The sequence below is a fragment of the Ciconia boyciana genome, chromosome 4, assembly GCF_034638445.1.
Source record: "Ciconia boyciana chromosome 4, ASM3463844v1, whole genome shotgun sequence".
NCBI lineage: Eukaryota > Metazoa > Chordata > Aves > Ciconiiformes > Ciconiidae > Ciconia > Ciconia boyciana.
The window spans coordinates 101,830,889-101,946,083 of record NC_132937.1 but is presented as its reverse complement, the minus strand read 5'-3'; the positions used below and the strand labels follow the sequence as shown (position 1 = coordinate 101,946,083).

The following is a 115,195-nucleotide window of genomic DNA, read 5'->3' as shown; positions in this document are numbered from 1 at the left end:
AGCTCTCTCTCAGTGTTGTAGAAAATACTGTTTCCTTTTGCTCGCCATATTGTTGCCCTACCCTTGCTGGAAAATAAGTTAATCTTACCTAAGCAATGTGCCTTTGTCTGATAAGCAGGATGTGGCTGGCGAAAGCAGAAGTGTAACGGATGTATTAGTAGCCCAGTTAGTAAACCATGAAGAACCGCTTGGATCTGCCAAAAAGGTAGGAGACTAGGGGAAAGGTAATTTGGGCAGGGGGAGATCGCGACCACCGACTCACGGATCACCTACCCCAATTACACCACCGACTCAAAGGATGAAGTTGAAGAACAACAACTAAGCATGTGCACTAATTTACATGCTGGGCGAAGAGATTTTAACCAATCATTTAATAGAAGAATACTGCATCTGTATTAGGAGGTTGAATATGTTGATGCTTTGTGTATCAATAACTGTTAATTTGAAAGCGGGGTGTGCTGTCTTGAGAAAGCACCCATCTCTGCACAAATCTGCAATAGAACACCGCTGCTCTGTGTGTCTATTGGCATTTTGCACACCGGGTAAACGAACCCCAATTTCTGGGACAACAGTATCCTTTAACATACAAGGCATCTTGTACCTCTTAACTCATTAAGGGAAACAGGAATTCTAGATAAAGTACTTCATTTGTGTCATTTTGCACATTCATATCTTCTGCTGTTGTGAGCAGTAATTTGTATTGCTGTTTTCTGCTTTAACAGCTTTATCTTCAGTTTCTCAACTTTGGAGAAATACTAAGTAGTACTCCTTGCCCTCCCCATACCACAGCCCCCTTCTTGCTCTGTGCCCCCCCCTTTTTTTTAATTGAGGAAGCCTCAATTAGCCAGTGTGTATCCAGATGCCTTGCAGCCCTCTCTACAGAACATCTTATGTGTTGATACATCATTTATCTCAACACATGTCACTGATGGAGCTGCATGAGTAGACACTAATAAACATTTTAGCATGCTTCCGTCACAGCACACGGAAGTCTGACACAAGCAGAAGCACCTAAGGCTGAACTGCTTGTCTGCACACTCCAGAGAGAATCCGAACAGGTACAGGGATGCTGGGCAGGGCTCACATACTTCATTAAAACACAGTGTTTCTTCTGTCACCTGAGAATGACTGTTAATCATTTGTATATTGTACGTTTCAACAAAAAATTCTAAGTGGAGTTTTTCAGCAAAGTAATCACTTCGTTTCTGAAAACTCTTGTGCTTATGTCTTAATCTTTTAGCTGCTTCCCTACACAATAGGAGTCCGCAAGTTAAATTTGGTCCTCGTTAACTGCGATATAGCTTTGAGAACCAAAGGAAAGGGGAAAAACTGTAGCTGGATCTTGATCAGATCAGTGATCAGTGAGGGCCTTCATGAAGCACCACTGGCAAGTATTTTGCAGGGGTTTTTTTAACACTTATTCAGTTTTAATATGCCAATGTTTGGGGTTTTTAATTATTTCTAGGGTTTGTCTTACAGCACCTATTCAGATAACACCAGTAATAAATGAATAATTATGAACATCATAATGCATTCTTAAAAACTTTATTAGTGTGACACAGGTTCTCAGTACAGACTGCAAAGTACAGTCAAAAGTCTAAATATCCCCAACTTAAATCTCCAGGCTGTCTGTCTGCAACGCTACGTACTGGAGTCAGATTTTGGTATCAGTACAAATGTTGGTCTGCTTCCTCTGCAAGCTAATGGTGAAGCAGTACATGTGTAAGGATGTGCAAAAATATGTTCTGCAGGTTATGAAGACAGAGGAAAACACAGGGAGGCACTTGGCACACCTCAGCGGCAACAGCCCTGTCTGCAGCAGACTTATGAGAGGTGCCGACTCGTGCCTGTTCTCTTGCAGAGCAGGTGAATATGACATTGTTCCTTGCAGCATTAACTTCTGCCCTATTTCTGCATTCCCTTCTGGAGTGCGAGGAACAGAAGCAAGGACTAGAAACAGTGCAAAATAAAAGAAAAAAAGTCCGCCTGTTGACCTGAACTTCTCTTTGATCTCTGCTAAGGCTCATGTACATTCTTTATTTCCTCTTCTGTGATGGTAACGGTGTCACTGTTACACCAGGATTTGTATTTGTTCAGTCCAGGAGACTCCTGAAACTATGAGATAACAGTACAGATATGATTGGAAATAAAAAAAACCCCTAAAATCCTTATCTGGCGTGTTTTTGTTGTTTTAACTACAGTTAAGGCAACATCCAAAATACCTGTTTTATTACTAGATGCGCTTGATGAAGCGGTTAATCCCCAGTTTCTCATTCTTTAGCTACCCACAGCTTACCTATGCTTTCCTGCCAGGAACTGGCTTGAGGAAAGACTGCACAGCCAGGCTGAGGTGGGCTGAGGATAACTAAAGCTCATTATATTCCAGAATACTTAAGGCATTCACTGCAATGTTAAAAATGCTAGCACATACAAATTCTTCTGAGATTTACAGGCACTATGTGGAGATTATGTGCAAAAGTCTGCAGATTTTTTTTTTTGGCATTGCTATTCATTTATGAAATATATTTCTTGCAAATATAAAGCATTCTTTCCCTCTGAAAACTGAAGAAAATTACAAAAAAGTCAAAGTATATGAGTATGATAAAACAAATGGCTAGGGAAAAAAAACCACACCACCTTAGTCTACTACTGGGAAAAAAGAAAACATGGAAAAGTCCAGCAAGTACCACTGTACAAAAACCACACAGAATAACCACATGCTTTTTGCATCAGTTTTTGTTCTTCAGGAAGAATTATCCACCAACAGAAAGAAGACATTTTACATGATGTGCCAAGATCCTGGCGGGAAGAAAGAGAAAAAAAGTTAGAGTGCTTATCTTTAACTTGGAAAAAAATTCACAAATTAAATCTGGGAAGAATTATCAGAAATGTAAGTCTCTATTGACAGAAAGAAATCCAGGAAGACTTAATATCACAAGAAACTAGGTACTGTTTGAAAGTGATACTGCAGTGAGGGTAGCAGTCCACTATACGCAGTAACAATGCATCTTTGTCTTGCCCGTGTGAAGTCGGTTGCCGAATCTTCACACGGGATTTTGCTCCATATAATTACTCATACTCAGAGGAGCCAGGACTGCCTCTGCAGTCAGAGGAGAGAGGCTCCTCTGCAGGTTCTTCAGAAAGCCAGAACTCAGACCCTCCTGGCTGGCAGGCGGGTGGACGGAGTCCGGCACTGGACGTGCCCTTGCCTCTCTCTTCCACACGCCAGGAAACCCTCCAGCCTGAAGCACTTGCATCAAGCATCAAAGTGTAGTTACATGAATACTTCCATGAACTAATGATGATGATGAAAGACTCCAATTACTTACTCTTACATTAAGGGTTTGATCAAGCTAACTACAAAGAAGTACACGGTGGCGGTGGAACACGTGCACAGAACGAGGCTGTGTTTGTGCCAGGAAAGCTGAGAGCAGAATGCTGAAACCTGCTATACCTGCCAGCTTAGCTGTGGGGCTTTTTATATCTGTTCTGGACACTGTTCCAAAATTAGCCTGGTGCAGAAATAATGACATAAGATCACTGTCCTAAAGATCAAACCAACCAGTTGAGATGTGCTTGGTCTTCATTACTCCATAAAGGTCTTACTAGGGAAGCAGTATGTCATGTCTTGGAATCCTTAGTTACATGAACCTGAAGGCATTTAGCTACATGAAGTAATTCTGCAGAAACTGTATGGACAAAGGGTGTGAAATAAAGTAAGGCCTCTTCTGCCTAGGAACACTGAAGTTCAAAGTCATTCCAAGTGTGTCTAACATCATCTCTAACCATGTCTTGGTTCAGTTAAAAGACTGTCAACAAAACTTAGCTTTAGTAACACTAGCATGACTTGTCTTTGTTCAGAGAATAGAGAGGAAGAAATCTCACCCGATGATGTTAACGTTTAGCTTGTTTTCTGCTTCTCAGATTTGCTGCTGGAGGACTGTCCCTTTGCCTAAAGAGCAAGAGAAGCATGAGATAGTAAGAAACAGTGAACTAAGGTAAAATCTGAAATAAAACAGTGACAGATATTCATCAGAAGTCACAGTTCAGACAGAAATATGATCTGCACTTGAAATACAGGAAGTTTAGCAATAGTATTTGTAGCTTCTGTTGTGTATATATATTTTCATTTTTCCACCATCACTTACTTTGTTTCACATAAAGAGGGCTGTGGCTGACCTCTTCATATATCCTATTTCTCAACATCCTTTTACCCGTGCTAGTGATCCAGTCACAACTCAGAACATTAAAAAAGACATCCTTCTGAAGAGGAGTTAAAGACATCCCCCCAATTTTACATCGGAAATTGTAAGACTGTTCTGTTGTTACACAAAAGGCCCGTGCGGCAATTTTGTAATAAAGAAAAATCCCATAACTTGAAACATGAAACATAAAATTTTCAGAGCAGATGTTACCATCTGGTTCAGGCATCTACCTGCACGTACCCTGTGTGATGGGAAATGTGATGGGAAAAGTTTCACCCTTACATAAATCCATTTTCTGTATTTCTGGATGGCAAAAGCCAAGCAACTTACTTTTTTTTTTTAAATATAGCAACAACTGCCTTCCTTTTCCAGATTCATTCTGCATACTTATTTATTAATATATGTAGGTTTTCATTCATTTTTTTTTTTATAAATTATGATCATAACTTGAGAAAAGGACATGTGGTTGAAGGAGTACATTCTAATCACTTTTAGAATGCTGTTACTTAAAACAGTCAGAAAAGAGAGAAGTGACGGGGATCCTGAGGCAGCTATGGGCATGTGAAGTGTGACTCTTAGATCAGCAAATATGGGAATGAGGAGCCTGTGGAGCATGCACTGAGCCCCCTGTAGAAGACCACACTCTGTCTGAAAGAAACATTTTTTAGCCCCCATTTATTGAAAATTTCCCTTGAAATAGACAGGTGCTTTTCTCCTATGCACATGCTTATAAAAATTGATCAAGTTCAACCTATTGATGTAAAATTCTCTCCAAAGTAATATCCATGTAATATGAATCCAAAATCCAGTTGACCATCTTTCATGTTCATAGTGGATGGTAACCATGACTATCTGTATTATAATATGTATGTTTTTACCGTTTTAGGGTCTTTGGGTTTTCCTTTATCCTTTGGGGTCGGTTTAGTGGTGATGGTTTCCTTTCCACTTTTGTCCTACACTCCAAAGAAAAAAAATAATTACAGTTACTAACAGAATAGAGAATTAATGGCTCCTGCTTTGACATCTGCTATAACACATTATTTTATATGTGGTTGGTAAAGTGGGAGAGTGCTCAATGCAGGACGCATGCATGTAATTACTGCCCTTAGGCCACAGCAAGCTGGAATCTGGAGCCTTGTTTAATATTGGGGAGACTGGGGCACCACAAAGCATAGACAGATAAAAAAGCTGGTACATATGCACAGATTTTACTACAAAGCAATAATGTTGCAGCAGAAGATTTAGCTCCAAAGTTCATAACCAAATAAAACAGCACTTAAAACACCGATAGCTTGTCTTAAGCCAGCTGAGGATTCGGTGTCAAGGTAAGCATTTGGGGAAGCACTGCAGTGGTCAGAAAAGCTATTTGGAAACACAGCTATTTCCTCCCAGGAATTACATCTCATTTGAACTTCAGTTTCAAAGCTGCTTCTTCTCTGCCCCTCAGGACAGGAACAGACACAGCATAAAAGCACGGATAATCATAATCAACATTTTAAGTATGGACAAACTTATAATTCACTCTTGGTAACTGGGTGCCTGGTAGTATGAGCTTAAGGAAGCTAATGCAGAATTTCACTTGGGAACTGGTTATGCTTCCACAGCTGTGTCTGTCCAAGGGATTTAATTTTTTACTGCTAATACACTGGTTTGGTCAATGATCAAAGATCTTGTAAATTCAAGCTTTGTTTTTTTCTTTCTCCTTGCAGGAAGCAGGCAGGTCACTACTGCAGGAGAAAGGCAGGGACAGGAGTCAGTAGCAGATGAGAGACAGCGGCAGCTGCTTTAACCAGCTGAGTACAAAAACTAGTCACCGTTCAAAAAAAAGTGTACCATTCCCTCTGCCTGTAGGTAGAGGGACCAGGGCATAGGACAGAACACGTCACATACAGGGCAAGAGAGCAGATGGCTAATGAGGGAGTTACTGGTTCTTAACCACTTTGAGCACTTGTAGAAAGCAAAAGGAGTCCATGATTTTCACACCAGCTGTCCCAGAGCACCCTTCTGTTCCTCTGCCAAGGAACCATGTGAGGTGACTGTGGTGGCATGGCAGATGTCTCAAAGCCATGCAAGACCTCTCCCAGTGTCCAAGCTCAAGGTAACAAATGCCAGGTTAAGAGCAAGCAGAAAGCATGTCTGACAGTGATTCTTCTCACATGTGGACCAAATCTCAGTCCCCTTTTTCACACTCTTTCCCAGCACAACCATCCTTTCTCAACCACCCTCATGTTGGTGACCTTCAGATTTATGCAGATTCCACTGCTAGTTCATTTCATATAGTCTTGCATGTGCAGCACTTTCCTGGGAAAAGTCTGACAGGTGTTTGTCAGCTGTGTTTAAGATGATTATATGATAAAAAAACACTCCATTTCTCATTACAAGACCTCTCCAGTCCATTCCTCCTTCATTTTTCTTGTCAGCTCTACTGTTTTCCCTAATACACCTAAACCTCTTTTCTACTCCTAGCATTTCTCTTTGGAAAACCCTCTTGAACTGTTTTACAGTTCCAGCCTACAACTATCGCTAGGTAGTGCATGCAATCGTTGAATAAAGATTTCTCTGCCTCTCTACATTTTTTGAACACTCTAATCTGTACAAAAACTGTTACCACGATTCTCTGCTCAATTCACTTCCCCAAGCCTGTCCTACCTGTCTAAAAGACCTTAAATACCACAAAACTTCCTTCTTCCAAATATTTAGTACACAGCAAGATGCATCAAACTTGCATTATAGTATTAAGACAATCACTACATCTGACAGCATCTTCCAAAGAGGCTACCTCTAAACCTAAACTGAGCTACTGCAAAAAAAAGTGAGGAACTTCCACAGAGTAGTGAAAACCTGTTTATTTTGCAAGTTATTAGCAGAAAATGTCTTACCTTTGAGGGCTGTGGTGTGGCAGGAGCCTTTGCACAAGTGTCAAAGTCACCTGATAGGGCATCAATAGCTGCAGAGTCATCTGTAGGCTTCTGCAATAATTTTAATTCTGAAGTCACACAATATGCAATATTTCCCACAGTCAAATTAATGTTTCAGGAACTTATGTCTGCTTTAATTATCCCTTTCTTAAAAGAGACACATACCTGAGTTCTACACATGTGTTAGAACAGAGGTATCTATTTGAGGTTTCCAAGATGCACAATTTCTTTGAATACTGGACCTGAACATTCACAGTTGTGTATAAAAACTTATTTATTGTGAAGAGTTACTCTTCACAAAAGTTTTACTGTCTATGCTATTACCTACTGCATTCAATAGCATTTATGAGAATTTGCAATGAATCACACCATGAGCCTACAATGACGCTACTTCGAAAAAAAGATCAAAGCACACAGCATGAAACAAACACGGAACAAAAATATCATAAATGTTACCTTTTGTTCTTTGTGTTTCACATCATCCTTTGCTGTTGGCTTTACTGGTTTACCCTTGGGAAGAAGAAAGATTACAACCTCATTTTGAGCTGGTCAGATTAGTTTTAGGATACACTTATGTACGACATTGGGAGTTCACAGATTTCCAAGCAAGTTGAACCACTCTGAACTGATTACTTTAGTCCTCATGCTATGTATTCCAAGTCAGTTCACGATGTATTTTCAAGCTCTATTACTTTGACTACATCTGAGAGATCATCTTTCTAACCTTATAGTCTACTGGAAAAACAGTTTCCTGATCCAGAAAAGATGAAATCACTGTCAGAGCAGTCACTTGCTCCAGTGAATGGCAGTTTCACAGGCCTTTAGGTATACCACCAAGGTAATACCTGTATATACACTTTGTCCCCAAACTTGGCACAAAACTACTTGGAATGAACAAGCATTGTTACCCACAGTTTGCCAGTATCTCCTCTTTAAAAGGAGACTATAAAGCCAAGCTGTTTCAAGGGAGACACCCTATTTTTTCACCTGGTTTTCCCAAGCACCTAAAACACTGAGCCAGTGTAACTGGAACCTATACTGCTAAATCTCCAGGATGCTGATTGCTACTGAGTGATTCAAAGTGATTTATTTGTTCAGATTGCCTGATTTAAGAAAATAAAAAAACCCCTTTTTGGGGGGAGGGTGGTATCATTTGTTTTTTTAATTAAATGCATGCAAGGAGATACAGAGCTACTCTAAGTGTAGGATATTTACATGTTTAACCCTAATACATAAATAGAATACACACAATACACACACTTACTCACTTACTCAGCTTCCCTGTTCTCCCCGTAATTCCAAAGAGGACAGACTGGCTCATATGCACAAATTCCTGGTGTTGCAATAAGACAGCTAAATAAAAACTAACAAAGCTTTTCCTTACCTGCTCACCTGACTCCAGAAGTTTTCGATAGTCAGGTGGGATAGTATCATCCCTTTCTCCAAGTTTGTCTCTGTGTTCAGATTTAGCCTCTTCCTGAAAGCATTTAATTTTTTAACAACTTTAATACTTATGTTAGAAACATTAGCAAACAGCAAGTCAAGAGTGCTCATTAAACTTAAGACAGCTGCCTTTTTAGAATTTAAAATTTCAAAACTACCAGAAAAAAACCCATATATGTATTTCACTATGAAGTGTGCTTCATGCCTGAAAGTTTTAAATTACTAGCTCTCAGTGAGTGTACACATTTAATAAGTTAAACATATATATATACAGCAGCATCTCAACATAAAAAAGCAGTTATGTCAACTTTCAGTTCTGCTTTTTAACAATATGACTAAAAGGAGTCATTCCATACTTCTGCATCCAATCTCATCCATGCACTGTAGGTTTAACACAAAACTGACGTTCTTGCAATGTCTTACCCGTGAATGCATCTGAGTACCTTTAGCAAAACCCAGGGCACTTCTCCAGCTCACACCCAAACTGACCAAGAGTGGCTTACACTTCTCATCAGACTCAGGAGCCAGAGTCAGTTTAAAATCCAACACAACTACAAGGCAGAGCACCACAAGCTCCTGAAAACCGCATCAAGGAGGGAAGCATTCCTTCCACTATGCCTATTTTTACATTTATGCTGCTTTGATTTCTGGCAAACACACTACAAACATGCCTAATGTGACACCTGGTTTAGATACAAGTAGGTTTCTAAGCATATTGTTGAAGAATATTTTTGTATTTGTTAACGCAGACATTTTAAGGAACTCTTCTTTTTGAAATTTTTTTCATCCAGTGTAAGCATTTTCCATGCCTTTGTAAAGAACAACACATGAAGAAAGCTGGGCTCCAACAGCTCCACTGAAGCACAGGAGTTGCTGAGATCCTGCACATGAAGCGTTCACGCCCTTGCTATGGCAAGGGACAATGCTGCCCAGACTGTATAAACCTGTTCCTAAGGCAGCCAACAACCTCCGCACTGGAGCCTGGTCTGAGACTAGAAATCTCCTTCTAGACTCCAGCCTAAATTTATTCATGGGCAGCTTATGGTGTTTGTTTTTTTTCTCCAGTCATGTCCTTTACCTTAAGTATTTCAGTTTACAATTTACTATTACTTTTGTAGTAATTTACTACTGTGCAGAAATGCACCTGTTTTTCTTATTAGCAGAAAGGTCTTTATACAATTATACGAAGAAAGACTGAATGAAGACAAAACAAGCAGAAACAAGCAAGTTTAAAAATGGGACTGATTAAATGAACATGTTCATTGATGAACTTGGTATTCATGGCGTTATAAAAGTCAAAGTTTGACAAAAAGAAGGCCACAAAATTGATTTTACGAACAGAGGCCAGCGAAGACACCTGAAAAATTAGAATAATGACAATAAAAGGCACTGAAATCAAATTATTGCAAATTTCCTGTAATATTTCGACACTTACCACCAAGTGGCTAAAGTATGTTAACTAATTGAACATTTTTCACAAAAAAACCACAAGTAATCCAGCTGATTGAAGAGTGCATGCTTAGAAGCAAAAAACATTTAAGTGAACTGATTGATATGCCTACATGTAGGACAACATAAGAGTATGTTGTTTTTTTCTAGTAACCTTACTTCTACATCTGAAAATCACATGCCGTGTACTTCTATGAGTATGTAAGAAATATTACCTTATACCATTTAAAAAAAAATCTCAAAGAAATAAGGTAAGCATATCAGTTTTTTGTTTGTTTTTTGTTTGGTGTCCCCCCCTGCCCCCGACTGCACACATTTCAGAATGTCTTTTGTTACCTTTACTTTATCCACAACTGGTTTGTTCTCATCAGGGTCGGGTTCCCTCTGTCCCAGGGAATCAGACAGGAGATCCAAGGCTTCATCCATCACTTTTCCTCCCTAACAAAGTATAAACACGTTCGTGAATGCAAATCAGCTGTAAAAATAATTAACTTCATCAAGCTATTATAAGTACTGACTAATGAACTGTCAACTTCAGTGAACAATGAACAATCACCTCTCCTGTTGTAATTTCAATGTAGTGCAATAGCTGGGGAAAAAAATTACAGAATATTTAGACCTACAGAAAACATAATATCAATAAAGCGTTATGGAATTTATTTTAATGCCTTTTTTTTTTTGTTACACATAAGCCTAACTAATCTAAGGAGAAGAGTTCTACGAAAAGATTGTTTTTCGGTAATTGCCATTCCTTTTGCAAACAACATTATGACTCCAGATTAGCTGCTAAGGAAGTGTCAATCTGAATTAAAACTTGTTAACATTTTATCTTCACAAGATGTATGGCCTTTTTCTAATTCGCACCAGTTTTATTCAAACACTGGTTAGAGAAAAAGCCCTTAAAACCAACTAAAACCCAGGTGGGAGGAGCTTTGTAGTCCCTTTTCAAATTAGGCTGGAAACACTAGAGGGAGCTCCCACTGCACGTATGAAAATGGAGAAAGAAGGAGGCATGCAACACTACCACTAAACGCAACGAAGGGAACTTCTCCTGGTATTAAAAGGAGGTCATGGCGCTGCCTGTCCCTCCATTAACCTTGAACTCGTCCTTTTATAGGCTTTACAGATGACTTTGCCACTATGGTAATGACTACACTATTATTATTACCTAACCAGGTACTTATTACCTAACCAGGAAAAGAAAGGCATGGTTTGGCTAAAGGCCCAAGCCTGCAACGATCATCTAGTCCAACTGCCTGACCACTTCAGGGCTGACCAAAAGTTAAAGCATGTTATTTAAGGGCATTGTCCAAAGGCCTCTTAAACACTGACGGGCTTGGGGAATCGACCACCTCTCCAGGAAGCCTGTTCCAGTGTTTGACCGCCCTCTTGGCAAAGAAATGTAGATCCTAGATAAGGATCTACAGAAGAGGTTGCTTACTGAGGTAGAAGCTAGAGGAGGACCTGCTGAGTGCACTGAAGAAACTGTAGCAGCAGAGATAACGTCTGAGGAATCTGCCGGCTTTTTACCCTCCTTGGTTTTCTGAAACAAGACACAGCATCATCACTAACACAAAGGACTAAGAGAAAAATATGCATCACATTCCACGCATCTAAAATGCAATGCCCATACAGTTTATTTCTAGGACTTTATTTTTCTTAGAAGCTCTGCTTATTTCAGATTGAACCCCCTTCCTGAGAAGCACTGTGCAACTGTTTTGCATCTCAGTTTGTTCACATTCAATCTTCCATCTCAACTATTGGGTTAAACCCTGGCATAGCTTAAGTCAGAGGCAGATTTTATATGACTTCAGAGGAGCTAAGATTTCGTCAAGCCGATGAAATCTATTTCATTGTTATGTTACAATATTCATATATTACTATATTCCTAAGCAACACTTTTTAAAGTCTCAACTGCAAAGCATTATTTATGCAAGCAACTGGTAAAAAGATATGACAACTAACTTACCTAGTTTTTTCTAATTATTAAAATCCTGCTCTCTATTAATATATTGCAAAAAATATTTTAAATTTGTATTTACTGAGTTTTATTTAAGAAAGTTTACATAAACTTTAAAGGAAGCAAAATATCAAGATTATTGAAACAATTTGAAAATAAAACAGATTTTCAGAAATCAAATATACTCACCTTTATTACAGTTGGTGTAGGTAAAGGTGCAGATGGGGATGGAGAACAGGAAAATCCTTCTGTCAAACCCTCTAAAAGATCATTTTCACTCATAGGCTAAAAGAAAAAAAACCACAGGCTTTTAAGCCTTTTCATCTATCAAAAAGTCAGCAGGCAACACAGCCTATCTCCATTTTTAAACTGGAAGACTGGGAATCCTTACTGACATTTGAGTAAGAAATTAATAAATGAAGCATTTATCTGAATATTCACTTTCTTACCTGGGACTTTTCTTCAGGTTTTGGTAAGAGTGGTTTTCCATCTTTATCCTACAAAAGAAAAAGCTTCTTATATTAAACCAAGCAGCCTTTAAATGACATTGCAATACAAGTACTCTGAGAGGGTTCACTGAACAACAGACAGCATTGCTCAAGAAAATGATCTAGCTAGTAACCTCTAGCATCTACTGCTGTTACTCAAGGTGTCATTTAAAAATTCCAGGTTCTGTAACTTAGAAGCATCTGAGTGCTGAAAAGTGATTCAGTGTGTGGGATTCTGAGCTTCCCTACTTTGTGTTTCAATTTCCAATTGAATAGGATTTATTTGAATAGGATTTGAATAGGATCCAATTGAATTTCCAGGAAATAGCACAATTAACCAATAAACCCCCAGCTTCCAGATTGGTAACAATATTCCTGGATGCAGACTCCAGAAAGGCAGTATCTTTTCACATCGGCAGCTGTGGCAGGTGTGCAAATTTTGGCTATACCTAAGCAACACATTTATGTCAAATGAGTTGTGTGGTGATGTATGTAAAAACAGCACCTTGAAGCGCTGGGTTTTTTCAACAGCTTTGACCAATCACAATTTATTAAGTTCTAAAATACAAAAAGCTAATGAAAGACTCCAGTGCACTAATCTCAGCCAAAATTATTCATGTGTAGGTGCTTGCATCTAAACCACTTCTGTGACTATGCAGGCATCTAATGATAGATGTCGTCAGGTATTCAGGATCTACAAACCGGAATTTTTATATACTATAAAAATACCTGAACTGAACAGCAACATTTCAAAATGAAATGGAGTTTCAGTTTCATCCATGTATTCTGAGGAATGAAAGGAAAGTAAGACTAAAACAGCACATTAAATAAATTACTTTTGCTTCTGTTAATCTGTACTCTGGAGGAATTGTTTCTTCGTCTTCACCCAGTTTTTTGCATTCTTCCTGTTTGGTTTTCTCCTATGAAGGCAAAATAAAAATAATATTAATAAAACCAAATAACTACATCCCTACAGACGTGCACATGAGCAAGCTTTCAAAGTCTTCGGTCTACTGATTCAAATTAGTCTTTCAATCCAACTACCAGACAAAAATCTCATGCAAATTAGAAGAAAACCCTTTTCTCTTGAGAAAGCCTTCATTTCTCTGTCTGTTTCTTCCTGTGGGCATCAGAAGTAGCTCTACCTACTTCAGTGAGGATCAACAGAGTTAAGTAAACAGACAAGCATGGACCAATAACAAAATAGCATTATACCTCTGAGTCTTAATTCTTGACTTTTTTTGAAATCCACTCAACAGCTACCTGGAATGCATGCAAAGGAAGGCTGAACAGAGAAATCGGTAGCCAACTTCAAAAAGGACTATCCCCTATACAAGTCATGTTGGAAGATGACAACTAAGAAAAGGTAGTAAAGCCAACTTTGGGAACTTTCATTTCATAGAGTTCCAGCCCACCAGAAGAGCTGTCCTCTATTTTTGGCTCCAGTAAATACCATCTGGCCCATGGTTTGGGGAGGCAAATGGGGGCATTCAGACTGTGACTATGAACAGCATTCCCTTAGACAGAATACACATATTTCAGTGACTTACTTAAGGCTCCCTGTTAAAATAACAAGATCAGTGAAAAAAAACAAAGTTCTATGTATCATTCCTAATTTAAGTGACTCCTCATAAAGTTGGTTCCTTCTTCAGAAGGACCATACTGCATGCTACCTCTGATATGCATGTTAATTCTGCTTTTGTTCATCAGTAAGACACTAAGCAAATGCAGTTTGCAGAAGCTGAGGGAACTACTGTACTGTAATAGGCAAAATGATTAAGATAATGTACTCACTGTACATTTAGTACACTACTAGTACTTCCTAAGCAGAACACAACTGGTTTAACCAGTAAATTTTGTTTTTAAAAAACTGAAAACATTATCTCTAAATTGTTTCTAGCCTGAGGAAATACAGTAACACTGAAGATAATTACATCAAAAGTCTATTTTTTGAGGTCTGATTGTTTCGCTACCTTAACTTTGTCCACAGCAGGTTTCTTTTCATCTGGATCAGGCTCCCTCTTTCCTAGGCTACTGGACAAGGCTTCCACTACTTCATCTGCCACGCGACCAACCTGTAAGGGTATCGATACAGTAAAAAACAATTCTTAGTTTGGAGTTCAGCTGCAGCTGAAGAAACCTGCTCATATACTACCACTGCCAGCCACACATTACTGAAGGTAAAAATTGAGAAGGAAACTAAAAAACTGTAATGCTTCTCTCCCTAATTGTCTTCACATACTTGGGATGTGCCGAGTTAAAGGCATAAGGAAACTTTGACAGGGGTTGCTCTGTTAACAGGCTTCTCCTTTCCAAAGACTTACTCACAGCTAAAATGTTCCACAGGGATTTTTTTTCGTTTGGTTTGGTTTTTAACAGAAGCATATATATTCTGAGAAGACATGCAAGAATGTCAGCCATTAATGCAACCTTCCGAAATATTCAGTAGGACAATTACAATTTTTTGTAGAATTTATCTTTTCCTGCAGTATCCATTAAGTTCAGAAACAGGATCCCTTTTAGAGCATTAAGAGCTAGAGTAGACCACAAGAACTGTCAGTTTGACTTCCTCTATTAAGAAGGTCACTGACCTTCCCTGTTCAGTTTGTGCTTGACTTGATTTTTTTGGACAGCGCTCAGCCTTTGTGGCTTACCTCTATGGAGGAAAAATATGCAATACTGAAATAAGCATCTTGACAATATGCTATACCATTGCATAAATGAAGCACTTCGTTTTGCTTTAGCTCCACCTAAGAGTACTCACTGAAGACACAGTTGATGGAGCTGAAGACTGCACAGTGCAAGCTGTGGCACGAGGGACTACTTCATCCTTGGTAGTTTTTGCAGACACAGGATCTGAAGGCTTCTGAAACAGAACAATTACACTGCATTTTACTGAACATGATCAGAAACCCAAAATGTACCTGTTAAGTGGCTTTTTTTTAAATACAGTACAAAACAAGAAAGAAAAGTCTAAATTTAAAGGTAGAAGCCCCTCAATTAAGGACTAAGTGCCAATACTGCATGTTCCGCTGAAGGCAGCAGGAGGGGAAAAAACAGGAAAAGAAGTCTTTTTCTTGAAAGAACAGTAGCATTATCTAGTCTTAGCAAAACTATCAGTGTCAGCATCTTCAGTGAACTAGAAAGACATACTTTGGATGTGCTGCTGGGCTTCGATGGTTTGGATTGTACTGCAGGCTGTGCAGGGCAGGCAAAGTCTTTTGAAAATTCATCAACAAGATCAGATTCACTCAAAGGCTGCAAAAAAGACATATGTGGTACAGGTGACTCACTGCCTGTTTTTAGTTTGTTTTTTCAAGAATTATATTTCAACTACTCAGAAAGCAGGAAAACTTTTGTAGCCTACACCGAAATAACATTTCACATTTATGTGCAACAAAACAGCATGAATTTCACAGCGCACAAAATTAAGAGAACCACTTTTCAGAATGAGTCAGTTGCTTTGTTATCAAAAGTCAATATAATATAGAGAACATTATGTTCCATACTGTTTACAGGGCTACTGAAAAGGAAAATGCAAGCTCTTAATTAGAACAAAAAAAAGGAATGCTAACATTTACTAGATAGTATTTACTGTAACAGCATCATGTTGCTATAATACTTCAAGTATAAATTATATATAGATAGTGGAAAGCAGCACCATCAGATTATCATTCTCCCGTTTTAATCTTTTTTCTTTTTTTCCAGCAGAAGTAGAGTTCCCTCAGAGGCAGAGTCAGCTGCAAGTTCTCTTAGCTTGTGCACTGACTGCTGACACTCAGTGGTTTTCACTGCGCATGTTTTAGGGAAAAGTGAATAAACCACAGTTTTACTTCCCTCCTGTGGGATCTATTACAATCTGTTGATACTACATGATCTAGATACTTCTGTGATCTATTACTAATGCTCCTGGGATCCTTCAAACTACTGTTTACACCTAAATGTTTAAATCTTTGCTATCAGTGATCGCCATTCACTTGCTACGTGGAATTTAATTGGTTAGGGCTCATTTGGTCAAATTCGTAATACATAAAATGTCATTTCTAAAGGAGAGTCTCTTATTTTCCCTCCCACTTTCCTCCCTTTGTCAATCAGTGCCCTTAAGTCTTCGTTAAATGTCTCATGACATAAGGTCCAACTTTTCATAACGACTGAATTCCTCCACTAAATCAAAAAAGCATTTAAGCAATAATAACTTTTTTCACAAAAGTAATGCCACTGAATGTCCTTAAGGGTATGCAGAATGAAGGCCCAAAGTAACAGAAGCCCTAGTTGAAATCATGAAGGAATACAACCGTGGCATTCACCAGGAATCAAAACCTGTGAGTGACTGAAGGTTTTTCAGCTATTGACATAACTTTTTTGTTTTGCTGGTTTTGGTTTCACAGATCTAAATTACTCATGATACCACAGGAATACTGGTGAATGCATCTTGCTCAAAATCGCCTTCTTCAAAGTACAAATATTGAAGTAGTGCTGAGAAAAATATTGCAACATATGACTTCGATACCCCTGCGATTCACTTACAGAACAACTATTCAATTATATTTGTGTCTCTGATTGATAGGGGTGGAATAGCATAGGAATACTTATTCTTCTACTAACCACTTAATTCTTTTGGCATAAGACCTCATGATTCTGAGTTCATCTTCTGCTTTGGTTTTGTACTGGACTTCAGTCACACTGTGAACCAACCTCCCTTAACTCATGCCTGTTCCTCTTCTGGAGCTTTTCTTTTTTTTATGTGCTGTCTCCTTTGTACTCCCTGTGAAACAGGAAGACTTGTCTCCTAACATTAGTGCCTGGTTCTCTCAGAGCATAGCTGCTCTTTTTTCCTTATGACATGCTTGGCAGGCATTCCTTCTGAGCACCTCTCATCACCCACTCAAGACGATTGCTCGTCTAAGACCTGACACGAAAATTCAGAGATGTAAAGTCTTTTCATCACTGCCTTTGCATTCCTCCATAATTCAACCTTGAATAATACAAATGACTTCACATTTCTGCTAAAAAGGCACAGTGTCATTCTCACTTAGATTGGTCCTGACCTTCACACTCATTTCAGAAGAACGGAGGTTACCTGTGCTTTTCCAATTTTGGCAGCACTCCTCAACTCACAGCCCTCAGTTTCTTCAGTGCACAGTTCCTTTGCTTTTCCTATTTTTTGCTTTCTTCCTGTGCCATTTCAATTAACCTTTGTAACTCTCCCTTTCAATCTTTTCAATCTATCTTGCACTTTCTAGGCCACGATGGATATTTTTTGCAAAGTTCAAGTTGTTCTTTGCGATTAGGAGAACATCGACAGCAGCTTTTTCCTTCTTTCCAGTCATGTTCCTCTATATTTGATGACTAATGAGAGGAAACTGTCAAGAAACCAAAAGATTTTCTGCCTTGCCTCTCTCTGTCCTTCAAAAGCTCCAGTAGACTTCTACAGAATACCTTACAGTAACTCCCCATACAGCTTTTCTTTGTGGCAGCAGTCATTTCTGTAACTCCTTCCTATCTTCGTAATCGCTAAACCTTTTTATTACCACGAGCTCTTCATTCACAGCCAGTGAATTTCAATAAAATGAACTTTCACTTGACACTTCAGATCAGCAGATTTTGTGCAAGGAAGTAAACACGCAAGCAGACCAAGAGACTTACACAATGCCACAGAGAGAAGTGAGGAAGGAGAGGGAGAAAACAGGGTATCTATTCACACTCCTACAATATTGTCAGTTTTCTAACCTTAGGTTTCTCTTCAGGCTTTGGCAATATTGGTTTTCCATCTTTATCCTAAAAGTAAAGTAAGTATTATTGACATTTTTGCATTGTTATAAGAAGTGCCATACTCCATAATCACCAGCAAAATAATATAAAATAAATGATACACACAAGATGAAATCAGTGACACAGTAATAGGAATTCCCCTAAACAGGGGGAATTCTTACATAGCCAGGTAAGTGGGAAAAAAAGCAAACGTGATGTCAGCACAATACAAGTGGGCCAAGAGACCAAAAAGTGTTCATTCCTATCAGTATCAATATGCGGCAGGAATTAATTCCACAATAAACCAGCAGGAATTTATCCACTAGTAAAAGAAGCTTTGAGTGCAAAAACCAAACTTTTGCACTTGAACAAATAAGGGGTTAAATCCCAGGTCTGTAGTCAGGCAGTCCTGAAATCTCTAAAAGGAGGGGTAAAACTTGCTCCTTTCAAAACAAAATGTTAACATTCAGCTCCAGCAAGGCCAGTTTATACAGCAACCTTGTTAACATGAGTTATACTAATAACCATCACTAAAACTTTCAATTCTGAACTTTATGGAAAACACATCTCAGTTCTATTGTTGTTTTGCTTAACTTTGAACAAATCTCCATCACTTGAAGTGACAATCTGAAAAATGAGTGTAATTTTCATACCATTTTACAACAGCGTTTCACGGTTACATTACAAAGTGATACCCAAAAGCACTTCTGTAAGGTGATGGATTGTACAACACTGAGGTTTAATATCAGAAACAAGTAACAGCACTCTTGGAGCAGGAAGGTGTGACCTGGGAAGATCAGATCTTTGCTCAGAATGCCTAAGAAACCCAGTCATGCCCACAAAGGAAGGGAAGGGAACTAGAGATACAGAAGTCACCAACAGGAGAAAGCCTGTTGGTTATTTCTGTATCTTTAGTTTATTTCTAGAAATAAAAATATTGATTAAATACTAGTTTTGGTTGTTTTCTGCACGTTCTTGCCCTCTCTGTGACGAAACAAAGTGTCAGATGCAGTGCCCTATTTACAAAGCAATGGAGATATGAAAAACTTACCAACTCTGGTGTTAACCTGTATTCTGGAGGTATCGTATCATCACGTTCCCCAACCTTTTCTTCTTTTTTCTCTTTAGCTTTTGCCTTAAACAGAACAAAAAAAATGACTTAGAGAAATTCAAATAAAACCTCAAAGTGCACTCAACTTCAAGATTCTTCAGCCTACTGTTTGAAGAAGTACTAGCATCAGATAAAATTATTCCATGTATCAAGGTATTAAAATTCCTCAATTTATTCATATCAAATTTCTTGTGGTAAAATCATCATGGCTTAAGAATCAATGCCATATGTGAATATGGCTATATTATTTTAAATTCTAAAAAACTTCAGACACTATTCAGAGCTGTAACCTTGTGGCAGGTACTTTTAGAATTTTTGGGGTGTACAAAATCCTCAGGTTTCCTTGGATTTCATCACTCTGATTATACAAGCTGTAATTCTGTATCTTTTTCCACCTCTCCTACTGAAGCACAGTTTTTAATTTTCTGGACTTCCTTCATGAAGCAACGTATCCACTAAGTTACCTGCAGGCCCAGACCAACTGAATCTGCAATACAACACGCTCTTTTTTGTCAAAACTGAGCTCCAACATCTTCTCTTGGCAAAAGATTATTTCCTACTCTTTCCCTACTAATTTCTTTGCTCTGAGCTGTTAGTGAATACAGGGGAAAATAACTGATATTGGTAGGGTTATAGGCAGAATTTGCAAAACTAAACTAAAAAGTCAAAGTTAACATGCAAACACAGGGCTCCTGTTAAAATCTAACTGTTGAAGAAAAAACAAAGTCTTAGAAGACACAATGAAAGGCAAGACCCAAATTAGAAAGATAATGGGGTCTGATAGAAAAAGGATTATATGCACTAAAACCCATAAAAGTTAATTAAAAATCAAACACCAAATACATGCAAAACAAAAGCTTGCTATAAATTGTACCTAGTGCTTGGGGAAAAAAAACAGAGCAACTATAGATAACACACGGCAAGGTGTATGTACGTGTGCTTGCATAGCCAAATGAAATAACCAAGGGATAACCAGGACAACCAAGGGATCAAGCCCAGCCAGCATGGGTTCAGGAAAGGCAGGTCCTGCTTGACCAACCTCATCTCCTTCTATGACAAGGTGACCCACCTAGTGGATGAGGGAAAGGCTGTGGATGTTGTCTATCTAGACTTCAGTAAAGCCTTGGACACTGTCTCCCACAGCATTCTCCTGGAGAAGCTGGCGGCTCATGGCTTGGACAGGTGTACTCTTCGCTGGGTAAAAAACTGGCTGGATGGCCGGGCCCAGAGAGTTGTGGTGAACGGAGTTAAATGCGGTTGGCGGCCGGTCACAAGCAGTGTCCCCCAGGGCTCAGCTCTGGGGCCAGTCTTGGTTAATATCTTTATCAATGACCTGGACGAGGGGATCAAGTGCACCCTCAGTAAGTTTGCAGGTGACACCAAATTGGGCAGGAGTGTCGATTTCCTCAAGGGTAGGAAGGCTCTACGGAGGGGTCTGGACAGGCTGGGTCGATGGGCCAAGGCCAATTGTATTGAGGTTCAACAAGGCTCAGTGCTGGGTCCTGCACTTGGGCCACAACAACCCCATGCAACGCTACAGGCTTGGGGAAGAGTGGCTGGAAAGTGTCCGGTGGAAAAGGACCTGGGGGTGTTGGTCAACCGCTGGCTAAACATAAGCCAGCAGTGTGCCCAGGTGGCCAAGAAAGCCAATGGCATCCTGACTTGTATCAGGAATAGTGTGGCCAGCAGGACTAGGGCAGTGATCGTGCCCCTGTACTTGGCACTGGTGAGGCCACACCTCGAATGCTGTGTTCAGTGTTGGGCCCCTCACTACAAGAAGGACACTGAGTTGCTGGAGCGTGTCAGAGAAGGGCAACGAAGCTGGGGAAGGGTCTGGAGAACAAGTCTGATGGGGAGCTGCTGAGGGACCTGGGGTTGTTCAGCCTGGAGAAGCGGAGGCTGAGGGGAGACCTCATCGCTCTCTACAACTACCTGAAAGGAGGGTGTAGAGAGGTGGGGGTCGGTCTCTTCTTCCAGGTAACCAGTGACAGGATGAGAGGAAATGGCCTCAAGTTGCACCAGGGGAGCTTTAGATTGGATATTAGGAAATTTTACTTCACTGAAAGGGTTGTCAATCATTGGAACAGGCTGCCCAGAGAGGTGGTGGAGTCACCATCCCTGGAGGGATTTAAAAGCCATTTGGATGAGGTGCTTAGGGACATGGTGTAGTGGTGGACTTGGTAGTGTTAGGTTTACGGTTGGACTTGATGATCTTAAAGGTCTTTTCCAACCTATACAATTCTGTGATTCTGTGATTCTCTGAAATGCTTATCATTTTCCAGACCACCTTACTATATTCTATTCTACCTGTATCCACTCGGGATTTCTTCATTTCTTAATCACATAAGACTCAGACATTCCTTAGGCTTTTGATATGAAAATTGCTTTGTTGTTATTTACACATTTGTACGGTATCTAACAAAGGGGACTTGGGATTCCATGGGAGAGTCTGAAAGCTGCTGTAAAAAGGAGTAAGATTATACCTCTGACACCTCTACAACAGGGCTGAGATCTTCTTCAGGTTCAGGTTCAGGTCCACCAAGAGTATCAAGAAGAGCTTCCACTGCATCATCTTTAATTTCCTGTATTTAAGAAAATATGCAAATCATTTCATTATTTCTTTAAATTGACACATGTTTTACCTTACATGTCTTTTATGCTGTACATGAAGTAAACAGCCAGCACCAGACTGGTCATTTCTGTTTGGCTTTACCTTATTTCCTTAACATCACATTGCAGGATATGGCAAATTATGTGATAAGATTAGCACAGTCTAATCAAGGCATATCTCCCCTTAAGGAGAGGGGAAAAGAAAAAGAAAAAAAAAAAACAAAAAAGCACGGTATCACATAACACAATTGCCATATGCTTTGAAATGGCAAACCCAGAAAGGGTAAGGTCACACTTGCTTTCTACAGAGGAAAAAAGAAAGGTTTGTAAAACCTGAGAAAATTACATCATATCCAAGTTTTAAACACACCTCACGTAGCTAAGAAAACACATTTTTCTACTCTATGGCATCTAGTCAGAAGAACTACAGTTATTCCGCAGAAGAATCCAGAAGGGAAAATCATCCGACCCATTCAGGCCAGATCTTTAAGGCACAGTTAAGAATCTGAGCAATGGCAATTCCTGTTATTCCTATACTTTCTGTGATAAACAGGATTTACAACTGAAAAGGATGATGGATGAGGATGATGAGCATCTTTACAGAATCAGGCACACATAAAATACAATATGTGCTTGTAAATTTTAATTAGAAGTTAACCAGTCAAAGAATGACCATGTATACCTCTTTTGATTTTGTTTTCTTCTCCTTAGGAGGAACTGAGGTCTTGACTGAACTTGCTGCTTGTGCTTGCACGATTTCTCCTTCCTTGTTTGGTTTCTTTTACATAAGGGCAAAACGAGAGATATGAATTTACAGGCAAATTTGCAAAAATAAAAAGAAGGAGAAAATTGTCAAGATCTTTTTAAACCAAAATATTAATATAATAATGGCAATATTTCATTGCAATAAAGGCATGCGATGGCAAGAAAAATATCAATACCTCTGTCAGACTCTTATTTTCTTCAGCAGAAGCAGTACTACAGGTGAAGTCAGATGACAGGGCCTCTGCAAGCTCATCATCTGTCATTGGTTTCTGAGCAAGAAATTGCAAACCATGTTATGATTATTAAAGTTCAAATATCAGTGCCGTCAAACTTGGTTTAAAATCTGAGTGTGTTCCATGCTTACTCAGACAATGACCTCATCAGCACATTTTGACCTCATCATTGCTGCCACAGAAAAAACAAAGGTATCTCCCCTCACTGGTTGATTCATTTTTTAGATAAGCTTTTATTTTTATATGCTAAACTTATAAACAGTGAAATTAAGCTGGCTTACAGCATTCTCTTCCTAAGTATAGAAATTCAAGTAATCTTTGCTAAAGACAATACAAAGAGCCTCCTGCATGCACAGCTACTATTTCTTCCCTTTGTTATTATTAGACCAAATATCTCTATGAGCATTTATTTAGCTTATTTCAGCTTCAGTCAGTGTCCTGAAAATTCCTACTTCTTTATTAAAAACATCTGTGACAAATTCTATTTAGTTTTATCTGTATCTATGTTATCTGGCCCCCCACAGCCCTCTCCCACTTCCTGGGATTTTTGGAAGACAGGCAACATTTAGATTTTCCTAGGAATCCAATGATAATTGGGTTATTTTCACCTTCCAATATTAAAAAAGTCTTACTTTATCTTGCTCATCTGCTTTTGGTGGGACTCCATCTTTGCCATCTCCTTTGCTCTAAAATGAGAGTTAATGTTGTAGTAAATGTGAAGCAAAAACATGCAATGTAAAAGAAAACACGCATCAAGAATTTTATTTGTTTTTAACGCACTAACCTTCAACAATTTAACATACTCTGGAGGGAGACTACCTTCCCGTTTACCCATTTCTTCCAAGTATCTTGAAGATATATCTTCCTATGAAAAGAATGCACACATTAATGTTTTTGTACTCGTTTATTCAAATAAATTTCTAATGTAGAGCTATCTACAGTGATACTTCTGGAAGGAAAACACAAGGCTTGGCTAGGTCAGAGGGCCAATGCTAGACTGTGACTATATAGTGTCTTTCAGAACCTAGTGTCACACACATGCATCTCGACTAGCTTCAACAGTGCACATCATCTAGCAAAACTGCATCTCCATTGCCAGATTCCTTCTGCATTAACATAAGCCATTTCAGCCTCTCAGATCATAGAATGTATTGCTGTACCTAGACTGATTTTTAAATATTTATAAATTCCAAAATTTGTATCACGGCTGAGTACCGCACTGAGACATTGACCTTGTAATCTTAATCATTCTTATGTTACTCTCCCATTCTAGCTCAGAAAAAGTACGCATTCTTCCCCAACTTCTCAATGTTTTACCCTTTCTCAAGTAGAAATGAAATCTCCTAGGTTGTTTCACTCTCTTATACCTCATTCACAGCCTTTTGTAAATCCACTGGAGACCATGCTTGGAAGTAAGTTCAAAAAGCAACAGACTTTCTTTGTTGACAATTTACTGTTTTCTACTGCAACACACACATAACTGTACGTGCTGGTTTTGCCTGGGGTAGAGCTAATTTTTTTTCACAGTAGCTGGTATGGGGCTGTGTTTTGGATTTGTGCTGGAAACAGTGTTGATAACACAGGGATGTTTTAGCTATTGCTGAGCAGTGCTGACACACAGCCAAGGCCTGTTCTGCTCCTCACCCCACCCCACCGGTGAGGGAGCTGGGGGGGCACAAGAAGCTGGGAGGGAGCACGGCTGGGACAGCTGACCCCAACTGCCCAAAGGGATATTCCATACCATATGGCGTCATGCTCAGCATAGAAAGCTGGGGAAGAAGAAGGAAGGGGGGGACATTCGGAGTGATGGCGTTTGTCTTCCCAAGTCACCGTTAGGCATGATGGAGCCCTGCTGTCCTGGAGATGGCTGAACACCTGCCTGCCCATGGGAAGGAGTGAAGGAATTCCTTGTTTTGCTTTGCTTGCGTGCACGGCTTTTGCTTTCCCTCTTAAACTGTCTTTATCTCACCCCACGAGTTTTCTCACTTTTACTCTTCGGATTCTCTCCCTCATCCCACTGCGGGGAGTGAGCGAGCAGCTGGGTGGGGCTTGGTTGCCCGCTGGTGTTAAACCACGACACTGCATCATTTCTGTATTACTGAAAACAACACTAAAATGCAACTGTGCAAACTCTATTTTACCTCTTAGCAGATCAAAGTGACAAATACTGGATCAATGCAGTAGTGAGCAACTACAGACACATTTTAGAGATGAATCTTCTAAAAAATAAAAATAAAAAACGTAAAATACCGTAACTTCTGGACCAGTGTAAACAGGACTAGTAGGCACATCATCTTCAGGTCCACCTAGGGTATCTATTAGGCTATCTAGTGCCGACTCATCCATACCAGGCTAAAAAATAAGCAGACCATTATTGAAGTTATCATGCTGTACAAAGAAAAAAAAAAACCTGAATCATCTGTTGAATCTGTAGAAAACTCCTGGAAACCAAGCCAAAAGCTTTCTTTCCGTAGGTCCTGCACTTGTCAAATTCTTCAGTGAGAACTGTTCTTAAACCTATTCCCCAATGTCAGTAACAAGATCATTTGCATTTATATACCAGCTGATATACATCCATACATTTACAATATAACTGAAGATAAAGAGTAATTAATTTTATGCTAGTTGTGGTAAGAGTGATTCTAAATAAGTCCTATTTGACAAAAAACAAATGACATGCCACTAGTTTATTACCTATTCTTTCAGATAGTCCTTCACCACTATACATAACTATTACATAGCAATACTTCAGCAGTTACCAATTTATTTTTCCTGAAACTGAAGTGTTTCAGGGAGAGAAACAGTCTCTCCGACATTTTTACAAGGGAAGCATTTGCTTGGGACTGTGTTTACCAACCTCAGTACTTGACTTATCAGCTGCAGTAACATCACTTGCACCAGCTGCACCTGCAGCAGCTGTCCCAGCTGCTATGGACATCTTCTCAGACTTAGGCTGGAAAATAAGAAAAAAATTAAGAGATGGCTTTATTATATGGCCCTATGTTAAAAATTCTGGAGACAAAACAAAGTAGAACAGAGACGTTCTACTCAGGCATGCTGTGCTGGTTTTGGCTGGGATAGAGTTAATTTTCTTCACAGTAGCTCATATGGGGCTGTGTTTTGGATTTGTGCTGGAAACAGTGTCGATAACCCAGGGATGTTTTAGCTATTGCTGAGCAGTGCTGACACACAGTCAAGGCCTGTTCTGCTCCTCACCCCACCCCACCAGTGAGAGGGCTGGGGGGGCACAAGAAGCTGGGAGGGGGCACGGCTGGGACAGCTGACCCCAGCTGCCCAAAGGGACAGCCCACACCATATGGCGTCATGCTCAGCATAGAAAGCTGGGGAAGAAGAAGGAAGGGGGGGGACGTTCGGAGTGATGGCGTTTGTCTTCCCAAGTCACCGTTAGGTGTGATGGAGCCCTGCTGTCCTGGAGATGGCTGAACACCTGCCTGCCCATGGGAAGGAGTGAAGGAATTCCTTGCTTTGCTTTGCTTGCGTGTGCGGCTTTTGCTTTCCCTCTTAAACTGTCTTTATCTCACCCCACGAGTTTTCTCACTTTTACCCTTCTGATTCTCTCCCCCATCCTAGCGGGGGGGTGAGGGGGGGGGTGTGAGCAAGCGGCTGGGTGGGGCTGAGTTGCCAGCTGGGGTTAAACCACAACACATGCATATCTTTTGTCCCTCTTCATCTACACTTTGAATAAAAAAGGTAAGCTGGTTCTACCTACTGGCTGAGTGGTCTGGAAATTGAGTAGCTGCAGCTTGCATGATACTGAGCCCAGCCTAAAACATCCAACTCTGAGGCCGCACATTTTTTTTTTTTTTTTACACTCAGCAACTGGCTAATACACCTGCACAGCGTACAGATGCTTGGGCAGAGCAAGCTACCATCTGCCTGCTATACTACAGAGACATACTCTGTTTCCAGTGTTATTTTGCTGTGAGAAAGAAAGCATGCAATTTTAAGTACTCTACCTCTTTCTTTTACTTTACCAGTAAAAGAAATCTGTGGTGCAGAAAGGCTATGAGGCCCCTTCCAAGTCTCTTTTGAAAGCTTTCATTTACAACCAATAGTTCTCAATACACCATTAACACCATCAGCAAATGTTGCTCAAATAGGTAGGGTGAAAACTGCTTCAGGGAGTTAGGTGCAGGAGCAACACCAATACAAAATGCAGACTTCTGCATTACTGACATTCTCATTTACTGCAAAAAAAGTGGGTTGTAAGTAGAGCTGCAGGAGTCCTTCATGTTACTTTGGCCTCATCACCCAGACACATGCAGACCAGAAGGCCAAAAGACCTGGATCCTAACTACTATCCACTTTTGCTCCAGCTTTTTCTCCACTTGCCCCTCTGAAATGACTCCTACCCAACTTTTTCCCCAACCTTTCTCTTCCTAGTTTTTTTCAGAGTCTTGCAGTCAGGATGTACGGACTGCCCTACTGCAAATGGATAACCTGCTGACCTGCTGCACTTGGAGCCAACACTGCTACTACAAACAAGCCTGTAAGTCCACAGGTGAAGGAGCTCCATGATAGCAACACTTAAATAAACAAAGCATTTGCTTGACTGACCAGACAGTCCCTTCTGTTCACCTTCAGTAGCAAAGGGGCAAAGGAAGAGATTGACAAAGAACCAATTACACCCACGTAGCTGCAAGGAACTTGCAAAAAGCTTGCGTGAATGACAGAGGACCCTCAAACACGTAACACATGGGAACAGACCTACAATTCTGATAATGTCGCTTGCTTGGCTAACAGCCAGAGTGTGTTGGACAATGAAAACAGATATACTAAGAGGACCACAAAAGGTGGATGCACATCAGGATCACCAAATAACCAGCACAAACTACCAAAACAATCTGGCTGGGCAGCTCTATCTGCAGCTGATGCTTATCCATTAATGCTGTCATGGGTTAGCTGGAAGTGGTATATCCAGGATGTTGTTTCAGTCAGTTAGTGGGTCAAGTGTGAAGTTTCTAAGTCCCAGATTTTAGAGCAGCACAAGGAGGTTTGTCATACACAACTTGAAACACAAGACAGCTTTTGAGTTTTTCTACATTGTGATTTTTGGGGGCCCAGTCTCACTTTACAATATTCAGCATAAGAATCCATCTTGACCGGGATTTCTAACCCCTACAATAACATAAATAATAAAAATTGGATTGCTACTTCTACTATACCTTTGCTGTCTCTATGGAGGTTGCTTGTGGAGGCTGGTCAGCTTGAGTCGTAGTTACTTTTCCTGTATTACTGGGTTTAGAAGTTGTCGCCACAGAAGGTGAGGTTTGGCTTTTTGCCTGTGTAGAGATAAACTATTATCATTAGATACGGAAATACTTATGGGCTGGCTTTGTTTGGTTTGGGTTTCTATTTATTTATTTTTTTTAATGAAAGACGAAAAGGGAGAGAAAAGGGAGAGAAAAGGGAGAGAAAAGGGAGAGAAAAGGGAGAGAAAAGGGAGAGAAAAGGGAGAGAAAAAGAGAGGGGAGGGAGGGGAGAGAAGAGGAGGGGAGGGGAGGGGAGGGGAGGGGAGAGGAAGAGAGATATATACCACAAGAAGTCCTAATTTTAAAAAAAGAGAGAGAGAGAGAAATTATACAACTTACACCACTGGGTTCCTTCTGCGTCTCTTCAGGTGGCTGTTTATTTTGAGAGTCTGTTGGCTGTCATAAAATAAAAAACTGAGATCATTTACACTTACCACTATTCAATGCTATGAACATGATCTACACTAGTTCAAATAAGGACAAGACAGATTTAAAGATGGTTAACAGAACACTTCTTGAGCTGCTGTGAAGCAATAAAGCATCCTGACTGTTCCCCCAAACACTGCATTTCCACACCTGTCACCTCCTAGCTCTTTTGCACACACGTTATGTTACTAATCACACACCAGTTTCATGTGGCACAGTAGTAGCAAACAGTTTAGTCTCTTTTTTCAAAGTTAGTCAAAGACCAGAGTACAACAACTTGCCAAAGGTGAAAGATAAGTATTTACCTTGGTTGACTGCATGTTTTTTCCAGATTCTGCTTTGGTTGTTGGTGCGGACTGAAATGTAAGCAACATATATTCAGAGATTAATATGCTTGGTTATTTCTAAGGGGTCGGCTTATATAAAGAAGAATATCAGTCAGGTTCACACTCGTGAGCACACATGCTATGTAACTAATATACAGCACTTTGATCTTGCAGCTTACAACTTCCTGGCACAGACCTCCACTCCAGTGATCTAAATGTGTGCAAACACACACACACATACACTCCTCATATGAGGGATCAAAAAGAGAGGGAAAGAAGATAATAAACTAATATAATGAACAGTTTGATTTACACCTGAAAATTTTCTGCAGCCATGCCACAAAATTGATTCCTGTGATTCACCTCAAGTCAAAGTACAGTAAGCAACAAATTACTAGTAGTAGAAACATGTAAGAGCAAACACTGAAAAATTAAAGAATAGTTGTATCTGATAAGAAGAAAGAAAAATGAAAATGCCAGCCTCCTCACCATATTTTTCTTCCTACGTTTTTTTGCTCTTGCTACTTCAGCTGTGCTATGATTAACACAAAAAGAGCCAATATGGCTACTGGAAAGTCATCCAGAGATGCCGAAGAGAAGGCTGTTGCCTACTGCACGAGCCTCAGAAGCTCTGGCCGCTGAATGGCCAGGGGAGCACCAGGACCCAGGCAGGGGAGTGTGATTTGATCTGACAGGAACAGCGCTGGGTACACAGAGTACACAGGAAGATGGCAGACCCCGAAGCCTGGGGCTGGCATCCCTACACTTCCTCTGGAGCCGGCGGGGGACACCAGTATCGTGTCTTGTTGCACTCTGTCCACCTGCAGCAGAGAAGTTTTGAACTCCACCTAGGAAATAAGGCGCCACAGACAGAAGCCTTTCTTATCCCCTCTATCCTACTAATATATTGAGCATATTTAAAGTTACTAAGAGACAAATAATAGGGTTTTTTCCCCAGTAGCCTATTAAAAGTCAGCGAACACCCCCCCCCCCCAAATCTATTAGGCGGCAATTTAAATTTTTTCATTGCTTTGTAATGTTTTCATTTCAGCTGCCAAACATTAATTACCATTTAGATAAATACCATTTAGATTTACCAGCTTCTGTTTTCTAGCTGACCACATAGAGAAATTTGCTAAATCTGTTTATCATTTGTTATGCAAGTATTCACACCCACACACTGAACCACAGACACTTGGTTGGGAAATCCTGAACATGCATAAAAACATAGATGCCCAGGCATAAGCTTGGCAAAGGTCTCGAAGCTGAAGACCACAGTAAAGAATACAACACCGCATGCAAGTAAGTCACGACAGGTAAAATATTGATAGAGAGGGACGACAAAAATTCTACAAACTCCAAAGTGGGGAAAAAATTTAAAATTAAAAAAAAAACCAAACAAAACAAACAAAAACACCCCAAAAAACCAATCACTTAAGCTCTCAGATTCCCCCCTTTGGATTTTCTCTTGTTGTCTAACCTGATTACAACACAGTACTTTATATGCTCCCACTTGTACATCCTCGTTACATGACTACCATATGGTTAACTCAAAGACACACACATCCATTTGTGTACCTGTCCACTAAATAATCCTATATTGAAAAGGTAATCCTAAATTTTCAGTTTTTAAGCTAAAAAAGGTTGGACATGTTTACGTAACATCTAAAGCAAAGAGTCAATCAGACATGAGATGTCCTTCGGCAGCGAGGCTGCAAAGAAATGTAACAGGAGTACTAGCATCAGGTTCACAAAACACAGATTTTGACTTTTCCTGCTGTAGGACTGCTGCCTGCTCAGGACTTTTAAGTACCCTGCTGTTAGAGCACAAATTCAGGTTTTCCTTACGTGCTTTTCAGAAGAAAAGTAAACACACCTTTTTTGCAGGACAATAAAATATATTTACTTGCATATCTGTCAACACCTGAAAATAGCTGTACAGAACATAAATTCAAATTCTCAGGCTGCCAAACCAGTTATTAGCAACTGCATGCCTTTTTTTTAATATTGTAAATATTATTTTACTAAATACTTGACCTATTTTTTGTGTAGGGTATGTATTATTCATTATTCTTGTATATCTTCTAAAATGTGCAGAATTGACATACTATAAATTTATCTATGACAATGCTGAAGAATGTATGGACTCATATGGGCAATGCTTTGATTCAGAACTTACACACGAAGATGCTAAGGTCACATTAAAACACATCATCATGAACACACACGCTTACACACACACACAGACACATCTATTTAGATACACCCTTTTGCACTAACAAAGTTCAAATCCAATAAAAAAAATTATTACCAGGCCAGTCAAACGCACAGTTTTAGTCGAGACTACACATTCAAAGGCAACTACTCAGTCATCCTTTAAAGAGAGTCAGCTGTGAGCAGTCACAGCCTGAAGCCATAGCATCGGTTTACAGCGTACACTGAACTCCTAGGGAGAAAAAGATGTTCCACCTCCCCTTCTACTGCCTGCTTCCACCTGCACTGTGCCCGTCTCTGAGAGGCCTCATTTTATACTGACTCAGGAAACTGAAAAATAGCCTGGAAAAGAAAAATAATATTTTTTAACTAGTTCCCTAGTTTACAGCACGGTTGCACAAATGCGTGCAAAAGGAAGAAAGCTGAATGAGATGTGGTTTTGTCGGTGGCAGCGGCAGCACCCTGCCTCCTCCACTCCTCCAGCAAAAGCCGCAGCGTGCCTGCTCCCCACCCTGGTCCTCCAACCTTTCCACCTCACCCCCGGGGCTTTGCCTGCAAAACAAGAACTTCCACATTCCTTACTCTGCTGCAGTAACTCACAGCTTTCTCAGAGGGGCATAACCCTGAGGGTTAATTTGAGACAAAGGATTCACATGCACAGAACTGAAAGCTCAAGACGGGCCCAGAGCACGCTGAAGAGTAGTTGCACACTAGAGAGACTCTAAGACAGACAAATGAGACGTGGTTATAGCAGGCAATTAGGGAAGAGTTGTTAATTTGTAAGAAATTTAGGACTAGAAATGAAAGTGACTCAGCAACCTTATTTCTCTTCAAAGAATTCTACTGTCAAAATGCAGACGACTTGCTTAATCCAGCAGGAGGAAGGCATTAATAATGCAACAGACATTAAAAGAAAACATTAATTGCCTTCCACATGCAAATGCAGGATATTGTTTCAAAGGGATTTGCGTTTACCAGTCTCACAGCGCTGAAGTATGGTGCGCCTCTGCTACTCTATTTTCATCTCATCTTGCAAACACCCGTTTTAAAGACCTCTTTAGAAATTTACCATATTCTTCTAGAGTTATTTCAAGTTTCAAGCAGGGAAAGATCATAACTTTTCAGGTAGCTGGCTGGGTTAAACCATATGGAGAACAGCATGACTAATGAACGTGACACAAATGAGTTTGCTCACAAACATAACAGGAAGATGAAACTGGAGACTTGCAGATACCTTCACTTACGAGTAATGATGATCACGCACAAATGGAAACGGTTTAATTGTTGTCCAGCTCACTGCTACCAGTCTAAGTCTTACATGTGTGCGTGGAGGAAAAGGGTTTTAAAAGGTTTAGAGGAACCTAACGGCTAACTTCAAGATGGAGCTAGACTCTCCTCAGAGATGCACGCTAAAATGACAAGAGGCGACAGATACAAGTTGCAGCAAAGGAACCTCCCATTTGATAAAAGGAAAAAAATCATCATAAAGAAGGTGACCAAACATCAGAACTGGCTACCCAGAGACGTTGCGCAATCTGCTCTTGCAGGTAGTCAGAGCTCGTCTGGCAAGGCCTTGGACAGTCTGATTTACCCACAGAGCTGGCTCTGCCTGGACTGGAGGGCTGGACCAGATGACCTCCAGAGGCCTCTTCTAAGCTCACTACTCTAAGTGTTCCTTTATTTGTACTTACACAAGGTGCAGACAGTCCTAAGTTTTACCACTGCACAAGTCCCTGCTGGTCTAGTTTGGTATTCAATGTTTTTGTTGGTTTCACTGCTGCAATTATGGAAAATGAAGGAACGAGGGAATCATTAATCATTTGTTTAAATAATATACGTAAATTCTGTTAGGCAACAGGGGCATAAGTGAGGATTATGACTCTCTTCTAACAAGTAAAGTACATGATTGATGACACAGCTTCAATGCTACAGAAGTTCTAGTCAAAGACAAGACAGAACAAGCGTAAAGGACAAAGGCAAGGAAGCTGTCAGACAGACAAAGATATGAGATTAATGAGAAGATGCAATTGTACATGCACTAAAAGCTGAAACTTGTCCTGAATTCTTTGAATATGTGAAAAATTATCATTAGGTAAATAACCCTGTAATTACACTGGGGGGAGCTATATACATGTCACAAAGTGTGGCTGAGCTAAAATTAAAATTAGTATTGCTGTCATAAAATTCTCTGAGTACTTTGTACAGCATTTTTTACATTTTTTCTGAAGTGGAAACTAAGCTGCAGAGAAGAAATACGCGAAGTAAAGTTACTTCATAGTATTATCAAAGTATTAAAAAATAAATTCCAATGCTTCATATATTTGTGCTTAACTGCAAGCATGAGTTTCTCAAGAATTCATACCTTTGTTTCAGATGGCTTCATAATTTGCGTTTTTGATGCATCCGCAGAGGGGGACTGCTTCCAAGAGAAAAAAAAGAAAATTAATTAATTTCACCTTTGTTACACATACTAATATTAAGCAAGCATAAGCAACTGGAACTCATTAGATATCCAGATAAAAATTAAGAATAAATTATTATTGAAAATTAGAGTTATAATTTTAGATCTTCTGTCTTGTCTGTATTTCTACAATACATGTATGTAGGATTTTGATGGCGTGATGCCCATAGATCTTCTCACATTTTTTTTTCTCTGACATGTACTGAAAGCAAATTTCGTATCAAGTATCAAAACAAACTCAAATCCTGCTCTCATACTGAAGCATATATAGCTACTGCGCAGGATTCTTCCACATTTCTTTTTTTTCTTTTTTTTTTTTTAACAAAAATTGTACTTTTGGATTTACTTGTTTGTCACAGAAAATATTTAATACTGAATTAGCAAACTCAAATATGCTGAGATAAAAAGGAATAATTAATCTGTATGTAACACACACACAAGTGTTTCTACATATCATGCAACCCTTTGGAAAAGCTGCAAATGACACGGTCTGTTTTCCTAGCTTCAGTGATGCTAATCTGAGAACAGCATGTTTTAATTCTGCTGTGACTGTAGCAAACTTCAAAGCTCAGAAATGAATATTCTAATTGTCTCATCAATACTTTATACAGATGTAATACCACCTCTCTATTCCTGCTTCATGTTCCTCTGCTTAAAGCTGTATTTGCCATCTCCATCACAGCAACACATTCATAGTTTATATTTAAAAGAACAGCACAAGTTATCAGTTTTTCTAGATCTTTTCTTCACGTTTACCATGTCACTTGCTGCACGAAAACATGCATTATCTGAATGAACTCAGAAGCCATATTACTATTCCATACCCAGGGTGACTTCTTACTTCCACATGGGAAATTTTCTCATTTCTAGAACTTTTCATAGCACAAGCATTTCTCAACAAGAAGACAAAAGCTGTACAGAATTTAAAAGGTACACTACAGCGATGACAGTGTGCTCTCCCTGCCAGCGTATGTGGTATCTTGCACACCTTAGTAAGAGATTTGACTACTCTAAATATATACTAGAGAGAATTTGCAATTGTCACACTACAGAAATGTAAGCAAGTAATATGTGCTTCCATATATGTATATACATATAGATTATATACATATTATGTATATATACATATTATATATATACATATATACACAATATATACATATTATGTGTATACATATTATGTATATACATAATAGATAGGAACTTCTGTATGGGTGGAGACGTACACAGGAATGTATAGTCTCCCCTACATCAGGACAGGGAACAAAACTTTTTAAACAACATTTTCATATATTTACACTACCACCATCAGGTAATCTGTAGGCAACACCATATTTTTCTTAATTTGCCCTTTAATAGGTTTTATTTCCCTCTTCTTCTCCATGAAATTAATCTGAATTCCTTCTACATGACTAACAAGTAGGTATCTATTCTACACCTTCGTGTTAGTCACCCTAGTCCCTGTCCATTTAATAAAAACACATTTATCTGAGCCCTTCTCCCTTCCTCCCCTATGAAAACTCCTACCAAGCCTTTTCCTTATAATACACTGAAAAATTCTTTCCCAAATTCCAGCACAGCAGCACCACTACAACCTGTAGAGGTTAGTGAAACCCTCCCAAAGAAACCAGCTGCTGCTTCCTTCCGTCCTTTTCAGCTGACGGCAGTAACTAGCAGCAACTAAGAGATGAGGAGTTTAATGCTCATGGAGGAAGAGTAGTTTGCGGATAGAAAACAGTTTAATGCATGGCTGCTGATTAGTGGCTACGGAGAATGCCAGGCCATCCTCCATGAAAACACTCAGGGCTGATTTGAGGAAACAAAACCCTGTCCTGGGGAGCTGGGGGAGAAGGGGGAAGGATGGCGGCGAGCAGAGGGCACCCTCCCACAGACCACTGCAGTGCCATACCACCATCATCTTCTGGCTCCCTTGGGGGCACAGTGTGCCTTGCTTCATTTACAGCACTTTTTGCCTGAATTCCTCACTATTCAGGGCCTCCAATTTTCCACTCTCTCCATGACAAGAGCCACTACAAGGAGGAAGGGGGTCCTTGTCCTTCCCAGCCCTTTAGTGCTCAGGGTCTGCAACTACACTGAGCCTTGCAGACTGACAACACGAGAAGCTGCCAAGGTCCAACCCCTTGTTTGGCAGCCACCATGCAGCCAGTCAACACCAGCCTGACTCTGGGGGACTACTTTTTACTGGGGGTTGTTCTGCTTTTCCTTTTCTGAGGGCTGTGCGCCGTTGCCAGCCATGCCCCGCTGTTAACCAGCTGCATTTGCTGCAGCCCGACAGTTGGACTGCAGAAGGGGTGAAGCAACACACGGATGTGTGTCAGGCGTGGAGGTAAATATTAAAACGCTGCCTAGCAACCAACATAATAACCACCTGACACACAGCTGCCGCAGAGGCTGCGGCCCGGGCAGGCACACCCTGCTCGCACCCAGGGGTGGTAAACCCCCGCCGCAGCCTGGGCCCCTCACAAGAAGGTTACGTTGCCAAACAGAAAAGCAAGAATGAGGAGAATTCGACTTGCCCAGGAGGTTGGGGCTCGGCAGAGAAAGCCAGGCAGGTGCTCCTGCAGAGAGAGCAAAGTTTTTGTTGTGTTGTTAGGGATGCTGGAGGGCAGAGCTGACAGTGGACGGAAAAATGAGCGTCATCGGTGCTGACGCCTCTTCCTCCTGCAGCTGCACCCCCGTGGGTCCTGCCCGCACAGAGGTACGGGTGTTGGAGGATGCCGTGCCAGCCCCGGTCCCAGCCCGCGGGGAAGGTTCCCTGTGAGCGAGGGGGCAGCCGGGAGGTCTGGCCCCGGGGACGGCTGCTGCACGGCTCTTCAGAAAGCACCTCTGCGAGCTGGGAGAGGAGGCAAACTCCATGGCAAAGCATCCATACCACAGGGAGTTCGCCATCAGGGAGCACACGGAGATGCTCCCTGCAGAGGAGCCACTGGCACCACGAGACCCCCATGGCCACCACAGAAGGGGCTCAAAAGACAGAGAAGAGGTTACAGGTTAACACTGATTAAGCAAAGACTCCTACCTGTTAATCACCCTACCCTCCTAGCAGAGCTGCCGGATGACAGGCAGCATGATGGCTGCAGGGTCACAGCCTGTGCTCTCACCAGCCTGCCTGGCAGGCAGGACAGGCACAGACAGACAGACAAGCACAGGAACCGACCAACGGACCTTAGATGCTCTTGGCCGTGAGTTAGGGGATGGCTTCCCAGGAAGGGCTGATAAAGAGACTGAGGATCTAATTTGACAAGAGAAGGAATACCTTTAGAAACATATTAGTCAAATTAGCAGCGTAGTCACAACAGCGAAACTGTCACACAAGCGAAAAAGCAGGTTAGTAAAACAAAACAAAAAAGCCTACCAAAAATGGGTTATCTAGTCTCACTGTGCGTACCTCAGAAATCTGGAAGCAAAAGGGAAGGTGCAACAGGAGAAGAAAAGAGAGAAAGTAAAGGTGACAAACATCACGAGAATGTAATTTTAACTGTTCAGGGAACGGGATGCAAATGCCTACTTGGAAAAAGAAAATGGCAGGTGAATAACTCTATGAGAGCTCTCAGTTACGGAAAGCTGGAAATCATTGAAACTACTCCATATGCAAGGTAGTGAGAGCTACCGTCAACTAAAACTATAAATTTTGGAAATTCATGGAGAAGATTCATCAGACCGCAGGAGGTCATTCCTCACCCTTAGAAAGGAGCAGCCAGGTAACAAGGCACCAATGAGCTACCTTCAAAATCGGAAGAGATGCTGAAAGCAACCAAGCAACCAATACAGAAACACTTAGATGATACCAAGAGAATAAACAGGCATCAACAGATGGGTCAAGAATAAAGCAGGTAAAGACAACGTAACACTTAATACACTCAAACATGGAAATAAGCCTGGTGGATAACAACGAAGGAACCTCCAGAGGAGGACATGCTGTCACTGCAACCTCTCACAGTATGGAGGTGACATTTTCTCAAATGAAATGGGAAGTTAGTGTGTAACACTGGGTGACAAGCCTGCTTTCAGCCAGCTTCCAGTCTCAACATTTCAGGGAGTTCCTGAAGGGATCTCTGACAGGCTGGTGGTAGGTTGAAGATCAGACGCAACAACACAAAAACCCAGAAGCTAGGCAGGCAGCAATACTGACAAAAATATGTAAGGTTACAATGCCACAGGCTGAGATACTCTTGCCAAAAACAACCAAGGAAGGAGGAATCCGAGATAAAAATCTGTTACTGTGACAACATAACTATAAATGTAAATACGGATAATAACTTTCCATCTTTTCGGCTTGAGCTTCTCTAGGTCAAATGCTAGGACAGTTTTGGCCATCACACTGCAGTACAGATGTATAAAGAAAGATCTGAGGACACGTTTAGGAAAAAAAAAAATGAAGAAAACTTATATATGAGGGACTTAGTGACAGGAAAAGCAAGTCGGCACCTGATGTTTTGTCCTCTGGTCAGGGAGCCAAGAAAACGTGAAAAGAAGAAGAAACTGGCTTATGCTATTACAAAGAATCTCTCAAGTCAGAGCTCAAAGATCTTCCTTCCTGGGAGAAGAGTTGCTCCATGGCAGAGGCTGCCTAGATGAACCAGGCACTTCCAGACCTGGCAGCCTGTGGGCCAGCTTATATAAATATTTTCTGCGTGACCTAGCTGTACTCAGTCTAGGACAGAGGACTGAAGAGCCACCTGAGTACTCTTTTGGGCTTACACATCTTACATACAAATGAGTTGGGACTTCAGGCTTCTCAGGCTTAAAGCCACCATCAACTTCATTATTTCAATATTACTAACTTCCAGGCTTACTTCAATACAGCTGTGTAATGCAAGGCAAAACCTAATCTACCTGACTACAAACAGCTGCTTCTTTACGTGAATAGTTCTGTTACTAAGCTTTAATTAACAGTGTTGGTAAGATGTGGGCAGCGAATGCTCTTTAGAGAACTATTGTGAAAAATAACAGGTTATTTCACTTAACTGTAAAATACCACTTGAGCTGTTACAGGTTGAATCTCTCAGTTGCTTTGATGGCATGTGATAATGGCTATGCAGCCCTCACCTCCCCAGACACACAAAGGCTGTCAGCAGGCAGAAGGCAGGCCAAGGATGGCACTGAGAGGCCACTCCAGCATCTCACGATGCATTCATGACACCGCGAGCAAAGCAACGCACAGCCTTCCAGATACATTTGCGATGAAGAATCAATACTGCAATCTGTGGCGTAAACACAATTCCATTAATCTTCCATTAAGCCAAGTGGAGTTGCAAGACACAAACTGAGCCAACATCTGTGTGTGTGTGTGTATATGTACAAATATATATATAAAAAAATATATAAACATATATATTTAAAGCTACCCAGCACCTAAGATATGCAGTGATTTAGAATGAAAAAAATGTAGTACTGATACTACCTTTTTACAGAATTTTTATTGTTATTGTATCTATAATAGCTGAGTTAAAAATTACAAATTTGAGTGCTTCTGTGTCATTTTCCATCCCAAGTAATTCTGGCAATATCCTATTATTTTGTAACTACTGTTCCTATACATAGTTCTGCTACTAAGTTGTTAAGAAAAAACAACACCTTTTTAAGAGAAAGATAGAAAAACCCCACACAACCAAAAGAACAATATTTTTTCCAAGATTTCAGGCTCTCAGTTAATTTTGTGGAGGTTTAATATTAAAAAAGTAATGAAATGGAATAGCAGGATATAGGTTTCCAGTTAGTACCTGTATGTTATTCAGACAATGGTATATTTACATAAAACATTCCTACTATATATGCTGCTGTGTTGTCCTGTTGTGAGGAGTTTCTTTGTAGAAGTAATCAGCATTATTTATTTTCTAAACAATTTACATTGCAATTTCTATTGACTGACTTTGCCACATGTGACTACTGGCATGCCTCTTTCATTTCTAAAGCCTATTACCATTGTTGAAATTCACAAATACTGCATGTTAAAAACACAGCCTACTGCCCATGCCAGCTACTGAGGGGAGGTGGGAAAAAAATCCTTGGAGGACAGTTACTTTTTCTGTAGCTAACTTCTAATTCAATCTAAAATTCTTTGGTAACGTTGTTACTGTGATGCCACTAAACTAATTATAGCCCTGACCCAGCAAAGCCCCCCAACTTTGCACTGGTTGCCATAAAGCAAACCAAACCAAACAGGATTTAATATATAAGCATGGAGACTCATTTGAATAGGCAGTTTGTTGAATTCATGTTTTTGTGGTTCCGTTCTTCAATACACATGGTTTTAAATACTGATCTTAAAAAAAACCAACCAAACAACAAACCCCTATCTCTAGGGATGCTTCCTGTGCTTTTAACATTAATAAACTCAGATGGTGTGAATATAACCTAAAAATAGGTAAAAACTTTTACTATTATTAAAGTTAAAATTTCCACAACTTGACAAAGATAACAAGAAAAGTAATTTTAGAGATAAACTGACTCCCCCTTACAGCTAAGAAACTTAAATTTGCTCTGTTCAAAATGCACTCACAGTTCAGAGCAAATGCAAGGAATAAACTGAAGTAGAGCTAAAGTACATTCATCTGCAGAGGACAGACAAACCTCAACAGGTAAGTTCGCTTTGACACTGCATTGAGACTCTTGGTGCAGACGCGGCCTGGGGAAGGGCCGGTGTGCAGGGAGATGAGTGGGTGAGGACTCTGCATGAAACTCAACCTTCAGGAGAGCCTCATCAGGACATTCCTGTCTGAAGTGCTACCTTAGGAGTGCTCCAGAAGTGAATTTGCCATCTGACAACCTTAAAACTGCACACACACTCTCCTCCTAAATGACAGTAAAACTAATAACAAATAGTAGGATTATGTTGGTGCTTCTTTTCCAGATCAGAAAGTTGACTGTAGTACATCAGAGAGACAAAACCCAAAGACCACTGGTAACACAGGACCATGCCTCTCTGCAAAACCCAATTCAAAAGATAATCCACGTTACTACCCTGAAATTTTATTATTCTGCAATTTTCTCACCACACAGAATAACTATTTGCAACAAATATTAATCTATATCCAGGAGCAAGATCAACCATCATTTAGAGATGCTAAAAAAGTGCATAGGAAATAAACAAATCCATTTTCTCATTAAACAAAAACATGACAAATTTTTTAAAGAGACTGGTTTGAACCAAAAAATTAAAAAGCTGATTAGCTCATGAAGCGTTTTTACAGATTCCAGTGCTGCTAAATTTATCGATGATTGCAGCACATTGAGCCTGACAACATTCATAACACAGACTCACACTTATTGTTTTCTTCTATTTTGATTACTAAAATAAAATTTCTGCCATTTTGGTGCAGAAAAGAAACTTAGCAATACTTAATCACTGAATTTTATGTATTAGCTAAGGCTGATTAACCATACTACTCAAATTTAAAGTAGTAGGTTTTTAAGCAGTGTTTTTTGAGATAACTTACTTGCATTGAAATTTGGTCACACTAAATCAAGTGTTATCAAGCACAACCTGTGAACAAGATCAGTTTATTTACCACAGTGTAGAACAAGGCTTCATACCACCTAGAAACTAATTGACTTGCCAAAGCACCTTTAGGTTAGATGTCTGTTTTAAGGTTTCTGGGATTTCAGCAATCTATGTCAAGTCCAAAGCTTAATACTGGTATGTTTGTTTTTCTTTATTTTAATAACTATTAAGTTACTATTAAGACTCTGAAACAGTTTTATGCTTGAACAAAAAACAACCGAGGGCAGTGAATGACAATTCATTTGACTCTTTCCTTAAACTTCCAACACCTCAGTTCACGCTTACTTATATGCAGGAAGTTAGGGGTATGCAGAAAAATTTACAACTATCCCACAGCTGATGGTAAGAAGCACTACGCATTCATTTGTTACTATCTCCTACTGTGCCTAATGCTTTGACAGGTTTTTTTGTTCGGTTGTTTCCTTCGTTTGGAAGCAGAGGAAAAGAGCTTGCTAGTTGGCCACAGAGCATGCACAGTACCTAAACACGAAGAACCTTTACATACACACAGTTCAATTTGTGGGCAGAAGAAATTTTTTAGACTTAAGTACGTAGCATGGCTACTGCTCTATAAACTTTACTATATAAGGGCAACTTCTGCTTAATGTCCTTTCATGATTATTGCAAGTGATCTGGAAAGAAAGCCAGTATATGCCTAGCAGGGTAACAGAGTTCATCTGCTGCCTTCAGATTCTGCGTGGATGCAAACAGACCACCACGTTAATATCACAGGCTGAACACTCCTTGCATCTTTTAAATTGAGTTAAAAGCAAAGACTGCAAGAAAGCTCTGGTTTTGTATCCAGATTATACCTCTCCAGCATCAAACAGGCTTTGTTTCACTGGAAAAGTTTTTCAACTCACAGCATCAGGCAAGTAAAACCATTTTATTTTCAAACTTACTTTTAATTGTCACAGATGTTAATTTTATTGTTATTTTGATGAAGAGTGATCTCAGTATTTCCACTTGATCACAGAATGGGTTACCTAACTTGAAATTTGCCTCAGCTATGCATGGAGAAATACTCAGAAAAGCCGTACTTTTGAGCATCAGGTAAAACTCCTCACTGGGCATAGAGAAGTGTTATGAAAAGAGTTCTGACATCAATAATTTGTTTTAAACTCCCCATTCTTATTTCTTCTTAAAACGTGCTCTTAGATTGCCTCCTTTTGGAAATGTCCTGTTTCCATCACAATAAATTCTACAACTTGACACATACTGAAATTTCATTGTCATTCAGTCATATTCAAATATTAGAAGCAGCACACCAGTGCTGTCACTGCTCTTCTCAGGTTCCCACTCTGCACAACGGAGCATTACAGAAACATACGAGCTGGTCACTGTAGCAGAGCTCTCCTTTTTTGTAGATAGCTCAAAAATCCTCTTTTCAGTGCTATGTCCTGCAGAAGGTTAGTATTTACCTGTAATTACTACAGCTAACCGTTTCCATTTCTGCTGTTGTTTCAAACACCAGAATGTTCCAAAGCTATCTGCAGCAGCAAACTGCAAGCTGATAAGAAAACACCAGGAAAACACACAATTAGGTGCCAGCCACATGCCACACGGAGCTGCTGAGCTCAGCTAGGATTTGTGTCACTCGGTCTGCAGTCTCACCAAGGGACAGCAGGCAAAGCCCTTCTCAGCAGAGCTGGAGTAGAAACAGGGAATTACAAATAGAACCAGTATTCTTTAAAGAGGGGTTTAAAAAGATAGAAATGTTATGTAAAAGAAGACTTCATCTTAAGACTGAATATCTCCGAGATTATGAGCTCGGTTATTTTTATTACAATAATCAAACTAGGCAATACTTAAAATGGGTGGCTGGCAGTCACAAGAGCTAGTGAGCAATACTCTGAATTAGAATTTGGATTTTTCACCCCCAGGATGCAGAAACACAGTATTATTAATGAAGCCGTATGAACTGATACACACATTGTTACAATGGTGTTGGCTACCAAAATGAATGGAAAATAAGATAGGAGGATAAACAAAAATCACCAAGTCAAGGAATTTGAATAGAATTTTGGTTTTAAAATAAAATCTAAGGATAACACTGCATAATCTTTGGGGTGGAGGGGCTGTTGGGTTTTTTTCTTCGACCATTTTGGAAAAACTCAACATTGTTTTGCTATTCCCACTTAAAAAAAGCCAGATTGGGGTGTTTCTTGCTTCAACATTGGCTCTTAACTCAGTATCTCTCAAAATTGCTTCAGAAGGGCCCTCTGCATGCCCTAGGGGAATAAGCACATTATTGTTCAATTAAAAAATATAATCTCCCCTTCATGAGGCCATCTCCTACCTCACAGAGGCTTCCTTCCTGGAGATCGTAAGTGTTCGTTCTCTAGTCAATTCAAGCACTTCTACTAAGCAAGGCATGAAGGTAGGCACAGAGCTGACTTCTTCCAGAACCAGGAAGGTTTCTGAGCCTTAAAGAGCTCCCAAGGAGCTCACAAGGCCACCGACCTCCCTGCTTCCCTACGAGGTTCCTCCTTTGGCAAATGAGATTCTGGACAAAGTCCCAAGCTTTTGTGAGTGCAGGTTTTCCTTCCTCAGGAAAACAAAAGCAGAAACGATGAGACTGAATACACTGAAGACCAACTCACTGAAAAAAACAGTGCCTTTACTTTCTGGAGACAGAGGTTTCTCCTCTGCCCCCGTTCCCAGTCCTCCAAGAGCCACTACCTTCAGTGCAACACAACTTTGCCGAGATTTCAAACTGGGAGTGTCTCCTTAAGCTGCAAAGGTCCAAAACAAGAGCTGTGAGAAATACTGGCAGAGGGACTTGTCCGTGAGACTCCAAGATCAGGATCAGAATTTTCTGTGAGCTCTACCCACCCCATGTATCTAATCACTCCCATAAAAACCCAAAAAACAAAAAAGCACCGTTTTATACAAGAGGCTGACAGTTACAAACACATTAGTCTAGAAAAGAAAATGTCTTACACAGAAGAAATTACTATCCAGTATGTTTTATGTAAATTTAAAAAAATACAACATTGAGAAAACTAGTCATCAAAAAAAGATAACAGATCAAGAACTCAGCAGAGGTCTCAGCAATGTTCAAGAACTCTGTCCTATTTAACACACTATTTTCACTTTCTCCAAAGAAGAAAAGAGAAGGAGGGATGATACTGATACTGCCACTTGTCACAGGAAGATAGATCTTGTTTTCTCAGTTTGTTTTTGGACCAAACTGAAAACACTCATGATTATGGATCAGCAGTTTTAGTTTACAGTAACTATAACCAAATAGTGGCATAACCTAAGCAACACCTACCTATCTAGTTTCTACTACTACAAAAACAGAAATAATATACAATTTATGGAAAAGTATTTTTTTTCCCATGTTTGTTGTATCTGATATTTTAGCACCTTTTAGGTATCAAAGCATCTTTTAGGTATCAAGTATAATAAACTCTTGTTGTCAATGTTACTGATACCTAAGCACACTTCAATCAAGTGGTTGCGCTTACAGATCCCCACACCCTGACTATGCAATATTCGGTATGTGCCACAGGCATACTAAGCTCTGCATTTGTATTCCAGAAAAATAATACGAGTTTTTTAAGCAATAAGAGTGGGCTGTGAGCAATGAAAAAAAAAAAAACCAACAAAACACCACCAACCCAAACCAAAAATATATATACAGAACAACTTAGACGCTACTTTAAAAGTCTGCTCTTCCTTGTCCCTCTCTTCTTCAAGGCTACTTATGTCACGTAAACCACTTGTTGTGTAATGTGTAAAACATGCAGTCTTACACAGCATCTAAAAAGACTGTTCCCAACATGCTAAAAAAATTTTAAAAGCTAATTCACTACACTCAGCTAGCTCTGGAGTACTTCAAGCCTGCCGATGACAGGATCAAGTCGGAAGGCCTGGAAGTCAGCAGCTTGTGTTATTTCAGCCCATGAAATTCCCGGAAGAGGGGAGGAAAAAAAAAAAAAGAACCGAACACGAATGTAAATTAGCCTAAAGCAGAGGCCATAGGAAAGCAAAGCCAGTATGAATAGCTAACTTACTTGGTACACGTGTGCCTTTTGTTTCCAGCAGGAATGCCAGGATATGGCTGTTTTTTGCCCCAGTGTCGGAGCAGGCTGTGGTTTTGGTTTTCGGGAGGTGCCGGCCGAGCCGTCGGCGAGCCAGTGTGCCAAGCATGCGCTCCCCACCCAGCAGGCACGGCCGCCCCACCTCCAGCACAGCCTGCCGGTGCCCACACCCGGGGAGGGAACTGAAATCAGCAGGTTCAGGCCCCGACAGCGCCGTGAAAGCGCTGATGTGGAGGCGTGCGCGGGAGCTCTGCCCTCTGCACCGCAGCACCTCTTCGCATTCGGCGTGAAGCAGCGATAAGCAAACCCTATCTCCTGCTTCTGAGGTCACTTCTGGACGTGGCTTGACCGAGTTCCCCCACCAGACACGGCTGTCACCAAGCTGGCGGCACGGAGACTCACGTGGCAAAAGCAGGGACGAAATGCCTGCCAGGATGGCGCAACTCGGGGATGGAACTACTTTCAGCTTTCAAAAAGCAGTATTCGTCTTCCACCTTTTGAGTTTGTAGCACTGGTGCTGAGGGAAGGAACCTACTCGTTTCCCCTCAACAAGACCGGTATTTCTATTAGAAGTTTATCAGACACCTCCTCCCTAATTTCAGACTGATTATCCAGACTACCTGAGTACACAAATGTTATTGACCAAAATAAATAGAGATGGTTGGACCAGTTAAGGCCACTGGAACTTGACTGATTAGGAGTACTTTTAAGCATAACAAATCCAAATAATCTATATTAATTTAGAAGTTAAAAGGTGCTTCTCGCAATACCAATAGTGACCTGCTCTTGATTTTTTTTTTTGTGATAGAATCAAATTCTCAATACCTACAGTATAGGAGGAGATTTTTGTATGTTTGTTTTTAAAGAAAAAGCCCCCACACCACTAACAAACCCTGCAACCATTTTTTCATAATAGCCTCTACACTGTGCTTTATCTCAAGGGAACAAGAAACAACAGTCAACCCTAGAAGGGAAGTAGAAAGGGGAAAACGCCCAAAGATACGACACAGACTGATGAGGAAAATATCCCATTTTTTAGTGAAGTACAGAATATTTTTTGTGGCATGATCCTATTATTTTGTTCATTGTATAGTTTTACAAGTTGCAACTTCTGCAGTGGTCTCCAGATCAGCAGCTTCTTTTACAGCCTTACTTTTCAAACACAAAGATGACCTCGGGTGACGGATGCCACATCCCATAACATTACATAAAGCCAGCTCTTCCACACAGGAGGCAGCTTCTGTACTCCTACAGCTTTCAATTTTTAATGTTTTGGTCTATTTTTAGCATGCCTCTACTACCAAGAAAATCAGCACTGTTCTCCACACAGAGAGTTCTCGTGATTTTCAGATGCAGGGCTACGGTCTGGCAACAGCTCCGAGCGTGACTTGTAGGAACAGCCTCATGATTTGCCATGGTCTTGCTGCAAAACACCTATAAATTGAGGATCGGTGAGCCATGGCACACACCTACTCTAAGGAGAACATGAAAAGGAAGTTCTCAGATAGGCCATTTCAGTATTTTTCTGAATCACTTCAAAATTTAGAGATCGCCTTTCCAACCTTCACAATATGACTGGTAACATAGGAATAAATCTATGCATTTCTGTTGACATTCCCAATCAGTACTGTGACTTCCGATACCTTCTACTCAAAAATGCATTCCTTCACAATAAGGTGTCTGTGCAAAGCTCACAAAATAAAAATTCAGTGACAGCTAAGTAAGGTATGTAGCAGAAAAAAACATCCCAGCAAATATACTGACAGCAGGAATCACTTTTGATGATAATCCAGATAAACTTGTGACAGAATTTCCCATCTGCTGCAGAAATAGTAGGGCCTTTACTCAAAGATATTTAGTAATTTGTCTTTTTTTTTTCTTGTTTTCCTGTCTGTTGCACAAGCAGATCGAATCCCCCTTTAAAAAAATGTCAAACTGGATGCCAGCTGAAAGTAACTAACCTTAAATTTCCTAAATCATTAAGATCAAGAAGCTTCCTCTGAAAATATTCAAGATCAGTCAGGTCTGAAATAAAAATAATTCTTACTGAATTTCCACTGTTGTTGAATTCTTCCGGCACTGCTTCAATAAATTGTCCATGACAGTAATAGGGACAAACATTTTCACTTTACTAAGTTATAGCAGCCAGCAACAAAAAAGAAAATTATTACTCATTAAGAGCAATGACAAAAACCTGTTACATAAAAAGCAGCAAAACTTCATTTGATATCAACAGAATTACCATATAAGAACACAAAGATCCAAGAAAGATTGCTGGATCCAGCTGTGTTCAAATAAAAGTGCCTTCTATTAATAGCTATGATTGAACACTGAGCTAGAAATTGGCTTTCCTGTTGGCTATGGAACTGGCAAAAACAATTTAAAATGCTGTAAAAGAAAACACAGCAGCACTGGTACGGTACATTCGCAGAAGAAGGAGGTTAGTTCGGTTTTTCCTCTCATGGTAGCAATGATGTCCTGCTTTGTGCACTTTGGCGGTTAATGTATACATGGAAGAGGCTGCTCAACCAGTAAATATTCCTGATCATCATAACTTTACCTGAATCTTAACTTTTCACTCCATTTATCCAACAGGGTACTACAAGGCACGTGCTTGCTGAAGAGACCCTGGTACAAAATAACAGTCAAGCAGGACTTCACATCAAAAATGAAAGAAAGGCTTGTGATAGATAGAAAAAAGTCAGAACATCTGTGTCAGTTAAATATCTTTAAATCATTCATTTACATTTGAGTCAGACAGATCCTGGGCACATCAAGTTTGCCGATTCAACCTTCTAGGTGCCCTTAACACAGGGAACACAAAGACACACAGATACAAAAGAGAGGAGACAAAAGAGGCCGCACTTATTCCTTATACCACACAGACACATACGCATCCAAATAAAATCCCTGTGAGATGACACTAAGCAGAAGCAGTGAGTAAATACTGGCTGCAATGCCAGGAACTTAAGAGTGAAACAATAAAGAGCACGGGGACAAAATTAAGACACAACCAATGGCGGTTCAGATACACAGTGCAACAAAAACGAAGCCAGACAGGTAACTGCTTGCTCTTAGGAGTAGTCCACATTACAGGGTACCATCACTGGAAAATTAAACTACCCACATATTAGCCAGGCATTAAGCAATGACAAGCATTCATCACTCACAAGTTCCTGTATCAAACTCAGCAACACAGGCAGCCCCTAAGCAGAACATAAGCCATCAGTTATTACTACTTACTAACTGAAGGAAAAATTACTTAGGCCATAACACAGAGGCAGCAAAAAACCCTCTGGCTATTCAACTAAGAGTAAGTAATTTCACCACAGGGGAAGAGTAGGTTAAAAAAAAATGAACAGCTCTAACTAGAGCAACTTAACTGCCCCACCTCACCTGCTTCTTCAAAGAAGTTAGAAATTCATCTGGCATAAGGTACATTAATGAAAAGTATTACTGACCAACAAATGACAAGTATTATTGACTAAGGAATCGAAAGAGATTTTGCACGCAGGACACATTAAAGCTACAACAGGGAAAAAAATTAAAGGAAGAAACAGCAATCCCAAAGTTGTCTAAAAACTGGTGGAATGTTTTTGATTGCATTAAAAGACTTGATCTATTTTTGCGGCAAAAGAGAAAAGGCTGCCTTGCCTTTTCAAGAAATACTGCTTTTCCTGTAAAATTCATGTTAAAAAAAAAACAAACCCTGCAAAATTTTTCTTTTGAATAGGTATTTTTAGAGACAAAGAGAAAAAGAAGGGCAGAAAAGAATACAGCTAGCCAAATGGCTTAAAAAAAGTATGGGTGGCACAAACTACAAGAACAGAACAATAAATCTCAGAGTTTTGCTCTATTTTAAATAACACTACAGGATTGCAGGAGACTGTTAAAATTAAAAGATATAATTAAGAGAAGGTTTAGCCTTACTGAAGAAAGGCTGTCATGGCTGAGTGGGAACTAAAAAAGTTAAACTTAAAATAGCTATTGATTAAGAGTCAGTATTAGACAGCATGACGTAAGTACCTTCATAGTACATAATCTTTACCAGTAAATATTTTGGAATGTCACAGAAACTGGAGAAGCACCAAGTACTGAATAAAATACAAAGCCTAAGTTGTCATAACCTAATATAAAGCAATTCCTGGCAATTACACTACATTGCATTTTTTTGATGACACTACCTTTCAGTTCTTATGCTTAATAGGTATCACCAGAAATTGTACTTTGCACACTTAATGCAAAAGATACGCTTATAATAGAAAGAACACATACAGAAAAAAAGACTTAAAGATGTGTGTGTTAGCAAATTAGATGTGAGCTTCCACGGGACTATGCAGCTGGCAACTGATACGCAGAAAGATTATACTCGAGGCCATCCCACCCTGTACAGCTGCCATGGGAACTACATATGGACTACTACATCCAGCTTAACTAGGAGGAGAAAGGCCCTGGCGAACCACAAGGAATAGAAAGAAAAGCAACAAAAATGTTTGGCTGTCTTCAGTGACAGACAAAAGCACTGAAAGAAAGAGACAACAGGATTTATATCCTTGTGTCCTCCTTCATTGAGTAGAGTGGAAAAATGATTACTTAGGTAGCATAGAGGTATCTTTAGTAGTATTATTTTACAAAAGCATTGATTAAGAAAATAAAAAGTCCCATTCAAAAGCAGAAACACTTCCTGCTGATAGGATCTTTCAAACGATGGGGTATCTCCAGATACGAATACTGTGGCAGATTCAATTGACTCCTCCCTGCACCTTGCCTCAGGCTGACTAACGAGCAACCGGCCTCACGTCCTGCGGGTGCACTGGCAAGCCAGAAAGCCCCTGGTTCACGTACAAGGGAGCGAAGGTGTCTTGGAAAATATTTCGAAAGGTGGTTTTGAAACGCAAAAGTGCAAGACAACCAAAGTACAGAACAAGATACCAGAGCTAAAATGAAGACATCTCTCGTCTGTGCTACTGACTAGCAGTCAACTACTTCATTCTACATTACCATCAGGATGGGCCCAGTTTGAGCTCTCCGTGAACTGCAGCTGGACTGCATGCCCTCTCCCCTTGGGCAGGGACGCCTCTCAAGGTTAGAGATTCCTTCCTTAACCAAGGGAGAGAGATCCCCTACCTGCAACAGATCCTCAGTAAGTGACTGATAGCATGGTGAATTAATGCTATGAAACATTACTAATCCATATAGTTACTCAATATTATTATAAACATTGCACGGGTAATTCTATTAGACATAAACTGTTGTTCAAGTCTGAGACTAAGATTGGACTCAGCAGCACCTAGGCTCCAAAAGGAGTTTAGAAAGCAACGGGATCCACTCTGAACCTTGTGACTCAATGGCAGGGCCCTCTTTACTTTTTGCGTCTCTGGTCTCTGTGTGAATCATTCTAACTCGATTCTAACTCAATTTTCCTTTGTATGTTTGTTCCATGCAGTAATTAATAAGGTGAACTTTGTGATCAAACTCGTTGAACGTTGTCAAACCACTGTTAAACTTTGTTAAATTCCATCAAACTTGTTGAACTGTCAAATTACTATTTTACCTCAATAAAACATATTGCTGCTTCTCTCTTTTGAGCGAGGTGCATTCCACTCATCTGTGACAAATGTGCACCTAACAGTGATTACCAACTACAGCCATCGGTTCACGTGTGACCACCATCAGAAAATGTATTTTCAACACCCTATTTCAACACTTTGCAAGACCTGAGCACGCTTAATGTGATCCCTGCTTCTCTTCATGAAGTATCAACTGCACTCCAATATACAAGTCGTCTTTGTAACGTCTCTTACACTAACTTCTTGAACGACTGAACTGCTCCAGGGGCTACGAAAGCAAATACAGTTATCAGTGCTTCGATCTCACCAGGTCCCATTGACTAAACAGAATCCAAACACACGAACAATGTCTAAGGGTGAAAAAAGAACCACAGCCCCATAAGTCAAAAGAAGCTTGCCACTGATATCAATGGGACCAGGATTTTTTTTACAGTAACTAGGGTCTAACAAAGAACATATGAAACAGGAGAATGTTACCAAGTCTATTTCCTCAAGAAGTCAACAGAGGCATTCTGCTGACTTGTGTTCCTCTTTCATTTCAACTCACTACAATTTCTAGCCAGACATGAAAAGCATCTTAGGTGTTGCTGAATGCTGGCAAACAAACGGTTTTCTATCCCATTGCAGGGGGTGAAGTCATATTGTATCCTCTTCACTTTTAAAAGAGACCATTTCCTTCAGTATGCATTACCTTAACAGCAGAAGGTGCTCCACTTGTCTGTGTTTTGGGGGACTGGCTGACATTAACACTTGCTGGTTTCTTCTACAAAATAAAAGAAAGACATAAAAAAGTCAGATATGTTGATGAAGAAAAACAAAAGCCAAGTAAAACTGTAAACCAAAAAAGAAGTATAAGAAAAAAGGTATACTAAAAAATTTCCATTAAAACATTTTATACAAGGCAAGTCATCCAAAAATAAACTCTCCTATGTAACTTTAATTCACACAGACTCACTTCAGACAGTTTTGCTCAGCCCAGAATAGGTTGAGTTCTCTTGTACTGTTTTATGAATGACATATAAATCTGTGCTATTTCCTGTGGCAGAGCGACTCCATTTTAATTAACAGTTAAAGCAACAGTAACCATATATACTTTAATGAAAAGTATCAATAGAAACAAGATGGGTAAGCTATTGCTGTACAGACATAACTTGAATGACAACACAGAAGATAACATTACACCTCAGGCAGGGAAGTAAAGATACAAAGCTAAGGGCAAAAGATGGCTTTTCTAGTCAATAAATATTTTTGCAACTGAAACAAAACCATGGCATCGCCTTTGAACCTCCAGTTTTCAACCAGTGTGATGCCATTATTATCAAGTACCACTAAGTACCACTGCAAAAACTCAGTGATTGCTGAAATCACGTCTAACGAAGACTGGGAAAACAAGCTGTTAGCAATGAACACAGCAAAAAGCATCAGATTTTTGGAGGCAGCAGATGGGTAAGACCTATTCATTTTCTGTGGTAAGTGGAAGCTCAAGATTCATAACACAACTAAAGCGTTCACACTATAATTACTCTCTACAAGCAGGGAAGTCTGCAGAATGACCACAGATTCAATCAGCAAACTTGTATGCAAACTCAAAAGCACCAGTTTTCAGTTGATGGGACACTAGGTACTGTAACAGACTGGGAGACTCAGAGACCTCTGTCATTAAGGTAATTCCACGTCCTGTTCTCTTCCTGATTTAGCTCCAAAACCAGGAGAGCATCTCGAATAAACAAACCTACACATTCAACAGGCAACCTCTAGTCAGAGCCGGGGGTGGCATACCACCATCTGTGGCCATTTACATAAGGCTAACATCACAAAAATGGGCCCAACGGTACAGACTGACACAAAGTGGGGTATTTACATAAAGGATTTCACACTTAGTATTGGCCACACTGGAAACAATGGCATCCAAGTAAGACTTCACAGTATGTTGAAAAAACCAAGTGTAATAGTGATTTTTCCTGTTAAAGGGATGTTAGGAGTGTGGCTGCCTCTGCCAGATGCTCCAGCCCAGGACCCTCCTGCACAGCTGCTGAAGTCCAGTGCTTGCCCAGTACAGACCAGTACTACCTAGTACAGACCTGCCCAGCCGCTGGAGCCAAACCCAGTGCCTGGGGACCTGTGGTCTCTGCCCAGGCTGAGGGATGTGGCTGCAAGTTCAACCAGAAGCAAAGGTGAGCACATATCCCAGAGACACACAGACAGACACACAGGACACTGACACAGCTGGCTACACTGCTGTCAGCAGCACCCACACACAGGACCCACACCACACACCAGCACCCCCAGCCACGTCCCCCCCTCTAGGGCCAGCAGAGGAAGGAGGTCACCAGTGCAAGCACGCACTCGGCACCTTCCCAGCTCATGAGCAGATGCAGAGTCACAGATCCCCCGAGCACCGGCACGGCCCCTCTGTCCCCGCAGCACCCCTGCCCAGACCCCAGCCCTCTGACCCCCGCACGGGTCCGCTGCTCGCCAGCTGGTCCAGCTCCGTGCTCACTGCAAACACGCAGCACTCGCACATACGTCTGATGGGCATCTCACACTCATTGTCCCCCGAAACCAGCACAGACCTTCCGCCTGCCTGATACCCCTGCCGAAACCTGCGGCCTCCTACTCACCCACTAGTCCAGGCTTGATGTTTGCTGGTGTTGGGGAGGACACAGACATTCACCCCCCGCAGCAGCTGGCACCAGGCACTGGGCTGTGACCCCTGCACATCGCCCCATCAGTTGGCATGGTCCCACCGACCCACTCCAACATCCTGGACCCTCGGGCTTCCAGCCTCACTCGTTGGAAAGTCCAGGTTTGCTGCAGTTTCCCGAGATCCCATCCACTACGGCGACTGACCAGGTGACTGGTCAGCCCTAGGGGACAAGGCTCCTGAAGGCAGGTGACGGAGGTGTGATGCATTACACTTTTGTAGAGACAGCACTGAGATGCAGGACGCCTTGGCTTTTATCTCTGATGTAGTGCATTAAAGACTCAGTAATAAGCATTATCCGCAAACACTTTAAGTAAGTTAATAAGTTGTTGAAGGAACACAAAATTTTAAGTGCTACCTTTCCATTTTCAAAAAGAAAAGGAAAAAAATAATAAAAAAAAAAGCAGACCTCTGAAGAGCAATCAGTATTCAGGATATGCCTTCAGTATCACAGCTCTCAATTTCTACCTCAAGCTCAGCTGAAATCACAGTCTTTGGTTCAGGACTTCATGGTCCATGGTGTTCAGGACCTACCTTTGGTACTTAAGATAATGTCTAACATAACTGTGACACTCTGAAAATCCACAAATAAAGTACTGTTTTGCAGAAGGAGTTTTTATGACACCTAGCAACATATTCAAAAATTTCAAGGCACAAGGCTAGCCTTGCTCCCCCCACCCCAGTGTGAACCAGGAAAAAAACTAACAGAGCGAAATAAATCCTTGTTCTGCGCATGAACTTATGTTAATCAATTAAACAGTATAAAAAAAAATTGTTACTGCAAACATTTCTCTGCTTCATGGTAAGTGGAATGGCAAAAAAAGGTACAGGTAGGAGAGAGAGAAGAAAAAGAAGCAAATAACCTTTTCTCCTCTGGAGTAGAGAAAGACTAGCTGGAGGTAAGCTATGTGGAAAGTTAAGCCACGACATCAAATCAGTATTCTTTACTGAATACTGAGCAAGATAGGCTAAGTAGACTAATACATTTCAGTTCCCAGGGTCATCTTTAACAGTAACTTCTTTGGTATCTACCCCTTAATACATTCGTAAAAGCAGAAAAATCGGCCACATTGTGCTACCAGATTCATCCTTCTTTTACACTTATTAAAATAATGATGTTACGTGCTTCCCAGCATCCTCCCTACCATGCTCCCTCCAGGCAAATCAGCTCTGAGACCCGTTAACAAATCCACCAGAGCCGTTCCCATCTTCTCCCCCTCCAAGAAGTGGAAAAGTATTTTTTTTTCTGTGACAGTCTCAAACACAATGAGCCAAAGAATCACCTTGGAGCTGTAGTCACACCTTGTCTCCCAACGTGATAATAACAGAGCTAATGAATTATCAAAGCACAGCTTCTTTATGAAATGAATTAGAAGAATCAAGAGCCTCTACAGAATTGTGTGTGAAGGAATAAAAGCTGTGGCACACAGGTACTTATAATCTACTCTTCATTATTAGCAGTGGCTCCAAAACAAAAAGCCACTCTGAAACACACTGTTTCAGTGGAATATTAATTTCCCTATGTTTAATAAAGGGGAGATAAAATACATATCCCTTTGATATGTACACATTTTCCGAGTGAAGACATGCATTAAGACTGGCCTCTAGAAACACGGATCAAATGTTCATTTTGGACTATAACATTCAGGTGTTCATCATAATATTGCACTGAGAATGCATATGGTACAGTTGTTTTAAGGAAAAAAAAAAAAAAAAAAATCACATGAGGAAAGAACGTGCAATCTCTGTCCTGGAAGTGCTTCTGATAACCATAAGCAGCATTTCAGCCTCCACCTTTCAATCTTTCATTCAAGAATTGCTTGAGCAGCAATCACACTCTATTTCTTCCTACGGTGGGAAGAGCGTCACATCACAACAGCTCCCAACGAGTACCAAAATTTAACTGAAATGATGTTATTTTCGACTACCTTTTGCATCTTAGCCAAAGAAGAACCAAAACAGAAAAGGAAGATGGGCAAACAAGCCAGTGCTGCACTCCTCACAACCCCTCTGCTCCTCCACTGAGGACGGACTGGGGCCACACTCCCCTGCAGCCACCAGATGTCCCCAGTGCTGTGGGGTAGAGGGGGAAAAAACCAAACAAACAACGCAGTTTAAAATAAATAATTTGTTACCAAAGTCGAAAGAAACCTCACAAAGACTCCAATCGAAGTTACTTATGCACCTCCGTAATTCAGACCAGCAGTGGGCACCCCAACAGATTTTTATCAGTCATAATCTCTTTACTCAGCATTATGCCCCTGGACTCTTGAGTAACTCTAATGCTTTTCCTGGGTAAGGAATACTGCACGACAAGCGTCAGGAATAAAAGCTATCACAGAAATCCTGATGTTAGAGCAAAGAATCAATTCTAAAAGGATAGTAATGCTTCAGTGCCAATTATCACCGTCATCCTTTCAAAGTAAAGAATGTATTTCCTGATAAGTAAAGAATAATGAGCTGAGCGAGCAGCACATATTTTGTCTACACTGCTGTAAAGCATGACTCGAAATGACAGGATGTGTTAGAGAGGGTCTTGTTTCATACCATATCTGGTAAAACATGGCCCTACTCTAAGCTGGGGCTTCAAATTCCTAGAATACATGTCTCTGTCTTCCTTTTAATACCACATTTTTACATTCAGACATGAGCAAGGCACAGGGTAGATTTTTAAGCCGATACAGAAGCTCTCCTTGGTGTTTCCCTCTATGACAGTAAAAAGAGAATAGGTATTTCCAGATTATGTGCAGTTAATAACATGAGCATGAAAAGTAGGGGGTTTCAGAGCACAGTCACACACAATGGGAGTGTTTGGTTTGCATCGATCTTAGAATTACACATGTGGTTATGTACTGAAGTACACCATGCCCCCAAGGGCAGCCCTCTGAAGGGGCAATACTTGAACACGGTGTTCAAGAACAGGACAGCAGGACCATGCAACTCACTACAACACAAGACCTGCCTTACTGAGTCCAGCTGAAGTTTCCCATATCCCATTTCCCTGTCTCTAGCAGTAGCCAACAGCAGATACAAAAGAAAACAAAAACAGTGATGTAGGAATAGGTCAGGTACATCTTGATATTCCTTCCAAATACTCTCACAGATTCAAACAATTTGTGGCCCAGGGACTTCTTACTTCCAGTGTATTTTACAAACTGTCCTGGGTTTCTCTTCAGTGACTTTTGTCCCATCTCCCCTTGAAAGTAATTGTATTTTAGCATCCAAAAGCTTCTAGAGCACTACTGCCTTGATGGCATACAGAGTCTGAAGCGATCTGGAATTAGTGGAAGGGCACACCTAAGCTGAAGATCATGTCAAGATGAGGGCTAAAGGAAAACCACACCAGCTGTCTCTCACATGCTAACACTTTACATACAAAATTGCTAAAAGCCTTGGAACACCAGGAGGGAAGGAGAAGAAAGGAAATTTCCTATTTCATATACTTTGCAATGGCAGGCTGAAAACATGTTGAGTCAGGAACATGATGTCAAAACACAGTGAGAAAACAGAGGGACAGATATGGGAAAACAGCAGCACATCACTCACTTTTACTGGGTGGCAGGTGCACCCCAGCTGCAAACATATGCAACAGCTTCGAGTGCATGAGCAACCACCAATTCCAACAACGATCATTTCTTTTCTGTTAACATCTACCATACACACATCTACAAGGAATGAAAACATTTCATTAAAGCTGATTTAGATTCTCAAGAAGTGGCTGATTCTCCTTTGAATGTGAATTCAACAAATGTAAGGTTCTGAAAACCAAGACATAAAGAGCTTAAGGTATATCCCTGTGACTTGAACCTTTGTCCTTGAGCAGTGCCCAGTGCAACCACAACACATGCACACTTTCACTGTCAACTACCCTGACAAAGAACTGCCTATATCTTCTTTCAATTACGTATTCTAACACACCTGCAGTTTCCAACTCTGCCCCTCCAGCAAATCTTTTGCCTATTTCTACAAGACACCATGTACAGATACACATTCAGTTGCTCATCATTAGATTGACAGATTATGTGTATCTCAACCTAAAGCTGACCATTCCTGTTGCAAGCAGATCCCCCAGTCTGGCTAGACTTAAAGCTCACCTCCGCACTGCTGAAATGAGGCAAACCAGTATGATGGTATCTTTCCTTTGCTAACATACGTTAGGTAATGAAATGGAGGAGATCAATCTTTCCAAGAACAACATGGCCCTGTGAAGCAGGATATCACAGTCCTATCCCTTCCACAGCCCTTCCACAATACCTCTCTCCTGTGCTAGATGCAATGGCACTGAGTATTAGTGCAACCAAAGGGCTTCCAAGTAACTACCACAGGCTACTGTGAAGGACCAGGGTTAAAGTAAAATGGGTGTATAGCCTTAAGGCCACATCGTAGTTTTTGTTTTCAGAAATTGAACAGACAAAATTTAGTATTCTAGGAGGAAAAATCGGAACCTTAGTACTGCGGTAAACTTTATGTTTCTGGCCACTGAGCAGAAGAGGTGAGAGTGGACCCTTGGGGAGAGAAGCAGGGAAGGACTGTGTGCGTCCTTTACTTTCCAAGCCAGACAGCCACCGAGCAGGATGGAGGTTCTGCTGTCAGCTGCTGAACACACCTGCCGTCTGTCTCTTCCAGCCAGTCAGCAAGCTCTAGCTGTGTGCCTTCAGTGCCAACCACTCCAGCGAAGTAAAACACAATGGATTTTAGAAGCTTTGTTTTTAAGTGAGGAGTAGACACAAGCTGCAGCTGCCAGCTATGCTACCAATACCATACAGGAAGGGAAGCCTGCTCCATGATTCAGAGGGAAAGGCTCGCGGCCTTCAGTGAGTTCATGGCTTCCCCTCTGAGCTCTGAGGATGCTGTTTATCACACTGCTGTGTGGACCAGCCTGGTACTTGGTGACCTGGCTTCTTTTCTCTCCTACTGAGCAGTTGGATGACCTTAGGTAAGGCAACTCCAGCTCTGTGCTTCAGCCACATTTTAGCTATGTCACTCAGATAACATGTCTAGTCTCCTTTATACAACGCTTTAAGATCTAAGGATGAAAGTACTGTGTGATAGTTAACCAGTAAGTCACTGGAAACTTAAAAAGTAAATACTTCCTGAAGAAACAATCTTATGAACTAACACCTGTTGGTACATCACAGATTAAGTGCACATACTCCCTTCTATGATTGTATGTAATTCCAAAACCATAGTGTTATTAAACAGATCATCTTCATACTGGTAACCCCTAACTCTTTTAAACCATTATTTTATTTTATTGTATTATGATGCTAGAAATGGAAATATCTTATGGAGACATTTAATCTCCTCAGCACCTCTGTACAAGTGCATGTCTTACCTAGCAGGTTTTTATTTACAGTAAACCTGCTGTGCTTTTTTCAATCTACTTTTAAGTCTCCAAGAAGGAAAGGCTTAAGAAGCCTGTTCTACACCTCAACAGCACTCATTTTGAGTTCTCCTTGATGTTGTGGCTATTTAGCACCTCCTACTCAAACCTGTGTCAGACCTTTCCTACCTTTACTTTTCAAGGATTTACTCTTCTTCTCTCACTCCTTTAGGACTATACACCCAAAGAATCTGAGAGACAGAGTCATTTCTCATTATTTTTTGCTAAACAATGAGCATATGGGCTTTTACAATTTTCCCTTCAATATGAATATGAACTCTTCAAAGACCTTCATATTTCCTTGTCATTTTTACAATGCATTGCCAAACCTTTTCTAATAGGGAGGTGAACAAACTCAATATTCTAGACACAGTTGTCCACAACTATCTACAGATAGATTATAAATTTCTGCTTCAAAAATTGAAGACTACAGGAATAACCTCTGACTTTTAAACAAAAATATAATGTTGCAGACTCTTGGGAAAGCTGTACAAAGATTTTGAATTGCTACCTCAACTGCTTAAAAAAACAGAGTTTTGGAGGTAGATGTGAAACATGGTGGAGCTAATGCCATTCAATGTGCCTAAGAAAAAGTGTTTTGATCTACTTTCACTTTTAAGCATTGTAACATCAATGGAACAAATCAAATATACAAAGGAATTCACAAGAGGAAACACACACAGAGTATTCTAAGACTCAAAAAGCAAAAGCATCAGGACAATAAACTCAGTAACAGTTGCCTTTTGCTAGCTAGAAACAGATCTCCTCAGTGAGAGGTCAGAAACAGTAACTCCACAACCCAAACTACAGGCTTCAACTCCCACCCTTCCCACAAAGAAATCAGCACTTCTATATTAAGAGCAACAACGTGCAGTCAAAGAATTTGGCATTAAACTAAGGATGTATAAAACAACAGTACCATTTAAGAAAAAACTAAACTGTCTAGAGAGGAAAGGAGGAACCTGTTCCCAGGCTAGACATGCCTTCCTTGGTATTTGGACAGGAAAGAAAGGTAATTGCTTTAATCATCTGCTTCAGAGGACGGTAATAAAAGCGTTCACTGGCCTTGATTTGCCACGGAGTTAAACACCACAGCTTAGACAAAGTTATTTTCCAAACAGCTTCTGCTATGAACAGAGTATCAGGCACAGCTATTTCTGGCTTCCCTATATCAATGATTGACATTTTAAGCCAACAAGTAGACAATTAGTAACAGACGTTTCTACAAATTCTTCTCTTTCTGAATCTGCTGTTGGCCTTCCTAGGGGAAGCACTGCTCCTGCTTGCAACAGCAGAGGCTCTTGGGGAACTAAAGATCAGCACCAGCACTCGTGTCCTGGCTTGGATGACACCTCTTTGCGATACGAGCCTGACTCACTCTAGCACACAAGGACCTACCTCTGAGCGGCTAACAGGGCTGGGAGCTGCTGGGAGAGAGGTGACCCTTCAAAGTACCGTTCCTAACACTGCCCGCAATCCATATGGCTTCTGATTGTTAACAACAGCCACTATGCTCAGACTGTAAAGTTGCTTATGTAAACTCAATGTTATAACCCAGCAGGGACTCCTGAACTGTAAATACCAGTTCCTGAGGACGCAGTATCTTGAAAAATAAGTATTTTTTCTAAAATACAGCACTGACCATATATGGGCAAGTGTGTCACAAGGTAGCCCAGACATGCAACATCTATGTATGAATTTGGATTTGTATCTTTGGAAGAAAAGCCAGGATGCAGACAAGGTGGAAAGCGTCACAGTGCATTCACTTTACCTGTACTTCTGGACAGCTGAAAAACCAGGACCATTAGATGTCTCCCTCAGTGTATCTGCACTGCAGAACAGACACATCCACTGAGATAATTTCCACTGATACTAACATGAAGCATTTGAGAGAGGATGAAGAGAGCAAAGAAATACTTTCAGTAGGCTGCTCAGCAGCACAAGACAAAACTATACATTCCTGGAATGAATAATGAGTGACTACAGTCACCAGTTAATTATGTGAAAACTACCACTTTGCTATCAAAAATCTGTATAGGAGGAAATTCATTACCAACTCTTCTTCTTAATATGTTTAAACACTTGAACTTACCTCTGCTGCTTCTCCTTTTTTCTCTCCTGATTTGGAAGAAGCTCCACTTTCCTTCTTGTCACCATGCTGCAAGTAGAGAAAATAGATGTGCAGTTATCAAGATCTTAAATTATACCTTCTATGTAGAGAAATTCCCAAACATCTTAGTGCATGTATGATTCCCTTCACCTACCACAATATGATAGAAGGGAACATTGAAGTTCTCCTTCTCACTAATGGACAGGATTTCTAAATGACCTGCTGGATAACTTCAAGTGAAATCACAGTCGGGAAGTCATGACTTCCAGGGCAGTACATGTAACATGGCTGTTCTTGTGAAAAGTTCTGGAAGATATTAAGCTTATCACTCATTCCTTACCAGCACGGCACTCTCCCATACTTGCTTCAGAAACGCTGTCAGTCCTACAGGCTTCAGCAGAAACTGAACAGCTCTCAAAGAGACCAATGCAACATGTGCAATCATGAGCGCCCACTCCAACATCTGAAACCTTCCTTAGACACATTAAAATGTTCATTATGCCCAGCCCTCCTTACCTGGAAGAAAGCTGTTACTACTATTTCTAGAATTCTGCTGCTGATATGCAAAATAAATGCTGCAACAGTTCAGGCACAGGTGCACATTAGGAAATACAGTTCTTCCCCAAACCTCCTGCATCTTTCATCCCCTCCAAGACTTGAAATCTCTTGCTTTCATCTAACCTGATGTGCAATCCCATTTGCTCCCCATGTGCAGCAACGTACAGAAAGACACAGTTTGTTCAGCATGCACACTGGCATTCAGCGCATGTTTTACTCACTGCATCTCTGCAAAGTGGTGAATATAGTCCCTCAAAAAATCTTTTTCAAAAGCATACTGTTTAATCTTTACAATAAATTAAAAAAAAAAAGCAAGAAATTTTATCATGAATATAAAAGATAACATAATACAGCTATTATCTAATATCTCAGCTAGTGCAACTTCCCACAGCAACTGAGACATCTGGGAATCAGGATTCACGTCTGGTTTGTTTTGTTAAGTGAAGACAGGAGATGATTTGAGACCCATTTATTCCCTTCTGTTTTGAGGACTGAGCAGCAGGAGGTAAAGTTTGCTAACCCACTAAAGGAATGAGTTCCTAAAGATTTTTCTTTACATGGCTATAGGGAGAAAGTAATGATCCATGTATCACTGCACTATCTTCAACAGGAATGTGTTCAAGCACATCAGCAGACAGGCTGGGAAAATACTACAGCTGAATGAACAAATAAAACTAGAAGTAAAAAAATAGCATGTGTCTAATCTGTTTCCATTATGGTAGTACACAACAAAAATGTCAAAAACTGTTTTAGACAACCTTTAATAATTCAAGTTTTTAAAATGAGTTTGGGTATGACTAAGATACTTGACAAGTTTTAAAATTGAAAATGCTATTCTCATATTCCAATTGTGCCTCTTCAGAGGAAAAACAAGCCCCGTAGGTTGTCTTTTCAGGTAAAAGATGAATTGATTCACTGCCCCATAACAGCACTTTCAGCACTTTCAATATAACACAATTAACCCAGTTATCTGTGCTTTTTCCTGCTGCAATAAAAGCACACCACACACATACCAGTAAAAGCAAGGTCAGTGAGTGTGCTCTTGCTGCCAAAATGGTAACTCCAGAGACAGCACTGCTATAAGGCTCAGGAGCTACAGCTCCTGCCCAGCAAAACTGTTGTGTAGACCAGTCTCTCTTCCTAAATGGATACTCTCAGCACCAAAACACTCTAAAAGCCAAGTGCTACCCTGAATCCAGCTAATTTGGCTAGTAACGCAAGCATGTCTTTCTGTACATTGCATGTATTTTATTGCTTTTATTCATTTGCTACTTCAAATTTGGACATAGCTTTAAAAGCAGCAACACCAATCAAAGCCCAGATTTTTTTTTCTTTTATTAAACCAAGTGACAGAATGCAGGAACCTAACTTAGTTCCTACTGAGCATGCCAGACTTCTACCAGGGCCAAATCCAGTGTTACCCTTCTTCCCTAAGTCCACCTCCTCGTCTTCACAGCAAGGAAACCCATATCAGAGAGGATACAGCATCAATAGGGCACTCAGTCCCAGGACTATGAAGAGGGGGATACACTGTGCCCCAGTGGGTGGATGGAGCTTGGAGCGTCCCCTCTTGGGTGTCAAGGCTTCTGCGTTTGCCTGCCTTGGCAGACATTTCTCCTGCTTTCCCATCCCCAGACCAGGCGGTCAGGTACAGCAGTCTGTGCTGCCGCAGAGGGCAGGACAAGGGGGCTGGCAGGATTCCCTCAACCACCCTTCCAGCAGAATATCAGCTCCACATCCCTCACAGACCCCAGGGTGGTTTCACTGGCCAGAGAGGACAAGGAATGGACCAGGACAAGGACCACAACTTTGCCACCCCTAAACTCAAGTCGGAGAGAGGTTAAACGCATGCCATCTTCCCTCCAGAAGGCTATGTCAAACAGCACCTCTAATAACAAGACTTGTACTTAAAGGACAAATACTGTTTATTTTAACCGTGGGAACAAAGCTCATATGGCCCGACCAAAGTAATTTTTTACCCAGTAAGTTGGAGTCACGCACTGTGTACACATTAAATGCTGATATGCTCTGGCCTCAGATAATAAAACAGCCTATGAAAGTACTACCTCACTTGAAAGTCTGCTGTCTTGAGGAGGTAACCTTGGAAAGCACAACTTCCTAATACACCTTCTGAGAAGACCGTGCTGGTTCCCTGAACAGCTGACACTTAAGGTATGAGAAGGGACCCTGTTCAAAAATGCCCTTCAACAGCTCTTTTCTGCTCTGTATTTCCAAGCTTTGAACCTTCTACTAAAAAAATAAATATATAAATAAAATAAAGCCAATAAATCAATCTGCTTAGCAAGAGACTAAGCTCAGGTTTTCTGGGAGAGTATGCATGTATTGTTCCTTTACATTCCCAAGTGGATGACAGAGTTGACTTTTCCTTTGGGCACTCTTTCCTTTTTCTGCTCATTTTTCCTTACAATGCCAAAGAAACACATCCATAACCAAGCCAACAGAGAGGAGCAGCTCCAGCTCCGTCACACAAACAGTGGGTGTACAGTTGAAGTTACATTTCTAGTTTAAGTAATGAGCTGACAACAGTTCCTTATAGCTAAGTTGGCCCAAAATATTATCCAACTTTACTAACTAAAAACAAAACACGCAAACGCACCCATAATCCCATCTTCACAAAATACACAAAGTATCATGAACAATAAAGTTTATCCCAAGATCATCATCCTGTTCTATAGTGCACAAAAATGTCACAACACTATTGTTTTATAAACACACCTTTAACTTCTGATTCAAAGAGCATTCATGAACCAGAAAGTAACTGGCCTAGGCGAAAAGCACAGAGCAAAATACTAACAACTGAACACGCAACTGCTTTCTCAGCCCATGCTTGCAAAAAATCAGACCTCAACTAAAGGTCTTGCTTCAATAAATTCCTTCTAAACCTTGGGAGCCCAATCAGCATTAACGAGCCTTTGGTTCAAAGCCATTGCGCAGCATCTCGGAGGACTGCAGTGACGACATGCTCAGTAACTGGGTGAGAAGGGAAGTCTCCTTGCAAGATTCTCAGCTGAAGTCAACCAACTTTGCATTACAGATATTAAAGGAGACGTATCAGTTTATGCGGATAGGAATCTGACCTTCATTTTCAGTTGAAATTGGGAAGATGATGGAGATCTTTGATGCTGCTCAGAAAACTGCCAGATGGAAAGAGGTGTCAGGGGAACTGCAATCAAGCAATGTAAGGAATGGAAAGGTGAAAACTAGATTCTTCTTACAGCCATCTCATTCCGCTTTAAATACACCAGCCAGTAAAAACCTTGGTAAAGCAACCAGTGAATCTCTTTTGTGTCTGTTCCTCTCTCCCACCTTTTCTGCTTCGCTCACTCATCCTTCAGGCCATAAGGTCTTCCAGGCAGAAACTGCCCCGTGTGATACAGATGCACGGGACAAGAGAGGACTCCAGCCTCACATGGAGGCCCGCAGGTGCTGCTCTGGTGCCAACAACTGTAACGACGGGTTTCCAACAGAGCTTGTCGAGGAGTGGTATCCTTACCTGATCACAGGTAGTCACGTCGCGTTAATATCTTTTCTTACCCTGGATTCAGTGACCCAGGACTACCCAGGCCTTTAACATTCGTGTCATCACTTAATGCAGCAATTCCCAAACTTTCCTCCTTGTGACTTGGCGTCACCTCCACCACACTGTATCACTGATTTGACTTGACACAACAAACGATACTTGAAAACATGACTAAACACTGATCCACGGCAATTTAAAAGTACAGTTAGAAATTCAACAGATTTCATCTACCTGATTATGTATTTAGGAAATACATTAAAGTGATGTTTTCCCTGAAAGCCACCTTTACTTTCTGTAAAACCTAAAACTTTTTCTCACTACCCCACAAAAAGACCAACTGTTTCCTCATATGAGTAATAAATTCTAAAGAAGACTTTCTAAAGCGATTGCAGGTTTGTCCCAGTAATGAGTAGCGACCTAAGTCCAGCCAAACTCCACGGAGCCATCAGAGAGCTGTGGTTTACTTAAGGAGTATCTGGCAAGCGACGACTATTCCAGGCAACTCCACCACCCACCTGCAGTTAAGAACACGTTTCTGAAAAAAGGCACACTGCGGAGTTTTTTCCAAAGCAGAAAGAATCCCATATAAATTCTGCCTTATGTTGCAAACCGCCGTGTTTTGACCGAGAGGTGCAGTTTCGTCAACTAGCGAGCTTGCGTTATTCAGAAGATTACAAAAACATCTAATAGCAGGAAAAAGCCCGCTTTTCAGTGTCGCTTGTAAAAGACGGCAGAGGGATTACGGCAGTACACCCAGAGAACACCAAATTCTCATCTGACCTGAAATACACCACACGAGCGTTTAAAAAAAGCGCTGATTTGCCTCCAGTCACCACAAAATCCTTTCCTTATCCCTTCTTAAGCCTTAATGCCAGACAGGGGAGGGAGCCTTCGGGGAACCCCGCCCGCGGGAACCCCCCCCCCCCCCCCCGCGCCCGGCGGGTCCGCTCCGCCGGTCCCCCCCCTGCCGGAGGCCCCGGCTCCCCCGGCCCCGTCCAGGCTCACCCCCGGCCCCGGGCCCGCGGCCCCAGCCCCGTATTTACCGTGGCGTACCACCACCGCGCGAAGGCCATGGCGCTGCCCGCTGCTCCTCACCGTCCGGCACGGCACGGCCCGGGCCGCGCCCCGGCAGCCGCCTCCGCCCCAGGGCGGAACGCGCCGCGCCAGCGGCCTCCCACCGCCGGGCCCCACAGCAGGGCGGCGCCCGCGGCCCGCCGAAGCTGTGGGGCGGCCGGGGCAGCGCGCCGCGGCCCGCCCCGGCCACCCCCCGCCGCCACCGCCGCCGCCGCCGCCGCCCCACACACACACCCCCACACCCGCCGCCACCGCCACCCCCCCACACACACACACACCCGCCGCCAGCCCACACACGCCGCCGCCGCCAGCCCACCCCCGCCGCGCCCCCGCCCCATCTTACCGCCGCGGGCGCGGCGGGGGGCGGCTGCCTCCCCGTCCCGGCCTGCGACATGGCGGCGGGGCTCCCGGCCGCCTACACCCGGCGCTGCTGCGGGCCTCGGGGAAGCGGGCGGCGGGCGGTAGCGGGGCGCAGCGGTCCCAGCGCCACAGCCGTCCCGCGCGGCGGCCGGTACCTCCCCTTCCTGCCGGGGCCGGGCCGGGGGGGGGACCGCGGGGGAAGCGGGCTGCAGCGGGCGGCTGTGACTGGGGCCCGGGCTGAGGCGGCCGGGCGGGTACGGGGCGTGAGGCGGCGGCCGCCAGCGCCTCTCGCCCTGCGAGCGCCGGTGGCAGGACGACGCTCGCCTGAAACAAGAGTGGTTTCCCTTGAGAAAAGGGGGGTTTGGGGAAAAAAAACCGCACAGACACTTTTCTTTTCCTCATGAATAGTCGGTCCGTCAGCCTTTCTCCTTGGAAAAGCCTTGGGTTTGGACACCCGACCCTCAGCTGGAGGTTGGCGCCGAGGCGGGTCCTGCCCCCTCCCGGCTTCCCCCGAGGTGGAGCCGGGCGGCGGGTGCCTGCTCCGGCAGCCCCGCTCCTCCGCCACCTCCAGCCGGGGCCGTCCCCTCGGCCTCACCTGGCGCAAAAGCCAGGGACGCCGTCCCGCCACGCGAATGCCCTCGGTTTTGAAGCCAGTCACGTATCCCGTGGGTCGGTGTGGGGTTAAGGCTCACATCTAGAGGATTTACCGCAGCTTGGGTTATAAAATGGGAGAGCTTTCAAGGTCTGAGGTTTTCTTAAGAGTGAGTCCCGAATGTCCCCACCCGTGTGAGTCTGTACATAAACGAGCTGCCCAGGATGTGTGGAGGGCTCTTCCAAAACCCTGCAGGAACAGGCAATGGTCAGTCAAAGCTGAAGGAAGACTAAGCACGACCAGACCACCCTGATCAACAGCGGGAGAATCCTCTGCGAGTAGGAACGGTGCAACCCCGAGCCCGGGTTGGGCAAGTCCCCTGTTTGCACGGATGTGTAGCTGGAATGAAAAATTCATCATTTACCAAGAGTGGTTCTCCAAGGCCACCTTGGTAGAGAAACAGTGAGTGAAGTAGCGTGGCAAATATTCTTGCAGCATGATGGCGAGAACGTTGTGATTAATAACATGAAGTCAACCTCCAGTGAAAGGGGTTCAAAATGCGATAGTTGCCTAGCTGCGTGTAGGTGCACACACACACACTCGTACACGGAGGTTGTGTGCAGGAATTGGCATGGTTGACCAGCTTTGTCTCGCCCAGGTCCTCTTTGTGCATGCTTCAAGTGCAAGAAATAGGCGTTTGGGGTGTTCTGTGCTAGGGGATCCCAGGTTTAGGCTGGCTGTGTGGAACAGCCATTGGATGCGTTGTATTACTCTGAAGACATCCCAGCAGCAGCAGTTCCTGGACACGGGGACATGCGAGGAGGCTGTGTCTATCAGCAGGAGGAAGCAAAAGTGTCTGAGTCTTTAGGGAATGCTTGCCACCTAAGCCACTACTCCCTGCTTCCTCTGGGGAAGAGGCAGTGGGACTATGTCACTTAGTGGGAAGTCTGTGAACCCAATTAGTGCTTGTGCCCTGTCCCGTCAGACAGAGGGAAGGAGACGAGTGGGCGAGGGTGAACCCTCGAGGCCTTGGACAATGGCTTTTACCTCCCGAGACGAAGGACGGTTCAGATGCGTCGTTTGCCTAAAGCCACCCCTGCTCTTCCTGTCTGATTTGCTCCATGCAGATTTATGGCTGGCCTTTGAAGTGTTTCAGGCTGCGACATGTATGGGTTTTGCATTCCACTCAACGGGTGACCTGCCTAAAAAACTACCCAGCCTTTACCCAAGCTCTGTATTGTATCTGGCCATGGAAGTGTAAAGCAGTTACATGGGACCAGCTTACAGGGCTGTGCATCTAGGCAAGGTGCTCTGGAGGAGACGAAGGGGAGGGACGTGCTTAATGCATGACTTTTACACAAGGCTCTTGCGTGCTGTTTTATCGGGGGTCACTCTGACAGGTCTAACAGATTGTACTGCATTCCTCGGCCGCAGGCAGCGGACCCTCCCTGCTGACAGAGTACTCCGGGAAGCCTTCAGTGTGCTTCACCCCTCTCATTGCTACGTGCCTGATGACAAGCAACTGGAGCTGACAGTAATTGACATTGTGGAGTTGCACAGTAACGAGGCAGTAATACATGAAATCCTTGGTGATGTCGGTCTGTGTCATGCTGGATGTTGAGGATTCTGCTGATCCAGAAGCACATCATCAATTCTAAGCTCTCCTAGTAAGAGGTTAGGTATATAGATGAGATTTGAACACTGGATAGCTGCAGGAAGGAGGAGAGCCGTCCAACCACTTATTCTAGTTCCCACAGCCTCTGCGTGCTTCTGCAGTGTTTTGGAAACCATCTGGGCTCCAGCCTTGCAAGGAAATCTTGCTTTCGGGCAAAGGGGTTTGCACTGTTGTTTCTATTAGAGGGCTCCTCTAGTTTGCCATGACTTTAAGAAACCATTGTTTATTGGCAATTTCTGCATAAATGTATTCTTAATTAGCTTAGATTACTTTTATATGTAAAGGGTGTAGACAGCACACATTTACCAGGGGACTGAAAGTCTGATACTTGTGTCTCTAACAGAAGTGATCTCAGCTGACAGGTGCCTGAGTCAGCTCTTGAACTACTGCAGGCCTGAACACCACTCCAACAGTTTGCTCATTTGGGTAAAGATTTGGGTATCTGAGTGGAGGAGTTGCTAGTAATTATCCAAGTCAGTCTGACACTTACTATCTTTAATCAGGAAAAAGTAAGTTTTTCTTGCAGCTTCCAGTAGCGTACAGGTGTGTAATTTCAAAGTCACATTGTGTTTTCTGTTGCATTTTCTGCTTATTCCTTCACAGCATCTGCGAGTGAACAAACCCACTAAAGCCTGCTGAGATTTTACGTGACATTGGTAGGGGAGTTCTGCACAGGGCTGATCAGAAACAGGTGCAGGAGACAATGGATAGTCCAGATATAGGGTTTGTTGCATGCATATTGGTTGGAGCAACAGCAGGTGACCACGTCAGGAGCACAGGTTCTTTACTGTGATAATGTAAACAAGTATTTAAAAACATTTTGTGTGCTTTTAATAGTCATTTAGAGATACATTTCATGGATATATTTACATTTAATTCAAGGTATTGGGAGCCTAAAATTGGAATCCGGAATCACAGACTTATTTTTCCCTACCATACTCTGTCTCCAAAGGGCACCACTTGACGTCAAATGCCTCTGAATAAAACGGTCCTCAAAATTCTGGCAGGATCGGATGAAATTTTTGCCAAGCATACATATTTTATTAGTATAACTTGCATAATAGTACTACTGCAAGTTTATGAGTCATTCACCCAATTTACAAAATAAAGTACAAAATCTCTTGTGTAATTGGATTTTTATCTAGGGTAGTTTAAAAAAAGTCTAAAAATAAGTATAAAAACCAGTCAAACAAGTTGTTTAATCTCTTTCCTCTTCTTCTGGTTTACCAAGAAACTCATCACAAGTTTTCATTCTGTTCTCTTCCTCCCCAAACCAAACCCATCAGGATTTACTTTTTTTTAATCTGATGCGTGCAGTCCCACCCTCTTTTAACACACCAACAGTAACAAAGACAGGCAAGTACGTTTCATTTCTTCTTCTACTGTTTTTGGTCACAAAGTGTTCAGTAAATGGAAACTGGAATTTTCAGTTATGGAAATCCTATTTGTTGATAAAAGCAAATAGTTTGGTAACGTCCTTGCTCTATAAAGCAGTAATTCAAATCCTTACTATTGGAAAGAAAGGTTTCTTTCCATATATATCGATACCCATATTTTTGTACATGTGATAAACATGTTCTCTTTTATCATATAAATGGTATGTCCTCTGCTTGTTTAGTGCGGTTTGAAGATTTCCTTCTGGACTCCATCCCTCTGCTGAATGGAAATTTCCTTTGCACAGACAGAAATCCCAAGCTTTGACACCAACCAGGAGAAAATTAGAGTTTTCCTTGGGTTTTGTAAAGTAAGTTTTCCTTGGTATTTTCCTTGGTATTTTGTAAATCCCTAAATACTGAGCTGGTTTTTAATTAAAAAAATTAACTTTGAAATTAACTTTGAATAATTACTGGAGCTGAATTTGGGTGATATGTACAAAAGTTTTTATTTATCCAGATGTTCTATTTCATTACACTGAAATAGAGCGAATCCCAAAGCTTCAGCAGAATGCATCACATACAACCATCAGTGAAAAAAACATATGTTGTAGCCTTCATCACACAGGACTTTGTTGCACCCCCACATGCTTGGTCCTCTCTTGGCCCTCCACAGACAGTTTCTACTGGTGAAGCACAAACAGTGCCGTCAGTTTTGGGAGTCAGCAGAGATTCAAGGCAGCTAAGGCGAGACCGCAGTATCCCCAGAATCGTTCTAGCTGTTGGTTTGGAAACAGTTCAGGAATGTGTGCTTTGAATCATTGATTTGTTTCAATATAAATTCAGCTTTTAGCAAATCACTGGCATTTCTGTGGACTGGATACAGATACAAAGAGTACGAGGCTATGGCTTCAAAGTGACGTCTAAAAGGAAGTACGGCACAATGAGCTAGGCGTTACCCCGATGAATGTCAAACATTGCAGCTATGCAGGAGTGGCTAACCTGCAGCTCATTTCTGCCTGCTGGTTTTATCTAAAAAGAACTTCCCTGAGATGAGGTATATTCTCTCAAGTATACAATAAATTATGAAATTGCAGCAAAATGTATATCCTAGACATTTCTGCTTTTGATAAACCTGGAAGAACTCTACTGAATGCAAGATTTATACATATGAAAATGACAATACCATTTCTCTCAGACTCTCAACCTGTAGGCTTCGATTAGTCTATAACTAGAAACTGCAGATAAAGAAAACTTTGGAGAGCTCTGTGTGAGGTGAGACAAACATATCTGTTCAGAAGTAGGTTGTAAAGTCTTTGTACACTGGAAAGTTTCAAAATCAATAAAAAATCATGCTAATAAAATACATACCTTTTAAGCACAGTTTACAGTTTCAACATGCGGAATTTAGCAAAATGTTTTTATTTGTGTCGATGCTGTATCTTGTAACTCATAAAACCCATGCACAAGATTAAAACTTTCGTGTACTTCTTGGACATTTTCTCACTTACTCTCCATTTGCCATGGAAACAAGGATTTCCTTGAGAGTAATAGCATTCCCTCCAGCGCAATGCTGCGCTTATCCCCAATCAGCAAGGCGCGCAATGGTCCCTTCAGGGCAATACTTGCCTTCAGATGAAATTAATCCTGAGATTCTTGGTATTAATAGAGGCTTCACAGAGGAAGGGTTATGAAAAATAGCTGTGGTTTTCTAAAATGCATCCTGTAAAACAAGCTCAAAATTGTTTGTATTGGTTTGCAAAGATGCAGTAAATCATTTATGTGGGCGACTTTTGATGAGTCATCCCAGGGTAATGAAGAAAAAGTTTTGCATGACACCACATCTCTTTTCTATTTTGTTTTATGTTTTCTTTTTCTCAGTGTCTTACCCATGCACAGATACACGTGCAATTAGGGCTGAAGAAGCCCAAGACAGATCAAAGTACAGTTTACAACTAATGCAAAAGCAAAAATAAAACTAACACTCGACTACTTTATATATAGTATGTGTATACATTCATACATACATACATACTTGTATGTCTGTCTTGCAGCTATTTGCTACAAGTATATGATGTAACGCACTGTATCACTAACCAGTATTCCCATGATTCCCAGGTAAAATAAAAGACTAATGACTAAAGATTAAAGAGTAATAATTTAAAGCAAAACAGCACTGAAAGATATAATTAATTTACACTGAACTTGCACAACAGAATATTAAGCTTAAGACAGAATTCTGATAGAAATCTTGGAGAATCTCTAGGGCGAGGAAAGGGAGAAAAATATCTCCTCCGCTTGCCTCCGCTCAGCCTTCACAGGGGTAGCCACAGCATAAGCCTTCAGTTGGCTGTCACCAACTATCACTGTCACTGCTAGTGACACAAGCAGCACACAGTGGCCATGACTCTTTTAGTACCACAAAAGACAATCATTTCTGTGGCTGTTGCTTGGGTCCTTAGAGGAGCATGCTGCTGGAAGAGAACTGGACACTACTGCTTGTTAGACTACTGCTTGTTAGACCTGTTAGACATTTTGTTAGACAAAATGCTCTTTTGCCAATGCTGCTAAATATCTTTTTTGCTTCCCGCTGGTGTTTTGAAAACTCTTCCCCAATGCTGTGTTGGCTGGGCAGTGATGCTTCTTCTCATATACTTTCAGCAGCTGCCTATGAAACAAGATGTCCATAATTACAGGAGTACTTCCGTAGCATTTCCTTCTGCACTTGTCACAGGTTATGAAAAAGCTTCTGGCAAGCAAGAAATCCGTGTTGAGAGAGAAGGAAATTATGGTGCTGGGCTCTGGCAGCTCTCGGGAGTTGTAACACATCCGCCGTTCCTGCAGGGATGCAGCCCCTGCGATGGCAGGGTTTGAGGACGCCAGGCTTTCGTTCGCATTTCTGGGGGAGGCTGTTGCCTTCGCTGCTGGTAAATTGAGGCTCAGGAGGACTGAGGGATGTCTGGGGTTGCATGGGGTGCTTGTAGCAGATAAATGCATTGACCTTGAGTTTTGCTTATGCACAATGCTTTCAGTCACACCACATTTCTGATCTGATTACTGAGCTTAAAAATGGGGCTATAGCAACAATGAAGAAAAGTTATTATTCAGCTTGTCCTCTCCTGTGTGCCGGCCATGAGAAACCTAACTGTGGTTTTCGTCTAACCATGCACTCATGCATAATGGCATAATTGTGTGTGCGAAATGTATTTGTATGCAGACATGCACATTCGCACAATCATGTACACATTTTAAATATATACACATTTTAAATATATACACACACAAATAATTTATTAATTACCCTCTAGAGTCAGAAAAAAACATTGTCAAATACTTTGCCAATCACTGTTGCATGATGCGCCTGGAAACAGGGATAAGAGCAGACAACGCCGTTCCTTGGGAGAGCATCGCATTGCTGAGTAATTGCAGATTGGCTTGATCAGGGTTGGTGGATGTTGTGCGTTTAGCAGCCTTGTTAGCATCTGGTTCATCCTGTACTTAACTTGGTTGAATAGTGCCTCATCTGAAAGTGAGACTAACATGTTAAAAGTTGCATTAATATTAATAACCACGCCTTCAGAAAATAGCTCTGCTTACAGTGTGACATCCCTGAATCCATTATAGCCATCTACTGCTTTGCCATTACTTCCCGGCTCAGATGTTTTCTCAGTTGCGTAGTTCGAGCTCTTCTTCACTGGTGACTGTATGCTCTCTACAGGACTGAGTCTCTCTTGTCTTCTTAGGCTGTTGCTATACTTTGTGCCTTTTAACAAGCACAACTTCCAGTCAAAACAACAGAAAGGAAGTCAAAGTAAGTACAGGCTGGTACAGAAGCATTTTATGGAAAATTGCAACACTGCTTCACAGCGAATTCTTTCCTGTTTCAAAACTGTGAGAAAATAAGAAACTGGGATTGGTCTGAAGGGAAACAGGAGTAACATGGAAAATATTTTACAGCTATATGCTGTTTTGAAGGCAGTACACATTTTTCATAATTAAACAAGAAAGCAAACTGAACTAACATTGAGCAGAACCAGAGATAAGCGAGCACCTGGAATAGGTGCACTCGGTGCAGCTGGGCTTGACATTTAGCTCAAAGCAGGTAAAAAACCCCCTCACCTTTTGCTTGTTTCACTGTGCGCTAAGTGCATTGCTCCCACCTGGGTAACTGATTGCAGCTATTTTGTAACTGCAAAATAGCACAATAATATAAACCATTAATTAGTCTGAATGGCTGAGCAGCAGTGACAGGGCGAGAGCCTCTGTGGTGCATTGCTTGGGCACGTGCCTGCTTGCGGCAGCTCCTCTTCCTGCTCATGCTCCTCTGAAAACAGACGTGGCGTTAATGGAGCCGAGATGCGGGCAACTTCCTCTCAGCACGCACCGCTCTCTCTGGGGAGCAGCTCTCCTTTCTATTTTAAGCCGTGCATTAGTTTCATGTTTGTCCCGACATGTGCAGTGGGGTAGCCCTGCACTGCAGCAAGACCTGCTTCTGTGCATGTTCAGGACCAGGTGCCACTGCAGGAGTGCGGACGGCTTGGTTTGCAGTGAAACTGCTGGGTGGAGCAACCCAGCACAATTCAAAGGCAGCTGATGTGCAGATCATTATGAGACTGCATCACAAACCCCCAAATCTGTCTTTTCTACCCAGAGGAATGTGCTGCTTCTGCGAGGCAGGCTGATGGAGCCAGCCGGCCCCAAGAGCTGAGGCGATGCTCTGCTCCCTCTGGGCAGTGACCATCTCAACGCCGTGTGCGGGTGTCCAGGTGCCCTTGCCGTGCAGCGCAGGCTGGCCCCAGGCCTGCCAGGTGTGGGCGATGGAAACTCCATTTTCAAATACGCAATGACTGCAGCAAATGTGGGTGGATGGCACATGCACAGGGGCTGTGATATGAGATACGCGGGAGCTTACATTTTGTATACATCAACCCCAAAGGTTGCAAAACCCAAAGTATTTCAAGTCACCGTGGGGCAGCGGAGCAGTAACGTCTGAGGGGAAGTACTCCGCTTGAGGAAATGCATTTGTTTGGTGTGGAGCGACTTGCAATGACACTGCCAAAGACAGCCGCGCCGTGCCCGGGCTTGTCTTGCCGAAAGCAGCCTGGCCGCCCCGGCTCATGGCGGCGGTGCGCTCTGCCCCCTCCCCAGCCCCTTCCCCAGCACCAGAAGCACACCCCTGTCCCAATTCCAAAACCTGAGGTGCCCAGGCTACCTCCCGATTTCCAGGACAAGGGGCAGAAAAGCCTCCTGGCAGGGGTGTGGGGCCAGTCCACATGCATCCATGTTGGGAGGTGGATCGCACCCTGGCCCGTGCCTGCTGCTCCCCTCATGCCTCTGCTCTGACTCACCGACAGCCAGCACGATGACAAATCTGTCCTGCTCTGCTCTCGTGAGGCCCCAGGCCAGCGGCACAGCAGCTTCGGGGTGGAGTAATAAGCTAAAGAATTAATGTGTAGTTATTAAACGTGGCAAAAATAATGGCCTCGAGTGAGAAAATAAATGCTCCCTGCCATAAGGCCCTGAAAACTCGGACGAGATTTTTGCAAACAGCATATGAGCACAAGTGCCCACCTCCTACGCCAGGCACAGGGGAAATGAAAATCCTCCTCCACTGCTCAGAATTTGGCATAACCGGGGGAAACGTGGTCACTTGTGCTTGCCAGGGACCTGCTTGAAACCTCACTGCAAGTACTGGCTTCCCACTGCCCCAAGTGAGTTTTAGATCAAATCCGGAAAACGTTATTTCTGCAACAGTACTGCAACACTGAAGTATGGTAACAGTACTTTACATGAGCCAGGTCCAGGTACCTGCACGTGTGAAAATCCCCTTTCCCCCTGTAGGCGAAAAATTGGAAGAAAGTGTATAAATCAGGACACCAAAGTCCATTATGCTTTTAAAGAAAACTCCAGAAAGCTCTGCCAGCATTGCATCCTGCTTGACAGCATCCTGCTTCAAGATACTGGATCCTTTTTAATAGACATTTTTTAATAATATAAATAGACGTAATTTAATAATCCTTTTTAATAACCTCCAAACCTGCTGTCAGCGGGTTGCTAGTGTGCTGACATTTGTGGTGAACAAATAGTTAAGTGCCAGTGTGCCTGTATCGGTGCAGGATGCCAGCACAGACGTTTCCTCCACATCCTCTGCCTCTGCTGCCAAAGCACGTGGTTTGCAGCTAAAGGCAGGGGACATGCTTCACATGCATGTGAGGAGATAATCCCCTGTCCCTGGGGAACCAGGACACGTGGGGGGGGGAACTAAATACAGCCTATCAAGCTGGAAATGCAGAAAGGACTCCCAAAGCACAGAAGGGCTTGGAGAAATCATGACAGCGGTCTGAGATGGAGAGCAGCATCGCCCGTGGCTTGGCCCAGCCCTGCTCTTTCAGGATGATGACATGTCTCTGGGGAGAAGTTTGTTTGTGCCCCGTTTCCAGGGTTTGCTGGAGTTGGTGCGTGTCTGCCAGTTGACTTTCTTCCCTCTGACCGCAATCCTGCCGTTCTGCTGTGCTCCTCTCTTTCTGCGCTCTGACAGCAGGGTTGCAGACCAGCTCTTTAAGAGATGCACAAAGCATGACTCACGCGCGGCGGTGCAGAGACTATCGCAGTGCTGGGTTGTTAAACCCGAAACCTTCCTGTCCGTACCCTGACTCTGCTGGTGAGGTGGGTCCCCCTGCACAGACCTGTTGATGTGACTGCGCTTGTACTCCTTGTTTTTCTTGTTCGTCTTCCCAGAAATCTTGCACAGAAAGGTTCACAAGAGTCATTTTGGGTTGGCTCTGAATTTCTGAGCGTAGAGCAACAGCAAGTTTGGGGTGAGGCAGACACTGCTGCGCTTGCGCTGTTGAAGAGGGATCTCCTGCCCATCAGTGGGGCTGTGCTGCCTCCCGTCTCCTCCATCTCCCTGCCATGTGCACCAGGGCTCTGCAAACCACCCGAAAGCCGTCAGCTACACTACATACCCAGGAAATCCCCACCTGAGGTATCAGGTTTTATACCCTTGACTTTCACAGTTGCAGCTGTCTATTAAGACCCTTCTAGACTTTGCCAAATAAACTTCACCACAGTGCGTTTCACCTCTTTTTGGACTGTTGGATGCTTAGAAATCTCCTGCCAGCAGTGCAGGTTCTTTCAAGGTGATGCATACCTAGGTTAGTGTTTGCTGTACATAGGCTTGCTTCTCTGCGTCCCTTAAGTCCTTCAGAAGTGGTCCGTGGAATACCCTGGTTTCAACCACTCCCGCTGGGAATCAAAACAGCATCAACTATGCATCATTTATTAATTTGGTTAAATAATACTATTCAACGTTTTTTTCTGATACTCTGATGACATCTGGGAGTCTCAAGCACCCCCCTGTGCTGAGAAATATTCAAAGATGTGGCAGGAGGACAGAATCAGAGCAGTTTAAGCTGTAAGACCTAGAGAGCCCTTTCTATTGCTTAAAATGGCTCTGAACATCAGTGGCATGATGGCAGCGGGTTTTCCTTGTCCCATGGTACATTTGGCCCCAGCTCACCACTCCTCCTCTTCAGGATGCCCCGGTCAGATGGGAGGCTTTGATTTTTGCTGCCTCTTCTCTCCAGAACTCCCTTTCTTGGGCCGTGACTCATTTCCTCTTATGGCTCATCTCATCCTGTCTGCTGCTGGAGTTTACGGCTTGCTCTTCCCCTCTGCAGCAGCAGCAGAACTTGTTACAAAAACAAGTGAAGCTATCACGTTGTCAGAAATCTTGCCTCGTTTTCCACAGTGTGCAGAGAGCCTTGTCTGTAGGCACCTCGGTGGGGCTTTATATACAGTCTGATATGTAAGGAAAAGTGGGGAAAAAATCCGGTTATCTGCATATGGAGCCATTTTACATTCCTGTTGTGCAAACATGCAGAGAGGCACCGGCGGTAATAACTGAAAAAGTAAAGCAGCCTCAAACTTCAGCATCAAAATCTTAGTATAAATTAACATCTTAAGTGACAGCGTGAAGGCAGAAATCTCCGGGTTGGCAGTGGCACCTGCTGGGGTCCTTGCGGTGAGAGGCATGCTCCCCAAAAGCGAGCTGGCAGGGAGACTGGGGTGCACATTCTCCTGTTCTATGTGTGAGAGACCATTCCCTCGTACGTGCATAGCGCAGCAGAAATTTGGTCTTTGTATTTTTCAAGATATGTGATCCTTTCTTTGCCAAAGGAATCAATCCTTTCAGAGATTGAAAACAAGAAAATTTTAGTTATCCTTCTGCCTTTCTTAGATTAATTTTCACCTGTCACTCAGATACAGTTTGTGTCATTATTTATATCAATTTTAGGACAGGGGGCAAAGAAAGCTGAGTGGTAGGAATCTTAAAATTATGCAATCTCCATTTAGCATAACTAAACTCTGGGATTCAGCTTCCTACCACTATAGGGGAAAAAAAGGATTTTTAGGGTGGATTTTTTTCAATTCTTCATCTATTTGAATAGCCCACTGGTGATGTGCCAATGATTTTTTGTGCTGCTGTGAAAAGTTATTGGACCTTGCCACATCCAAAGAGATGCACTCATGGATACTGCAGCTGGAATTGAAGGACTGCTGTCATGTTGGGCCTAATGCCCAATGCAGCAGGATTGTGAAAGGGTACAGAAATGGAAGTCAGGCTGCAAAGTCAGTGTCCAGGCTGATCTCGGGTTGTGTGGAGGGAGACACATTTGGAAACTACCTGTCCTATGGATTTGCAGTCCTTATAGCCAAGAAACAACAAACTGCTGTTGACTCTTATCAGATGCATCCTATTTTTTCACAGTCTTCAATTCAGTTTTAACAGGTAAGACATGGCACTATAGCAGTGATGGTTCACGGCTATAAATAAATCACCAGAGATGTGGTTAGATGTGAGACCGAAGCAGTGTGAGCTGCCATACTGTGCTTCAGCGTGTGTCCATTTGTGTAAGTTTGTGCTGCCTGGGAGAATGAAAACTTTCCAACTGGAACTTGGGGCACCTCACTTCTTTAGGAATCGTCCAAATAAATCAATCAGACTTTCAGGGTGCCTTGGAGGTAAACAAACTGAATAAAATCTGACCAAAAGCAGAGGAGTGGTTCTCAAGGTTGAAAACTCCTTGGAGAGGATGTTTGTGCTTGCGTATTTATCTGCAGGGTTTCAACTTCAAGACTGATTGCAATTCAAATCTGATGCACAGAGAGGGGCGGTTCTCCCAGTATACATGAGAGGACACAGCTGAAATGCCAGTAATGCAGAGCCTGTTTCATTTTTTATTGAATGCATTTACTACTAATTATAAACAGGAGCAGAACTGGCAGAAGAGAGATTAGGTCATGTTGGCAGAGTCTGTTGCTTCATTCCTTCTTTCTCTTGAAACACTGAAACATGTGCCACCTGGTGAGGTCATGGCTTTTGTTTGCCTTTATCTTTTTATTTTTCCTTTTCTTTCTCTTTTTCTTTTTCTTTCCCTTTTTATTTTTCTTTCTCTTTTTCTTTCTCTTTCTCTTTTTCTTTTTCTTTCTCCTTTTCTTTCTCTTTTTCTTTTTCTTTCTCTTTTTCTTCTTCTTTCCCTTTGGAAGCAGAGCAAACAGCTAAAAACTAATCCATGGCCAAGAGATTCCTACATGCAGCTATGTGTGCACACATACTTCATCCCTAACGCGATGCTTTCAGTGTCTTGCTGAAGAGAGCCAAGAGAAGCATTTAGGCAGAAGTGCACTCCGGAGTGAGGGAAACGCTGAGCCTGCCGAGCAGTTTTGGGGAGCGAGGCAGAGCTCTGGCTGGGGCCCAAGGAGACCCTTGCTGTGCTTCTGCTCTTGTGGCGCCCAGAAGATTTAGCAAGCTGGTGGGGACAGGCACCGCTCTTTCAGTGCCAGGTGCTGGCCAGGGAACAGGCTGGTTTGGGTGACTGTGGGACAAGAGCCCTCTGAAGACAATGTGGTTTAAAGAAGTGCTTAGTTCTTTCTCTCTTTGTGTAACAGCCCTGGGAGACTTCCTTTAAAACCTGTATTTCCTTCAGAATGGCAGCTAAGACATATCAAAATGTTGTCCTGGCTTCTGGAAGGAGGATACCCTGGTCCCCCAATCCTAATAAAAGCGATCACTGGATCACCAGACAGACCTTTTCATACTGCCCTGACCATTCTCAGTTACCATATTAGAAACATGGTGTTATACTCTTGATCCTCTCTTGATCCTTTTTTTTAAACTAATCACTGCTTCAAACTGTGGTTGAGTGATGGGGTCTGATAATATCTGCCCCATGTAATCAATGATGAGAAGACCTTGTGAATTATTGTTATTACTAGCAGTTGACATTCTGTGTTACGTTGAGCATCACAGCAGAGTGTGGTCTTTTCTAAAGAGCCTGTGCTTACACCATATCCTTAAAGGTAAAAAGATTATTAAAAGCCTAAAACAGAAAAAAGCTTATTTTCAATCAATTTAAAAATACATAGATTTTAGATTGCTTTAGATGTGTGAATTCCTAGGCAGTATGGCAATAAGGAATATTTTTTCAGCGCCGTGCCTTCTGATGTGATTTGCAGCCCATTTTGAGCATTTGCTCAAGGTCACCAGGAGCACTAGAAACCCTCTGACCATATTGTCCTTCCTCTCTGTGTGCCTGGAAGACTTTCGGGGTTACATTCCCCAGGGCTCTTTGCAATGCAATAATCAGAGTTTCTCCGTCATTCTTTATCAATAGGTTGGGGGAAAAGCAGCCACCCCCAGGGCCTGCCCCCCAGGAAGGACTTTTCAGGAGAGAAGTAGCTATGAGCTGTCCTGCAATGAATGCATGGCCAAAGGATTTCCAGAAGCAAACAAGCCAAGAGATGGCTAGCTGAATGGTCAACTAGTGCAAGCCCAAACCAAGGAGTGACACAGAGCATTAGCGTTTTGTTGTGATGCTTTGTCAAAAGCGGCAGACTGCTGTGCTCAAACCTTGTCCCGCCTGACCAGTACAGCAGTAGTGGCAGAGACTGTCTACATGATGTGAATACAAGTTCACAGTGGAAAAAACGTCTACAAAAATGCCTGTTTAGGGGGAAAAAACCTCTTGTTTCAGCTTAGTGTCAGACCTCCCTGTTTCTTCTGCTTTCTGCATTTTTGGAATTATTTCTGTTTGTTGGTATGCAGGGAAACATCTACTCTGGCTCAGTTACTGTGCTGCCTTATGAGCCATGGAGTCAGCAGGTCTGGGTGAAAACAAGCCTGGGGAAGCACAGGATGAGAGACGGGGGTGCATCAGCTCCCAGCTCCTCTGATCTTGGGGAAACAGGCAGCCAGTGCAGGAGAGATGCAGCTGTAGCATCCCTCCTGCCCTCGACCCAGGCAGTGCTCGGTGTACTGCTGGCAGCTCTGTGATTTCAGCCGCACAACCTTCCTACGGGTTACACATGTATGTTGGCATCCACCCAGCCGGTGTGAGCCTTGCAACCTACAGAAACAGCGGGTCTGGGTGAGAAATGCGTGTTTTGCATCACTTGCCATCCTCCCTTCACACGCAGCAATGTGTCTGTCACCTGCCTGCTCTGTACTCAGTGTTAATTAATTTCTAGTGAAATGAAAATTAAACACACATTACAAAAAATCTCGAGTGTGAAACAAATCTGTGTAGACTTTAATTTGACACATCATAAAGTTTGTCAGGCAAGACCAGGAAGACAGCATCTGATTAATCTAATATGCAAATATAAGCCTGTTAGCAATTCATGCTATAAAATATGAATAAGACAGTGACAAAGCTGAGGTTTATTCCTGGGTGATGTGAAGTAATCCATCTCAGTCCTTAAGAAATATTCAGGAAGGCACTGGCTCTGCTGAAGAAAGACTTTGAGAGGGGTTTTCAGAGGGGGGTTTTCAGAGGGGAATCTCAGGGTTTACAAAGAGAATATTTAAAGACGGCGCATCCTCACTCACAAAGGACAGTAATGGAGCAAGAAAATAAATGTCTGTGCATGTTTGCTTCCAGCATCTTTGCTTTCAGCCTGAATGGAGGTGGATGCTATAGGAGAGCCAGGGTCCAAGTAACTCCTGGTTAGGAAAAAAAGAGAGAAAAAGAAAAAAAGGATTGAAAAGCTGCTATGGCATCATAGGCTTTCCATTGCATTTTTCTTCATCAGATGAAAAGATTTCCTGAAGTTTTACCTCTTTTTTATTGCTGATTGATGGATGTTAGTCTTGAAATCTTTCCCTCAAACAGTTTTGAATCCCCACTGCTGTAATCTTGGTATCTTCATACTCCTCCACTTTCTGCCCCTTGCCTGCAGCGGAGTGGTAGTGGTCTCCCGTTGCTGCACTTGGCCAGGCGGTTGAAATTCCTGCCAGGAGCCCTGGGTCAATTTGTGCTGCTTCATGGGGTGGTTGGGTCTCCCCTTGTTCAACCCCGTAGCAAAAAGGGCTCGATGTGAGAGACTGGGGTGCCTGGGGAAGGAGCGGAGGTAGAGAGAGGAAGGGTAGCCCATGGAGCCCAATGGCAGAATACAACACAGTTTTCAGTCCAGGTAACTGAGAGGGATTTTATTGGCCTTTGCTAGGAGTAGGAAAAGTGTCATTTTTCGTTTGCCATTCATTGGCACCGATGGTTACGTTAAGTGATGCTCCTGTCTCACACACTGGATGTGCCTGTTCTGTGCTGAACGACTCTGTGTGAATGCCATGGCAGTATTCATGGCACTCAAAATATTAAAAAATGAAACATAAAAAAAACCCCAAAGCCACAACAATTGCAAACATATGCATTGCTGAAGAGTCAGCAGCATACAAGGCTTGGACACCCAGCATAGGGAAGGAGTGGGCTCTTTGCTGCCTTGTGACACAGGGTCTGTTTTCCCCTATTTGTAGCCCAAATTCTGGTGTGAGCTGGGAGGAAGGCGGCGTGGGCTCCCCTTGCTGGCATAACCTTTCTTCCTCCCTTTTTAACTAACTTTGAAGGGCCAAGGAGTGCATGTGAAGGAATGGGAAAATGAATGAATCAGATTTGAATTAATATTTTTTCCTAGGGCTCCCTCTGCATGTGGAAATGTGTGTTCGACAGCAAAAGCTGGGAGCCCTGGAGCCAGCAATGGCTTTTCAAGGGGTCGGAGCTTCTCCTGCCCTTGTCCGCCCCGCACAAGGTATCACAGTGGTTCCAGCTTGCAGGCAGGGCAGGCCGCCGGCTGGCAGCCCTGCCAGAGTTCATCTTTTCCTTTTTTCTCCCAAAGTGGCTCACCTTGTAGCCATGGCAACTTGCTGCCAGGCGCAGGCAGGCTCCGGAGCTGGTGATGCCTGCGGCTTCCCACCCGAGGAGAGCTAGAGCATCCCCCCCATGGGCCGCAGCATTGTCTTGTGGGCCACAGCATCCCCCTGTGGGCTACAGCATCTCCTCGTGGGCCACAGCATCTCCTCATGGGCCGCAGCATCTCCTCATGGGCCACAGCATCTCCTCATGGGCCACAGCATCTCCTTGTGGGCCACAGCATCTCCTCATGGGCCACAGCATCTCCTCATGGGCCACAACATCTCCTCGTGGGCCCAGCATCTCCTCATGGGCTGCAGCATCTCCTCATGGGCCACAGCATCTCCTTGTGGGCCACAACATCTCCTCGTGGGCCACAACATCTCCTCGTGGGCCACAGCATCTCCTCGTGGGCCACAGCATCTCCTTGTGGGCCACAACATCTCCTCGTGGACCACAGCATCTCCTCATGGGCCACAGCATCTCCTTGTGGGCCACAACATCTCCTCGTGGGCCACAGCATCTCCTCATGGGCCACAGCATCTCCTTGTGGGCCACAACATCTCCTCGTGGGCCACAGCATCTCCTTGTGGGCCACAGCATCTCCTCATGGGCCACAACATCTCCTCGTGGGCCCAGCATCTCCTCATGGGTCACAGCATCTCCTCGTGGGCCACAGCATCTCCTCATGGGCCACAACATCTCCTCGTGGGCCACAGCATCTCCTCGTGGGCCACAGCATCTCCTTGTGGGCCACAACATCTCCTCGTGGACCACAGCATCTCCTCATGGGCCACAACATCTCCTCGTGGGCCACAGCATCTCCTTGTGGGCCACAACATCTCCTCGTGGGCCACAACATCTCCTTGTGGGCCACAGCATCTCCTCATGGGCCACAACATCTCCTCGTGGGCCCAGCATCTCCTCATGGGTCACAGCATCTCCTCGTGGGCCACAGCATCTCCTCGTGGGCCACAACATCTCCTCGTGGGCCACAGCATCTCCTTGTGGGCCACAGCATCTCCTCGTGGGCCACAACATCTTGTGGGCCACAGCATCTCCTTGTGGGCCACAGCATCTCCTTGTGGGCCACAGCATCTCCTCGTGGGCCACAGCATCTCCTCGTGGGCCACAACATCTCCTTGTGGGCCACAGCATCTCCTTGTGGGCTGCTCCCACACCCGCACCTGGGGTGCGGGGTCAGAAACGCTGGACGAGGCTCCCCGTTACAGGTCCATTCTTGTCGGAAGGGCCGTTACCAACATTTGGGCTGCTGCTGTAACGAACAGCCCTGTGCCACAGTGTATATCCTCTCTGTCTCAAAAAATTTCCCCTTAAGATGTATACTCTGGGGTGAAAAAGGGATTTGATCCTGCTCCAGCAGCAAGCTTAAAGGCGTTAAAGGGATGGAGTCATGCAGCCTGGGATTTTGCTCCTACGCTTTTTGCAGTTCTTTGTTATTACAGACATTTGTCACGCCCTGCACTAGTCGGGTTGTCCTTTAAGACACCTTCTCATTATGGCAGCAACCTTCCTTAGTGAAAATTTCTCAATGAAGATTTTTTAAATGAAAACAATTACTGCAGTTTTCGAATAGGTTTATCTTCTTCATTCATACGGGCAGCCCAGACCCTTTCCTGTTGTTGCCTTGAGGAGCCCTCCTCCTGAAGGCCTGAGGAAACAGAGGACGTAAGAGAAAAGCAAATTCACACACTCTCTTGATCCAGACAGCACCTTCTTAGGGCTGCGAGGGGAACGGGGGGCAGCTCCCTCCAGGAGGCCTGAGGCGATGGGTGGAAATCACAGGGACATCCTGACCCAAGCCAGCGTGGGAGCAGCCTGGTGCGAGGTATGGCTCCGTCCCTGCCACACACCTCCTGCAGTTCATCTCCTGCTACCCGAAAGCATCACTGTAATCAGGAGCTGCAGATCCTAAGACAAATTTTCCAGAAGTCTCCACATTGCTCCCTGGGGAGCTGTTCTGGCTTTGTGGGAAGAAGCAACGCCGTGCCTGCAGAGCAACCCTTTCCAAAAGCCAGCAAAAAGGCTGCGCTGGAGCCTCAGATCTGCATTGCTCATAGTCTGCAGTACTGATATTTCTGTGTGCCTAAGTACCCACCCCTGGGTTTCGTACCAAGCTCTGTTTCTGCTGATATGATATCCCTGAAAAAAGACTGATCTCCAGATTCACACGTTCGTTATGACAGTAGAGAGGGGACGGGGAGACTGGACTGGCTGAAAAAGAGATGACACTTGTAAAACAGATAGCAATCCATAGGATGATGTTCTATTATTCCAAGAAGAGGAGTCTGTGGACAGATTATCAGTGCTACCACATAAAGCAGAAGAGGCTTGTGGCTTCTGCTTTGGCTCTGTTTCTATCTTGTGAAGGTGGACAAATGGACTACCATCTGAACTAGCTGTGGCTGTAGTCACCAGAGGCATGCAGCAGTGTAAAAACATTTTGTAACTATATCACGCCAGGAAATCAAGTCTAGTCTCTACTTAGCATAGAGTAACTTCTTTTTGTAAATCATCAGCAAGCTTGATCCTTTTCATATTTTATCAGTAATTTCCTTTACACTCCTAGACTTTTTGCAGCATTACTTCTGTTTACTGACCATTAAGAGATATATCTGCTCACTACTCTGCAATAGCAAAAGGGAGGAAATCATAACCACATTTCCAGTGCAAATATATTGATTCAATTTCAAAGACTGTTGTTCAAAAATCAAATGAAAGCTAGCCTTTTCCTTCAGAGGCATTTGAGCTCAGGGGGTACAAACACTATGCCAATCAACATTGGTCCTTAATATAAAAATAGAATTATCTCCTAAACTAAAATCTCACAAGAAACTTGTTTTGTGAACAGTCCAAAGTAATTCAAATGAGATCATTTCTCGGGCATTTTTTTCTTGGTGGACAAAAGAGAAAACAGCTGCAGTGACTGATGAACAGCCACATACATTGTCAATACTAGGTGATACCAACACATCGTCATACCACAGAGGCTGTTCCTCCAGAGTGACTGCAACTCTGGCTATCATCACACTTCTCCTCATTCCGCTTGTCAATGCATTGAAGCTAAATTTGCGTGTAATTTGCATGAAACAATTTGCATGCAGTGATGAAACTGATTCTTTCATTCTGGTTATTTTGTGGTTACACTGGAAGCACCAATGTCACTGCAAGTGGCACACCTGGACTCCAGTGGACACACAGCAGCCATATTGGGTCCTGGTTACCTCCCAACGTTTTCAATGTTTGTCCCTTTCTTGCAATCTATAAGGATATCTAATCTTTAATACATGCTACAGGCTCTCATTGCAACTATTTGGATACTTTGAGGATAAGGAAGTGTCGGTCTACATACGTAAGGACTTTTGAGCTCTTATTCCAGTGTTTGCATGTTCTCCCAAAGAGGAGCACAGCTGAACGAGAGCGAGCCAGCCAGAGATAAGGAAGGTCAGATTCCAACATGAAAACTACTCCACTGCAGAGGTGGTTCATAGCCCTTTCTAGCTCCTTACAAATGCAACCTAGCAGAGAAACACATGGAGCAAGGGTGACACTCTGTGATAATCCAGGAGAAGTACAGGGGCTTTTTTCAGATTGGCTGTTATCTCCTCGTTGGTCAGGATGGTTACAAATCCACAACAGATGGACTTCTTTCATTGTGGTTCAGGGCCAGGGAAACGTCTGCCTCCCATTGACCACCCAGGGTCAGCACTTTGGCAGGAACAAGCTAAGTCCCACAAGCAAGTGAGAAGGCAACGTGCTGACCAAAGCACAGGCTCTGTTCATTTTAGCAAGACTGCATGCTCTCTTAAGGAACAGAAAAAGCAATTTTAAAATTTAAGACAAATTATCCCAAGTAAAATCCAGTAAAACAAGTTGCTCTATGATCCTGGGAGTGGAAGGTGCCTTATTCTCTACAAATTTGTGCATTCTAGTTGATTCTTTCCTACTGACTTTCAATAAAGTTCAGCAGAAGGACACACCTTGCTAGATATAAAAGGATGTATATGCTGAAGATACCATGAGAAGCATCTGGAGAGGCTTCAGCCTCTTAGATACTAAAATGCCTTTCTGAACATGAAAAAAAGTTAGGAGAGGAACTAAGCAAGGGTTCTCTAGTGCCTAACAAATTGCAAACTCTGAAAGAAGTTTTCCTTTCAACTAAGACCAGGTATAATGACAACTGAAAACAGCTAGTAGTTGTTCCTAGTATGGACAGTCTACATGACCTTCTGTCACTGCGTCTGTTGTACTTCTTGTACAACCAGAAAAAAACCTCAAAACAGAGTTTCACACGATTCAAAGCTCTTTAGGAAATTAGGCTAAAAACACAAGCTAGAATTTCCTTTAGGAAAATAATAGCCCAGAGAACAGATACATTTAGTAATGATTTTTTTATTGGACAAGATTCAGATGGTTTCCAGCATTGCTCTGGATATTGGCTGTCTTTTAGAGGAGGCTTAAACTGGCATTTTTGCCATACATGAACTCTCTGTGTCTTTAAACATAGCAGGTCATAGAGCGTGGCTTCTGTGACCAAAGGTGGTGGTGTTACGTGTGGAAATTCAGCAGCCCCCCTAACCCTGAGAGTACAGACAGTGAGTGCCCCCCCGAAAGGGGCCATGCTACTTCTCAGCATCCTTGCTGAGAAAAAGACCCCGAGCTGCTGCAGCTGGATGATGATGAAGTAGAGCTGCCCATCTCTCAGAGCAACACGAGTCTGGCCTCTGTCCGGGAGCTACAGCTGAATGATGTTGCCTGATTTCTATCATTTGCAGAAATATGGAGCTCTTTCTGACAGGAAAAGGGCATCGATATGTGGGAACTCCTTCCCTTGCATAAACTTAATTTTTGAGAGATTTTTGCTCAAATCAGCATGAGAAATCTGGTATCAGTTCTCATCATGCCTTCCCCTGAAAAGCAGAGGCTTTCCCAAATAATGTGGCATTCATACTGACTGTATAAATAACTGCTGTGCCTTCACAGCCTGTATCAGCTTTGCATTATTAACCATTGAAGGTTTTATGGTGAAGCTTCATTGATCATTGACATCTTACAGAAGCAACACAACTGGAGAGTAAAGGAATTTCACTACTGGGTCTGCAAGTGATTTGCATTTTGCAGCTATTGGGACAGTAGTGGACAGTAAATTTTATCCTGAAATCCTTTCCTCAGGGCTCCCCACTGTTAATGGTACCTCTATCTCTTTCAGCCCCAAATATTTTATTGAACAATCCCAGCTGATATTATGCTATACTTCTTTTCCAACTTCTCCTCCACTTTTAATGTCTCCCATTATGTATTACTATTTTGAGTGGCTGATGCCAAATTGTAAAAATTTTTCTTTATCCTACCCTGGATCTTTGCAAATGCTCCAGACTGTTGTTGGAAATACACCTTAAACCATTCATTGTTTTTCATAGAAGATGCTATCCTGGAAGATTGAAGCTATTACCTCCCTGCTGTCATATCTTTGGAAAGACAATCATTTTGCTAAGTAGGAGCAAGAATAATCTGTTCTACTCACCAGTCTTTTTTAATCAGTGGGTATGTTCATGGCTTGTTAGCAGAGCACTGGCTGCCTCTCTGCAAGCTGTCAGCCTGCCACACTGGTTTCTTCCCCAGCTCTTTCCCTAAACCGCCATGGGAGACCTGTTAATTAGAGTGGCTGGCTGTCCCGGAGGTTATGTGATGAACTCCTCTGCTCTGTGCAAGTCAAAGGATGTAGCTGTTTCACAGGGACTGCGGCAGCCTTGAATACAGCCAGGATGATGTGCAAACAGCTTTTTTGTTAATAACAGACTGCTGCATTTGCTTCCCTCCCGTTATACTGGCAGCCAAACATCTGAAAATAAATCAGGTGGATCAGAGCAATTTCAGCAGCCAGCACGGATGTTCGATAATGTCGGGACAGCCCTAGTTGTGGTCGAACTCTAAGGGCCAGACTCATCCTGCCATCAGCAGACACAGTGCTACCAAGTTTCAGTGGGGACCTCTTGCACCTTGGAGGGCCTTGGAGAAGCCCAGTGTGCAGTTACGCGGGTTGTGGTCCTGCCATCTTTTGTGTAGGTGTGAGTAAAAGCACCGAGCAGTCCCGCTGGCTATAGCTGCATCTAGCCCTGATAAAGGTACAACGAAACTCATTTTCTCCATGCTGAGGATGACTTACCAAGCCTGGTTTTCTTCCAGCTAAGCCTGGTTCAAAAAGGGAGTCCTGGCCTGACTGAGGCCAGTGAAAGATTTGCTTCTGAACTTGTGGAGGCAGGATTTTAACATCAACCTTCAGCCACTGAGATATGCCTTCCAGCACTGCCTATTGCCTCTGCTGCTCTTCTGTTAATATGCCTTTTACCCCAGCTTCATTTAAGGTTTGTCCCTCTCTGTGCAGAGAATGTTTCTGCCCAGTAATCCTATTTCATGATCCCTTCCCTGCCTGTTTGATTTATATCTCCTTGGATCTCCCATGATCTTCCGCAAAGCAGCAGTCAGATGTCTGCCAGCTTGTCCAACCCTATTCTCTGTTCTGTCAAGCTGCAAACATCTCAAAAACATCCATGTCCTTTCCTACCCTTTCCAGGCACGGTTCAGAGCGAGCTACACAATCTTAGAGAGTACAGCCAAATTGCACTTGTGCCATGAAAAGGATGCCCAGTGCTTACTGCAGGGTTGCAAACCTTGAATAAAACTGGCTCTGTGAAATCCCTAACACACATCCCATTGCCTTCAGGAGGACCTAAGAGGAACCACTGCTGCATTTCTGCTGATGTTTTCTCAACGTTGCCTCTGAGACATGGTACTGAAAGACAGTTTTTAGTGTTTTATAAAAATGTCTATAGAAAATTAGGTTGGGAAAGTTCCTCTTCCACATGAGATGGTTTATTCTCTGTACGCTCTGTTTGTGAATACCACCACAGCATTTTGGAGAACCTGGCCAGAAGGGACTGAATTGTCTTACAGTCACTAATTTTCCTGATTTGTGCCTCAGCAGCACAGACAAGCTGTTGGAGCTGTCTTTCCTCCCTGGACTCTCTCCGGAGCGGGACGAGCAGTGGCCAAGGGGCTGTACACCAGCTCTCCGGCTGCATCCCCGACCCTTCTGTCCCAGCCTGGGGAAGGGGCTGCAAATCCAGCTCCCGGCTGCACCCAGGAGCGTCGCTGTGCTCCCAACTGCAGTGGAAGGATTCCTGCCTCATTTGAATAGTCTGTTAATTAGTGCTCCTGTGTTAAAAGTGCTCCATTTCCGAGTCCATCAAAGTCTGTGAAAGCTTTGTCACGTGCTTTATGGGGATCGGGAGCAGGCATAATTTATATAAGATAAGGGAAAACAAGACAGGAAAAGGAAGAAATTATTCCAGAACAGAAACAATCAGTTAAACCAGTAAGAATTTATATACATTTTTTAGTTTCTATTTTAAGGATTTATATATGTATTTTTGGGCCTCCTTTTCTCTCCTAGCCCTACGCAGTGCCATGGCAGGACCCAGCTCCATAACAGGATGCACTGGGCTTATTGCACAAAGGCTGGGTTACACCTGGAAGAGGTATAACCACCGTTACCCTCTCGCAGGGCAGGTGCATGCTGTCGGGAGATGTCTGGCAGGTGGGTGGGTGGCTCTGTGACTTTGTTCTGCAGCAGCTTCAGCAGAAGAAAAGAGGAGGAGGAGCTCTGTTTGAAGGGACTCTGTAGGTGGTGGGGAGAGCACATCTCCATTTTTTTTCCTGAGAAATAAGTGGAAATAAATAGTTCAGCAAAAGAAAAATTATAGAGAGCTGAATTTGTCACCATTCCTTGTAGGGCAGGCTTTTAAAACACATAGTACTTTTTGCTGGGACCGAATGGAAACTTGCTGTCTAACTGCATGAAAACGTATTAAGAGTTGACGCGAATGCATTTCTTGTCCAAACAGGGTTTCTTCACATGAAAATAACTGCGAGCAGAGTCAATAACATGTTACGCTACAGAAGAGGCCTTACGAAGTTATTGCGTAAATGAGAACCGGTTAATTCAATCTGAGCACATGCATGGCACTACCCCTGGGCATTGCTGCAAGTACAGTGTCTGTGGGCAACCTAAGAGCCCCCATGCCTCCACTGGCAGCGCAGGCTCTGCGAGGCAGGGAACAAACAGAGAAGCGTAGGGGAAAGATCTGAGTAGCAAAGGGCTCATCTGAAGGCACTAACTGAGAACCTGATACCCATAAACACAGATAATATTTGTTAGAGTTTAGTAACCAATGTCAGGAGCACCTCTATTAGTGTGAGTATCCGTGAAGTGCACACTGGCCATTCACTGTAAAAGCTATGCATGTGGCAGCTATGCACAGGCCGCTTGGTGTGCAGGCAGCACAGCTTCACCAGGATTTGTGGGAGCCACCTATGAAGACAAGAGAAGGTGCTGGGCGTTGATTACCTTTGGGGATCTCTTGCACCAAAGCCCAAGTCAGCCTCCTTGCACCAATGAGTGAGAGCATGGGCTGTCATATTGTCTGGTTTTAAGACAAAACATGAACATCTGAAGTTAATTTGTCTTTTCTAGCCCATCTATGACATTTCAGTGGAATAGAAGAACTTTGCAAAAGTACCCTGGCACCACGTCTTTTAAAAGAAAATTGCTCTTGAGCAGGCAAATAACAACAACATCTTGGGTCAGATAGAAATTACCCATGTTTCCAGGTATCATCCTGCTTCAGCATCTGATTATCACCTTTGCTGTTCCTTTTTACGCTGAGGCTATATACTATGCAAACTATCCAGGAAGTTTGTCACGAGACCAGATGTCCACTGGCAAAAGGATAAGCATATCTAAATGCTTTCTAGGGGCTTTCCTCTTTATTCAGTTCATTTACAGGTGGCCTTACAAACCTGCTTGTGCAGTCACAGCTGCAGCTGTACTTACCATGCTTATACATGGACTAGTTACAGCATGAAGAAGCAGAAACAGCAGGGAAACCTCTTGGTCTTGTCCAGAGCGTGGGACTGCCCAGGCTTTACGGCTGCCTCCTTTCCTGGCTTTGTCGTGGCTGCCGAAATTGGTACCCTGCACTAAGCCGTATCTACTGCAACGCTGGGATGTGTGAGGTGGGACCCTGGGCTGATACCAGCTGCAGAGCTGGGAGGATAAGCGTATTAATCAGAACAAGAGATGCGGGGGTACATCAGTCATTCAATTCCCTTGACACAGGGTCGGTAACACAGGGATGATCTCAGACAAAAGCAACTTCCATTACCTTGAAAACCCTGAACTGCCAGTCTGAGGCATAATTCCTTGTTTGCAGAGATAATGTCAATGATTGGGATAATCATTGGCCTGATCCAGCTGGAAAAGTAAACACTTTATTTTCATGGCTGGAGCCGTGTTTGCTGAGCAGTAGCACCTGTGACACACTGGAGGATGAGCTCACACCCATGAAATATTTCTGTTCCCACTTCTATTGTCCTTTGCAACGGAAGCTCTCACCTTTGTTTTTACTATAAATCCCTTGTAGGAGAGAGATCATCCGCAGTTCTGACTCAGACCATTAAGAGCATATTGAGAAATAACTTGGGTTTCCCAGAAGGCTAATTTACGTCAGCAAGCAAAAAGATAATTACAGTCATAAATCTTTGTCTGTGTCCATATCTCCTGATTGCTTTAAAAATATCAGGACGATACTTTCTATACCTTAACCAAATGCAGTAATTTTACTTGTTTTTCGTAACATCTGCACTGCATGGTAGTTATGCTGTTTTATAGCAGCCTCATCTCCAGCATGCTGGAATTAAACATGGTCTGTAAATTATGCATGACTTTTTAACATTCATGAATCCCATCATTTTACTTTATTGATCAGTTCTTTCCCATAATTGGCAACAACCCATGAGGAAATGAATGTTCTACATCAGGCAAATGGGAATTTTATTGATGTAATATTGGGAAAGCAATAGACATGCTTAGCAAGCTAAAATGTTACTATCCTTTACATCTGTTTGAGAGTGGTATTGGTGTCCTCCTGCCTGCATTTTACCTGGGGTCTTCATGGGCATTAAAAAAGCTGCTCTATTTAATATTTATAGGGAAGCTAGGATATCCACCTAGCTCTCTATTGTCATTAATATTAATGAAGGTAACCATATACCTTCCTTTCCTCCTATTAATATTAATGAAAATGAAGACAAATGTCAATGCAGGGTTTCTACACTCTTTCATTATACATTTCTCCTTAGGACTGGCAGTCAACCTTTCCTGCTCCCACTTCCCCCATCTTCAGTCCACACACGTGCGACGTAGACATGCATGGCCAACTGCAACACAAGGCTCTTCTGCTGACCTCCAACGTCCGAGGCACAGCAATTTCTTTCACTTTAGCATAAAAAAAGCTACCATGAATAATCTGGTTAATAAGGGCCATGTACTGAAATACAGCATTTGCACTTGTGTCAGTTATAAAGCACAGATACAAGACACATCAATAGCAACAAAAGTTGATGGCTGGAGAGGAGCCAGAGCCATACCTCTGCCGTCCTCACGTTCAGATCATAGGAGAAGAGAAACCAATCCCTTCTTATCAAAGGCAAACTCAGCCTATATCAATTTCATATAATAATGGTTACTGGTTGGACGTGATGGCACCAAACCCCTTGTTGCTCTTAACAGTGAGGGCAGCCAGCCTTCCTGGTGGGCCACACAGCAGACACTTTTAGATGATCCCACAAGGCTCCCAAAGAACAGTCATGATAACAAAACAGCTCCCCATGTTGATCATGACCTCTCATGACTCCATTCGTATATCTGTGGAGATACAGACTCATAGTTTGAGGGCAGTTAAAGGAAATTTAATTCTGTACATGCACCTCCTAAATAATGTAAATGTGTGATTTGCATTCGTTGCATTCTGCTTTGGGAAAATGCCTAATTCTGTTGTATACTTTGATAAAAGTGATTAGTGCAAGAGAGTCAGTTCTGCATCAGTTATTGGGTGTATGTAATTAGATCAATTCGCTCATTTGATTTCCTGCTCACCAAGGAACTCTACGCTTGTTGAGTGTTACTGAATTTACGTCCATCAGGAAAATGAAGAGATTTAGAGTTATTCTAATAAAATCTTGTACCAAGGTGAAATTAACCTACAGAGAAAAATGAGTGCTGCTCTAGAACATGATATTAATTTGAAGTATGCATATAGGAAAAACGTTCCTTGTTGAAGCATAACTTGCCTTTTACTCTTAATTTTTCTCCAGAGTGCACAGTAGGAGAAAATGAATGACCTCAGGGCTTTTTTTGGGGAACAGCTTCAAAACAGTTGAAAAAAAACTTAATTGTGCTCTCCGAAGGTCTTGAATGCTCTCACACTTCATAAGAAGTACAAGTCTCAGTAGTTCGTATTAAAATAATAAAAAAGTTCCTAGGAAAAAAAAGTCTTTCTCCACAAATAACCCTGGAAGGAAAGTACAGGGTGCATCTAGTAGCCACGATGTCAGAGAGAGCTGGTGTTAAATATCACACAGATGATGCATTTCTCCAAAGATCCTGGAAATGCCCGATATAGCAGATTATAATCCCAGCTATAAAGTAAAATGGCAAAGAAGAGTATAGTCTCTAGCAGGTGCAAAAAACTTTTGTACTCTAAGATGTCTTAGCAAATAAAGTCCACAGTCCAGAAACAGAAGAGGGCTACAAAGAAAACAAAGCAAAAAGCCACTTTTTAATTTTGAAGTTTGCAAGAGCTTCATTTGCAAGTAGCCTCATTCGGCAACACGTCACCACGCTATGAATATGTACAGTCCCGGGCACGAGATCTGCACCAGCAGCCTTGTTGTGAAAGCAACATTAGTGGGAGGGCTTTTTTGGGAGTCAAATCAAATATAACTTTGGCTTACAAGAAAATGATTGTTTATTACATGTGATGTGAGAAAACATATGTCTCGATCTTTGAATTTTTGGGTACCGAGGGAATGCAATGACCATCTAAACGAATTACCAACCATCCTCTTGGATATGTGGAATTAAACCAATTTGTTCTTTAAGAATACCCCTTTTTCAATAGGACTACCTGACATTACACAACCACAGCATCAGAGTGCCCTCACCACATTGTACACTTTTTTCAATATGTTTGATCTTTATAATAACTTTGTGACTATGCAGAGCTCTTCATAAATATTTAATTCAAATTATTCTGCAGACAAAAGCACCAGAGAAGAGTCAGAAAGTGACTCACTGTTTCTTAATCAGAGATGAGTGACTAGGCAGCTCTGGCGTCGCAGTGGGAGAGGGTTATTGGTGCTGATTAAATCATCTGAGGATGGATCCCATGTGAGCTTGTGGGTCACATCCTGGCTCGAGCAGGTGGCTAGCTGTGCCGCGGCAGTGCGCACCGAGCATCTGGTACTTCCCTGCTACAGTTCTGGAGCCAAATGCACAATTAGTCTTGTTCTTTGCATGCAAGGCTTTGTGATTTTTAAAACTTTTTTTCTGCACAGCAGCAATCGAACCCCTCAGTTCTGGCACAGAAAAAGAGCAAGAAGATGTGTGACTTCTCTCTGGTGTACCGTTTTCATTAGATAAATGCATATAGGTCAGAGCACTGTAGGTTCGAGCTGTCTTTATGGTTAACAGCTGACTCTGCAAGGCACTTTGCCATTGATGCTCAAGCGCCAGACTGCCTACTTTCTAGGCACTTGGTTTGACAAGTGCAACCCACAGACTTAAACCAGACAGTGTGCTCATATCCGTTTAGGAAACAGACATACATTTAATCTAAAAAATCTTGTGGGATAGAAAAAAGTATTTCTTGTACCTAGAGTATCTTTTAGAAAACAAGCACAACTTGTATGCTCTAAACTAGCACAAATCACTTTAGCAGTAAAATAATGGTAAAAAACAGTAGGAGTAATGTATTTCAGCTTTCAAGAGCTTTAACCATATCATGGGTGGAAATAAGAAATAAAAAGTGATCACACATTACAATAATTGATTAGTCATTAAACACTTGCGCAAGGTACAGCCATTCCTGTGTTCTTCTAGTACAATTTAATTGACTTCTGTTTATGCTCACATTTTTCTGAAATTTGTTTTCATTGATTTGGTGGCCTATAGTAAATTTATCATATTTGGTTAATTGCAGGAGGGTTTTAAAATAATACTAAGCATTAGCTTTACCTTTTGAGCTTAGCTAGTTAAGTGAGAGTGGGTACACTAACAGCTACGGAGGTCCTGCAAGAAAAATTGGTGAAAAGACATTTTCATGAACAGCTACAGCTCCTTTGAGGTCTTGTGCTGGTTTTGGCTGGGATAGAGTTAATTTTCTTTATAGTAGCTGGTATGGGGCTGTGTTTTGGATTTGTGCTGGAAACAGTGTTGATAACCCAGGGATGTTTTAGCTATTGCTGAGCAGTGCTGACACACAGTCAAGGCCTGTTCTGCTCCTCACCCACCCCACCAGTGAGGGAGCTGGGGGGGCACAAGGAGCTGGGAGGGGGCACGGCTGGGACAGCTGACCCCAACTGCCCAAAGGGACAGCCCACACCATATGGCGTCATGCTCAGCATAGAAAGCTGGGGAAGAAGAAGGAAGGGGGGGACGTTCAGAGTGATGGCGTTTGTCTTCCCAAGTCACCGTTAGGCATGATGGAGCCCTGCTGTCCTGGAGATGGCTGAACACCTGCCTGCCCATGGGAAGGAGTGAAGGAATTCCTTGTTTTGCTTTGCTTGTGCGCGGCTTTTGCTTTCTTTATTAAACTGTCTTTATCTCAGCCCACGAGTTTTCTCACTTTTACCCTTCTGATTCTCTCCCCCATCCCACCGGGGGGGAGTAAGCGAGCGGCTGGGGGGGGCTTGGTTGCTGGCTGGGGTTAAACCACGACAGGTCTGGTTGTCCACAACCTGTCTCCCAGTCTGGAGGAAGCCAGCTCACCCAGAGACCAGCTTGTGCTCATGGGCATAAATAGCCTGGCTTTATCTGTTCTTTCTTTGGCTGTCCACGTGCACATGCTCATGTTTGTGTCCTACAGGGGTAAAGGAGGGATCTGAGCTGCAGCTGGCATCAGCCTGCAGTGATGGTGCATCAGCTCCTCCACCCACATCGGCTGCAGTAACTTCTTTGCGCATGCGATTCCCCCAAGGGTGGGCATGCCTGATGTACTCATGGTCACCTGGTTTGTTCCAAGGTTTCTGTAACAGGTGAAGTTTCCTCAGGACAGGGGGCTTTGTCCCTTCAGATGTACACGGCATTGCTGTGCTCCCACTAAAGAGGTCACCACCTCCTGAGGGCTCCCATCCCATCCCACCCCATCCCATCCCATCCCATCCCATCCCATCCCATCCCATCCCGTCCCATCCCATGGGTGAGAAGGTTACAGCCCACATTCACTTAAGCCAGATACAGAGATGGCTAGGCTGTGAAACTGCTTGGGAGACGCTGCACTTACTATTAATTTTAAAGTAAGCAAGAACCCTTTTTTTTTTTACTTAAAATACAGATCTGCAAATGGCAGCAGGTCAGGGAGTGCTGCAGGACATCAGCCACCACTGCAGGGACAGCAAGCCATCCCTGGTCAATGGTCTGTCTTGTGAATTGTTCTTTAAACATTCTTGAAAATGACTTTAAGATGGTTTTAGCCATCTTTTTCTATAGTTTGTGAAAGTTTCCACTCTGTAACACAATAAAGATGTTATTAAAAAAATGGCGGTGCAAAGGACAGTTGAAAAATGACTAATCATCGTTACGTCAGTCTCCTTGACTTATCCTCATTACATGACACTTACTTTTCCTGCATATGATGATTTTCTCTACCTTACATACTCTTGTATCAAATTATGCCTTCAAGCAAAAGTTCGACAAACAGCCCAGGAAATAAATGAAACTATGGTCAGGCGTACCTTGCTAGAGTAACCATGTATTTCTATTTTCGGATTTGCTACATTTTGAGTTGCAACACTACCCTGGAAGTTATGGCTGTTGGGTGACAGTTATTGTTATCAATTGCTTTTGCAGGTCTTTCAAGCCTGCAGGATGCTATCAATCCTCAGGGAGAGCACTGAAGGGTAAATTCAAAATCAGTTCCCATTTTAATTTTAAATTAAAAGTATCCTCATTGTGTGGAACTGCACGCCAAATGGGCCTCCACAATTTCATGTAAAATACCCTGTTCTTTCCATTTCTTGTTGATCCTACCATCATTTGTCCTGCACCTGCACCAAGAGCGGGCCACGGTCTCCCTGGGTGTCCACTGTGTGCTGCTCAGCGTGATGCGGGGGTTGAATTTGGGGATGCTCCTAGCTTCAGGTGGATGGAGCAGGCGTCTCTTTGTGAGCAAAGGGTCTCCCTGCCCGCTGGTGCCCAGCCGCAGGCTGCTCTGGCACATGTCTGCTGCCGGGTCCCTCGTCCCCGCTGATGGAGTCAGCCGGGCGTTGCACAGCCCGTGCCTGTCCCGAGGGAGCGCAGGGTGGCCCGGGGAGCAAGCCTGTTGCGGATGGAGTGAGCGTGCACTTCACTCGCAAGAGAGAAGTAAAAATATAGTTTATTGATACAGAATAGGGAGTTAACAAAGTTCGATGTGACAGCGTTTTAACAAGTTTTGATGGCGAGGCACACTTGATTATTTACTGCATAGAGGACAGGGTCAGACAGAACTGTCAGGGAGACCCTCCCGTTGAGTCATGAGGTTCGGAAGGATCCCCTTGCTTCCTAAACTCCTTCTCAGAGAGGAGTCTAGGTGCGGCTGGATCCAGTCCTAGTCCCAGACTTGGTCAACGGTTTATGTCTAAAGGATTATATATGTGCAATCAATCCTTTATATCACTTAGCTAAGATTTAAAGTTTAGCATGCTGTTAGTCACTTACCGAGGATCTGTTGCGGCAAGGAATCTCTCAACCTCGAGGAGTAACCTTGAGAGGCGTCCCTGCCCAAGGGGAGATCCTGGCGTGCAGCCGCTGCCGTGCAGGAGAGCTCAACGGGCTCTGGGCTGTCCACTATTTAAGGAGTAAGATGATTGACTTATGGTCATATTTACATATCAGCAAGAGGTTTAGATCCCTGCTTCAGGCAGCCCTTGGCTACTTCGCTGCCATTCGTCCTCAAGGTCCAGCACAAGCTGGATGCAGCCATCAGGATGACTCCCACTGGTGGTTACTGGTTGTGCAGGGATTGGGGTGGGGAGCACACTGCCACAAAGCTGCAGGGTGCCGAATGCGCCCCATCAGCCCCGAGAGCCTCGCCAGGCACTTCTGGTAATGCTGCGGCTGGGCACCTCCATGGCACCCGTCACCTGCAAATCCTCCAGCGCTTTAGGGAGGAAGCCTCTTATTTTTGGTGTACAGTCTTCCTGTTGAGGTGGGCTCACTGGTACGCTGTCTTGGGTATTTTTTTATAGCCCCACTGGGCCATTGAGGCATCAGTCAACCAGGAAAAATGTGAATACCTTCAGAAATAGACTTTTCCATATCCCCTCCAAAACATATCAAAAAATGTGATGCTATGGTTTATGCATGTACCTAATATTTTATGACCCTGTCATTAACACTTATGGTTTGTGTGTCTTCAGGCTACGATAACAGCTCAGATGGTGCATAAAGAGCAGTGCAGACCCTTCAATGTGGATTAATCCTTCACGTGCAAATTAATCCTTCATTTGTTTTGTATCTGCTAAAATCCTTATTTAGTTTGATGCTGTAATTTCACCAAGACTTGTTATATGCTGCGGTATAACCGTGCTATATACTGCGATGTAACCATGGTGAAATGGCCACAAAAATCAGAAGGTTATCCATTTCGAATGCATTAAAAATGCAAACATTTCCTTTTCTTGTAACACTTCAGGAGGCAGAGGAGCTTGAGCAGCAACAAAAGCACAAGTGCCTGGGCTGTTTTGCCAGCCAAGAGGGTGGCAACTTTGGGGGCAGATCAGCGTATAACCTCCTGAGAGGCTGTGCCGCTGCAAGGGACGACTGCTGACAGCAGGCTCAGGCAGACAGAAACTTTGCGTCCCATTTGTAAAACTCCTGTCTGGCTCAGGAAAGTGCAAACCCCGAGAAGGAGGAGGGTTTGGAGTGGTGACTTCGCTCCTGCGTGGCCTGAAGCCTGCAAGGCAAAGCTTTCCCAGAGAGCCCGGTGACACCTCCCTGCCCGCCCGGGTGCCTGTGGCCTTGCTGCTGTCCAAGGGATGGAAATTGCTTTTATTGCGCCTCAGTAAAGAGCACTGCCTGCCTCTCTGTTTCACACACATTCAGGTTTCCAAAGCTCTGTGAGATCTAAAGTAAGAAAGTAAGATATAAAGTCAAGATACTGCTGGTTTATTCTCCGAGTCATGCCAAAGTGGGAAAAAAAGGCGTTATAAATAGCTGCAGGCAGAGGAAAAGGCTGTTGTGCTCAACACCAGTTTTATGATGCTGAGGTGAAGCTGGTATGAGTCACTCCTATAACTTACATGGGCATGACACAGACTTTTGACATTCAATATTTTCTTTTTCACTTACCAAAAGTTGTAATTACCCCTTGAAAGCTTGGATCTGCTTTCTTTTCCTACCATTTAGTCCCTTTATGTTTGGCACTTTGCCATTTTTCCAAAGCGTGTAGTCCATCTGGGCACTCTTCTGGGCCCTTACTGCTCTCGTAGCTGAGTGCTCGCAGGATTTATAGATTTTGTTCAGTCCATATCTCATATTGTCCTTGGCAATTAGAGACCCAGGGAGTCAATGCACCAGGTCACAGTCACACAGACACAGTACGGCACCACCAGCAGCAGGACCAGAGGAGGTGTATATTGTATTTCAGCTGCAGGATCAAGTCTGTGCTTAAGCTCAACTTCCTTTTTAACCCAGGTTGCTTGGGAAGAACTATGATATTTAAGAGATCTCAAAAACAGGGTGGAGGAGAAAAGCTGGGCTTATTTCACCCGTAAAGTGGACCCCATCCTGTCCCTATGGATTGCTAACTTTTCTAAGCAGAGTGTTGTGTCTTAAAAATAGCACTGCCTAATTTTATTATAATGGCCAGTTCAAACAAACTGCAGTGCAAGCAAGGAAAAATATTTTTCATTCTTCCTTTTTTTTAACCTCATCCTTCTTTTTATACAAACCCTTACAAAAAAGATACTTGCTAGGGTATTTTTGCTTTTTTCCTATGGGCGTACATGTATACCTGTGCACACATGCGTGCACACACACAAACATATATATTTTTACAGTGGTACATAGCATCATCCCTCGCAGATGTACAGTGGACAACATTTGGCAGACAAGTCTTGGCAGTACACAAAGCCTGGTAGGACGTGTAGGGAGCTAAAACTTGGGCTCCTCTTCCAGCAAAGCTGCTGCGCTGCACGGAGGCAGAGGTGTCCTGGGGAGGAGGACAGGAGCAGGCGGGATGCAGAACAGCATCTGCACGGGCACCGGGGCTTTGTCCCCTCGCACCCCGCACAGGCGCAGCCCAGATCTTCTGGCCTGCTGCCGACACTTGCACCGATGCGCTGCCGGTGCTGTGCAGCGACGTCCTCCCCATGCGAAGCCCACGGCACCGCCTGCTCCCATCTCCGTTGTGTCTGTACGGCCCTGAGTGTCCTCTGCAGTAGCCAGCTGCGGCAGCAGAAAGAAGAGGCAGTAAAATTGGGGTGACAAGTAAAACGAAGGCGCTGGGATCAAAGACGTCTGGACACGTAACCCCCTGGTTTCAGCGGAGCACCGTGCCACTGTATGAACTGGCTTGGGGAGGGTTTTACAGGCTTGAGGCTATGAGCTGGGTTCTTGTGTCCTTTGAGGACCCTTACATCCCTGCAAAAAATGCACTTCCCCCATTTGTAAGTGTATTTACTTTACCAGAGAGGTGTTTACTTAGCATCAAAGAGACAAAGATTTGAGCTTTCTGAGCTCAGAATTACCTTCCTACTACCTGCTTTGGGGACAGAAGAGGGTCCTGGCCCAGGCAGAGCACCCAGCTGCTACTTTCTTCCACAAGGAAATAGTAGAAAGAGGCAACTGAAGAGGATAGCAGTTTTTTACTGCATGTGGAAATACAGAATATTTCACTTACCTTGTCAGTCTTGAAGACTAAGCTTTCCAACAAGAAAATATCACGGGTCATAAGGCAGCACTTGATTACCAACAAATTGCGTGTAGGTAGCCCATGCCTGGACTGTGTATTGCTTTAAAACAATTACTCGCCTCTTGTTTTTTAGATGATTTTAGGAAGGGGCGTTCTCCCTGAGAGAATCACATCCTGTGCACCGACCGACGAAGCTCTGTTTCCTTCTGCTTGTGAGCCCCGCTTCTCCCTGTGCTCAGGCGTGGACTGGGAGGACAGACACCAGATAGGAGAGCCGTTCCTTTCCAGCTGCTGGGGTGGGTCATCTTTGTCCCACACCATCATTCAGCAGCAGCAGGGGGTCTCTGAAGACCCCTGGGTTTTGTTTTTCTGTGGGAGTGGGTGAGCAGGAGGAACGGGGAATGCTGCCGGGTTTAGCAAGAAGCTGGCGAGTGCTGGGCTGTGTGTTATAGCTGCTCTGCAAAGACACCGAGCACGCTGTACAGTATCAGCTGACGCTTTTGCAGTCCAGGCAAAGACGGTATTAATAATTGATGAAGAATAAGATTTCAGGTGTGTCCTGGTGGGCAGAATCCGCAAGATGGACAGCTTGGGGGATGGGCTTTGGGAAATCAGTTCAATTTTCTCTGCCTCTTTAACCATGAATGATGGATTAAAAAAAAAATAGTTCTTTTGTAAAATGCGTTGTACTACCCATTACTAGTAATACCTATTACTATAAAATGCTCTGTGAGAAGCACAGTGTATTGTTATCTATGGTCCTTTTTTTACCTAGGACATTTGCAATAATTTTGCATTCCAAATAACACTGCCTATTTTAAAGGACATTTAAAAGCTTCTTTTTCTCTTTCTCTGTGAAATTGTCCTTTTAAAATGCTTCTTTCCTTGCAACAGGGTGTTAGAGCGCTGTGTGCATCAAAGATACTATTGACATATTCAGTGGGATATTTTTAGCATCGTGGAAAAAATAAAATCTTGAGAAAGGTCAGTTCTTTCACTGTGCTAATTAAATTGCTGTGGAAGGAGATTATATCACGATGGTGACCAGCAAACTTGCCAGAACATCACACGGCAGCCTGCAGCAGGTAGCCTTTGTGAGAGGGCTGGCGTGAGCGCGGCGGGCAGAGATGGACAAACACGCTGACAGATCACCCGTGAGTCATTCAGCAGAAGATTTCTTTTGTCGACGTTTTCATTTCACAAAGCAGGGCAAGCAGACGGGTCTCTTAAAAAGAGATCATGTTCGTCCTCTTTTTATTACGTTTCCTATTAACTAAGTGCAGCTTTGTATACGTGCTCTGTCGTAGCAGAAGATGCCGATAAACAGGCGCGTGCAGGGTGATGCCTGTTCATCACAGCCGTCAGCGAGCCTCTGCTTACGGACGGTGTGCTGCTGACACAGCTTTTGAAAACAACTGAGGATGCTCTGAATAAACGGTGAGATGGTAATTTCCCCCGCTGGTGTGACGGTGTCACACAGCCTGTGTGCGGTTCACAAAAGCTGACCGAATCCACGCGTGTTTTCATACCACGGCTTTCTCCAGTTTACTCGGTGACAATTTGTGTGCTCATGAGTTAACTTGTTATCTTCCCTCTGCTGCCTGTGTTGTTGCATCCAGCGCCTTATGGTGCCAGAACAGCCGAGAACAGGCTCCGGTTTGGGGTTTTCATCTTCCCTTATGTGGGTGCCCAGGCCAACGGCTGGCTGCTCCTCAGGAAGCGCCTGCAGCCACAGAGCAAAGCAAGCGGCTCCGCAGCCACCGCCCGTGGGGTTCGGTCACCCGCGGTCTGACCGGCCTGAACCGATGGTCGTGCCAGGCTTTGCAGTCGTCTCTGCAATCCTCTGCGCTCCCACCACATGTACTATCTCTTTCCAAAACAGTCTGCAACTCTGCCCAGCCACCTTCCCACCCCTGCGTCCACCAGTGACCACTCCAACATTTGTCCCGTGGTCCTGCTGCGCCCGCCGGCACCCGCGTGGCTCTCTTCATCATTTCTGGCCGGGGACCAAGCAGAGACTCATTTTTCCGAACATGTTCACTGACCTCCTGCAGAGCTCTGTGGTAGTTTAGCAAAGACCTTCGTGGCCAAAGACAATGTTGGTGGTGACCAGTGAACGGCACAAGGGCCGTTCACCGGCCCAGCCAGGTGACTGTCACTTTCCAACAAGTGTGAACGCGTCTTCACGCTTCCAGAAGCAGACGGCGCAAGTTGCCTGGGATGTGTCTGTTGAGTGGGGGCATCCATCCTCCGGGGTGGAACTGTCACCGTCTTTCAAGACATAGATTTTAATAAATATCTGCACAAAGCATTTTCATTCTAAACTGAATTACTGCTTTAAATACAGCAATTAAGAAGATGAAGGGAGGGAGGGTAGCCTGCATATCATGTTAAGTGTCATATGCTTCACAAGAGTTCCCGGGGTGGGTGTGATGAATCCACAAGCAAATGAGTTTGTAGAAAAAGATCAACAGAGTCAAACCCAGGTGCTACAGTCATGGACCCAGCAAAGGGCGGTTATGGCTGGGATCCCAAAGGGGTGGACTGGGACTTCATTTGGGAAGATTAGGTTTAGGATTGTAAATTACTTATTAAATCCTTGAACACATTATGTTTAAATTCAAATTAACTGCCCCAATCTGCTGTTGGTTTGCAGAGCTGCTGACATCTTCACCCTCCTGGACACAGACATGAAGGAGGCTTTTGAAGGAAATGTCTATGGGTGAGCTTTCGCCCCGCAAACCGGGAGCGTCACTCCCAGCATCACGCCAGTGGCCTCTGTCCCCTCTAGACATCCTCTTGCAGACTTTCTGGGTTGGATGTGCAGAAGAATCGCAGCCCAGCATTTCTGAGAACATTTCACAGCAGCGATAATTACATGGTGAAATGCAGACTAACAAGCTGCATCTACTCAGTATTAAGGATTAATGATCTGAGCTTTTGTCTTTGCTTCCCTGCAGGGCAGCAAATTTCACCAAAATCATGCTTCAATAAATGCAAAAAGTGTGATATGCAGCCTATGCAGAGTGTATGTGTAGAAATAAAGTTCTTATTCTTCTTCCCCATTATCTGAGACCAGACTGAATGCTCTGTAGCTTCACTTGCCTGAGGCAAATCAAAGATGCAGACTTGCCATCAGCTGCGATACAAACCCCACTCTGCTCTCCCCACGGGTGTTTATCCCCATTTCTGTGCCGCCTTCACCAGCTCTTTCCCACCATCCTTCGTATGTTTTTCATATCGGTGAGACAATGGTTCCTGGATGCTGTGAGCCATGCCACACAAAGGACTCTCAACCCAACTCTTTCCTTTTGAAATCCCTCCGTTGTGTCACTTTTTACAGCAAAGATGTGGTGCTTCACGCGTCCTTGGTCCTGACCAGCTGTCTCTGCCTGCACCTTCCCTCTGAACCATAACACACTGGGATACTCTGTCTATTTGCTCTTTGGATCTCATTGGCACCCATCTCCTGTCTGCCCGCTGGCGGTGGGCTCCTCTCGAGCTCCCTGGTGCCGGTCGGACGGGTGGCAGAAGGCAACAAACTCAAATGGCAGACGTAGGCAGGGACTTGGCTGGCCAGTCTGCTTCAGTCCAGCTCGGTTTATGTTCACATCCAGGTTTTGAGCCTTCTCCAAAGCTACACGCAGGTGCAATGGTGCAGAAGGGAAAACGCGGTTTATCAGAGTATGTGGAACATAGGTTAGTATGAAAACGGAGCTGACATCTCTGTGGGGTTCCTGATAAACCCACCTCTCCCACCTCGCACCTCTGGTAGGCAACGTGTGTGTAGAGGCTGGTTCAGGTCATCATCACCATGAACCAGAGGGGAAAGAGATTCAGCCTCTTGTTCAGTTTGATTTCAGTTTAAAAAGACAACCCACTTCAAAGCAAGCCTCAATCTCTGTTTGGGGTCACTTCTGTCAGACGCTTACCAGAGACAGCAAATCTGCAGGCGCTCCTGCAAGCCCACAAGCTCATAAAACACTTCAGAGTACGAGCTCTAACCATAAATGCAACTGAACCTTCCAGGTAGGGTTATCCTGGCTATTTTTGGTGAAAGCTACTTGACAACGCTGCTCTTTCTTACCTTACTTTCCTAGCCACTGCATGGAGTTTTTTATTTGCATGACCGTGGACCTGAAGTGCACCAACGGGGTGCTTGCACAGGCAGCCAACCACACCAGCTTACCTGTACCAGCTCCATGGGAAATGGTACACACACTCAGACCTGCCCGACAGATCCAAGGTAATAATCTGGAGACTGTTAGAGCAGAAAAAAAGGGTGGGAGGAAGGAAAAAGTGTTATTTCTGAATGCAGAGAGACCTGGGTTGCCTGGGTCGTACAGGCCGGATGCACCAGAGCTGCCTTGGACTCCAGATTTTGGAGTCCCATTGAGCACCTGAAGAAGTGGATCCCTCCTCTCCTGGAGTGCAAACCCTCTTGTCAGGCTCGCTCTCCAGCTAGGACATCTGTATTCTGGAAATACGCTGAAGGTTTCTTATTATGTCGTTTCTGTGGCTGTTTGTGTGAGTAAATCTTGTAGTCAGGCGATGCGTGAATAGTTTGGCACATATAATTTACTCAATGTATTCAGATGTGATGTCCTGAATACTAAGCACCGTGCTCTCATCAATGAAAAGGGCTGATTTTAAATGTTGGGTTTTTTCTTTTTCTTGGCAGTTGGGGTTATATGTAAATCTTGCACTTGTGTGTATGTTTCAAATAAATTGCTCTGTTTTTTTTTTAAATAAATAATCTAGCCAGCCTTGCAATGAGGCAACTGGCCTGGCAAGTCAGACTCCAAGGGGAAACATGGGAGGAAGAGAAAAGGAAGGTCTGGACTGAAATGGATGTGTTATCTCTTGCCTAAAGGCTTGAAGAAGTGTGCTCTGTCCCACCAGCCCTTGGAGCCAGAACATTCAAGCTTTTTTCAGCTCCTGGAAGACAGTGCTGAATCTCTATCACTCATATCCGATTCCCTTAACCATAATCAGTGGCATTCCCATTAACATAAGAGTGCCCAGGGCTCCTTTCATTTGCACCACTGTAAATCAGAAGCAAATCCATAGAATGAACGGAGGGTTATAAAAGAGTACAAGAACCAAGCCAACACACTTTTTATGAGAGCCTTGATCTTTATGTCAGTTTATTGTGTCTTTAATTCCATTCTGGGATCATTCCCCTTGGATTTATACCGTGGCACCGTGTGACCTTGGCTCAGCCCCCTCCGAGGATGCAGCCTGATATCTCTGCTCGGGGAAGCCTCTCGCTGTGGGTACCAGCAGCTCTGCTGGATGAAGCCCACGGGCAAACCCTTTGCCAGCAGATGTCCGAGGTCTGATCTCCCGGCGACTTCGGAAAGGCTCTGCTCCCACGGCCGTGCCTGGCGACACTTCTGCTCCCCATCCCTGGGGAACAGCTAGAAACATGTTTGCATCCACACGGAGAAATGGAGGGTGTTTAGTATGCAGAAAGCTTCCCTTCTTTTCTTTTTTTTTTCTTCTTCTTTTTTTTTTTTTTAATTAGAGAGCCAGAGAGCACTGTAACACTGAGCAGCTATTATGCCACAGCCTGTCAGCTGTAGCGCTGGCAGGCGAGTGTCTGCGGGTTGCATCTTGGGTTTGCTGATAGGAACCTTGCACAAAGAATATCTCCCGCCTTCATCAGACCCTCTGAACCAGCCTGCTGGCTCGGGAGGTGGGGAACAAGGCTCAAGCCGTGATTGCAAGCTTCCAGCTCCTGCCGGGGAGCAAGGAGGATGGGAATCAAACCCTGGGGCTGATTTCTAATTGGGAAGACAATGAGACATTTGAAACCAGACAGCTGCAATTAGGATGAGAGGCACTACAGAGATCAAGAGAAATGCTTCTTCATAAGAACAAGCTGCTGCTTCTCTCAAGGGGAGTGTGCGGGGGGGAAAGGTAGCCTGCTTGAAATGGACTAGCTGTATCAGTGACACAGAAAACTCAATATACAGACAAAAATCTTCTCCTCCTTTGAGCTCGCAACTGATTTCAATGGAATCAGGGCTCACTGAGAAAGTAAATTAATATTATTTATCTGGCACCTTGCTTAGCAACAAACAACTGTTATTTTTCTCTTACCTTCATGTGGGGAACATAATTTCTAACTACTTTTATAATTTTCAAAGATTCATGGAGGAGCATGGGGCCACTGCAACGTCAAAGCAGGACGAGACAATATTTACAAATCCAGCAGTGGAATTAATGGTCTGTCAGGCAGCTGCTCTCCCAGGCCAGTGGTCCCAATGGGGCTGCTCACGGGGCGGTGGAGGTGCTGTGGTGACCCCACGCCATGAGGATGGTTGCCATCCCTGGCTTGCTTCCTTCACCCACGCCTTTCCTCTCCAAGAGTGGTCAACCAGCTTGGAAACGAAAAGGGCTCAGAGGTGCTGCTCACCCAGTGCTCACACCTGGGGACGGGGGAGAAGGACAAGTGTAAACTATTTAGTCATGGCAGATGACAACTGAGATCCGGGCTATTACCAAAATTCCCGGTAAATAAACTCTTCCCCAAATCAGTGATAGAAGGTGTCCTCCACTAGCACAAAGCTCTTATCAGAAATCTCACTTCACCTTCCTTATCTCCTTCAGTGGTGATTTTAGTCTTCCATATTTAACACAGTCTGCAGGTTGCTGATATCTGTAATTTTCTGATGCCACTTCAGTTGTAGCACAGCTTGGATGTGACCTGTTCATCCACAGGAAGCTGGAGATGAAATTTCAAGCATTTGAAGAATACTGCTTCAGCATATGCTGAATGCAGAGCAGCTGACATTTCCCTAAAAGTTACTTACAAGCAGCACTAATTATCTTATTTTTCTGAAATTTTGTGAGTGGCGTCAAAGCTTAAAAAATATCAAGACAATCTGGAGAAGAAGGTTTTGCTGGAAATGTTGAGCAGAGCTCAGAGCTGTAGATGTTAAGGTCACAGGAAAAGGGAGCACAGAAGCTGAATTCCTTCTGACAGCCTTCCTGGTGCAGCAATGCTGAGTCTTGTAGAAAAGCAGAGGTTTCCATCTCTAAAAATAAACTCAAACAAGAGCATCGTGAGAGCATCTTAGTAGCACAGTGCAGCAGCAGCTGTGGCACGTTCCTTGATCTTCCCAAAGCTCCAACTGGAAGGATTCAGGCCACTGCATTTCATATATTGTTTAAATTGAAACCCTCAAAACAAGCAGCCGACAAGTGTTTTGACATGAAGAACTGGCCTTCAGGGCTTCTGCTTTTCCACATGCAATTTTTTTTTCTTCCTTCCCACTTGTGCCTTGCTCTCCAGTCCTTATTAATACAGCAGTGTTGGGTCCTCTCAAAGACAAAGAGCCAGAGAGCAGTCTTGATTCTCATCTATTTCACATGCTCCTGAAAACCTGCGGGCACCCTTGCTGCGGTGTCCCCAGGGGATGGGGAAGGGGGTTTCCATCCTCTCCTCGGGGCACAGACCCACCCGCGTGGGCAGCACCTGGGGCCGCCCAAGAGAAAAACGGGCAGGATTGCTGTCGAAGTGACACAGCCATGAATTTTCCCATTTTTAGATTATCGTTTTCCTTTGTTTAAGAGATACACACTTTTGGAGTGGTAAATAAAATCCAGTGTCACTTTTTCCCCGAAATGATGCCGACATGATCATAGACAGAGGTGGGACTTGACATATCTGCAATATTTTATCTCCTGCCCTCAATAAAGCTTAAAGAAGATTTTTAAGGAATCATGGAAAGTAGGATGCAAATGTACTTAATAATCAAAGCTGGATTTATGTTCAGCAAATGAATCCCCATGTTCATACCCTACGCACGTCACCAACCAGGTAGGGTCTGTGGCTCCCCTGTATGTCTGTTCTCTGCGGCACAGGCAAGGGGGTGTTCTAGTGACCTGGGCGACCGCGGTCGTCTCAAGCGTGAGCTGACTCAGGTCTCTGACTTGCTCTCCCTTGGCAAGGAGCTGTAGCCGTAAACGGTATTAACAGCTCTACGACATGTTATCATCCCCCTTCCTCTGCCACTTTGCCTGCAAAAGCAGCAGGGGGAACTTACAGATGCTCCTTGCCCACATAAATATAAAGTCTGGCATTCCCTTCAGACACAGTCTTACCAGGATTCTAAGCTTTGCCCTGAGGTGAGGCAGGAATGCATATCCCCCCGTGCCAGGAGAGGTAACCTCCACCACGGGGCTGGGGCAGGCGGCTAGCCGAGCCACGATGCCCACCCCTGCGGTGGCAAGGTTTACAAGGTCCCCGTCCATTATTCACCTCAATCGCAAGTAAAGAGCAGGGTAAATGCAATGGTGTCGGTGCAATTTATGCTGAAGATGTGGTGTAACAGGAACAAGTCCAGGTTATATATAAGCTTTCTGTATATCATAACAAATTTTGTGTCTTTCTGCAAATTAAATAATCTCTTAACACTTTCAGTAGGTCTAATGCTTTTTTTTCCCAAAGCAGAATTTATTGCTGCTGTTTTGTGGACATATGTTCACTTTCGTTTGGTATCAGCAAAGTGCACTGTAGAGAAAGGGATTTAAAAGCTCTGAACAATGGCGATTGTTGTTTATCAGTAAATATCTTATCCACCTTCTCCTCCCTTTGGAGGGCAAAGATAACTTGCTCCAAGAGGAAAATTTAAGAACATTCTAAGTAAGCTATTTCAGTGCTTGAAAACTGACTTCCAATGGACACGAGGAATGAAAAGTACTCTGCATTTTTTATGTTAACTCACTGTCTGAGTAGAGCACTGGCCTGGCACTTGGGACACCTAGATTTTGCCTGCCTTGCTGCATGGTCCCTGGTAAGTCACTGCATCTCCCTGTTCCTCCAGTTTCCCTCTGCATAAAAAAGAAATAACAATTCTGTTCCTCATTGTAAAGCGTAAGCTGATGAATCATGCTGTATTAGTGCTAGATCTGTTAACTAACTCCCAAAGGAAATTATGTGAGACCGTCAGAGTACATATTAAAAAAAAATTGGGATTTCTTCTCATGCTTTTCTTTGCATCTGTAAAATCAGAACACGTCATTATTTTCTTCAGCTGAAACAGACCTATGATTTTTGGCTTTCTTCCCAAACTAAGAGCTCATAAACTGGTGTTAGAAATGGTGGTGGAACCTCAGGTCTGAATGGATTTGGGGCTTTTTGTTTTTTCTTTTAACTTGCACACCAGTGTGAGACTTCTGTATGGCAGCTTTATGTTTTACTGTGCTTAGTCCCCTTTCATTGTTTGCAGAAGACAAAAGGAGAGGTAGAAATGGAGACTGACAACCCCTGCCTTTCCAAGGACCATCACCTGCCCTGGGTCTGCAGCCGAGGAGGCACCCAGAGAGACGGACACTGGCGGGGCACGGTACCAACCTCTGCAACCACGGTGTGGGCATGTGAGCGAATGGTGAATGTGGCAGAGATAAACGAGATCCTAAGCTGTCTGTCTGGAAACATTTATTACTGTGGGAACAGGATGGATTTTTGTTGAAGGAAGCATCCTGATAAAATATCAAGATTCTGATTCAAAATCTCTCAAATTTCATCAGTAAAAGGAGGGAAGGGAAGGGAAGGGAAGGGAAGGGAAGGGAAGGGAAGGGAAGGGAAGGGAAGGGAAGGGAAGGGAAGGGAAGGGAAGGGAAGGGAAGGGAAGGGAAGGGAAGGGAAGGGAAGGGAAGGGAAGGGAAGGGAAGGGAAGGGAAGGGAAGGGAAGGGAAGGGAAGGGAAGGGAAGGGAAGGGAAGGCAAGGGAAGGGAAGGGAAGGCAAGGGAAGGCAAGGCAAGGCAAGGCAAGGCAAGGCAAGGGAAGGCAAGGCAAGGCAAGGCAAGGCAAGGGAAGGCAAGGCAAGGGAAGGCAAGGGAAGGCAAGGCAAGGGAAGGGAAGGCAAGGGAAGGGAAGGCAAGGGAAGACAAGGCAAGGGAAGACAAGGCAAGGGAAGACAAGGCAAGGCAAGAAGCAGTGCACAGGCCGAGGAGCAGCGATGCAAGTGCCCCAAAATCCAGAAGGGGAACTGGGTGCCAGGAGGGCAGCCAGGCTGCGGAATTGCAGCAGAGACTGTCTCCGACCTGCTAAAGCCACAGCACAGCAAATGCCACAGAGCTCATTAGAAAAATAACAGGTGGCTGTCACCCTGCTCGATTGCTCGGATGTCTCTGACACTTTACCCTGCTGCTGGAGAAACCCAGGGCTGTTTCCTTCTCTTTTTTTTCCTCTTCCTTTTTTTTAGCTCAGAGAGAGGTGCCAGCCCAGAACCCCCTGCTCGGAAATGGTTTTAGAGCTGTCTTCCCTCTCTCGTCGTCCTTTTGTTTTGAAATTTTCTCCAAGAGCTGTTTATTTTGAGAAATGCAGTAATAAAATGAATGACACGGTCACTTTGAATTCAGCAGCGTCTTTTAACCACCCCCTCTTGTCTCTGAAGTCAGCTGGGTAGGTGATACATGCACTGCGATAGTGCAAACAAACATCTGCTTCAGTGGGTGTGCGCTTACTCACTCCAACATGCTCTTGAATCTAATTGGGAATTTCCAGGCATATATTGCTCATGCTCTTTCCAAAATAACTTTTATAAGTATAAAGTGCATGAATTAATCATCCTTTTAATCCAGCAAAAGCTGTGCTATATCTGCTCAATCACAAGATATTTATTTCTGTCCTGGGTATTCAGGATGGAATATTTTTGTATTTTCTTTTTTTCACAAGTGCCAAGAGGAATTTCCAGCTTAAAGAAGTAAAGCAGTTGATTTTTGCACAGATTGGCATTCAGCAGTGCAGAGAAGATTTAGCAGAATGGTTGTCTTAGGGAGAGGGTAGACCAGGGCTGTTTCTGTTTGGTTGGGTTAGTCCAGAGCTTCACACAACATTGAAGAACACAAGTACAATAGCACGAGTGTCCCGCGGCTCAGAGTTTGGACATGCATGCCAGATAGTCAGGACCATTATTCCATCGTGTCTCTTTCTTGGTGTGGCTGAGAGCAAGCAGTACGGCCACACAGGCACCAGCCCAGGCGCTGGGATGCCGTTGACTGTTCTGGTCATGCTGTTGGCCATGCTGGGCCATGCAGTTGGCCGTGCTGGTATGAATTTTGGCAGGTCATTTAAGACATGTCTACAGTGCAGAGAGCCATGGGTAAGGATGGCAGTGCCATCTGAACATCCCTGTCCATAGCCATAAGCAGTTGGTGCACACCTTCTCAAGAGGGTTTCTGAGCGCTGGGTGAATGTGCCTGTTTGATTCCTGTTCCTGAACTGTGCCCGGCCAGCAGCCAAATTGCCAGAGGGAAGTCGGCGATGCCATCTGACTAATGGGCAAACGTCAGAGGACCTCCAAGCCCACTGTGGGAACCAGGGGTGTACATCTCAGCCTGCTGACATGGACACAGGTTCACATGCACTGACTGCTCTGCCTGGGATGAGAGGGAAAAGGCACACAAAAAATATCCAATTCCAGAAGTACAGTGGCTTGTAAGAAATACAGCTTGTAAGAAAATACATCTGAGCTGAGCTGAACAGACCTCTGCCAGACCCACCGCAAGAAGAAAGGATGAACCACCAAGAAAGAGTCCCAGTCCTCTGCACGACCCTTCCCAGGCGCGTGCCAGGCATTGTGAGCCCTCCTGGTCTCTTGCAGCTACGAGGCAGGAGGTTGATCATTCACGGAGTCCTTCCTACTAAATAAAATTAAGTGATACACAAGTAAAAGGAGATTTTATTCTTTTTCTTTACACGGAGAGTAAGCTTTTAAGTGGTTCTTGCAACACTGAACATAAGGAATTTTTTACAATATAGCATTTCAGTAAAAGTTTCAGTTGCCGTGATTTGACTGGAAGAGAAAGCCGTACAAATATTGGCAGATTAGTGGAAGGAATCTCTACTTAAAATTCAACCCATTTCACTCATTATTCAGAGGTGGTCTGTCTTAGCACTTTCATCAAAATTCTTTTAGTCAAATAGCAGAACTTTTTATGTGATATATTCTAGAAATATGGTGAAATACAAAATACTAGTCACAAAGTCATGTCAGATTTTTACAGAATAAAACCGTTAAAAGAGAAGAGGTTACAAGAAAGTGAAATGTCTACAGCAATTCAGAGATGAGCTGGTATGGCTTGCCTTCTATATTGATTTTGCGTTCTGCTTAGCAACAGGATTTCATGCTGGTTATATAAAAATACAGAGAAACCTGCAAATATTCTCTTGCTGTTGCAAAAACACCCAACAAAATTATTTAGTATAAATTGATCTAGAAATGTTGCTGGTATTAATCATAGATGGACTTGTTATTAACTGGGAAGATTCAAACAATAAAATACAAACCCAAGTATTTGATCTGTGGGGAACTAGCTGGAAGCACTTGCTTGTGTCTGAAAAAGGCTTTGTCTTTGATTAAATAAATCTTTATATGGAGTTCTGCTCAAACATATCACAGACAACAGAAGACAGAAGACAAAGAAGATAAGGAGATGGAAGGCAGCTTAGAAAGCAGGCTATCCATAATGGCATATTTCAGAGAAGAGGGTTTATTAAACCTCGTGTAAATTTTCAAGATAAAACAAGTATTTCTATTTATGTAGTTCCATGCAACTTCCCAGCAATGTTATGGTAGCATGCCTTTTAGCCTAGGTTATTCTGATTATAAATAACACCCAATCTGATGGCTGTTGCAGGACTACTGAAACATTTACTCGAGACAATTGGCCTGAAGTTTCATAGAATCACAGAATGGTTTGTGTTGGAAGGGACCTTAAAGACCATCTAGTTCCAACCCCGTGCCATGGGCAGGGACACCTTCCACCAGACCAGGTTGCTCAGAACCCCGTCCAACCTGGCCTTGAACACT

The 115,195-nt window shown here is 43.2% G+C and overlaps 1 protein-coding gene across 4 annotated transcripts; it reads right to left on the bottom strand.

The window, feature by feature from the left end:
- Positions 1-1,535: 1,535 nt before the first annotated feature.
- CAST (calpastatin) lies at positions 1,536-66,678 on the bottom strand. Of its 4 annotated transcripts, none has more exons than XM_072860807.1 (30): positions 66,491-66,678; positions 60,957-61,022; positions 51,469-51,540; positions 33,535-33,591; positions 28,938-28,988; positions 28,546-28,602; positions 28,120-28,236; positions 25,791-25,886; positions 25,184-25,285; positions 23,718-23,798; positions 23,566-23,619; positions 22,877-22,969; positions 22,618-22,713; positions 21,809-21,907; positions 19,266-19,349; positions 18,194-18,241; positions 15,617-15,721; positions 15,228-15,329; positions 14,437-14,538; positions 13,300-13,383; positions 12,425-12,472; positions 12,165-12,260; positions 11,457-11,558; positions 10,352-10,453; positions 8,508-8,600; positions 7,580-7,633; positions 7,085-7,174; positions 5,084-5,163; positions 3,886-3,952; positions 1,536-2,799 (listed from the first exon to the last, which is right to left on the bottom strand). In XM_072860807.1, exons 1-29 carry the CDS (start codon positions 66,539-66,541, stop codon positions 3,895-3,897), a joined length of 2,340 nt encoding a protein of 779 aa, XP_072716908.1. In that variant the 5' UTR covers positions 66,542-66,678; the 3' UTR covers positions 1,536-2,799; positions 3,886-3,894. The 4 variants fall into 4 exon arrangements, with proteins under 4 accessions (XP_072716908.1, XP_072716909.1, XP_072716910.1 ...); XM_072860808.1 differs by having other exon boundaries at positions 33,535-33,588; XM_072860809.1 differs by having other exon boundaries at positions 5,084-5,158; positions 66,491-66,677.
- Positions 66,679-115,195: the final 48,517 nt, after the last annotated feature.

Coding starts and splice junctions, on each gene's coding strand:
- CAST (XM_072860807.1), bottom strand. CDS start 66,541: ATGTCGCAGGCCGGGACGGGGAGGCAGCCGCCCCCCGCCGCGCCCGCG. Junction 23,620..23,717: donor AGTATGTTAAATTGTTGAAG/GTTAGTGCGTTA, acceptor CTCTCATTTTAG/AGCAAAGGAGATGGCAAAGA. Junction 15,722..18,193: donor AGCCTGAAGAGAAACCTAAG/GTTAGAAAACTG, acceptor TCTTTTTTGCAG/CCTTTGAGTGAATCTGATCT.